The 111,636-nt window shown below is 37.8% G+C and overlaps 3 protein-coding genes, 1 long non-coding RNA gene and 1 pseudogene across 5 annotated transcripts; 3 read left to right on the top strand and 2 right to left on the bottom strand.

The window, feature by feature from the left end:
• Nucleotides 1-435: 435 nt before the first annotated feature.
• Nucleotides 436-11,305, bottom strand: LOC121976858 (RGS1-HXK1-interacting protein 1-like). 2 transcript variants are annotated; one of them, XM_042529244.1, is made up of 8 exons: nt 11,149-11,305; nt 10,006-10,072; nt 9,636-9,713; nt 9,156-9,208; nt 3,686-3,822; nt 3,521-3,585; nt 975-1,033; nt 436-887 (listed from the first exon to the last, which is right to left on the bottom strand). In XM_042529244.1, exons 1-8 carry the CDS (start codon nt 11,245-11,247, stop codon nt 798-800), a joined length of 648 nt encoding a protein of 215 aa, XP_042385178.1. In that variant the 5' UTR covers nt 11,248-11,305; the 3' UTR covers nt 436-797. The 2 variants fall into 2 exon arrangements, with proteins under 2 accessions (XP_042385178.1, XP_042385179.1); XM_042529245.1 differs by having other exon boundaries at nt 10,006-10,060; nt 11,149-11,299.
• A 4,104-nt stretch (nt 11,306-15,409) lies between these two features.
• On the bottom strand, nt 15,410-24,364 carry LOC121976857. Its single transcript, XR_006110702.1, has 2 exons — nt 24,218-24,364; nt 15,410-15,629 (listed from the first exon to the last, which is right to left on the bottom strand). It is a non-coding gene; the product is annotated as an uncharacterized LOC121976857 (long non-coding RNA).
• Nucleotides 18,034-21,469, top strand: LOC121976856 (beta-eudesmol synthase-like). The gene is made up of 7 exons (XM_042529242.1): nt 18,034-18,191; nt 18,351-18,609; nt 19,295-19,667; nt 19,996-20,214; nt 20,416-20,551; nt 20,633-20,881; nt 20,966-21,469. Exons 1-7 carry the CDS (start codon nt 18,069-18,071, stop codon nt 21,266-21,268), a joined length of 1,662 nt encoding a protein of 553 aa, XP_042385176.1. The 5' UTR covers nt 18,034-18,068; the 3' UTR covers nt 21,269-21,469.
• A 15,617-nt stretch (nt 24,365-39,981) lies between the features above and the next one.
• Nucleotides 39,982-41,029, top strand: LOC121977997 (protein GOS9-like). The gene is made up of 3 exons (XM_042530394.1): nt 39,982-40,141; nt 40,301-40,500; nt 40,594-41,029. Exons 1-3 carry the CDS (start codon nt 39,988-39,990, stop codon nt 40,831-40,833), a joined length of 594 nt encoding a protein of 197 aa, XP_042386328.1. The 5' UTR covers nt 39,982-39,987; the 3' UTR covers nt 40,834-41,029.
• A 36,304-nt stretch (nt 41,030-77,333) lies between these two features.
• LOC121978722 lies at nt 77,334-94,926 on the top strand (annotated as a pseudogene).
• Nucleotides 94,927-111,636: the final 16,710 nt, after the last annotated feature.

Here is a 111,636-nt window from a genome sequence, read left to right as displayed (position 1 = left end):
ATATTAAATCAAAGCTCGTTTAGAAATTTACTATAGATTACCAGATAAAACCAATAACAGCCAAGTTTCTAACTAAAAAACATTATTCAAATCCTTATTGAAGATTTCCAACAATTTTAGTCTAAAAAAATTATATTACAACATACTATCACATAGTTATGTCAGTTACAATTTCATACGTCTCATTTAGAGTGATGAGGAAATAATAGAGAATAGCACTTGAGAACAGCCGTATCATTTTACATGAGATAGAATGCCTTTTTTATTTTTTATTTTTTCATTAACAGAAACACCCTTTTAACTCCTCGGTTAAAAAGCAAAAGATGCACTTTTGACTTTTGCGACTTTTTGCCCAATATAATTTAGAACAAAAAACTAAGCAGACATCTGAAAAAGCACATGCTTCTGAAGGCAGCGATCAGAATGTTCAAACCATTTAAAAACTGAAAATTAGCGTAATTCACTCCTCATCAGCCATAGTACACTAGGACATGTTACAAAACGAGACATTATAACGCCTATACAACCTTCCAAGCTGCTATCGTGGCAACATGTACACCAAACAAAATGGTGCCTGTCTGCACAGTTTGTCCCAGAGTGGTGTCTAAATAATAGTACGAGTAGAGGGAAATTTCAAGATTGTATGTATCATATATAAGAGCTTCAAGCATTAATGAACTTAACACAGTCCATTTAGAGAGGATCAATTATTTTAGTAGCAATAAACACAATTATTGTGCACATGGTGAACCTCAAAAGTCATCCAATTGATGTAACAAAGTGGAGTCAGTCGATCATCAAACTCGAATCCCAAGTTCAGAAATCTGGGTGACCCTCTGGTTCAGCTCATGCCGCTGGCTTTTCAAACCAGATGTCATGGAAGCCAACTGCAAATTGGAGAGTAGAAAGTATTACATGCTTCATCTCTGCAGGAAACGAAAAGAATAATGAAGTGGTTTGTATTAGATGCTTGCCTCAGCACGAAGCTCTAGCGCTTTCCTTCCTGGCACTGCCCTTAAGTCCTCCATTAGATCTGAAAGTCACATTTTCATCAAGTTTCTGAGTACCGTTTCAACAAATGATGATTACGTCTGACAATTAGGACAGCTAAATTTGCATAAATCGAAATATTCATAATAAGGGTACTCTGCTTTTACTTTAAAAGATCGCAGAAAGGATGTAGCTTATTTAAAATTAGTGTGTCACTCTATAAATCCTCGAGAATACTCTAGGAAAGAGTCCCTTATTTAACAAGTTAGATTTTAAATTGCATGATACATTGATATAGATTGGGAAGATTCTCCTACAAATAAATAATCCATAAACTCTTTCAAGACGAAGAGTAGAGACAAAATTGGTCACCAACGCATGAGCTTATTTGAGTCAATCAACTTGACGATCAAGTTAGAAATCCTCCATAAAACTAATAAAGCTCTACTAGGAAAATCAAGTTATCATGCAATAGCCTCTAATCTCCTTTGCTAATAAAGTGCAATCCAATAAAATCCTATCTCATTTGCTAATTTCAATAATCAATAATGAGCTAACAAACCTATCAATCAAATCTTCAATAAACCCTATAATTGAGCAAATCTATACCAAACTATGTCTACATAATATATTTAAACAAGCTTGAGGGGAAGGATTATGAACCTAAATGAAAATGATATTACCATCAAATACTTCTATGTAATATTTATGTAGATTAATAATATACATAGGTAAAGGACAACCTAGGGATCAACTTAAACTTTCCTTATATCATTTGTGTTAATTTAATTGTAGATATATATTGTTTCAGTAGAGAAATTGTTGTAAATTAAGGGTCGTGTTCCCTTCTGTGAGTGAGAAAAAAGAACCCCATGGGTTGTGATACAAATTATGGTTTAAAATCTCGACCGTGTAGAGGTTTCAATCTCGGACCAAAATAATACGATTTCAATATTGTATCAGCTCGTGCCAATATAGTTTTGGTATATTTTAAATATTAAATATATTAACTAAAAATAAAAATTTTATTCTAAATATTTTAAAAATACAAAATACAAAAAAAACATTATATATATATATATATATATATATATATATATATATATATATATTAAATTAATGAGATAATTTTATTAGGATTTAATTAAATCTTTTTAAATTATTCCTATTATAGTTAGGAGTTGATTGGAATTATTAACATAAGTTATTTAATTAAACCCTAAGCTACCACCTTTGCCTATGGCCTCTTCTGCTCAGCCAACAACCACAGGGCTCATGCGAGGCTAGGCCTGTGCGAAATGTCCACAACAGCTGCGATGGCCACGAGGCTTGCTAGAAGCTTTTGCAATGACCGTGGGACCTCGGAGCATACCAGCACCGGAGGCGTGCCGGTTGACGAGCGGAGCAAAATGTTCCTCCATCCATATGGTACGCACAAGATTTTAAACCATCATACAAATAGAGTTTTGAGTTTCTTTTGGTTATAATTTTGACTATCACATGCAAAATCTTTAATTTTTCTTCTAGAAAGTCAGTTTCAAATATGATATTTTAATAATATGTAATTTTCTTCTCTGAAAGAATTATTTAAAACTCAAGCCAGCCCTAAACTTGAAATTTCAAAAATAAATTCCACAATTAACCCTGCCAGAAAAATATAGTGAAACTTTTGGTTAGAACTATTTGCTCAGCCAAATTTTCTGGACATTCCTCCTTGGAGCATCTAAGGATTGGAGTAGCTACAGCGAGAAGTGAGAGTAAAATATTGATATTATATTTTCTTAAACCTTGGAATCATGGACAAATAGATTTTGGCACTTGTTCTCAGACAGTCAATTTGAGAAATGGCACTTGTTCCAACCAAATTTGAATTGCAATTTTCCCACAACTCAAAAATTGGTAAACCAAGTCAACCAGTCTGTGTCACCCATTTTTAACTGGTTTTGGCTGTGGTTCGTTAATTTTGAATTTAAAAGTTTAAGGCTAGTCAGATCTGATGCGCATAACAGTCAAAATGCTTGAATTACCTGGCCACGATTGGTTTAGGAAACTCTTAAAAAAGAAGCTAAAATGAAATAGGAGTATTGTCCAATAGAAGATGATCATTAAGATAGCTACTCATTAAAATTATTTGCATGCACATTTTTGCATTAGCAATTGGACTTTATGATCTGAAGCTAAAAGAGCAATGAGAAATATAAGACATTGATCTCATGTAACAGGGACGGAGCCAAAGTGGGGGTGATGGCGGCAGCCGCCCCTCCTCAATTTTTAAGTATAAGAAGTGTATGAGATATAGGAATAGCGGGTGAAAGAGAGGCGAATGGGAGGCAACGACATGGTCGCCTCCCCTCAACATAAACATATACATTTCGTCCCCTCGATATGAAATTTTTGGCTCCATCCCTGTCATGTAATATTGGAAAATGATCCCTTTCATTACACATTTTTCAGCAGGCATGATGAATGTTGCTAGGTAGATGAGACTGAATATCTGCATTAATTAGGCATTTCAAGAGAGAACATTTACCTGTCGCTTGGGATTCTACCTTATAGATGTACTTTGAAAGCCTTTGGATTTCATGACCAGCAGCTCTACATAAAAGTTTAGGCCTCGTCAGCTAATTGCCACAAAATATTCCAGTAAAATAAAGATCCAAGCACAGGAATGTATGGTGCAGAGACTGAAGCAGACCTTATTTTTGTACTTCCACGTTGTAAATCCTCTTCACCAAAACTTATTTTTGTAAGTATATTTTTGCTCTGTTTCTTTAGTTTTGAGATAGATTCATTTATATCTCTTAGATGCAATTCAGCCTCAGTTAGACGTTTCTGTTTCAACAGACAGAAGTAACATTAAATGCTTCGTAAATGCAAAGAAAACAGATTAATAATAATAGAAATTATGACAACTTCAAATCTAAAAGTGCATGGAAGAGCAAATGAAATGAGAAATTAAAATATCTGACAGTCCAAAGAAAAATAATTGAACATTTAATTTAAAATCTGGAAATTTATCTCAGGGAAGACCAACATGAAAAGTCTAAAGGGAGAAACTCCTAATCAAATGTAGAATGAAGTTATTAAATTTTAAAACAGGCAGAAGGGCCAACAAACTCATGCCCGGACAACAGAAATTATTCCATAGGGAACTCAAAAAGCTGAGAATACAACAATAGAACTATCACTTGGCACAATAACCCATATGCATCACCATTATATATGTGAACTAATAATAGATGGAGCCATAAGGAATACAAGCTCATTTGAAGAAAATAATAATATAGACTGATTTACTGAGGTTTAATGGATCTAATACGATCAGACGGTTGCTACAAGCATTGTAGCTAGTCTTACAGTGTTGAATTTTTAATATATGTTGGCTTTTCACTAGTACTGCTTTAAAGCCATCTGGTTTAAATTAAATCTAAGTGTATATGATAAATTTAATTATGTCAATTTTAACTATTTACAACCTAATTTAAAACCAGGTTTGCTTTAATGATGTCACTCATTTTTGGTGCATAACAGCTTGAAGGTCCTCTTTTTTGTGTTATTTCACACGTGCATAAATATACTCCTGTCGATATTGGACAAATCACTTTGCTCGCTGCAATTGCTGTGCACATATTGCATCCAGATCAAAAACTACTTCGTTTGCTATCACCAACTGATAGTAGTTGTTAAAAAATCAAAAACCTTGTTATATTTTGGGAGTCCGGTGGACCAGTGGTTATGCTCCCTGTTTTCTCAAGTGACAATTTCATAAGCATTCATAATTGGTCCAAGGTCTCATATCCTTGGTGTCACATCTTTACATCATAGTAAGAGTTATGTTAATAACAAATCATGTCTGGATAAGGACTTCATCTGACTTTGTTCATAATTGTAAAGATCAGATATCGAGAACACTCAAGTTGGATGAAGTAATATCAAATCATGCAGTTGAAGCAATGATCAGAACTCATAAAAGTATTAAAAATGCTCAGGCTTGGATCCATTTATGTGTGAATGCCATATTTTAAGGCCATATTATTGGCGTATCAAGAAACTTTTTTGAGGTTTTAGTTAATTTGTGAATACATGTTTATCTTACTTTTTGGTGGTTCATTTGATCACAAATTGGATCCTATATCGAGCCTTAAAGCACAGAAAAATCCTTGAAAAAACATATGGAAAAATTCTTGACAACAAACAGGCTCCCAATGTAAACCTGAGTTTTTTACAGAGTGGATACTGGATAACTGACTGGTCAGTGAACCATTGTTGACTATCAACCCTGAATCAATCTGAACATCACAGACTAACACCAGTCAATTTCCTAGGTCAATTTTTTGAATTGCCTCTTCTTAGGGATCAAATTATAAATAGATCAGAGACTAATTGTTAATAAACAAAATACTGGATGTAAATGTAAGATGGTAATAAGATATATACATAGGTAGATGGGAGAGATAGCCCTAACAATTTTTCTCTTATTAGCAAAGCACTAAAGCAGTTTCCTATTTTACCTCAAGATTAATGGCATAACAGAAGGCATCACCACCGCAATTAGCAAATTGCAATTGCAAAGTAGGAACATGGTATCCCGACTGCATTGTCCTCATTCGCATATCACAAATAACTAATTGCAACACTGTTTTTTTGTGCCATGGTATCCTGCATATTGCCATTCTCTGCTTCACGTGTCATCACATTGTTTTTATTCATTGTCGTATCATGCATCTTAGGATTCATTCTTTGCTTTTCACAATGTCATTATTATCTCATGCATCGATGGCTACAGAGATACATGAGACAAATAGGGTCATGTGGGAGATTGAACCAGAATCACTTACCTTGTATTCATAGGTCATTAATCTCAGTCCCATGAGTATCTATCAATGCTTCTTTTCTTGCCACGAGATATTGACACAAGCAAGAGATATTCAAACTGGTGATATCTCTCACACAGACAAGAAGATTGAAAATCTCTTTCAACTTCATTAATCCAATAAATTTATGACCACCTATTTGATCAGTTCAAGGTAAAGCTAAACTGATGTTCTAGATATTTACTTCAGATGTCTACCCTGTTTTAGTCAAATGCTAGAGTTATGCAAGATTGCATTGATAAGCTCCTTGCTATTATGTTCTTGCATTATGAGTCTTGAACATGAACCAGCTAAGACTCAAACTCTTAGGCACGTGGATTTCCCTCATTGACATACAAATGATGCAAATTTTGCATGCTTCTACCACTTTTACTCCGCTTCTGAGCTCGAGTTGAACTGCTCTGCTTAAGTAGTCCATCCATAGTCAGGATCCAGGAGGATCTCCTGGAGGCGATGGATGCAGTCAACAAGGATAAAAGTCAGAAGAGGTAGCTAAGATTATAGATCTAAGTGTTGCGCCTATTGCGGAAAATCAAGACATGTGAAGGATACATGCTACCTACTGCATGGCTACCCACCTAGTGATCCCTCACATATTGCTCGCACAGTTTGAAGTTTGAACCACTTTTGTAGGTCAGATCTTCAACTAATGTTAGTAAGCATTCTACCATTATCCCAACTGAGGACTACTGCTTCATTGAGTTCCAGGCTAAATATGCATCTCAACCTACTACTTCTGTAACACAAGGAGAAACTTCTGTTTCTTGACACATAACTTCGGATAATTCATGTGGAATCAAAGATTCAAGAGCCTTTAAGCATATATTTGGTAACTTCTATTCTTCTTCTCACATTCACTGTCAACACCTTCTACCATTAGGTATCTCACTATTAGCTATCTCTCATTGGTATTAGGGAGTAGAGAGGTTTCTGTATCTCTATCCTTATCATTTTTCTTTATTTTATACTTGAGTTTCCTTTGAATCTATTATCAGCAAGAAAACTAAATCTTAATGGTTCAATAACTTTTATTGACAATTATGTTTCCACCACAATTAAAGGACTAGAAGGAAGACTGGCATTAGAAATGTCTCAGGGATAATACGAGTTGGTTGTCTTCAGGCACACTATTAGTTGAATCATCTCTTCGTCGAATCCTTAGCCTAGAGGGCACCTGAGTCCACAAGATTTAAAAGATGATTCTGAGTTTATACCTCCAAACATTTGAGTTTAAATTCAGGTATAAGAAACATTTGAGTCTTATTAGTTAGGGAAACATCTCATTTCTTCAATCCCTTAAAGTGTCCGCAAATGTGCTTTTGCATGATTTTATTTATTGCACACTTGTATTTAGGGTTCAAGTCACATGTGTTAGAAACTTAATATCGATTCTAATATTACTGTTATAGACCATATTAGGACATATTTGTAATTACCACATAAGAAATAAAGTTTATAACAATAATAATGAATATTAATTTAGGTATAAGAAACTACCCATGTAAGATACCCTAATAAATTCCCTATTAACTTCTTCATTGTATTAGAGCATCCAACAATCCCCTTACTCATCGTGATCCTGCATAGCACATGAATCATGCCCTGCATAAGCTCCACAAGCTGACCCAATGTCTCTTTTCATTCTGATCTCACAAACAAACCTAAGAGACGGACAAGGCAAAGAGATGAGGCCATTTCAAGTTCAAGTGACGCAATTGTCTGCCAACCACCTCTACCAAGTCCCACTCGCCTCAACTAAATCTTATTTATGTTAAATACCCTCATGGTATGGTAAATGTATGTGATACACCCATTTTGAAATGGTGCAAATGCCATGGATTAAAGTTATGTTAAGTCAGTGGGCATAGACGAAGCTTCTTGAGTAAGTTGATTGGTGCAAGCAACAAGCTTGAAATGATTAAATCCCACCTTGAGGCACCTTGTGATGACAACAGCAAATTCACAAGACTCCCAAGACACACACGATCACTCGAGTCCTTCCTCAACTTCGTCGCCACCTAGCAACACACCGCAATGATGGAGTAGACATTGCGAGACTCCTAGTGACACCTTGCAATAACAGAAAATTCACAAGACTCCTAAGACACGCAACTACTCTTGAGTCCTTCATCAACTGTGTCACCACCTAGCAACACATCATGATGCAGGGGGAAACTTTGCGAGACTCCAAAGACGCATGCAACCAGCCCACAAGCCCAAGATTCATGTGACCACTTCATAACCATTCCTAAAACCCTCCTCGATTTTGTTGCCACCCAACAACACCTTGTGAACACCTCATGATGATGATAGTGACTTTATGAGTTCATGAGATGTATGCAACCACTTCACAAGCTCCGAAGATCCACGCAACCACTCGCAAAACTTCATAGCCATCCAAGACAACTTCCAAGTCTTCCTTCATCTAGTGTTTGGAACAGGTGTTCCACATGCCTTCCTCCTCTCCTCCCCTTGTCTCCTCTTCAAGTGTTTGTCTTCAACATGCCTCCGACACCAAAACTCGACATGAGCAACATGTTTCAAGACTCAACTTAAGATTTCAATCCATGTTTAATGCACATGTACAGTGAACTAAATGTCTCAAATGCTACAATATTATTAGACATATCAAGGATGGTATCTTATTTGCATAACCAAGACAATCAAAGAACCTAGTAGTGTAAGACAACAAGAGTTTATATAAGGATACAATAAGGATGCAAACTCAGAGAATGTTTGAGCTCCAAACAAGCCAAAGAGCTTGTCAGTTTAGGGCATTTGGCTAGGTTAATTAAAAAGTTCACTAACAACATCCCTCGCCTCACAAGAGAATAGTTGCCCTAAGGGTAATTGTCTTAGAAATTAATATCATCATTAACATTCACGTATACTTACTAGAAGAGAAAAGGAAATAAGATGAAGAAACAATAAATTAGCTGAGACTAGGTGAGTAAATTGATGTTTAGAACATTTGGTTCACTTTTCTGCTATGAGGCTCATATAGTCTCGTATCCAAGTTGGTTGAAGCACATAATGGCAATATCAAACACTATGCAATGTGGTAATTGAAGTATGTGTGATGCAGATGGTTGACATGACGTGTTGCACTTTAGAATAATGGATAAAAGGATAGAGATTCTAACTCTTGGATTGAAACCCCATGGTCCCATCGTTAAATTCAATTTTGTAAATTTCATATAGATGACACCAAATTGTCATATGATAGTAACCACATGTTCACAGTGTGTCATGAAATTGCCATTAATATGTAAAACTCATGTCGAAACTTACCTCCTCAGTTTTGAAACGGCCTAAAGTGTTGCGGTACAAGATCCTCCTAGGCCCTGCTAGACCAAAATTCATATTTAAAAATAAAAATTTGTGAAATAATTGCTGACATGTAAAATTAAAAAATAAAGAACAAAAAACTTGAAGATTAAACACCAAATATTTAAATCTCTCTTTTATTGTGTTGTTTGTAGAAAATCATATATTACATCTTCCCCATTTAAGACACTAATTTTTGTTGTCACGTCTCAAGTTATAGTTTATTGTAGAAACATCATGTATTGGTTCTTAAGTTTTGTATCCACTTCTAACCACTTGATTACCATGTCTCCCAAGCAAATGTGTTTATGATAATGCATTACTAAGTGCAATCCAAATATTAAATTTTCTCGATTGGATATTTTATAAATGGATCATTTTCTACATTTTATGATGTCTATGCCTAAACACTTCATACACAAAAAGAACAATGTTAATTGATACCTCGCAAGAGAAGCAATCCAACACCCACAGCAACTGCACATGTCTCAACTGGATGTTCATATGCAACTAGCACCTGATCTGGAATAATCATATAGATATAGTAATGTTATGTATCATTACACAGTGCTAAAAGAAAACTGAAATGAGAAGACTTGACAACATTCTATGATCCTCAAGAATAAAACTATTATCCCTAACTTGTTTTTTTTTTCTCTTCAAGGGTAGATGAATACAAGACTGCATTTCATTGAAATGTAGTGAAGGTAACATTCAACTGACAACAACTTCAACTAGACATTTGGCAACTTAACACTATCCCAGACTAATTAGGAAAGGGCAACTTATGTAATTTTTTATATGATCCAATTACCTTTTACTTTGTGCACTAACGTATCTTCATAAACTTGCCACTGTGGCCTCACTGCCTGCATAAGATCCTAAAACATTCAAATTTAAATGTTTCAGTGGAGTAAAAAATGGTTTTGGTTTATGCATCACTAGTCTACAAAACAACTAAAAGAATTGAGTATACAACATACAGAAAACACACTAGTCCATGTATCATAATGGTTTTGATAACACAGTTAACCAACAAAGAAAAAATGTCTTTCAGCATCACATTCCAACTTTATTGCTCTAGGCAATCATACCACGAATCTCAGCGTTTAACAAGATGAATCAACGATGAAAAAAAAACTAAATTAAGTAAATCTATGATATCGACCAAATCCATCTCCTAAAAGTTAAGCAGGGAAAACTCAGCCTCTTGAAGGAAAGGAATCAGTCTCCCTGAGTTAAAATGAAAACCTTTTCTTAGGAAAAGAGATCCCCTCAAATAGATCAGCAATATGGACCCAGATAAATCAAATGAGGAAAGTCTCGGTGGAAGGATTTAAAGATTTGGCTACACCTAAAGACATTTTCTCAATTAAAACAATCATAATGAGGAGGAGGAGGAGGAGGAGAATTTGTAAATAGACAATCCTTATAATAAGGAAAACAAGCAATGAAGTATGAGTTGCAATTTTTTTTCTCTACAAAAAGTATCTCATTGAGCATGAAAATAAATAAGCAATAACAAGTTATTATTTTCCTCCTTTTATATCAAAATCCCTCTGTCTCTCCTCTCTTATCACTCACAATCGCTACTGTGCCTCTCACCGCCATCTCCATCCTTTTCCCAAGCCGTCAAGCCTCCAATTGTTGTCGTTGTCTCCCATAGTGCCCGATCCCTCACAATCGCAATGTGACTATCAAACCAACCCCCAATCCTTGTGGTAATACTGAGACTTCTTTTGGAAAAAATATTGAAAAAACTTTGACATATGCTTCCCTCGAATCGAGAAAACAAAAGAACACAAATTCATATATATCGTACTCGTGCGTAACTATTGCAATTAATCAAGCTTTGCAAACCTTTTACTAGTTTAGGAAATTGATTTAGAAGAATAGATTCTTCAACGATAAACAAAGGAAAACGATTTTGATAAAGTGGATGTAATCAAACCAGCACCTGAAACCTCTCCCAGGACCGAGGCGAGCCCTTTTGGGAAGATTCTTCCGCTGGCATGATCGGATCGGAGCTCGAAGCATTTGCTCGAACCTTCTCCATTCTGGGTCAGATCGGAAGAAGCCCTACCTTATAAGTAACGCATGTATATAAACACATCATATTGTGCTTAGGGTTTTTCTAACATGTTTTTAAACTAATAATTCAAAAAATAAATAAAAGGTATAAAAAATTAATAGTAGAAATTAAAAGTACATCGAATGCTTGTGTTTAGTTATTAAAATCTTGCATTTGTTTCATTGTTCTTGTTTGGTCGACTATCTACCAACATGTTGATCCTAGATCTAGATGGTCTTTAAGTTCCTAGTCAGAAAAAAAATGAATTTTTATCGCAATAATAAAATTGTTCAAAAATAATTTCTTATAATACATGATAAAATTATGTATTATAGATCTAATATGGTCCGGGCCTTCTTCAGATATGGTTGTAAACAAGTCAAGCCGAGCTAAATTTTGTGGTGTTAAGCTTGTTTGATAAAATAATCAAATCAAGTCAAGTTGAGCCTAAAATGAACCAAACAATTTGACACGGAGAGTATCAAAGACCTCCATATAGGCCAGAAAGGTCAATATTCTTGTTGAGATGGAAGTCAAAGTCCGGTAGGGTCAACCCGATTGCCCCTGATCGGATTGCCCGAGACAAGTGGCCTGGTCAAGTCCGATCGGGATACTCGAGACTACTCTCTGGTCATCCCCAATCGGGCTCATCACTGGGACAGGTAACTTTGCTTAGTTTCTCCAAATCTTACAGTCTTCGAGTCTCCGTTATATTAGAAGCTCCTGACTCGAAGGGCTTAGCTCCCCCGACTCTAAGGGCTCGGCTCCCCTCATCCCACACTCCACTCAGTCAACAACTCCCTTGACTCCAGGGGCTTAGCTCCCCTCGATCCCACACTCCACTCAGTCAGCATCTTCCACCGATTCCAAGGGTTCAACTCCCTTGATCTCAGACTTCGCTAAGTCAACAACTCCCACCAACTCTAGCGACTCAGTTGTCCAAATCCAGAGGCTCAGCTCCCCCGATTCCACACTCCGCTCAGTCAGTAGGTTTTGCCAACTTCAGGGCTCAGCTCCGCCAATTCCATACTCCGCTCAGTCAAGCTCCCTCAACTCATTAAAGATGAACAGAACGTCTCCTCCGACCAGAGGCTCTACTCCTCTGGCCTACTGCTCCGCCCTACTCAGTGTCGTTGATCCAACTTAATCACTCTTAAACAGGATAAGTCCCCCAAGACCCAACAGGCTCTATGCTTCGTGGGCTAACACCATAATAAATACAATACGTGGGATGTCAAAACACGTGAGACGGTATAATTATACTTAGGATATGGGCGATACGACTATCTGATACGATGAAGATGCAATGATGTGATATTTTTTACTGTGACATGATACTAATTAATGAAGAGAGAATATCACCTCAATAGTATTATAAAAGAAGTCCGCTCCCATGGGTATAGGTGTTGGAAATATAATCAAAATCATACATTGAAAATACATGAAAAAAATAATGGATTTAAAAGATGAAAGATATCTCGATATGAGGTCTTTTGGGTAAAAGCTAAAAATAAATCCATGATGACTTAGGCCCAAAGTGGACAATATCATATATTATGGAGATATGTGAATTCTTTTATTCCTAACAAGTAGTATCAGAGTCATAGTCCAGACTGGATGTCATGTGAGATGACCTTGAACGAAGTTGAGGGGAGGTCCGGAGCATGTCAAGAGTGACTAGATGCTTAAAAGGAGGTCCGAAGCAGGTCAAGAATAACCGAATGCTTGCAAGAATGTTCGAAATAGGTCAAGAGTGATCAAATACTTGAAGCAAGACCCGGAGCATGTCAAAAGTGACTATATGCTTAAGGGGAGGCTTAGATCATGAATGTAACGGTGGTCATTCGTTTGAGGGGAGAATTGTTAAGAATATAATTAAAGTCGCACATTGGAAATACATGAAAAAGATCATGAATTTAAAAGATGAAAAATATCTTATTGGTATGAAACTTGTTAGGTAGAGCCCAATATTAACTCCACGAAAACTTAGACCAAAATGGTGAAGGTTAATTTGAGCATCGGAGTGGCTGAATCGGTCTTTAGATTTTTAAAATTTTCTAGTGAGCATGAAAGATCTGGATACCAAAAGTTTTAAAAAAAATATTAAAAAGAAGATTGGGATTTTTTTTAAAAAAAATAAGTATGTGGGGAGAGGGCTCATTAACCTAAGTAAACTAGGATGATCAAGTGAGACGAGAAGGTGATTAGATTAGCAAGTCAAGTTTAATAGCCCATTGAGCTAAATTAATAAGACTAATTAAAAATAATTAAACGGATATATTGAATGGTCATAACACCAAACCAAATAGTTTTAAGGGGAGACCAATCTCCTAGTAGGGAATGGACTATATGGAAGTGCGGTTAACGACGATCCGATCATAATTGATTGTAATCTCTTTCTATGTTCATCGTCCCCTCATATTATAGTTTAGGTCAGGACGGATAGCCGGAGGTCGTCGGCGGTGGGCAAATAGTGACTAGGTTGCTCACCGAGCGGGAGGTGGCCTTCGGGCGACCTCCGATCACCTGCCTCAGCCCAAACTATAATCTGGGGTTGGTGAACCTAAGGAGGGATCACAATCAATTGTGGCCGGATCGTCATCAAGATCTTACCACAATTTCATATGATCGATCCCCTAATCCATAAAACTATAGACCAACACATCTCCCCCGTTCAAGGGAGAACTAATTGAATGGGTTAAGTGAGCTAAACTGGTCAGTTATGTAATATTTATGTTTTTTGAAATTAGTCTTATAGTATTGTTTTCTTAATCTAGATATTAAATTAACCGATTAATTTTAATAAAAAATTTTTATCGACTACTGGATAAATCAGAAAGCGCTTATGATTCGACGTCTATCAATTAGTATTCTTAGATTTGTATTCTCATGGAATTTTTTTTTTATAAATTATTCCACGAGTCAAATTAAAAAATTAATTATTTTATTTTATTTCTTATTTATTTATTTTACTAATATAACTAATTTTATTCTGTAAATTAAAGGACAATAAATTTAAATTTTATTTTCTTGGTCTAAAGATTCATAATCATTTTCAAATCAGGAGGCCTCCAAAACTTGTTTATATTAATCTAGATATCCAGATTCTTACCGATCCGGTTAATCTTGGAGGAGGACGGCCCTCCTCACTTGATTTGCTCATCAAATAAATTTGAAAACGTTCGTGATAATTCACCCAACAGCCGATTTTCACAGTTAAAATTTCATTGTAAAATTTGATTTGCCCCAACTAAATTTCGAACCATGATAATTTATGAATCCACTTTTATGCGGCATCGCAGAAGATTTTCACAACCTACGATCCATAAATTTACACTTGCTCATCATCTAATCCAACCTTGTCAGTGCAAGTGGTCCCTTTACTCGCTCCATTTGATCCAATTGATTCCCTCAACTTATTGGATATCTCAACTGATTCAATCTATTTGATTCAGAGATCTTAATTTGCTCAACTCCTTTTAACTCATTTAAGGGTATCAAAGAGTCGAGTCAATTTGATTTTAGTTGTATTTAAATTTATTTATTCCCTTTTAAAAGTTTTTTTTTTAAAAAAATATTATTGAATTTAATCGTCATCATCATCATCGTGATCATCATCATCATTATTATTATTATAAAATTTTATTACCCTACTTGCTCATTTATAATAACTCAGGGACATCAAATATTAAATTTTTTTTTAAAAAAATACGGTTTAAAAAAACTAAGGTCTAAGCATCCATACTCGGGAGCTCGGATGCCTAAGCAACGAAGCCCCGAGCGCCCAAGTGGGATACACTCCTAAGCACTTGAGTGCCCGACTATCGAGCACCTGATTGTCGCAGCCCAAGTGTCGACCACCAAGTGTCGAGCAATGATCACCTAAGAACCATAGCACCCAAACGCCTAAGAACTAGAGTATTGATCGCTTGAGCACCCCAACACCCTGAGTCAGAATGGGTTATGGTCTTTGTAGGATGGCTAATTCAACGCAGCGATTACTTACAATGGCACCAATTGTAAGGGGCGTGTATCATACCAAGCAAAGTAATATCATATCAATACTATCAAAATAATATTTACTATAGGACATACAAATATACACAATCACAACAAACCCTAATCAAAATTTAATTTACTATCAATATATGCAATTACAATATTAACATTAATTAAAATAATATTTAGTAACAATGTTGAAATCATCAATTTCAAATATAAATATTTATCCAAATAATAAATTACACCAAATATTTACCCAGTCACTAGAGACTAGAGTTTGAACAATTACTGGGACCGGTTATACAGGCATTCCCGTTGAATGTTTCTCCAAAATGACTTAAAAGTGTCCACCTCCTGCATTCCTCCTGCAAACATGATAAAAAATTTATTAACAAAGCTTTATAAGCATATTGTTGACGTTTCATTCCATCTGAATGACGACACATTCTTCAATTAACAGACGTATACATAGAATATAACAATGTGAAATCAAAATCTGGAAATACTAAAACTTTCAGATTTGTTTTCAGCATAATATGTGGAGTGCGTCAATGAAACTTTGTATATGGGATTGGGAAACCATCCATATCATCTCTACAAAACTATGAAAACAATTCAAGTACTTAAATTTTTAGTGCAGATGTTGTTTCTAGCCCAGAAATTTCCATTTACAGGAAGATAAAATGGAAAACAACTATGTTAAACATATCAATAGATATAAGACCTAAATGCTCGATTAGATCAGCAAACCGTTTATACTATCTATTATGAAGCCATATCCTGGGAAAAGCAACACAAGGTGAAAAGGTTAGAAATATCTTAAGTTCACAGTATGCTTGCATTTTTTTATTTTATTTTTTTGCTTGATTTTTATCTACATTGTACCTGAAAAGTTAGAGTTGCATATAGTATCAAAATTAACATAACCATTTTGTATGTTTTACGAGTGATAAGCAAAAAGACTACCTTGAAGGTCAACAAATCTAAGAAGAAATATTGTTATTATGAGCTACTTATGAGTAGCTCTAGGGTCTTCGGTCTCTTGAGAATCAAATTAAACCCATGCGATTATTATTCTCCCCATCTGATCCAGGCATTAATACAAACATGAATGAGAAATCTACATCAATAGTACCATATCTGGCTTGATCAAAGGAAATGGCTGACGGTATGAAAGCTAAAAATACAAAATAATCTCTAGTGTCAAAGGAAATATGATTTTTCCAGCACATTCAACATGAAATCAGCACTAAAACAATCCCTAGACCCAATCCAAGCTCGGATTCAACCCAACACAAATCAATTAAAGATTATTGCACTGGATTATTGGCACCAAATCAAACCATTAATTAGCCAAGGAAAAAAAAATGATAGGTTGCTAAAGTAGAGACGAAATTATATTTCGGTCGCTAAATAGCGATCGATAATTTAATCCGTCGCTAAATTAATGACCAATATTTAATTCCGTCTCTGATTAGAGATCGAATTAAATTTCTGTCCTAATTTAATGGAATAAATATTCCATCTGTCAATTAACGATCGATTTAGTGCAACAGAATATATGTTCCGTCACAAATTTGATTGTTAATGGACAGTTGGTAACTTGTAAAATAAATATTTAAGATTATTCAATTCAAATTGTAAATCTAAAGATTCTCTGTGCACATGTTCTTATAAAAAAGAGCACGTGTATTAGAAAATACAGTTTGCTGGTTACATGTTCTTAGAAAATACAGTTTTCTGGGAACATATTCTTAGAAAATACAGTTTGTTGAGCACGTGTATTAGAAAATACAGTTTTGGCACATGTTCTTATAAAAAAAAAGTACACATATTAGAAAATATTAAATCTAATAATTAATTTTGACATCTATAGTTAAATCAAGAGTAATTTTTTCTATCACAAACAACAAATCAACTTCTTTATACATATTAAATTAGTCTCCACTGGGGTGTCTAGTTAGAGGATGATAAATTTACTACAATAGGACAGGGATCAAATCCCGGTGGACGCACGCCCTCGAAAAGGAAAACTCCTTCCAACCTCTAACCACTTGGTAATCGACTATAAGTTAACCTCGTGATTTACCTCCTTAATCATCTTTTACTACAATTATACGTATCAAATTAAACATATCCAAATACATATTTAAATGGAAAAAATAAAAAAGAAGAATAAGCATTAACTATTCAATAGTAATTCATAGCAACAGTAATTAAAGTTCTTTTAGTACCCAATGTAAAAAATAAAAAAATAACTAAATATTTTCTTTTAAATTTAAATAAGCATTAACTATTCAATATTTTCTTTTATTTGATGAATGATGTAACTTCTTAGATCTAGAGATATTTTGCATCTGAAATATTTAGGAAGTAAATAAATTATACTTAATTTAGAAAAATCATAATTAAAACTATTTAGTTAATTAACTTCCATGAAAAAGATACCAACTTAAATAATTAATTAAATAGCTCTCCACTACTAAGCACGATTAACAAATGGCTATGATATTATATGCATAGAAAAAAATAATTCAGAAAAATGTTTCATTAATTAAAGTTAGGATTCTAAAGGACCTCATTCCTATAGAAGGAACAACCTATTTATTTATGAGAATATGGATCAACCAAATCTTAGTGTCAAGATTGAGAAGCATTCAATAAATATTTTAAATTATGTCCTTCTCAAGTACCCTAAAATTAAAAGAAAATGTATACATAGAAAAGAAGAATCTGGAACAGTGGAAATATGCTCTTATAAATATCGAGAGAAAGGTAGTTGAAGTCCACAACTCATAACAACAATGGAGAAGCAATCACTAACTTTTGATGGTGATGAAGAAGCAAAAGTTCGCAAGTCATCAAAATATCATCCAAGCATTTGGGGTGATTATTTTATCCAAAACTCCTCGCTCTCTCATGCAAAGGTATGATCTATAACCTTCTCACATTTATTCAATATTCCTCATGAAGTTCTTAAAACTTGAAATCTAGTTAGTAGAGACATATATTAATTAGCTGAGTACAAATAGATGGTGATCAAGTAGATATTGTTGGATGTATATCTAATAATTTTTATTATGTAGGAGTCCACTCAAAGGATGATAAAGAGAGTGGAAGAATTAAAGGTGCAAGTAAAGAGCATGTTCCAGGACACTAGTGACTTAATGCAACTTATGAATTTGATTAATTCAATTCAAATGCTTGGATTGGACTACCATTTCGAGAATGAAATAGATGAAGCACTAAGATTGATTTATGAAGTTGATGATAAAAGCTATGGGCTTTATGAAACTTCTCTAAGATTTCAATTGCTTAGGCAACATGGATATCATCTATCTGCAGGTAACACTAAAAATAGATTAAAATTATTATGTTATATATACATATGTTGTTATTTGTAAAATTGGAAAAATATAAAATAAAATTGGGCATGCCATGATAAACAATATCTTAGAAAGTTAATAGGCTTTTATATTGTAATATATATTGGTACAAAATTCTAATATGCTAGCTAGAAAATTTTACATATTTAATATTCTAACAGAAGAATGATGAATAATTAAAGAGGTGCCAATGTTTTCATATTGGTAAAAGGTAAATTGTCGCCAAGGCCTGGGTTTAAGATTTTCTTAATTAAGATCAAAACATGCTTTTGTACATATTATAACAAAGAGAAAGAGGCCCTCGGGGCTATGGTGCAGCAATAAGGGCACTCAGTCATCCACGGTTTGATTCCCAGCTACAGCGTATTTGCAGAGATTTTTCCTCCAAATGAGACTTGCAACTAAGGGATGTCGGGCTTCTGGGTTATCCGCCGCATGCGCTTTCCGATTTACCCTAGTGGCCGATAGGAAACTTCTTTGGGGCCGGACCGGTCAACCCAGGCTCGACGTTACCCAGCCTAGTTAATCATTTTTTTAATAACAAAGAGAATGAGAATAAAATTAGTTAAATAGTTTGCTATAGTATACTAATAACTAATAATTTTTATGAACACATATTATTGATTTCTTCCCCACTCTTGCAGATATTTTTAACAAGTTCAAAGATAACAATGGAAGCTTTATATCTTCCTTGAATGGAGATGCCAAGGGATTATTAAGCTTATATAATGTGTCTTATCTTGGAACACATGGAGAGATTATACTTGATGAAGCCAAGTCTTTTACAAAGCCACAACTTGTATCATTATTGAGTGAACTTGAACCATCTTTAGCCGCGCAGGTCTCTCTTTTCCTTGAGTTACCACTATGTCGAAGAAATAAAATTCTCTTGGCACGAAAATATATACTTATTTATCAAGAAGATGCAATGCGAAACAATGTCATATTAGAACTTGCAAAGTTGAATTTCAATTTGCTACAATCTCTTTATCAAGAGGAATTGAAGAAAATTTCAATGTAAGTAAATTTAAATACATCTTAGAAATATTTTTCCAACGTTTGTTAATACACGCCAACATTATAATCATCACATTTGCTCAAATATCTATTTGTAAATATAGTTAGCTATTTGGAAGGAATTAAAAACGACATTTTGTAGTTAATAGAAATTTTGAGTAATTATTATTTACATGAATTTTAATTTTCATACATTATGTTAATTGGTTACTTCTATTTTCCTAATTGTAAGTTTTTTGCATTTTATTTGTATTTGTGATTCAAACTAATTGTTTTACTTCTTTTTGTATACCTTTTTTTTTTTTTTCCTATTATGATATATTTCAAGATGGTGGAATGATTTAGCATTTGCTAAGTCTCTAAGTTTTACTCGTGACCGAGTTGTGGAAGGTTATTATTGGGTTCTTACTATATATTTTGAGCCTCAACATTCTCGTGCGCGAGTGATTTGCTCCAAAGTATTTTCTTTGCTATCAATTATGGATGATATCTATGATAACTATGGCACATTGGAAGAGTGTACGCTATTAACTGAGGCAATCAAAAGGTTAGTTTCTCATATATCAAAATTCTAATAGTTTCTTGTTTCCTTTTGTAAAGTTGTTGCATTGCCTGTAAACCTGAAGACTTAAATGCTGTAAAACGAATCTTACTTAAAATGTAAGAAATAGTGTAAAAGGATAAGTTCCATATTGATTCTTTTGTGAATACCATGATCACATGTTTGCTTGTATTTTCTTACATTTAGGTGGAATCCACAAGCTGTTGACAGTTTACCAGAATACTTGAAAGATTATTATCTCAAGCAATTAAAGACTTTTGAAGAATTTGAAGATGAGTTGGAACTCAATGAGAAGTATCGTATGCTATATCTTCAAGATGAAGTATGTTGATAGGAAAGCAATAATGGCTTATCTAATCTTTAAACTTATAGACTTACATTTGTTTCCTCTTGGTTTACATAGATAAAGGCTCTAGCGATATCTTATCTTGAAGAAGCTAAGTGGGGTATCGAGCGACATATGCCATCACTTGACGAACACTTGCATAATTCATTAATCTCCTGTGGGAGTTCTGCAGTCACTTGTGCCTCTTTTGTAGGTATGGGAGAAGTGGCAACAAAAGAGGTGTTTGACTGGCTTTCTAGTTTTCCCAAGGTTGTAGAAGCTTGTTGTGTAATTAGTAGACTCTTGAATGATATAAGATCACATGAGGTACACATTTTAGACACTTCGTTAATTTGGTAGGATAGTTTAATTAGCAACAATATTTGATAATTCCACTTTAACAAAATTTAGCTGGAGCAAGGAAGAGATCATGCTGCCTCTACAGTGGAAAGTTACATGAAAGAGCATGACACAAATGTAAATGTTGCATGCAAGAATCTGCGAGAGATAGTAGAGAAAGCGTGGAAGGATCTCAACAACGAGTCTCTTAATCGAACAAAAGTACCTCGACTTATGATTGAAAGAATAGTCAACCTTTCAAAAGCAAACGAAGAAATATACAAGCATAATGATACGTACACCAATTCTGACACTACGATGAAAGATAATATCTCTTTGGTGTTAGTTGAATCTTGTGACTACTTCAATAAGTAATAGTGAGAAGAGCATGTTGAGGACTATTAGAGGCAACCATTTCAGTGGGGAGGATGCTCAATAGTCAGTCAATGTTTGAATAAAGTAAACTCATATTTGGATGTTTTATGAAACGTTACTGATATGTATTGATAACTTATATATGTATGTGACTTGTTTAATAAAATTTGCACTTTTGGTTGAAAGATATAATTAACAAAATTTCCAATTGACCTTAGTCACTAGTTTTTTTCTTAATCAATAATATTGTAGAACATTTAAAAGAAATATTAGTATGGCCAAACTATGTTATGTAGTTCATATCCTATTGATTACAAAATTGACCTATGTTCTGTCTTTCTTATCCTATTGATTTCTTTACCATGAACATTTTAGCATAGAGTCATTTGGAATATAATGTTGTAAAGGATCAATCCATAAGATATTTGTAGTATTGATCACTATAGAAATATCGTTTAATCAATCATTGTAAAGCTTTTAGGTTAGAAATACCAAGTAAATGACTGCCCATGCCAACTAAGTGAGACTTTGGCACAAGTCATTCGTTCGACAACTCAAACGATTACATCTTTGACTCATTAGTATCATGAGTAGGCAAAGCTAAAGGCTCAATCTCATCTATCTATCATGTTTTGTCAACAAGGGCCCTTAATATGATTCTTGTAGTGAAAATACAACAAAGAAAACATCCTATGTAGAGAAACAATCATCATTAACATTCCCATATACTTACTAGAAGAGAAAAGGAAATAAGATGAAGAAACAATAAATTGGCTTAGACTAGGTGAGTAAATTGATGTTTAGAACATTTGGTTCACTTTTCTGCTATGAGGCTCATATAAAAAATGATAATCCCAGTTAGTCTCATTGACTATGAGGCTCATATAGTCTCGTATCCAAGTTGGTTGAAGCACATCATGGCAAAATCAAAGACTATGCAATGTCTTAAATGGCAATATCAAAGACTATGCAATATAGTCATGAAATTGCCATTGATATGAAAAACTCATGTCAGCCTAAAGTGTTGCGGTACAAGATCCTCCTATACCCTGCTAGACCAAAATTCATATTTAAAAATAAAAAATTGTGAAATAATTGCTGGCATGTAAAATTAAAAAATAAAGACCGAAAAACTTGAAGATTAAACACCAAATATTTAAATCTTTCTTTTATTGTGTTGTTTGTAGAAAATCATATCTTACATATTCCCCATTTAAGACACCAACTTTTGTTGTCACGTCTCAAGTTATAGTTTATTGTAGAACCATCATGCATTGATCCTTAAGTTTTGTGCTCACTTCTAACCACTTGATTACCATGTCTCTTAAGCAAATATACATGATCATGCATTACTAAGTACAATCCAAATATTAAATTTTCTCAATTGTATATTTTATAAAATGGACCATTTTCTACGTTTTTATGATGTCTATGCCTAAACACTTCATACACACACAAAACAAGGTTAATTGAAACCTTGCAAGAGAAGCAATCCAACTGACAACTAGCACCGGATCTGGAATAATCATATAGTAATGTGATGAATGAATATACAGTGCTAAGAGAAAACTGAAAGGAGTAGGCTTGACAATATTCTATGATCCTCATGAATAAAACTATTATCCTCTACTTTTTTTTAAATTCTTTTTGAAGGTAGAAGAACGCAAGACTGCATTTCAGTGAAATGCAGTGAAGGTAACATTCAACTGACAACAACTTCAACTAGACATTTGGCAACTTAATACTATCCCAGACTAATTAGGGCAACTAAAAGTAATTTTTTATATGATCCAGTTACCTTTTTCTTTGTGCGCTAATGCATCTTAATAAACTTGCCACTGCATCCTAAAACATTCAAATTTAAATGTTTCAGTGGAGTAAAAAATGTTTTTGGTTTATGCATCACTAGTCTACAAAACAACTAAAAGGATTGAGTATATAACATACAGAAAACACATTAGTGTATGTATCATAATGGTTTTAGTAACACAATTAACCAACACAGAAAAAAATGCCTTCAGAATCACATTCCAATTTTATTGCTCTAGGCAATCATACCATGAATCTCAGGGTTTAACAGGATGAATGAATGATGGGAAAAAAAACTAAATTAAGTAAATGTATGATATGGACCAAGTCCATCTCCTAAAAGTTAAGAAGCGGGGAAAACTCAGCCTCTTGAAGCAAAGGAATCAGTCTCCCTGAGTTAAAATGAAAACTTTTTCTTAGGAAAAAAGATCCCCTGAGATAGACTCAGCAATATGGACACAGATAAATCAAATGAGGAAAATCTCGGTGAAAGGATTTAAAGATTTGGCTACACCTAAAGACATGTTCTCAATTAAAACAATGATAAGGAGGAGGAGGAGGAGGAGAATTTGTGAATAAACAATCCTTATAATAAGTAAAAGGAAAACAAGAAATTAAGTATGAGTTGTAAAAAAAAAAAAAATCTCTACAAAAAAACATCTCATTGAGTATGAAAATAATTAAGCAATGACAAGTTATTATTTTCCTCCTTTCATCTCTCAGTCCTTCTGTCTCTCCTCTAACCTCTCTCCTCTCTTGTCACTCACAATCGCTATTGCGCCTCTCACTACCATCTCCATCCTCTTCCCAAGCCGTCAAGCCTCAAATTGTTGTCGTTGTCTCCCGTAGTGCCCAATCCCTCGACCATAACAATTGCAATGTGACTATCAAAGCAACCACCAAACCTTGTGGTAATACTAAGATTTCTGTTGGAAAAAATATTGAAAAAACTTTGACATATGCTTCCCTCGAATCGCCAAAAAAACAAATTCAAATATGTCGTACCCGTGCGTAACTATTGCAAGTAAGCAAGCTTTGCAGGCCTTTTAAGAGTTTAGCAAATCGAATTAGAATAATAGATTCTTCAACGACAAACAAAGGAAATCGATTTTGATAAAGCGGATGTAATCAAACCAGCACCTGAAGCCTCTCCAAAGACCGACGTGAGCCCTTTTGGGAAGATTCTTCTACGGGCGTGATCGGATCTGAGCTCCAAGCCTTTGCACCAACCTTCTCAATTCTGAATCAGATCGGAAGAAGCCCTTCCTTTTAGGCTACAGGGCCACAGGCTACGTTTGATGGGTTTAATTTGTCTTGTAATCTAATTACAATATGTAATGTAATATAGATTATAAAAAGTAATGAAGTTTTATAATCTGGATTACAAAGTAAATATTATGTCATCCGATTATATTATAAGGTCATCATTTAATCAAAATTTAAATATCGAATATACCCCTAGTCCACCGTCCAATGCCATCAGCCCCGCCCGCTCGCCGTCGTCGGTCGCCGCCGCCGGCTACCACCGCGGGTCTAAATGTACAATAAATTTAAATTTTATTTTCTCGATCTAAATATCCATGATCATTTTCAAATCACCAAGACTTCCAAATTTATTATTATTTTTTTAATAACAGCATACATCCACGTTGGTGCTAATACATGGATATTATGAATCTAAATGGTGTTAGGGTACCCATTTAAAGGCTAATATATAATACCTCTCTAAATAGCATGCTAAGTACTTATTATATTAACATATTAACATCTCTTTTTTATTAAGATACTCACATTCATTTTAATATTAACATTAATTATTTCTAGATCCACTATATATTTATTATTTTTATTCTTTATATCTAAAATTTATTTTCTTAATTTTTAATTTTTTATATAAATTAACCGCATTTAAAAAATTGAACATTATTAATGTATGAGTATTATAACACTCATCCATATTGATTTGTAATACTATTTAGGTGTTACAACATCCACGTATTAACACCAATATGGGTGCTCTTACAAACCAATATGGATGAGTATTAGGGCACCCATAATGGGGTGTTAAATGAACATTATAATTTGAAGGAAAAAGTCAAATAAGGCTCATGTTGAAGCCTTTATTGTTAATTCATATATTGTGGAGGAAGTAACAACTTTTACATCATATTATTTTGAACCTCATGTTCAGACCAAAATACAGAGATCGGAAATAAATGATGAAGGTCCTATTGATTTCAATTCGAACTCATTCTTAATTTTTAACTATCTTTATCGACCAAGTAGATCATGTAAGCAGAGATACTTAACTGATCAAGAATGGTGGGTAGCCAAGACATATGTTTTACTTAATTGTTCAGGAGTATCATCATATTTCAAGTTAGTATATATTTTCTATTTTTTCGTAAATTATTTGTGTTATAATTCAATTTTTTATGATAGAGTTTTTCAAAATTTATATTCTGAAATGCCGACACTAGAGTTTGATCACTTTTGCGATCAAGAATTTACGCCATAGTTTAAATCAAATGTAAGTAGTTTTACCTAAATTTGGTCTACATGTATTTTAACTTTTAAATGAATAATATATTCATTTGAGTTTAGGTTTATGTTAATCAAGCTCACCTTGAACAAAAAATGGTATTCCATCTGTCATGGGGTCAAAAAGCAATGGTACACACTTGGCTAGTATTTTTCATAAAAAGATATATTTTTCATACTCAAGAATATGGAAAAGGAAAGACTACAATGAATAGTGGTGTGCGTTCAGTCATCCAATGATAGAGGTGTTGGTTGCTACTCGGAAAACCTAGAGGTTCCACTGTACAAAAATTTTGTACAAAGGTCTGAACCTTTTCCTAGCTACCATGTGTTCTTTTAAATTAAATTTTGGATCGCCTGCGGAACTTAACACGTTTGATCCAAAACTTAATCTATTCGTTCTTTTAGGTTTTGGCTTGGGTCTCCTGCGGAACTTAACACGTTCGACCCAAATCACCTTAAGTTATTAATTCCATTAAATATTAATTTCCATAATTGGTTCCCAGTACTGACGTGGCGAGGCACATGGCCTTCTTGGATATGGGAGCAACCACCACCGACTAGACAAAACCTTTTATGGAAAGCTAATATTTAATTTCCTAAAATAACTTTAGGTTAACCGAAAAGAACAATCAAATCACAAGGAAAGAAAACAAAAGAACACTATATCGAAAACAAATTGAAACTCTAGAATCGTATGCCTCTTGTATTTAGTATTATTTCCAAAAATAACTAGTATGATGCGAAACAAAATTACTAGTTATACCTTTTAGAAAGACCTCTTGATCTTCTACCGTATTCCTCTTCTAACCTCGGACGTTGTGTGGGCAACGATCTTCCGAGATGAGAACCACCAAGCACCTTCTTCTTCCTTACAAGTTTCGCCATCAAAACTTCTCCTAGGATGAAGAGGTTCGGCCACCACCACCATGCTCCAAGGGATGCTAGAAAAGAGACTTCTTTTCTCTCCTTCTTCTCCTTCTTAGATCCGGCCACCAAAGCTATCTCCACCATGAGAAGGTTTCGGCCACACAAAGGAGAGGAGAGGAAAGAAAGGGCCGGCCACACCCAAGGAGAAAAGAGAGGAAAAATAGAATAGAGTCGTTAGCCTTGAAGCCTCCTCTACCCCCTCTTTTATAATCCTTGGTCTTGGCAAATAAGGAAAATTTAATAAAAACTTCCTTAATTCTTTTGCCATTGAAAAGGAAAATTTATTTAATTAAAATAATTTTATCTTTTCAAATTATAATGGCCGGTCACTCTTCTCCCCAAAACAAGGAGAGTTTTAATTAAAACAAAAAATAAAACTTCCTAATTTGTTTCTAGAAATTTATAAAAATTTCTCCAATAATTTTAATCCGGTTAATAAAAAGAAATTTTATAAATTAAAATCTTTCTTTTAAACATGTGGATAATTTCCAAAAAGGAAAATTATCTCTAAAAATTAAAATCTCCTTTTAATCTACAAATAAGGAAAGATATTAAATCTTTTCTTAATCTTTTGTAGAAACTAATAAAAGAGAATTTTTAATTTTCAAACTTTCTTTTAAATCATGAATATAATTAAAAGGAAAGTTTTTACCAAAATTAAAATCAACCTTTTAATCTACAAATAAGGAAAGAGATTTTAACTCTTCTCTTAATCTTTTGTAGAATCTTATAAAAGGAATGATTTAAAATTTTAAACTCTCTTTTAAATTATATTATCCACGTAAGAAAATTTTTAAAATTAAAATTCCTTTTTATTTTAATAGGGACGGCCACATGAATTCACCCATGAACATACCCATGGCCGGCCCTAGCTTGGTCTCCAAGCTAGCTTGGCCGGCCCCTATAGGATGGGTAAGAAGGTGGGTATAGGTGGGTATAGTACTCTATAATTAAGAGGCTACGATAGGGACCGAGAGGAGGAATTGGTTTTGGTCTTTCGATAAAATTAAGCATCCCGTGCTCGCCCCGAACACACAACTTAATTTTATCAATAATAATTCATTCCACTAGAGAACTATTATTGAACTACCGCACCAATCCCAAATTACATTTTGGGCTCCTTCTTATCATGAGTGTGTTAGTCTCCCTGTGTTTAAGATAACAAATGTCCACTAATTAAGTAAGTTACTGAGAACTCACTTAATTAATATCTAGTTCCAAGAGTAGTATCACTCAACTTCATCGTCATGTCAGACTAAGTCCACCTGCAGGGTTTAACATGACAATCCTTATGAGTTCCTCTTGGGGACATTCTCAACCTAGATCACTAGGACACAGTTTCCTTCTATAATCAACAACACACACTATAAGTGATATCATTTCCCAACTTATCGGGCTTATTAATTTATTGAACTAAATCTCACCCATTGATAAATTAAAGAAATAAATATCAAATATATGTGCTTGTTATTATATTAGGATTAAGAGCACACACTTCCATAATAACTGAGGTCTTTGTTCCTTTATAAAGTCAGTATAAAAGGAACGACCTCAAATGGTCCTACTTAATACACTCTAAGTGTACTAGTGTAATTATATAGTTAAGATAAACTAATACCTAATTACACTACGACCTTCCAATGGTTTGTTCCTTTCCATCTTGGTCGTGAGCTACTGTTTATAATTTATAAGGAACTGATAACATGATCTTCTGTGTGTGACACCACACACCATGTTATCTACAATATAAATTAATTGAGCAACTACATTTATCATAAATGTAGGCATTTGACCAATGTGATTCTTATTTCTAGATAAATGTTCATACCAAAAGCTAGGCTTTTAGTATACACTCTAACAAGAGGTGTAAGCAATGATTTTTATGATTTGATAGATGAAATTATAGAGATAGAATACTCTGACCCAAAAATGCGAGTTATCTTATTCATGTGTCATTAGTTTGACCCTGTCAGAGGGATAAAGGTACATCCAAGGTATAATTGGGTTGAAATAAATCATAAAAGATTGTATAAGAGATATGAACCATTTGTTTTGGTACAACAAGCTATTCAAGTTTTCTATGTTTCAGATCTTAGTTTGAAATGTGATAAAATTGATTAGTGGACTGTTTGTAAAACAAAAGATGGAAAAAAAATTTTGAGGGATGTTGGGAAGACATTGTATATCAACAAGAAGAAATTACAAATACATTTCAGACCGAGAAATATATTATTCCGATGTTACGAGATTCCAGTGGAGTAGTGATAAACCGGTGGAGAACAATGGGGAGGGGGAGCTTCTTAGGGCCGACGGAAAGCATAAGGAGATGAAGCTTTTGACGGTAGGGATTTGTAAAAAGATGAAGCTTAGGACTTAGTCTCTCTCTTTTTCTTCTTCTACTAGAAACATTGAACCTATTCCTATTAAAATTACCATATAACAAATTTAAGAAAATATCTAAATTTTATAAACTAAGTCATATAAATTTGATTATATTAAGTCATATAGAAATTTATATTCATGCATTATATAAAATATTTTTTTATGTACTAAGTCTTTATAAATTTTATACATAATAAAAATTTATATCCATGGTTATATAAATTTTTATTATGCTAAGTCATGTATAATTTTTTTTATATAAAAATTTATATTCATACATTATATAAATTTTTATACACATACTAAGTCTTTATAAAATTTATATCCATGATTATATGCATACTAAGCCCTATAAATTTTTATATATACTAATTTATATAAAGTTTTATTATGCTAAGTCATGTAATTTTTTATATAAAAATTTATATCCATATACTATATAAATTTTTATATAATACTAAGTCATGTATAATTTTTTATATACAAATTTATATCCATACATTATATAATATTTATATACCTACTAAGTCTTTAAAAAATTTATATCCATGATTATATAAATTTTATACAGCTACTATCATAAAAATTTATTCACATTAGTTATATATAAATTTTTATATATTTATTATGTCATATAAATTTACATATATGGGTTATATAATTTTTTATATACACATTTAGTTTTTAATTAAAATTTTATATATATTTATATTCATCGTCTTCTTAATTGATTAATTCAAATTCCATAAATATAAGCTAACTTAATAATTAAATCTAACTAATTCTTAATTAAATCTAAAATAATTAAATAAATTCTCTTAATTAAATAATTCCACATTCTAATTAAATTATAATTAATCCAATAAATCTTCTTAATTAAATAAATTTGAATTCTAATTAATTTGTAATTAATCTAATAAATCTCCTTAATCAAATAAATCTAAATTCTAATTATTTTACAATTTAGCCCAATAAATTTCCTTAATTAAAAAATTGGTTTCAAATATTACATAAGATATAACCGATTAATTTTGTATATGAAATAATTAAGTAAATATATAATCAATTAATTTTTTTTTCCTATTTCAACGGTCATTCACTTGAGATTAAATCCTTTGTCCCCAAATTTCTCTGTCTCCGTGCCCCCTTGTCGATCGGACGGACCAGATTACATCTCAAGGATGTTTTGCACATCACGAGGATACTGCACACATCTTAAAGATGTCATGATACCTTAAGATGTAATCTGGTCCGTCCGATCGGCAGAAGACACGGGGATAGAAAAATTTGAGGACAGAATATTTGATCTGCATTCACTTGGGGTCCTTATCAAGAGATGGAAATGAGAAGAATTTCTTAAAAATGATAATCTCATTTGGCATATATTGAATCATGTCAAGAATAGTGGAAAAAAGCCAACCGATCTCCAATTATTGTCAAAATAACAGTGCAAAAAAAAGAGTCTCTAAAAGAAAATAAATCAAGTAAATAATTTTGGAAACTTATCTGTAATATATGCGGAAGGATATATAAATATAAGGAACATTTAGTAATTTTTTAACTCTATAATTAGTTTTTAATTTATTTCAGATTATTACATTATTTCTTACCATATTATTTTTAGTCCAAAGAATGGGGAAAGGAGTCATAATTTATAAACACTTTCGTACTGATTTTCAAAAAAAAATAATGAGACAGAGACACAATAAAATTTGAGTTAATTTTTAATCTTAATTTATCACTTAAATTTTAATTTTAATTAACAAATAGAGCCCTATTGTTTGATCGTGTGATGTTAATAGTAAGTTCATCTAATAACCAATTTGATTAGAATTGTGGATACCTCATGTATATAGAGGAAAAGCTAATTAGATAAGAACAAAATCTACTTTGCATTGGACAATTTCACATGTGAACTTAGAAGCTTTTCCCATCTCTGTTCTTTATTTGCTTACGTTCTTTATATGATGTTCTTTATACTCTTGATGCTTGATGCAATTAAAATAGATTATGTTAAAATAAGTCCTGCGATGGTCTTATTTTTTATTTTTTATTTTTTTTTACTTGAGTACTGTAATCTATGATATCCTTCAACTTGTTGTAAGGCAATATCTTCTCGGTGAAGAAAGATAAGTAAAAATTAGACATTTAAATATATCGGATGTCTAATAAATTTTATCTTAAAACTTAAAATTAATTTTAGTTTTTCTCTTTTTATGTCTCTTTGAAACTTAGAATATTTTGCTAGTCTTAGGGGATCAGAGTATTGTAAAATCTAAAAAGATGACAATTATTTTTTTTATTTTTTGCTTTCATCATTAAACAACTTCTAATGTTTGAGCTTAGGGGTGGGCATCGGCCGGTTTGGTCCGGTTTTACCCTACTACGGTTTTATTTTTTCGATTTCGGTTTTAAAGATTTTTGATCCAAAACCAAACCATTTTATTACGGTTCGGTTCGATTTTTATGTAAAACGGTCCGGTTTATACGGTCGGTTATATACGGTTTATACAATGAATTAAATTGATTTTGTGCTACTACAAATATTAGTTTAGAGACAAAGAAAAAGTATCAATTTATTAAAATAATTATGAATTTAAAGTAATATTAAAATTTTGTTATCCGGTAACAATAAGTAAATATAAATATATAATTTGATTATGTTATTATATTATAAATAATTAGAAATTAATCCACTTGTATGATCAAATATCTATAAAAATAATGTTTTAAGTATAATACGGCCGGTTCGGTTTTTTCGGCTTTTTGGGAGTCAAAACCGGAAACCGAACCGAATAACCGAATTTTAAAAAACTTAAACCGAAACCGGCCGAAACACCGAAAAAACCGAACAAAAAAAACCGAAATTTTTCGGTTCGGTCGGTTTTTCCGGTTTGAACCGAATTATGCCCACCCCTATTTGAGCTAATTAAAATTTTAGTTTTTCATATGAGAGTCCGAGGCCGGCTCAAGGTATAGATCATTAAGATCTATACCTAGGACCCCTGGGGCCCATCAAATTATATATATATATATTTTAAAATATATGAGTTTGAATATTAAATATTTAAAATTATAACTAAAATAAAATTTACTCAAGATTTATTTTTATTATTAATTTTATTTTTTATAGTCAAATTATATTTGATCAATAATTTAAATTTTTTTAGATTTAACCACTAAATTTTAATTTTTTATAGATTAAAGTTAAATTTGTTTTTTTTTTATTTTTTTACTCATGATATATTTAATTGATAAGTTTAATTTTTTTACTGTTAAAGTTAGGTTTGGTTGTTAATTTATTTTTATTTTTTTATTAAAATTTAATTCATAATTTTAATTTTTTTACTAATAAAATTTAATTTACTAATCAAAATTATGTTTGGTTAATAAATTAAAAATATTTATTGGTTATACTTAATTGATATTATCTTATCAAAATACTTTTGGAAGTCAAAACATATTTAATATTGCACTATCATTTTCTCTAAATTTTATTTTCCTTTCTTTCTTCTCCTTAATTATCAATTATATTATTATTATTATTATGTCCTTACTCTTCCATGAGGTACGCTCTTTTATTTTTAATAATTCGTCATTGATGTTTAATAGCTAAATATTTTTAGCTAAATAAATTTGATTGATAATTTATCGATGTTAAAATTGATAAAAAGATAGTTTGGTTCACGAAACTCTCGCCAATGTGAGATCCAGGGGAAGGGTATCTTATACGTAGTGACTATATCTATTACTCAAACTTATTACCTTTAAGTCACATAATAATAATTTTATTGAGTTAAGACATTCCTTTATTGAAGTTAATATTGTTTGATAATTTTTTAAAAATAATAATTAAATTAAAATGTGTATTAATAATATTATAATAATTTATTACTCGTTGCCAATTAGTTAACATAAAGTGGCATGGGCACAAGATAAAGTTATTGCTACATAACTTAATTGGACACTATTTCTAATTGTAAAAATAATCATTAACAATCTATGAAATTGTCCTTTTAAATTTTACTAATAAAATTAAATGTCACCTCGGGCATGGATGAGTTTGGCTATTGTGGATGGGCAAGGGGTCGAATCTCAACAAAGTCAAGAAAAATGTTATCACCATAGTAACTAAAATTGAATATTTTTAGCTAAATAAATTTGATTGATAATTTATTGATGTTAAAATTGATAAAAAGATAGTTTGGTTCACGAGGGTATTACGTAGTGACTATATCTATTACTCAAACTTATTACCTTTAAGTCACATAACAATAATTTTATTGAGTTAAGAAATTCCTTTATTGAAGTTAATATTGTTTGATAATTTTTTAAAAATAATAATTAAATTAAAATGTGTATTAATAATATTATAATAATTTATTACTCGTTGCCAATTAGTTAACATAAAGTGACATTGGCACAAGATAAAGTTATTGCTATATGACTTAATTGGACACTATTTCTAATTATAAAAATAATCATTAACAATCTATGAAATTATCCTTTTAAATTTTACTAATAAAATTAAATGTCACCCCGGGCATGGTTGAGTTTGGCTAGTGTGGATGGGCAAGGGGTCGAATCTCAACAAAGTCAAGAAAAATATAATCACCACAGTAGTCAACTGCAGTTTCCCGATTTACCTTCTCATAGATGATCATGGGACCGGCTATGTGGATCGATAGGGTAGTGAATTTCACTTTTTGCTACAACTAATAAGATTTCTAATATTTATTTTTTTAAAAAAATCAAGGCTTACTTTTTTTCCCATCTAGGGCCTCAAGAATAGTTGAGACGACCCTATAGGAGGCATATGATCAATTATCTCTACCACAGAGAAGTTTAGGTGATGACGACAATAGTATCCTATCTGAGCCATTTGTTATTAATAATTTGGAGTTATGGCTCGAGGCGACTGGGGGAATCAAAGGGGAAGGATATTAGGTATGAGTTCTATAAGCATAACTCATAATATTCCTCATAGGTCTTTTTTCTTCTTCTATCCCACTAGTAGTGATAACACATATCCATGACTTAACTAAAGAAGTTAAAAATTCAAAGGGCATAATATATGAAAGAGATTTGTAAATTCAAGAAATAAAACAACAAAACTTACAAAAGGGGCCAAGAAATAATAGAAATGAGCCGAGAACAAGAATTTATTATGCAGCAGTTTAGCTCCAGTCAAAGTTATGTTCCTCCTAGTATTGGTGATGATGCTGACGACGATGACGATGATGCGTGAATGTTTGTAATTAGTATTTTTGAAAAAAAAATATTTTATTGAGTTTGTAAATACTTCATTTTTATATATTTTTATTAGTATTATTATTTTTATTTCAAACATGATTGGTGACACTAAGATTGGAAAAAATCCAGATAAAAATAAGTAAGTCTTGACATATTTATTTTTTATTACATTAAGGGATTTTATTTTGTTAAAAATTATACTTTTTATTTGTTTATTTTCTAATAAAGGTAGAAGAAGAATATTGGAATGACAATGATCCCTCGAGTACCCTATTATACTTACTTGTGTTAATTTGTTCTCCACCAAATTTTTAAAAACTATTAAAAAATATTATATTTTCCAAAGTTAGTGTTTTAATTGTTACTTTTTTTCCCTAGCTAGTTGCGTTCTGCCTCCTTCCCGTGCGTCTCTTCTCCTCTGCACAGCGGGCGAGCGACACGCGCCGACGCGTCAGCATCTCCTCTCCATAGCGATACGCATGACTCCTTCCCTCTCGCAAGTTAAAACTACACCTTCCTTCCTTCTCTCAATAGCGCACTTCCTTTTCCTCTCAGTAACGGCGCAACCCTCGCTCGTCTCTTTCCCTTTCTGTAAGGCAAAGCTAAGTCCTCATCTCCTTCCCTCTCAGCAACAACCAAGGAAGCTCAATCAAAGGTAGCCCAAGCCTATTTTTTTCCAGTTCCACAAAAAAATTCTATCAAAGCCTCTGAAACGATTGTTGTCTCGCCAAGCAATGTCGCCTCACTTGCGGGCAGCGATGTCGCTTCTCACGAAGGTATCGTTACCCACAAGGCAGGCGGCGTCTCCACTCACGAAGGCAATGCCGCCTGTTCATGGTAGCAAAACGCGAATACGCTCGCCCCCAGCGCCCCTGACAACTCGTCCCAAGGCCAACACAGAGGAGGTAAATCACGGACGGCTACTAGCCTTTAAAATAGTAACTAGCACATAAGGGAGACATATACCTCGCCTTTGCCGAGATTCAAACCCCAGACCTTATGGTGGCAACACCTAATGCGCTAGCTACTAAACCCATCCGAGGGGACCAACGCCGCATGTTCATGAAGCTAGCATTGGTCGCCTGCTTGCCACTCATGTTCTTTTGATTTATGTGCAGTGCTGGCTTTGACTCCTTTTCTAGTTTAATTGCTTCATTTGTATTACCTTTGAACTTCGAATGATATCTTCAATTTATGATGCTACACATTTTGTTACAGATATGTTATAGAACATGCTAGAAGCATTAACAATGTGAACACTTTCTAGTTTAATTGCTTCATTTGTATCACCTTTGAATTTCGAATGGTATCTTCAATTTCTGATGCTACACACTTTGTTACGGATATGCTACAGAACATGCCAGAAGCATTAGCAATGTGAACACTTTCTAGTTTAATTGCTTTATTTGTATCACCTATCGTGCGTGACAAGCATATCTGCCCTATACAAGTGATAACATGGAAGGAGTTGACTGAATTAGACAAGCAACACATATGGGATGCGATGAAGGTAGGTGAATTACATTACTGTATCAGTAAACATGAATTACATTACTACATTATTGCATGCCCATATATTTGTAAGCGTGAATTACATTAATCATTGATTGGTAAACGTGCATTCCTTTTTTAATTTCTTTTTTATTTATTGATTGATAATCGTACATTACTACATTATTGTATGCTCATAGATTAGTAAACGTTATAGTAATGAAGTTTGAGATTTTTCTCTTGAATGAAGTATGATGTATTATGAATATGTTGCAAGAATGCTTTTTCAATCGTAGCATAAAATTATATCGTGAGCATACTTTGGAGCATATGGGTGCTTTGTAGACAGCATGGAGGTCATCCTTGAACGTAAATTATATGATATCTTGTAAAACTAAAGCTGAAGTTTTAAAAAATATGCCACAAGGGTTTAATGCTAAAGAATGGGAATGACTTGTCATTAATAAGTTCTTAACTGATGAGTTTCAGGAATAATAATGTTGGTTCAAAGTGTTATAAGAAATATCTTCATTTTATAGTTAAATTGTACTAATGAAAGTGTTGATATTGGTTTGTGATTTATGTAGAAAACCAGTAATCAGAATTCAAATAATCGAGTAAACGAAGTAATGCCTCATCAAACTGAAAGCAAGCTGCACAGACAACTGATATATGACATAGTCATAAACATTTATATTAATTCTTATGTTTATTATTTATGATGTTTTGTTTAATTAAGGTGTATATATATATATATATTACTTTCCTTTTATATATATTTCAGGAAGGCAAGGATAATAACACACCTGACATTGTAAAAATTTTCTATGAGGCTCGACATAAAAATGTAAAGTTTGTTGAGCCAAAAGCACAAGAAAAATATGTAACTATCACTACTTAACTTTTAACCTAAATTTGTTGTTTACCATTTATTTAAATAGTGTTTGAGTGATGAACCTTTGTAGGAAGAAATTCTGAAGACTATTCAGTCTACTGCATCACTTTCACATATTGAGGTTGTTGAAAAGTGTTTTGGATCACAACGACATACCCATATCTTTGGTTTCAGAGGTGAAATGAAAAGAAAATATTTTAATTGTTCACAAGCTGCTTATATAAAAGATCTTGAGGCTAAGCTCCATGAAAAGGAAGAAGAAGATAATAACCTTAAGAGACGCATGGATGAAATTGAAAGTGGATTAGCCAAAATCGAGAATGAAAATCAACCAACTTCAGATGAACCTGCAATGTATGGTGAAGGTGAGTTTAATACTTGTAATGTATTTTTGGATAACAAGTGTTAATTAACAGATGACATCATTTTTAGATGACTAATGTGTTATCTAATACTTGTATTTTTGGACTGACATTTAATTGTTTGACTATAGGCTGTCATAATCGGATGTCGTGCTCCAAAGAAGAATTCAAGCATGGATTAATTATTAAATTATATAGTACATGATAATTTTAAGCAACTATCAAGTCATCACTATTTATGGTCCTCAAATATTGTTGTACTCCAACAAACTCATATTTTAAAACAAATTATAATTTTGTATATTTTGAAACTCATACTTATCTAAAATATTTTGTTAACAGTAATTTTATTTATTAGTAATGTCATCTATTGACAAATTGATATAATAATTATTTTAATTTTGATCACGATTAAAATATTTTTTAATGAGGGTAATTAATAATTTAATGAGAGGTAATTTTATTATTATATCGATTTTTAGTGAGGGGTAAATGATGATATATTTTTAGTGAGGGGTAAATGATAATATAATGAGAAGATATAATGTCATTAAAATATTATTTAATGAGAAGTAAATGGTAGTATAATGACGTCTTTTTTGTCATTAAAATTAATTTTAATGACAGTATAATTGCATCACTAAAAGTATTACAACAATAGTAACGGGACGGTTTTACTGTCATTAATTACTTTTACCTAGGAGGGTAGTAATGAAGGTCCATGACAGATAAATTCTCGTCATTATAATTATTTGATGACGGATTTTGAATATTTAATGATGACGTTTTTCGTCACTATAGATCTATTTTCGTGTAGTGTATCTCCGCCCGACCTGACAAGCGTTCCGGTCTGTCTCGTTCCTCGATCCGTACTGAGAGCCAGACGATCTTGCCGTAACGTTATGCTCGGACAAGCCATTTGCCGATTGGATATTGCTTGCTCGGCCTACTCAATAATTAGAATCGACCTTCGCTCGGCTACTATGTGTAAGCTCATTGAGTATCTGATTTTGATCATCTTAATTTTGACATTTACGTTAACAATTAAACCCGAACTGAGTGGCCCTTTTACTACCACATCAGTATATATATCTAAGAATTAAAACTTAAAACCTCATCAGATCCGACTCAAAATTGTTAAGTGGAGAAATTTTTAATAAATTCTCTGAAGAGATTTTTACGCATGCCATGTAATTGAATCAGATAAATTCGATCAAATTCGCATGTCCGCCACTATCATAAAATATAATAAATATGCCTCTCGAAGGCATGATGCGAATCATGCGATGGAAAAAATAGTAAAATAATTTTTGAGACTCTTGTAGCGCATATCATATTGCTTGAGCTGTCATGATTTAGTCATATGCACCGATGGCCAATAATTACATGTGATTTATTTTTTTTATATTAATTTAAAAATAAATTGATAAAAATATCGAGAATGAATAAATCATCTTTTATCATGATTTATTTGTAATTTTTAAACTTATTTTGATTGTCAATATAAAATTTTTATAGTGTATTTTTAAAATTAGTTAGATGGTAAGATTTGAATATCTTAATTATAAAAACTAAAAAAATAAAATATAATGAACATGATTTTGATATTTTGGGGGCATTTTTTAATACAATAAATATGTATTTTAATTTACTCTTGTAACTTTTAATTAATTATTTATTTAATTAAATTGATTGATTAATTAAATCAGGTGACGTTGGAAAGAAATTGGCATATGTAAAACGGACGACAATAATTGTCCTGTTCAGTGTGTTTTTTTTTTTTATTACGGATGATAAAAGATGAATAGATTTGTCGTAATGTCTCCTGTCAATTTATTCTAGGACCAATTAAAAAAAAAAAATCATAAATAATTATAAACTTTTAAAATATTGACTAATATATAAAAAAAATTATTTATCTTAATTGTACTGATATTTAAACTCCAAATTTTGCAATAATAATATCTTATATACTAAACACTAGACCAATCACATGTAGGGCTGTAAACGAGTCGAGCCGAGTCAAGATTTGGGGTGTTCAAGCTTGTTTGATAAGGTAACCGAGCCGAGCCGAGCCGAGCCGAGCCGAGCCGAGCTTAAAATGAACCAAGCTTTTGAAATGAGTGTTCAAGCTTGGCTTGATTTATTTTTTATGAGCTTGAGCTTGTTTGAAGCTTGGCTTGAGCTTGGTTCGTTTAGATGTTATCAAGCTCTCAATTCAAGCTTGGCTTGAGCTTGATTCGAGCTTGGTTCGAGCTTGGCTTGAACTTGGTTCGAGCTTGGCTTGAGCTTGGTTCGAGCTTGGTTCGTTTAGATGTTATCGAGCTTTCAATTCAAGCTTGTTTGATTGTTTGAAACTTTTAATTATTTGATTGGTTATTGAGCTTGGAAATTTAAATTTATTTATTTATTTTATTTTATTTTATTATTTATTTAACATATTGAAAAGAGTTTTATTAATGAATATGGTTCGTGAACATTGTTCACGAACGTTGTTCACGAACATTGTTCATGAACGTTGTTCACGAACGTTAACGAGCTGAACACATATATGTTCAAGCTTGTTTGTTTAGCTTAACGAGCTGTTCAAGTTTGTTTGTTTAATCAATCTTGTGTATATTGAACGAACATAAATAAACTCTTATCAAGTCGAATATCAAACTTATTCATAAACGCTTAATTCATTTACAACCCTAATCACATGCAGAAAAGTACGACTGCTGTGCAAGCAGATATCTTTATCAGTGCTCAGACAAGCCTGTGTCATATAAATTCAATCATTCTGATTTTTTTAGTTACTTTTGCTTTAAATTCTGTGAAGTTGCCAGGTCACGGCAATGCTTATCCTGTACTTTTGGTGCATGATTGATTGCAGTGGATTTCATTGACGTTGATTAATCGAACCAAGCACCCCTTTTTCTCACTTCCATAGCTTTAGTTTTTTTTTTCTCAGTACTTTCAGTAATTTAATTATAAAAGAAGGAAATGGGGTCTCAAAGTTTTTTATTCGAACGTAGGATAAGACTAAAGGTTGGTTGAAGTGGAATGTAGTATTGATGGGACTTTGGGGCACTTTCAACTTAGGCCGGCCGGGTGTCTATAAAAGAAGGAAATGCTTGTCACTTCTGAATGCAGTAATCGATCTCTCCGATTCTCTCCTTCAATCTTTTCTATCCTCCAACGTTAGCTACATGGCTGGCTCCAGCATCAGTGAGTATATATATTAATTATTTACGTCTTTCCACGCCAATTCAATAGCCTATGCATCTAAATTGTTTTTTTTTTGTTTATTTGAAGAAAAGGAATCGAAAGTTATTTAGGATGGGATATATAATAAACTCTAACCACAATTTACATTATGATGATCAGTTCCTCCTATTAAAATCAAAATTGGACCATGGGGAGGCCTCGGAGCCGGCGGCTTTGATGTTGGTCAATATGTCTCCCATATTACAAAGGTCAAACTCTACACAGGAGACGTCGTCGACAGTTTGGAGATTTCCTATGTCGATGACCGGAATCAATTCGAAACATACCGAACAGGCGGCGGCGGCGGTGGATTACACGAGGTAGGCGAAACGCATATATAAATATATATATATATATATAGTCTTAACTATTATGTATATATATATCGATTTTGAGATAGATGTTGCATGCAGTTCGAACTAGAGAGCGGTGAATATATCAACTGGGTGGTTGCTTCCTACAAAGATTATTATGGCGAAATTTGTGTTACTGAGCTCGGATTTAAGACCAACTTGGGGAAGGAGCATGGGCCTTTTGGGGATGGAGGCGGCGAGACGGTCAGTATTCCAGTCGTCGCAGGTCGACTTGTTGGATTTTTTGGCCAGTACGACCGCTATATTAATTCCATCGGACTCTATTTGGCTCCTTATTAATTGGCCATCTATCTATCAGTAGTATTTCGAAATCTGATCATTCATTCTGTCGTCTTGCCTTTGCTTCGTCTTCGTATTTCAAATAAATTTGGATGATCAGTGCAACTTTGATGTATTGTACGTGTGGGAGTGCTTTAAATAAATTTGCTAGTTGTGTTTTAAATAAATTTGGAAGATCAATCAACTTTGATATGTATATTTGGTGTTTCCAAGCTTGCTAGTTAGTTCTATTTGCTCTAATAAATTGTTTTTTTTTTTCACATGAGTTTTAATTCTATTTTTCTACGTCCACTTTCATTTGGTCTAACAGGACTGAATTTATTGAACTTACTGTAAGAAAATAAATTTGACACGGAATTGTAAATAAATTTTTATAAGTAAATATAAATACATATATATATTTGTCAAAAAATAAAATTAAATAGAAAACATTTCGTATTTAATTTATATAAATTAGAAAGGAATTTATTAAATAATTATAAATTTGTTTTATTTTAATAAAATAAAATTCCTAAAACAATTTATTAATAATTTATAATTAAGTGACGGATGCTGCTTATGGCTGCTGTGAAAGATATCACAATCCGTCAATGAAACGTGCATCCACGTATGATCAGCCCCGGTCCTAACATTCAGGAGGCCCCGGGCAAAACGATAAAATAAGCTCTAATGTTTTTTAATAAAGTAAAATTTATTTACAATGACTTCTTCTAATTTTCCTAGAAGCAAAATCATCTATAATATTATTAATTTCAAGATTTTCTAAAATCTCTTTTTCAATAGATAAAATTGTTAATCCATTCAATCTCTCTTGCGACATCGTTGATCTCATGTATGTTGTCAGTAATTTTAATTTTGAGAAACTTCTTTCAGCTGATCCTACGGTAACAGGCATAGTTAACAATATTCTATAAGCAATTGCAACATTTGAATAACAATCTATATTTTTTACAAAATTAAGAATATCAACTGCCGACATTATCTCATTTGGTAAAGTTAGTTGTAGTATTTTTAATTCTGTAAACAAATCATCTAACTCAACATCTAATGAATTATCATGCGTAAAAGTGGATGTCAGATTAACACAACATTTTCTCAACTCATCATTATCTAATGATTTTAATGTTTTCGAATCAAACAAAAAACCAAATATATTTTCAAATGTTTTCATTTCATCAAATCTACTTTACAAAGAAGAAATTGCCATGTCTACAATAATCACAAAATAATCAATTCTAAAAGATTCTTCAGGTGACAGTGAAATTTCATCATCTTCTTTCTCATCAAATTATTTTTTTCTAAAAATACGACGTTTCGTTGAAAATACTGGCTCTATATTCATATCAGATGCAAGACTTTTAGCAATAGTCAAACTTGTTGCAAAACCATCATTCCTATATAATCCGGTAGTAAGAGCGGCCCCCCCTCTCTTGCAAAGTCAACGCCAAGTGGAAGTCACCGGAGTAGCCGCCCATTCGGGGGAGAGTGTGGTCCGACCGGACGGACGACCATGGACGGCCGGTCCGACCGGATTGCCGGCCGGCCGATGGAATCGAATACCCGGATGGGTCCGGCCGGCTCGCACTTATGGTCGGAAGGCACCCTGTCAAATCGGGGTTCCGACGCTCAGTTAAAAAGGTCATGGACCGAGCTGACCTTTTGACCGACCACAGTCATAAAGCACCCCTGTTTATTAGTCTCCACAAAACACAAGTAAACCACTGCGGATGTCCGGTCGGATGTTGAGGGAGATGTCCGCTCGGACGACAAGTTTGGAGCAAGGGAAAAGACCCGAGGATTTCTTCTCTGACAACCGGTAGGTTTCACGTGTGTGCCATGCTCTAAATCTTGTGACAGGGGATTCTGCTGTCCCATCGAGGGCATGATTTGACTATAGCGATATTTCTGACAGCCGCATACCTAGGAAAGGACAGAGGACACGTATGCACCTAGGTACGCGTGCCCAAACCCTTCACAAGCTCTATATAAAGAACCTCAGGTTTCGCCGGGGAGGTACGTATTCTGAGACTTTGGAAGCCACTTTGTTCATCGTAGCTTACCTGACTTGAGCGTCGGAGGGTCGCCGCCAGGAACCCCTTCCCGGCTCGACTTCTGTGCAGGTTAGCCGGAGCATCGCGCCACCAGTGGAGGATCTACATCAGCGAGCCGAAGAGCGCCACGTGCCTAGTGTCCGTTGACTCCTGGTTCGGACAGGATCAATTTGGCGCCGTCTGTGGGAACGCTCCTGCATCCGACTGGAAACAATGGATGAGGCTGGACGACAACACAAGGTGGCGCTTTCGACGGAAGAACTCGAAGCTCTGGTCGAGATAAGGGCCGCCAACCTTGTGGAACAAAAACAGAAAGCAGCGGCCGAACGGCCGGAGCAACAAGCAACATCTGCGTCGGGTGGCCGAGCGGAAGCACCTCCAGCCACCGTCGCATTCCATCGGGCCTTATTTCGCACCCCTGAAGCTGTACCAGCCCGAAGAGATAGAGGATCTTCTTCAGACGAAATGCCCAGACGAGATGACAGAAAGGGGAAAGCTCCCCGAGCGGACTCATCTCCCGAGCGGATCAATCGCCAATTTTCGGAGGCTATTCTACTAGACCCTCTGCCCAAGCACTACGTGGCTCCGACGATCGGCGAGTACAATGGAACAACAGACCCGGATGATCATCTGGGTAAGTTCGATAACACAGCTACGCTCCATCAGTATACAGATGGAGTAAAGTGCCGAGTCTTTCTTACCACTCTCTCGGGATCGGCTCAACGGTGGTTTCGGAGGTTGCCGGACGGATCCATCACTAGCTTCAAGGACTTCCGAACGACCTTCCTCCACCACTTCGCCAGCAGTCGGCGTTATCAGAAGACAAGTGTCAGCTTGTTCGCCATCAAGCAAGAGCCGAGAGAATCGCTTCGAGCTTACATCCAGCGATTCAACCAAGTGGCGATGGATATCCCAACAGCCACATCGGAGACGATGATGAATGCCTTCACACAAGGCCTTGTGGATGGGGACTTCTTCCGGTCGCTCATCCGAAAGCCGCCCCGAGATTATGATCACATACTGCATCGGGCCAACGAATACATAAACGTGGAAGAAGCGCAAGCCGCTCGGAAAAAGGAAACCCAACCGAGCGCGCACCTGTTCATGCCGAGCGGAAACAGCACGCCGCTCAGCAGCCACCCAGAGGACCGAGGACCGAAGCAATTCGATCCTCCCACGCCAGATCGCACGTACAAGAAGTGGCTGCCGCTCGGCCCAAGCCAAAGAAGAGGTGGACCCCTATGTTCTGCTCCTTCCACCAGACGGATACGCACAACACGAGGGATTGTCGAAGTCTTCCCTTCGTGGCCAATCCCGTTCCCAGGAAGGGTCTCCTCCCATCGACAGGAGACAAAGGACCCATGAAGCCGACCGGGCCCGCACCGAGAGGCGACATCAACAGACACCCGATCGGCACAGATCTCCGAGACAGGAGAATCGCCGGGCGTCCAGAGAACGGTCACGACCGTCCACTCGGGAAGAGGAAAACAGGAGCAATACTTCCCGGGGCGAGATCAACGTTATTGCTGGCGGGCCGACCGGAGGAGACTCCAACCGAGCCAGAAAGGCGGGCGTCCGACAGCTGCAGATCCACGCAGTCGGCTGTAGCCAAGAGCGGGCAAGTGGACCGGAAATCACTTTCAGGCCTGGAGATTTAGAAGGAGTAGAAGTGCCCCACGACGACGCTCTGCTCATTAAAGCGGTAATAGCAAATTATACTATTCACCGCATATTTGTTGACAGGAGCTCATCAACATCATATTTAAGAAGACGTTCGATCACCAAATTGATCAAGCCGCTTCCCATGACGACCCGCCTACGGGTTTACGGCAACGGTTCAAATTGTTGGACAAATTCTACCGCTACCTCATTGGGAGAAGAGCCGCTCAGGAGCACAATAAACTTCGTGGTGGTAGACTCTCCTTCGTCCTACAACGTCATTTTGGGACGACCGGCGCTCGGCGAATTCCGAGCGGTTGTCTCAACCTTCCACCAGAAGATAAAGTTCCCCGTGGAGGACAAAGTAGGAGAAGTACGTGGAGATCAGCTAGCAGCTCGGCGGTGCTATATAGAGATGGTCCGAGCAGAATCTGGTTCCGCTCGGAAGGCGCCCCGAATCGAGGTACACGCCATAACCGAGAAACCTCCTGCTTTAATTTATGATGAAAAGGAGGAGGTTCAGATCCATCCGACCCGATCGGAGGCCACGACTTTTATCGCTTCTGATCTGGAGGAGGAGCAGAAGGAGGAGCTGATCCAATGCCTCCAACGAAATCACGATGTCTTCGTCTGGTCGACACATGAGTTGCCCGGAATTTCGCCGAGCCTAGCGCAGCATGAGTTGCATGTCCGACCGGACGCACGGCCAGTGAAGCAGAGAAAAAGAGATTTCAGTGCCGAGCAGAACTCCATCATCCGGGCGGAAGTAGAAAAACTTCTGGAGGCCGGCCACATATGCGAGGTGCAGTTCCCTAGCTGGCTGGCCAATGTAGTATTGGTCTCCAAGCCGGGCGGCAAGTGGAGAGTCTGCATCGACTTTCGGGACTTAAACAAAGCATGCCCCAAGGACTTCTATCCTCTGCCTCGGATAGATCAGCTGGTGGACTCTACGGTCGGCTGCGAATTAATTTGCATGCTTGACGCCTATCAAGGATATCATCAAGTGCCACTCGCCCGGGAAGATCAAGAAAAAGTAAGTTTCGTAACGGCCGACGGCACATATTGCTATAATGTGATGCCGTTCGGATTGAAGAATGCCGGGGCCACCTATCAATGCTTGATGAAAGAGCAGATTGGGCGTAATCTGGAAGTCTATGTGGACGACATTCTTATCAAATCCGTCCGAGCGGCCGATCTTTTCAAGGACATGGAAGAAACCTTCCGAACGCTGCGCAAACATGGAGTCAAGCTAAATCCCCAGAAGTGCCTGTTCGGAGCGAAAGGAGGGCGTTTCTTGGGGTACATAGTGACCGAGCGGGGAATCGAAGCAAATCCCAACAAGGTGAAAGCTCTGCAAGACATGCCGCCCCCAAGAAATACAAGAGAAGTGCAGAGGTTGACCGGTCGGATAACTGCTTTGTCCAGATTCATCTCCAAAACCGCCGACCGGAGCCTTCCATTCTTCAAGATCCTGCACAAGGCTACTAAGTTCCAGTGGGACGAAGAATGTGACCGAGCATTCGGAGAATTGAAGACATATCTTAATTCTCTGCCAGTGCTAGCCAAGCCTATCGGGGGTGAGTCACTTTATATTTATTTGTCGTCAACTGAGCATGCTGTAGGCTCAGCACTTGTGAGGGCAAGCGGTGAAGAGCAGCCGGTGTATTTTCTAAGCCACATTTTAAAAGATGCTGAATCTCGTTACACCGGGCTCGAGAAGTTGGCCTTTGCTTTGGTTCTAGCCGCTCGGCGCCTTCGACCGTATTTCTTGGCTCACACCATCATTGTCCCGACGAACAGCCCACTCGGAAGAGTACTGTTGAATCCAGAAGCGTCCGGACGGCTCATCAAGTGGACGATAGAATTAAGTGAATTTGACATCCAATATCAGCCCCGCTCGGCGATCAAAGCCCAATCCTTGGCTGATTTTGTGACCGAAGTGCAGAGGCCAGAGCCGGAAGCTCTGTGGAGAATATATGTGGATGGGTCTTCCACTCGGCTCGGAAGTGGGATAGGAATATTGCTACTCTCACCTCAAGAAGAAAAGATGCACCTATCCGTCCGACTAGATTACAAGGCCACCAACAATGAAGCAGAGTATGAGGCCCTCATAGCCGGATTACAGGCAGCACGGCATGTAGGAGCCGGTCGGGTGACACTCTATTCGGATTCACAGTTGGCCGCTCAGCAACTTTCTGGTACCTTTGAAATCAACAGCGTTCGGCTTAAGCTCTACGCTGAAGCCTTTGAAAAACTCAAAGCCACTTTCCAAGAGGTCCGTATTCAAAAAATTCCCCGAACGGAGAACCAGGCAGCAGATGACTTGGCCAAGCTGGCAAGTTCTATAGTGCCAGTCACCATTCAGCAACCTATTGAAAAAGTACTGCTGGTAGCGCACGTCGACCGGATGGAAAGCCTCACGTTTCCAAGCGACTGGAGGACACCCATCATAGAGTTCCTCCGCTCGGAAGCCACACCGGCCGATCGGGATGAAGCCCAGCTGCTCAGGAGGAGGGCCGGTCGGTTCACACTTGTCGGCGATCAGCTCTACAAGAAGGCTTTCTCTCGCCCGTTGTTGAAGTGTGTGAGCTCGGAAGATTCGGCTTACATCCTCCAGGAGGTACATCAAGGGTCGTGCGGAGGACATCCGGGCGGACGATCACTAGCCAAGAAGATTTTGCTAGCTGGATACTTTTGGCCGACCTTACAAATGGACGCCGCTCGGACAGTATCTACCTGCCTTTCATGCCAGAAGTATCATAATTTCTCCCACCGACCGGCCGAAGAAATGAAGGCGTCAAGCGTTTCATGCCCGTTCGACCAATGGGGAATGGATATTGTCGGTCCATTTCCGATGGCGGCCGGGCAGAGGAAATTCTTACTAGTGGCGGTAGACTATTTCTCCAAGTGGGTGGAGGCCGAACCGCTAGCAAAGATCACTGAACAGATGGTCAAAAAATTCATATGGCAACACATCATCTGTAGGTTCGGTATCCCTCGCCGATTGGTTTCCGACAATGGGCGGCAATTCACAGGGAAGGTGCTGGAAGATTGGTGCAAAAGCTACGGCATCGAGTAACACTTCACGTCCGTGGCTTACCCCCAAAGCAATGGTCAAGCCGAAGTACCCAACCGGGAAATTCTCCGTATTCTGCGCGCTCAGCTCGACCACGTGGGAGGAAGTTGGCCGGATGAAGTGCCGGGCGTTTTATGGACCATCCGGACGACTCCTAAGGAAGGAACGGGCATTACACCTTTTCATCTGGTGTACGGCGGTGAAGCGGTCATTCCGGTAGAAGTCGGCGTCGAGTCCGTCCGGGTCCAGTGTTATGATGAAGACAACGCCGAGCGGAGGAATATGGAGCTGGATTTGGTTGACGAAGAGCGTGCCAAAGCATCCGTTCGGCTTATGGCGTACCGTCAACGAATGAAGCAAAACTATAACCGGCGCGTCATTCCCCGATCATTCCAGATCGGCGACCTTGTCTGGAAGAAAGTCAAGCCGGTCGGCGACGTCGGCAAGCTTGAAGCTCCATGGGCAGGTCCCTTCAAAATCATCGAAAAGCTCCGCTCGGGCGCGTATTATCTGGAGGATGAGGACGGTCGGCAGCTAGATAGGCCGTGGAGCGCGAACCACCTCCAGCCTTACCGGGCAGGGTGAAAGATGTGCCTATGTAGATCATCCTGTGTACATTTTTCGACTGAATACTTAAAATGCAGAAATGAAAAGTCAAAAGAACGAATATAAGGCATCGTCATCAAGTAACGAAGGCCCCGCGCCGCTCGGCCGGAGGTGCATGGGCCGAGCCAATCGCTCGAGGAACGAAGGCCCCGCGCCGTTCGGCCGGAGGTAAAAAGGTCGAACCAAGCGTGCGAGTATCGAAGGCCCTGTACCGTCTGGACGGAGGGAAATTATCCGAGCCAAAGTGCTCGACGAAGCAGATCCTGAGCCGTTCGGCTAAGCGTACGTTCTCCAAGTCGGGTGAAAGGTGCGCTAAATATAAATTTATATACTTTTTGGTCGCCTATGTACTTGCGATGCAGGAAGTAGAAAGATGAAAGCACATTGAGTATTCTCTGCTGAAAGGAAAGCCAAGGTCGCTCGACCTGGTAAGGAGTTAGCCTTAAAGGTCATCTAGCCCAGACGTTAAACCGTAGAGCCGCGCCGTCCGGCTATAAATATCCGTGCCGACGAGCTCCGTCGTTAAAGATCGAGAGCCGCGCCGTCCGGCTATAAATATCCGTGCCGACGAGCTCCGTCGTTAAAGATCGAGAGCCGCGCCGTCCGGCTATAAATATCCGTGCCGACGAGCTCCGTCGTTAAAGATCGAGAGACGAGCCGGCGTCTATAAATAATCCGAGCGGACGAACCGACGAGCTCCGTCGTTAAAGATCGATAGCCGCGCCGTCCGGCTATAAATATCCGAACCGACGAGCTTCGTCGTTAAAGATCGAGAGCCGCGCCGTCCGGCTATAAATATCCGTGCCGACGAGCTCCGTCGTTAAAGATCGAGAGCCGCGCCGTCCGGCTATAAATATCCGTGCCGACGAGCTCCGTCGTTAAAGATCGAGAGCCGCGCCGTCCGGCTATAAATATCCGTGCCGACGAGCTCTGTCGTTAAAGATCGAAAGACGAGCCGGCGTCTATAAATAATCCGAGCGGACGAATCGACGAGCTCCGTCGTTAAAGATCGAGAGCCGCGCCGTCCGGCTATAAATATCTGTGCCGACGAGCTTCGTCGTTAAAGATCGAGAGCCGCACCGTCCGGCTATAAATATCCGTGCCGACGAGCTCCGTCGTTAAAGATCGAGAGCCGCGCCGTCCGGCTATAAATATCCGAACCGACGAGCTCCGTCGTTAAAATCGAGGCGCCGTCCGGCTATAAATATCCGTGCCGACGAGCTCCGTCGTTAAAGATCGAGAGCCGCCGTCCGGCTATAAATATCCGTGCTGTCGACGTTAAAGATCGAAAGACGAGCCGGCGTCTATAAATAATCCGAGCGGACGAATCGACGAGCTCCGTCGTTAAAGATCGAGAGCCGCGCCGTCCGGCTATAAATATCCGTGCTGACGAGCTCCGTCGTTAAAGATCGAGAGACGAGCCGGCGTCTATAAATAATCCGAGCGGACGAATCGACGAGCTCCGTCGTTAAAGATCGAGAGCCGCGCCGTCCGGCTATAAATATCCGTGCCGTCGAGCTCCGACGTTAAATATCGAGAGACCGACGCTAATTTCCACTCAGACTCGAGATATATAGGTTCTGATCGGCTTATAACGAGCGATTCTTACTAGCAACACAGAATGATATGAGGCCGAACGGAAGGGCTGGGGAAAACACTTGCAAAAATGCCAAAATGGCGCCGTCTGTGGGAACGCGCCTGATCTGGAACGTGAAGATGAACGACGCCGGATAGTTCTGCCATCCTCATGACCACGGTCAATTTTTCTATTATTTGTTCTGTTAGTTATATGATCTGTACTACTCCCGAAGGCCCCCGAGCCGATCGGCCGGGAGGTTTATATCCGAGCCAGGGGCTCGAAGCCGAAGGGCCCCGAGCCGATCGGCCGGGAGGTTTATATCCGAGCCAAGGGCTCGAAGCCGAAGGCCCCCGAGCCGATCAGCCGGGAGGTTTATATCCGAGCCGATCGGCCGGGGGCTCGAACCCGAAGGCCCCCGAGCCGATCGGCCGGGAGGTTTATATCCGAGCCACAGGCTCGAAGACGAAGGCCCCCGAGCCGATCGGCCGGGAGGTTTATATCCGAGCCAAGGGCTCGAAGCCGAAGGCCCCCGAGCCGATCAGCCGGGAGGTTTATATCCGAGCCGATCGGCCGGGGGCTCGAACCCGAAGGCCCCCGAGCCGATCGGCCGGGAGGTTTATATCCGAGCCACAGGCTCGAAGACGAAGGCCCCCGAGCCGTTCGGCCAGGAGGTTTATATCCGAGCCAAGGGCTCGAAGCCGAAGGCCCCCGAGCCGATCGGCCGGGAGGTTTATATCCGAGCCAGGGGCTCGAAGACGAAGGCCCCCGAGCCGTTCGGCCGGGAGGTTTATATCCGAGCCAGAGGCTCGAAGACGAAGGCCCCCGAGCCGTTCGGCCGGGAGGTTGATATACGAGCCAGAGGCTCGAAGACGAAGGCCCCCGAGCCGAGCAGCCGGGAGGATTATATACGAGCCCGTAGCTGCTACGGGCTCGATGGCGAAGACCTCCGAGCCGTTTGGCCGGGAGGATTATATACGAGCCCGTAGCTGCTACGGGCTCGATGGCGAAGACCCCCGAGCCGAGCAGCCGGGAGGATTATATACGAGCCAGGGGCTCTATGGCGAAGACCCCCGAGCCGTTCGCCCGGGAGGATTATATACGAGCCAGGGGCTCGATGGCGAAGACCCCCGAGCCGTTCGGTCGGGAGGATTATATACGAGCGATCATCACCGATTTCGGACCAGTTCAGCGGACCAGCACATCATATGTCTATATCCCCCGTTCGGGGTTGAGCGGCCTTCACTGGTCACGGACCAGATTCATGATCATCTATCTCCCCCGTTCGGGGTCGAGCAGTCGTCACGGCGAGATATCTATTCTTCTGATTGACGTCATTCCGGTCGCACGCGTGGTATCGTCCGCCTGGCATTTATCCGACCGATCGACATCATTTCGGTCGCACGCGCGGTATCGTCCGCCCAGCATTTATCCGACTGATCGACATCATTTCGGTCGCACGTGCGGCATCGTCCGCCCGACATTTATCCGACCGATCGACATTCCGGTCGCACGCGCGGCATCGTCCGCCCGGCATTTATCCGACCGATCGACATTCCGGTCGCACGCGCGGTATCGTCCTCCTGGCATTTATCCGACCGATCGACATCATTCCGGTCGCACGCGTGGTATCATCCACCCGACATTTATCCGACCGATCGACATTCCGGTCGCACGCGCGGTATCGTCCTCCTGGCATTTATCCAACCGATCGACATCATTCCGGTCGCACGTGCGGCATCGTCCGCCCGGCATTTATCCGACCGATCGACATTCCGGTCGCACGCGCGGCATCATCCGCCCGGCATTTATCCGACCGATCGACATTCCGGTCGCACGCACGGTATCGTCCTCCTGGCATTTATCCGACCGATCGACATCATTCCGGTCGCACGCGTGGTATCATCCACCCGACATTTATCCGACCGATCGACATTCCGGTCGCACGCGCGGTATCGTCCTCCTGGCATTTATCCGACCGATCGACATCATTCCGGTCGCACGCGCGACATCGCCCGCCCAGCATCTATCCATCCGATTGGCATCATTTCGATCGCTCGCACGACAGCGTGTCTAGCATCTATCCATCTGATCAGCATCATTTCGGTCACTCGCACGACAGCGTCTGTCTAGCATCTATCCATCTGATTGGCATCATTTCGATCGCTCGCGCGACAGCGTTCGTCTAGCATCTATCCATCCGATCGATAGCACTTCTATCGTCCGGTCGGTATCTTCGCGGCTGCGCACTCGACATTGGTTCGATTACAGACTTGGTCCACTCGGTATCGTTACCATCTCCTACGACACCATTATTATAGCGACCGCTCGAGCGACATTATATTATTGGTTCAGCGGTTTGGCTTTGACATCGAGAGTGGTTCAATTCTTTGCAATAGACTGTCCAGTTAGTCGGACTCACGCCTCCTTCGACTAGACTTGAAGGGGAGGCTTGTGATCCGGATATGTGAGGGGGTCAAAGGCAATTAAAAGAAAGAAGAAGGGCATTTTTGTAATTGGATATGTGAGGGGGTCAAAGGCTTGCCATATACTAAACTTCTATGGTGGAGTCCAGAAAAACACCTATGCTTATCACTCTTCCATAGTTATGACTTTACCTCCTAAAGTAAACACAAAACCCCGAGGTCGACTTATTATTGTCCCTATCCGATTGGAAGTCAAAATCCATGCAGCCCACAGGGACCAAATTAACTGCCTTGTAAGCTAGCATATAATCTCTAGTGCCTCTAAGGTACTTTAATATATGCTTTACTGCAGTACAATGTCCTTGTCTAGGGTTACTTTGATATCTGCTAACTATGCCCTTGGCAAAACAGATTTATGATCTCGTGCATAGCATACATTAGGCTTCCAACAGCCGAAGCATAAAGAACTGCCTTTATTTCCTTTATCTCCTTTGATGTCTACAGAGACATATCTTTAGATAAAGTTACTCCATCCTGAAGAGGTAAGAAACCTTTCTTGGAGTTTTGCATGCTTAAAACGAGCAAGAAATTTTCTGATATATGAAGCTTGGGATAAGTAAAATATTCTTTTCTTGCGATCACTTATTACTTTGATCTTAAGAATATATACATTCTCCCAAGTCCTTTATATCGAATTGTTTGAACAACCATACTATTTCCGACAACATTTTGATATTGTTTCCAACTACCAAAATGTTATCTACGATAGTACAAAAATACCACCACGCTTTCATCACACCTTTGTATACACAAGACTTATCCGGTTACTAAATCCATAGATCCGATTACTTTGATAAACCGGATGTTCCAAGACCTGAAGCTTTACCTCATCCATAGATCGATTGAGCTTGCACACAAGATGCTCTTAGCCCTTTGCAATGAACCCTTCTCGTTGCTTTATATGGATGCTTTCTTCAAGACTTCCATTAAGGAATGTTGTCTTGACATCCACTTGCCAAATAGATAAAAGAATCCGGATAGACTTAAGCATGGCTACCAAAAAGTTTCCTTTTCATCAAGCCTTGCTGTGAAAGTTACTACCTTCCTGTCTATCCCTCTTTTCCTATTATAGACCTTTTACACCCAACGACTTTTACACCATTTGGTGATTCTACAAGCTTCCAGATTTTATTAGAATATATATATTCTAATTCTGTTATTCATTACTCTTTGCCAAGATGCTGCATCTTTATCTTGGAGTACTTCATCATATGACCGGAGATCAGGTTCATGTCCTCCAGGGATCGAATCCAAAAACTCTCCCAAAACATGAACCTATTTAGGTTGCCTAACAACCCTCCCACTACGACAAGGCACTTTCTGCAATTGTGTATCATTTGTGATACGTGTTGCAGTTTTCTTGTGGTATCTCATCTTGTACAGTTGGTACTAGGTTAGACATGTCCTTTATTATTTCCTTAAGAACAAATTTACTTATGAGCACGTGGTTCATTATATAGTCATTTTCTAAAATCAGTCATTGATGCTAACAATGACCTTCTGATTTTAAGACTATAAACCTACTTTTGTTTATCTAGGATAACTTACAAACAAGCGAACTCCTATCCAACTTATCATTGTCTCTCTTTAACATATGTGCTGGATTACCCGAATCCGAATATGCTTCAAAATAGGTTTTCACCTATTCAGCAATTCTATATGAGTAGAAAGTTCTAACTTGGAAGGTACTATGTTCACTTTCGTTTTCAGAGTTTATCCTTAAAACAAATTTGGTAATTTTCTGAATAACTCATCATCTATCTAATTATTCCATAAGAGTCCTTTACCTTCTTTCTACTACACCATTTTGTTGGGGTGTACCAGATGCAGTTAGTTGGGATTGAAATCCAACTTCTGATAAGTGACTCCTAAAATCTCTCAAGAGGTACTTGCCACTACGATCTTCCATAGTGACTTTTTACTTTAACATTTCTCCGCATCAACCTTGTACTCTTTGAACTAATCAAAGTACTTAGTCTTGCGGTACATTAAGTAAATTTATTTGTATCTTGAATAGTTGTCTATAAAATAGACGAAACATTCAATACTACCTCTTGTCTGGATAGTCATAGGATCACACAAATCAGAATGAACCGATTTCAACATATCTTTGGCTTCATACCCCTTAGACTTAAAAGCTTCTTGGTTATTTTTCCTTCCAAGTAAGACTCGCAGGTTGGAAAGATTTCCACTACTAATGAACCAAAAAGTTCATCAGCTACCAATGAATCCTACTCAAGTTAATATAACCTAGCCTTAGATGCCAAAGATATATTGGTTCATTTCTGAAGGTTGCTTCCTCTTAAAGTTTAGAAGATGTGTTATAATTTCCATTTATTACATCGTAGGAGTTATTGGATTATAAATTGTCAACCAACATACCAGAATAGATAACTTCTCTATTTTTCTTGATAACAGCTTTGTTATCAAAATAGACACAATATCTATTCTATAATAGTTTAGAAACTGAAATTAGGTTCTTTCTAAACTTAGTACGTAAAGACAATTTCTAATAATCCATATTTTATTCTTATCAAAGGATAAACATCTCCCACTGCAACAGCTACCACTTTTACAGTAGTGCCCATGTGGACGGTGATTTACCTTTCATTTAGTTGTCGGGTTTCCTGGAACCCTGCAATGAATTGCATACATGATTAATGACATCTTGTATCTACACTCCAGGTTCTGGTAGATAACACCATTAGACATGTTTCAACTAATGAATTAAATACACCTAAATTGTTCTTAGTTCTAAGAAGACAGTCTACCTTAATGTCCAAGTCCTATTTCCAATCATTACAATTGGGACTACTAAGTCTTTTTCTATAGTATGACTACTAGGGATTGACAAACATCCTAAGAATCACAAAAATATTTGGTCAAGATCAACTCCTTAAAATCTCCATGAATTTTGTGTATACAAAATCGAAGATGAGATTTTATTCATTAATTTTATTATCTCGTCAACTTTACTTTTATGACGAATAAAATTAATAGTTGATCTGTCTTTGATCAAATATTTGGTCAAAGCTCTTTGAATTTAAAATAACATTGATTCCTCAAACAATATTATTTAAATTTACCAACACCTCAAACACCGTGAATTTTGCATGCCACGTTAGTGTGGACGTATACAAATTCATCATTTGTAAGAGGAGGGTTTTACCCATTGACTATCTTGTCAATATAACTTTTGACAAATAAAATTACCTCAAACACCATGAATCTTGTATGCCACGTTAGTATGGACGTATACAAATTCAAACATTTGTAAGAGGGGTTTATTAATTTTATTATATTGTCAATCTAGTTTTATGACAAATCAATAGTTGGTTTCCCTTTGGTCACACAAGTGATAGTAGTGACTCCGTTGGGGAGGATACTATTAAATGTGTCTAAGTGTATACCATTACTTGACACTAAGTCCATTAATAAGATTATGCCCCTTCCGTTGGGGAAGATCACACGCTCTTAATTAACTTCCTATAGTCATCCAAAAATGGAAGTCTGTTCTAGTGATCCACAAACAAGCTCATCCGTTATGGAGGAAGGCACTCAGAGCCAACGCGCAAGCTTGTTTGTATCACTTACAAACCAGTAATGGAGACCATGAGATTTACTTAAAAATCCCTCTCCCACTTAGTTATTTATAAATGAGGAATTTTAACTATGCTAGCCTACTAAATATGTAAACCAACATGCACACATAGCACAATATAAAAGCAATAAATAGAAAATCTAATTTTCAACTATTATGGCTTTTATCTCTAGTTGTCCTCCGTGTGTTGTCATCCCAAGCTGCTGCCATATTTGGCCACCGCCACCGGGTTTAGCTGTCGCATCCATCTTGCTCCTAGTTCCGCTGCGCCTCTGGTCCTTAGAAGGTTCCACGCTTTGCAAGATTCGATCCGCGACATAAATAGAATTTTACATTTTGATCCTATATTCCATAAAAGGAATGTACATGTATCTAGATCAAAAATAAAATCCTAATAAAACTAAATACAGCTCCTGCTGTATTTTTAATACAATCATGCACACACATATAAATGCCCTTGACATGTCCAAGGGTCCAATCACACACATAATAACTAAAAGCCATAATAGTTGGATCCTGCATCCACAAAGTTAGCACATCCTACTATTAACCTGCCTAAATTATGTATGACATGTGCATAATTAAACTAATACCAAATACACAGAGGCAAAACCCTAGCTCTGATACCAATTGTTGGTTGCTACACGGAAAGCCTAGAGGTTCCACTGTACAAAAATTTTGTACAAAGGTCTGAACCTTTTCCTAGCTACCATGTGTTCTTTTAAATTAAATTTTGGATCGCCTGCGGAACTTAACACGTTTGATCCAAAACTTAATCTATTCGTTCTTTTAGGTTTTGACTTGGGTCTCCTGCGGAACTTAACACGTTCGACCCAAATCACCTTAAGTTATTAATTCCATTAAATATTAATTTCCATAATTGGTTCCCAGTACTGACGTGGCGAGGCACATGACCTTCTTGGATATGGGAGCAACCACCACCGACTAGACAAAACCTTTTATGGAAAGCTAATATTTAATTTCCTAAAATAACTTTAGGTTAACCGAAAAGAACAATCAAATCACAAGGAAAAAAAAACAAAAGACCACACCATCGAAAAACATATTCGAAATACTAGAATCGCATGCCTCTTGTATTTAGTATTATTTCCAAAATAACTAGTATGATGCGGAAAGAAAAATTACTAGTTATACCTTTTAGAAAGACCTCTTGATCTTCTACCGTATTCCTCTTCTAACCTCGGACGTTGTGTGGGCAACGATCTTCCGAGATGAGAAACCACCAAAGCACCTTCTTCTCCTTTCTTCAAGTTTCGGCCAAGCACTATGCTTCCAAGAGATGAAGATCTTTTTCCACCAATCAAGCTCCAAGGGATGTAAGCTTTCTCTCCTTCTTCTCCAAGCTAAAATCCGCCACCACTTGATCTTCAAAGAGGAAGAGAGGTGCCACAAGATGGAGAGAAGAGAAGAAGAAGGAGGCCAGCCACACCAAGGAAGAAAAGAGGAGAAAATAATAGAGGTTGTTCACCATGAAGGCTCCTCTACCTCCTCTTTTATAATCCTTGGTCTTGGTAAATAAGGAAATTTTAATAAAATTTCCTTAATTCTTTTGCATGAAAAGGAAAAATTTATTTTAATTAAAATAATTTTTCTTCTCATTGAAACATGGCCGGCCACTTTATTTCCCCAAATCAAGGAGAGTTTTAATTAAACAAGAATTAAAACTTCCTAATTTGTTTCCGGAAATTTATAAAAATTTCTCCAATAATTTTATCCCTTCATGATTGGTTTATAAAAAGGAAATTTAATAAATTAAAATCTTTCTTTTAAAAGAAAGTTATCTCTATAAATTAAAATCTCTTTTAATCTACAAATAAGGAAAGATATCAAATCTTTTCTTAATCTTTTGTAGAAACTTATAAAGAGAATATTTAATTTTAAACTCTCTTTTAAATCATGAACATAATTAAAAAGGAAAGTTTTCTTAAAATTTAAAATCCTCCTTTAATCAACAAATAAGGAAAGATTTCAAATTTTAAACTCTCTTTTAAACATGTAGATGATTTACAAATAAGGAAAGTTTTTACCAAAAATTAAAACCATCCTTTTAAACTACAAATAAGGAAAGAGATTAATCTCTTCTCTTAATCTTTTGTAGAAAGCTATAAAAGGAAATTTTTAATTTTTTAAACTCTCTTTTGAAATCATGATATCCACATATGAAATAATTTTAATAAAAATCCTTTTTAATATTCTAGTGACCGGCCACCTAAGCTTGGGACCCAAGCTTTGGCCGGCCACCTACATGACTCATCCACTTGATCTTGGCCGGCCCTAGCTTGGGTTCCAAGCTAGCTTGGCCGGCCCCATTGGATGGGTAAGAAGGTGGGTATGCGGTGGGTATAAATCTCTATATACTAGAGGCTACGATAGGGACCGAGAGGAGGAATTGGTTTTGGTCTCCCGATGAAATTAAGCATCCCGTGTTCGCCCCGAACACACAACTTAATTTCATCAATAATAATTCATTCCACTAAAGAACTATTATTGAACTACCGCACCAATCCCAAATTACATTTTGGGCTCCTTCTTATTATGAGTGTGTTAGTCTCCCTGTGTTTAAGATAACAAATGTCCACTAATTAAGTAAGTTACTAACAACTCGCTTAATTAATATCTAGCTCCAAGAGTAGTACCACTCAACTTCATCGTCATGTAGGACTAAGTCCACCTGCAGGGTTTAACATGACAATCCTTATGAGCTCCTCTTGGGGACATTCTCAACCTAGATCACTAGGACACAGTTTCCTTCTATAGTCAACAACACACACTATAAGTGATATCATTTCCCAACTTATCGGGTTTATTGATTCATCGAACTAAATCTCACCCATTGATAAATTAAAGAAATAAATATCAAATATATGTGCTTGTTATTATATTAAGATTAAGAGCACACACTTCCATAATAACTGAGGTCTTTGTTTCTTTATAAAGTCAGTATAAAAGAAACGACCTCTAATGGTCCTACTCAATACACTCTAAGTGTACTAGTGTAATTATATAGTTAAGATAAACTAATACCTAATTACACTACGACCTTCCAATGGTTTGTTCCTTTCCATTATGGTCGTGAGCTACTGTTTATAATTTATAAGGTACTGATAACATGATCCTCTGTGTGTGACACCACACACCATGTTATCTACAATATAAATTAATTGAACAACTACATTTATCATAAATGTAGATATTTGACCAATGTGATTCTTATTTCTAGATAAATGTTTATACCAAAAGCTAGGCTTTTAGTATACACTCTAACACGACCGACTTGCATTCATCCACCTCGCTGGAACCAGCTCACCGCTCCATCCGAGGGCGCCCCCCTGGGCCAGGGTACGTTCTCGTACTCGGTATCTGTTTATTTTACTACTATTCTGTTATTATCTGGTTACTCATACATTTGTGGGATTCGCCTCGAGCACCGAGGTACCAGAGACCGGGGGAACCCGGTCGCTGGATACAGGTACAGTTGACCGGAGGAGGACTTCAGACGACTTGGTCAACGCAGCGGACAGATCATCAACCGGGTCATGGGGATGCGGTCAACCTTCCAGACACGTCACACCGGCAGGTTCGTTTTCTCAGCTTCCAGACAGGATCACTATATTTTTTCAAAATATGATATTATACCATCTAATTGTTTCATAGCAGAATCAATGCACATAGATTTTGATTGTAACTTCTTACTTATCATGTTTATAGCAAATAAAATATCATACCAAATAACCATACCAAGTAAAAATTCAAAACTTTCAATTGAGTTAACTATACTTTCAGCTTCACTCTTAGACTTTGCATCATCACAAATGTCATATAACTCTAATAAAACACTTCGCACTTCAAGAGCTTGAAACCTAATAGCTTGAATACATTTAATACAACTTTCCCAACGCGTGTTTGAAAAAGATTTGACAGTTAATCCTTTCACATTATCAAGTAAAATTTTCCATCTTTTAGGAGAACTTGAAAACAATGTATATATGCGTTGAACTACTCCAAAAAAAGAAACGGCTTTAACACAAGAATGTGTCATATCACTAAGAGTCAAATTAAGACTATGACAAGCACATGGCATGTATAACGCTCTTGGGTTTATTTCAAGCAATCTCTTTTGAACTCCTTGGTGTTTTCCTTTCATATTAGAACCATTATCGTAACCTTGACCTCTAATATTTTCAATACTAAGATCAAGTGATTTCAAAACATTTTTTAATTCATTAAAAAGTCCAAGACCAGACGTATCATTAACTTTTAGAAACTCTAAAAAATACTCTTCTATTTTCACATTGCTAGAAGATATATTAACACATCGTACTATGAAAGTCATTTGTTCTTGATGACTAATATCCGGAGTACAATCAAGAATTATTGAAAAATATTTTGCCTTCTTAATTTTCTTAATGATAATACTTCTAACATTATTGGCTAAAAGAGAAATCAACTCATTCTGAATTTTATGACCAAGATAATGATGATGAATTTCATTATTTTTAATGCGTCTAATATGATCTTGCATCACAACGTCAAATTCAGCAATCATTTCAATCAACCCTAAAAAGTTTCCATTACTTTCTTGATATAGTTTCTCATTAGATCCCCGAAAAGTCAAACAACGTTTAGAAAGACATTTTACAATTGCTAATATTCTTGTAAGAACTTGTCTCCAATGCTCTCTTTCTTTAGAAATTTCTCGTTGTAGATCTTTATCAATTGTTTCATTTTTATCTAATCTCATTTTTAATTCCTTCCAATAGTTCATATTAGTTATATGTTCAATAGAATTTTCATGTTCTTTAAGTCGTTCACTGATATGTTTCCAATCTCTAAACTCATTATTCGCTAAAGAACTTCTACTGTTTTCAAATTTAAATAACTTGCAACAAAAACAATAAACTTTATCTACATGTTTACTATATACCAACTGATCCGGCGGTAAGAATGGGGGGCCCACCTTCTGAAGGGTCCCAACCTAAGGATGGATGGAGGGCTGGCCAAGCGGGTAATGGTCCGAGCGGAGCTAGAGATAACTCATCCATGGGCTTGGGTTTCCGACGCCAAGGCAGGAAGATCGAAGGGCCGAGCGGAAGTCCGCTCGGCTGGGATCGAAAGGCCGATCGGGTGGTCCGTTCGGCCAGGATAGGGGCGAGGGTACAAAGGTGGCCGAGCGGCCTATGCGCTCGGCTCAGGTTATGGGATATCAGCAGAAACATGTCTGATGATTAGGCCGTACACAAGATCACACGATGGAGGATCTTGCCGTCACATCATGGGAAGGTTGATACAGTAGCAGTATGGCCTCATGGACGTCTTCCTGACAGATCCATATCTGGGCATGGCCCTTCTGACAGACCCATACCTGGGTATGGTCAAAGGCAGGTGGTTGCTTTGACTGGCGCGCCCAGGCTTCTTCGAGAGGTCTATATAAGGCCTCCATTTCTTCACCGGAGGTATGAAAAAAAGTCTTCATCTTGAGGCCACCTATTCTTGATTCCTCGCCTAACTTGAGCGTCGGAGGGCCGTCGCCGGGACACCCCTCCCGGCTCGGTTCGCCGGAGCGCTCGAGGATTCAGCAGGGAGTGCCACGTGCCCAGTGTCCGTTGGCTCCTGGTTTGGACAGGATCAAATTGGCGCCGTCTGTGAGAACGCTCCTGCATCCGACTGGAAACAATGGATGAGGCTGGACGACAACACACGGTGGCGCTTTCGACGGAAGAACTCGAAGCTCTGGTCGAGATAAGGGCCGCCAAACTTGTGGAACAAAAACAGAAAGCAGCAGCCGAACGGCCTGAGCAACAAGCAACATCTGCGTCAGGTGGCCGAGCGGAAGCACCTCCAGCCACCGTCGCATTCCATCGAGCCTTGTTTCGCACCCCTGAAGCCGTACCAGCTCGAAGAGATAGGGGATCTTCTTCAGACGAGATGCCAAGGCGGGATGACACAAAAGGGAAAGCTCCGTGGGCAGGTCCCTTCAAAATCATCGAGAAGCTCCGCTCGGGCGCGTATTATTTGGAAGATGAGGAAGGTCGCCAGCTAGATAGGCCGTGGAGCGCGAACCACCTCCAGCCTTACCGGGCAGGGTGAAAGGTGTGCCTATGTAAATCATCTTGTGTACTTTTTTCGACTGAATACTTGAAATGCAGAAACGAAAAATCAAAAGAACAAATAAGGCACCGCCAACAAAATAACGAAGGCCCCGAGCCGCTCGGCCGGAGGTAAATGGGTCAAGCCTCGAAAATTGAAAGGCACCATTCGGACGGAGGTATATTATCCTAGCCAAAATGCTCGACGAAGCAGATTCGACCAGGAGTACGTTCTCCAAGCTAGGAGCAAAAGATGAAAACACATGGAGCATTCTCCACTGAACGGCGTACATATAGATTCTTACAAATGACTTACCGGATGGGCTAAAATTTGTTCGAGCACGGAAAAGTTATGAAGGCCAAGGTCGCTTGACCCAGTAAGGAGTTAGCCTTGGAGGCCATCTAGCCCAGACGTTAAACCGTAGAGCCACGCCGACCGGCTACCGAGCGGAAAACCGACGAGCACCGTCAAAGATCGAGAGCCGCGCCGATCGGCTATAAACATCCGCGCCGACACCGCCGTTAAAGATCGAGAGCCGCCGATCGGCTATAAACATCCGCTACCGACGAGCACCGCCGTTAAAGATCGAGAGCCGCGCCGATCGGCTATAAATATCCTCGCCCAAGCGCACCGCCGTTAAAGATCGAGAGCCGCGCCGATCGGCTATAAACATCCGCGCCGACGAGCACCGTCGTTAAAAATCGAGAGCCGCGCCGATCGGCTATAAACATCCGCGCCGACGAGGCCCGTCGTTAAAGATCGAGAGTCGCGCCGATCGGCTATAAACATCCGCGCCGATCGGCTATAAACATCCGCGCTGACGAGCCCCGTCGTTAAAGATCGAGAGCCGCGCCGATCGGCTATAAACATCCGCGCCGACGAGCACCGTCGTTAAAGATCGAGAGCCGCGCCGATCGGCTATAAACATCCGCGCCGACGAGCACCGTCGTTAAAGATCGAGAGCCGCGCCGATCGGCTATAAACATCCGCGCCGATCGGCTATAAACATCCGCGCCGACGAGCACCGTCGTTAAAGATCGAGAGCCGCGCCGATCGGCTATAAACATCCGCGCCGACGAGCACCGTCGTTAAAGATCGAGAGCCGCGCCGATCGGCTATAAACATCCGCGCCGACGAGCACCGTCGTTAAAGATCGAGAGCCGCGCCGACGAGCACCGTCGTTAAAAATCGAGAGTCGCGCCGATCGGCTATAAACATCCGCGCCGACGAGCACCGTCGTTAAAAATCAAGTCGATCCGGCGACTATAAATACCCCGAGCGGACGAACGAATATCAGAGTAAGAAACCGCGGAAACTACAAATATTAAAACATTCAGGCCCGATTGGGGGTTGGTCCTTCGATACTCGGCGTTTGTTAACTTCACGCAGGCAAGATACGTGCAGAGCGAGTAGGCCTCCCCGCTCAGACTTTATGCAATGGGCCAAGCCGATCGGACGCGTGACGGTGAACGCTTAAGAGCATGACTGACTCTAAGCCTACACGTTAAGCAAACAGAAGAATATTATGGATAATGAGTAAGAAGACAAAAGCAGATGGGCATCGTTTCATTAGAAGAAAAATTAGGCCGAACGGCACGTACAAAAATTTTGCATCCGCCGAGTGGATGAAATACAGAAAACACTTAACTCGCCTCACTCAGGGTCTTCAAAATTAAAGAAGGCGTCCGGGATATCATCGATCATGGCCGCCAGGTCAGAGGCGGGAATATGCATTCCCTCAGGAAGGTGGCCACCCCTCTTCAAGTACGCCATGGCGACCTTGACCGCTTCGGCGAAAGTAGAGGAGACGCTGCCACCAAATTTTACGCCGAACCTCTCCGAATGGAGGTATTCCTGGCGCGCTGCTGCTAAGCGACTTGCCTCTCCCTCTTTATATTTTTTGAGCACCGCCCGGGAGGCAATTAAGGAATCTTGGAGGGCCTTCAAGTCCATCGCAGCCTTTGTGCGTTCTGCCGAACGGTCCTCTCGCTCGGCGTTCAGCTGGGCCTCCAGATCCTTGGATCGCTGATCTAGCACACGGACATCTACTTTCATCTTGTCCAGATCGGCTACTGCTCGCTTCTTCCGGGCAGTAGCGCGTTTGGCATCCGCTTCGCGCTTCTTGACTTGGCCCTCTAGCCGAGCCACCTCCATAGCCAGGTCGGCAGCCTTCTTTTGTTCGACCTCGAAGGCTTGTTTCTCTCGCTCAGCAGACGGACCCCCCGACACTTGAAGTTTTTCCAGGAGCTCCTCCAGCTCGGCTAGCCGATGGCTAGTGGCAATTTGCTCAGCCCAACGCTGTGAGGGGAATAATAACATCATAAGTCAAACGGTAGCATGGTACAGGAAGAAAAATGAACGCACCTGAGTGGCCTGCTGCATGTTGTTATCGCCGAGCTGCTTGGGCGTCATGAGGGCCACTTGAATCTGCGCGTCCTCAAAAAGCTTGGCGAGCGGACCCGTCAAGGTTATTTCGTGAACGGGGTTCGATGGCCGATCGGCGGACAGTAAATATTCCTCCGATGGGAATCGGAGGGTGGTCTTGATGGTCGAATGGCCGGACGGCGCTTCTTCAGTCGCGGCCGCCTGATGCGAGGACTCCCCTATGGTGGAAGTTTCGTCCAACCGACGTAAGCGGCGACGAGTCCGGGGAGGAGAGCCGGAGGGCTGTGCGGTGGGCGAAACCGCAGGGGTCCCGATCTGTGATGGCGTGCGATCCGGCGAAGTTACGTCGATTGGCGCCTGTGGTTCCGCCTCTTGGGTCGGCGGACGGCTGGAGTCTCTTCGACGTTTCCGCCGAACCTCCAATGGGGGATCCCCGACCTGGAGGACGCCCAGCTCGGCGGGAGCAGAGGAAACAGGATCCGCCTCAACCTCCGTTGAAGCGGATTGGGGAGCTTCTGTTTCCGGGGCGGACTGTGTCCCCCCCTCTCCTACGTCCGCCGGGCGGCTAGGGATAAGACCCCGCTCGACGAGTTCCTTTTTTGTGGCGGCCTCAATCTCCACGGCCTTCAACTTCAGATGATCAGTAGCCTTGAAGCGCCACATGACTTCAGCTGCAGTAAACGAAATTAAAATCAATTAGGCAAAAAAGACTGAGAGAGTAAAGAATCCTTACTCATGCGGAAGGGGAGATTTGCCCGAACGGGAGACAATCCGAAAATATACAACACCCCCTTGAGCAGCAACTGGTCGATCTTGTATCGCTGACCGGACAACCAGTTCGCCGCATTGAGATAGGCTGGATTGCTTCTAAACTTGCCAAGCTCCGGCTGAGTCGGCACAGCGGTCTGCCATTTGGTTCGGAATGCTGGCCGCTCGGGAAGTCGGATATAGAAGAAAAACTCCTTCCAGTGTTTGTTGGAGGTCGGCATATTATCAAAAAAATTTAAAGCCTATTCTACTTTGGAAAATAAAAGTGCCCGGCTCGGATTGTTTGGGGTAGAAGAAGAAGTGAAATATTTTGGGGTCAAGAGGGATACTGTGCAGCTTGAAGAGGACGACCACCCCGCTCAGCAGCCTAAAGGAATTCGGCACAAGTTGGCCTAGCGGGATGCGAAAATAGTTACAAACCTCTAAAATAAAGGGATGGGTAGGAAATCTAAGGTCGCCCTGGAATTGGTCTAGAAAGAAACAAATGGTGCCGATCGGCGGGTCATGTGGCCGGTCAGTCGGGTCGGCTATAACTATTTCATGGTTATCGGGAATCCCATACGTCCTAACCAGGCGCCGAGCACCCTCCTCATCAAATCGGCTCTCCATGGTCAGGTACCAAGGGCCCTGAACGCCAACAGCGGGTTCGGAGGAGCTTGCCATCTCGGAGAGGCGAAAGAATAGCAAGAAATCGAAGGGAAACGAAAGGGGCGAAATGAGCAGAGAAGACCTAGTAAGTGAAGGAAGAAGACTCACGGGGAAGGAAACGGGTGGAAAGAATCACCGAAGAGATGATCGCCGCCTAAAAACAGACACTAGATCGTCGGAGGTCGCAGTAGAGGAAGAAGCAGAAGGCAAAGCGCGAGCAAGTGACCGGCCAAAAAAGGGGACGGAGGCTTTATACGGCCGAGGCTGGTCAGCCTCCGCCGTCCGATCTAGGTCACGAGAAACGAGGACGCCATCGGGCCGTCCATTTCAAACGGGGGCGTCCCATCGTAAGTGACGCCGCCGCCACACAATGGTCGACACGTGGCGCCCTGTCATCGAGCGCAATTAATGCGCCCATACCGCGCACGCTTCGCCTTAATGAAAAAGATTGCACGATTTCCGAGAAGATTTAGACAAGCAAACACCCATGTTGAGCGACAAGACAACCAAAACGAAGAGCCGAGCGGCTGAATTTGGCAGAAGGGCCGAACGGCCCCATGGATATTATAAGCTACGGAAAGACAGCGACCGCCCGCTCGGACACATATGGTCCAGTCAGTCGGACTCACTTCCTCCTTCGACTAGACTTGAAGGGAAGGCAAGTGATCCGGCGGTAAGAATGGGGGGCCCACCTTCTGAAGGGTCCCAACCTAAGGATGGATGGAGGGCTGGCCAAGCGGGTAATGGTCCGAGCGGAGCTAGAGATAACCCATCCATGGGCTTGGGTTTTCGACGCCAAGGCAGGAAGATCGAAGGGCCGAGCGGAAGTCCGCTCGGCTGGGACCGAAAGGCCGATCGGGTGGTCCGTTCGGCCAGGATAGGGGCGAGGGAAGCATGTCTGATGATTAGGCCGTACACAAGATCACACGATGGAGGATCTTGCCGTCACATCATGGGAATGTTGATACAGTAGCAGTATGGCCTCATGGACGTCTTCCTGACAGATCCATATCTGGGCATGGCCCTTCTGACAGACCCATACCTGGGTATGGTCAAAGGCAGGTGGTTGCTTTGACTGGCGCGCCCAGGCTTCTTCGAGAGGTCTATATAAGGCCTCCATTTCTTCACCGGAGGTATGAAAAAAAGTCTTCATCTTGAGGCCACCTATTCTTGATTCCTCGCCTGACTTGAGCGTCGGAGGGCCGTCGCCGGGACACCCCTCCCGGCTCGGTTTTGCTGCAGGTTCGCCGGAGCGCTCGAGGATTCAGCAGGGAGCGCCACGTGCCCAGTGTCCGTTGGCTCCTGGTTTGGACAGGATCACCAACCACTTTCGATCTCTTTCCTCTCCATTACTTAACTTTTTAAAATAATAAGTACTTGAAAAATGTCTAGAGTAGTGATCAAAAGGAAATGTGAGATTTATAAAATATCACGTGCATTGTTATCAAAATTATCCCAATTTCTTGGGTCATATATATCAAGTGGTGGAATAAATTGTTTATCAATATTATTATTCTCATTATCTATTACATTAGTAACATTTTCATGCTCTCTTAAATTATCTTTATCTTCATTAACATCATGAATTTTATTAGATTCATCATTAACATCATGAATTTCATTAGACTCCTCACTAACATCATGTATTTCTTTAGACTCATTTATATTATTCCTATTTAAAATTTCTATATTTTCATTAGAACTTGTACTTTTAACAAAGAATTTATTAAGAGCACCTCTTTGTGATTCAGTTAATTGTTCTAATTTTTTTCTTTCTTTTTTCTTTTTCCACATCCAGAAATATGTTTTTTAGGTAACATATTATAATTCACAAAATCACAATTAAAAAGTTATAATTTAAATCAACTTAATCTGAGTATAAAAGGAATAATAGCACCTGGATTGAAATTATTTGTAGGCTTAGCAGCTTAAGCACCTCGCCTCGGACACGGTAGACTGTAGTAAAACACCTGTTATTAATTTAATAATTAAGTCAACATTAAATTTCAAATTTAAAATTAATTAATTAACAAAAAATTCCTATTCTATGAACAATTAGCTAATTAACAAAAAAAAATCCTAGTACAGCACCGTGTAGAGTTTGTAGACTTGCAATCCTCGGCTCGCAAGTCCCAATAGAGCGGAGTAGCCGTGTAGAGTAGAGGCGGAGCAATTCGCTAGAGGAGAGGACTCAAAGCCAGAGGAGCAGGAGAGCAGCTGAACAGAACAGCCGAACAGGCCCTGGCAGCGATAGGGAAGCGGCGTTTTCTTCTTCAGCAGTTCAGCTCCTTCGTCCTCCGATGCCGCTCGATGCGCCGAGTAGTACGCCTCGTGCAGTCGTGCAGGGGCAGTGTGTTTCCGGCAGCGGCGCGGTCGCGCGGGGGAGAGCGGAGTACCGGCGGAGAGGGTCCCTGATGTCCCTCTCTGTCGCGTGGCCCTCCGATGCGCTCGGAGCAGTAGCTCCGGCCGACGGAGGTGAAGGAGAGTACGCAATCTCGCAGCCGAACGGGGCGATTTCGCCAAAGGAGCAACGCCGACGATGGATTTCGTGGAGCAGCAGCCGGCGGATGCAAAAAGCAAAAGGAAAGTAAGCACTAAGAAGCAGCCGACGGATGCAAAAGCCAAAAAGCAAAAGGAACGTTGGCAGCAGCCGGCGAATTCAAAAGTCAAAAAGCAAAAGGAAAGCTGGCGGATGCAAAAGCCAAAAAGCAAAAGGAACGTTGGCAGCAGCCGGCGAATGCAAAAGTCAAAAAGCAAAAGGAAAGTAACAGTAGCCGGCGGATGCAAAAAGCAAAAGGAAAATAACACTTAACCTAATTACTAAACATATATTTATCTACAAATTTGGACCCCCCAAAATATTGGGCCCTGGGCAGACGCCCAGGACCGCCCGGCCTCTGGGTCGGGCCTGCGTATGATTTGATAAAATGAAAAACAAACCAAACGATCCGCACAGGATCTTGTCATCTAATCTAACAACTGATCTACTACGGATAGTTTATCTCCGATCCCTTAAGATCCAGAGCATTCCCTCTACGGGGAGAATAACCTATGCATCCATTCAATCAAATGACACAATTAAGTAATAAAACTTTACATACATATTTAATCAAACAAGAACAAGACATAAGAATATCATTCAAATAGGAAATTGGCAAATCCATAAAATTTATATCAATCACATGTTAGACATAAACAATATGTTGCCAGAGATTTTAGGAAACTTAGTTTAATTTAAAACTTACACAGAATTTAAATTCAACTTACAGTCGAAATGAGCTGAGCAGATAATCTCAGGCTGCCAGCAGAGGTGGGTTTCCGTAACGCAGCAGAGCTACAGGGCAGGTCTGCAGAGCGGTAGAGCTGATCTGCAGAGCGGCAGACCAGAGCGGAAGAGCGGGTCTGCAGAGCGGCAGACCAAGGCAGGTCTACAGAGCAGCAGGGTAGAGCAGCAGACCAGCGCTACCGTGCGGAAGACCAAAGTGGCAGAGCAAGTCGGAAGACCAGGTCAGGTCTGCAGAGCGGCAGACCAGAGCAGATCTGCAGAGCGGCAGACTAGAGCAGATCTACAGAGCAGTATGGCCAGGTCTGCAGAAAGGAAGACCAGGTCTGCAGAGAGGCACAACAGGGCTGATCTGCAGAGTGGCACTTGATCTGGTAAAAGACAGATCGAGCGAGGAGACTAGTTGCATGACAGAGGAGGGGAATGAGGAGGAGAGGTTCTGCCTTCTTCGCTGTGTTATCTGCGTAACCTTTTGCCTATGGTCGCAACCTCCTTATATAGGAGCTCAAGACCAAAGGACAACATTAATGATCATTACATTACTTAACGCCAGTTTTCCACTTGGTCGTTTTGATTCTATATATGTGGCAAAATGTTGGTTGTTCCGCTTGGGCAAATTTTGCCCCGACCGGTCCGGCATTCGTGTGCGCAGGTCGCGCTCGCGCACCAGTTAACTTGGTTCAATGTAATCTGGGCCCTGAATTTGCACCCCCTCCTGCACACCCACGCGTGAGAGAGAGCATCTCCCCATGCATTTGTTCACATTCTCAATGTATGTAAATCAATATAAACCAACAAAGATGCTAAGAAACTCCCAATGTGGGACTAAAGTCCCATGCACAATAGAGCTTCTTCTCTTCCTCCTCTTCTCCATTCACACTTATTCAACATCACACATCATAATTATGTTGGTGTAATTGTCCTTGAATCAAAGTTGACAAAGCTGACTAAGTTTGGATTAGTTCAAGCTTGGTGCAACACATCGTGATGAAGGAGGAAACTTCGCAAGACTCCTAAGGTGAATGCAACCAGCCCACGAGCTCCCAAGACACAAATGACCACTTCATAACCACTCCTAAAACCCTCCTTGAATTTGTTGCCACCCAACAACACCTTGTGAACACCTCATGATGATGATAGTGACTTCATGAAACTCATGAGATGTATGCAACTCCACTTCACAAGCTCCCAAGATGCACACAATCACTCCTAAAACTTCGTTGCCATCCAAGACAACCTCCAAGTCTTCCTTAATCTAGTGTTTGGAACAAGTGTTCCACATGCCTTCCTCCTCTCCTCCCCTTGTCTCCTCTTCAAGTGTCTATCTTCAGCATGCCTCCGACACCAAAACTTGACATGAGCAAGACTCAACTTAAGATTTCAATCCATGTTTAATGCACACAGTGGATTATTAGATATATCAAGGATGATATCTTATTTCCATAACCAAGACAATCAAAGAACCTAAGCATGCAAACTCAAAGAATATTTGAACTCCAAACAAGTCAAAGAGCTTGTTAGTTTAGGGCATTCGGCTAGGTTAATTAAAAAGTCAACTAACAACATCCCTTGACTCACAAGAGAATAGTTGTCCTAGGGGCAATTGTCTTAGAAAATAACATCATCATTAACATTTCCATATACAAGAGAAAGGGAAATAAGATGAAGAAACAATAAATTGGATTAGACTAGGTGAGTAAATTGATGTTTAGAACATTTGGTTCACTTTTCTGCTATGAGGCTCATATAGTCTCGTATCCAAGTTGGTTGAAGCACATCATGGCAAAATCAAAGACTATGCAATGTCTTAAATGGCAATATCAAAGACTATGCAATATAGTCATGAAATTGCCATGGATATGTAAAACTCATGTCGAAACTTACCTCCTCAGGTTTGAAACGGCCTAAAGTGTTGCCGTACAAGATCCTTCTATACCCTGCTAGACCAAAATTCATATTTAAAAATAAAAAATTGTGAAATAATTGTTGAACGCAACTAAAAATTGTGAAATAATTGCAGGCGATCCTACGGATCGTAAGTCGACCACTGACTTCTATATTTTTCTTGAAGATTCTCTTACCTCTTAGAAGAATAAGATGCAAAATGTTATTTTTCAGATCTTTCGTAAAAACTGAGTATCGTGTCATGACTAACATCACTTGTGAAATTGTTTGGCTATGTTACTTGCAAATATGAAAATTTTCTTCGACAACCTATAACCTATTGCTTTTCATTGTGATAATCAAAGTATCATTTAGATTGTGTACAATATAGTTTTTCATTAAATAATGAAGCATATATTGAGATTGATTGTTATCTCACTCACCATCATCTATAGCTTAACACTATTATGCTGTCTTTTGTTCTTTCTTCGCTGTAGATAGTTGATATATTTACTAAGACTTATTCCGCTTCATGTTTTCATTTTTTTATCTCACAGACTCTCAATACTTCTGACTACAGTATCATGAGTTTGAGAGGGATATTAGATTATATATTTATTAGAATTATTTGTTTATAACTTTTATAATAATTTAATTTTTTACCTTTTCAGTTAGGTTTAGAATTTCTTAATCTAGCTAAATATGATTTTGTATTCTTTATTTCTTATACACTTTTTATATTTATCAAGATGATTACTTTTTTCTCGTCTCAATTTCTACGTAGTTTTCTTTAAAAGCCCGTTGACCTAAGAATGCTAGAATGATAAGTCGCTCACTTTGAGTACTTACTAATTTATCTTATTTGTCGATGTAAAATTTTCATAAGGCCCAGTAGATCATTCCAAAATTAATCGAATTAAATTAGTTACTTGATATCAACTAAGAATGTAAAAAATAAAAAAATAAAAACTCACCACATGTTTCCTCGAGCGATTGTTATAGCCTGTATTGTTTCTTGGTAATTGACCTGGAACCACTCATAAAAATTTACCAAATATGAAGATGAAATGTGACAATTAGTGATAGGATCCCACAATCCTTGTGAGTTTGCTAGAAAAATGTATAAGCAAGGATCCTAAATCAGATGACACTCGTGGCGCACTGAAAGCGAAAAGATTATGAAACCCACATTGCCGGAGTCAAACTAACCGACGAAAGCCCATGCCCCCATAGCGGTGATCAAGAGCAGCAACGCCCATGAGTCAGCAAGACAAGGCAGTCGATCTCTTGAATCTTGTCAATTGGCTCGGTCCAAATGAAATTGTCATTTTCGAAGTCAATGAAGAAGAATCCTAGAGAGTGATTAATTGTTGAAAATAACAATATAAAGAATTTTAACAATGTAAATCAGTTAAAACTCATCAACTTTTCTTTTTTAAAAAATAAATAGACTTAGGAGGTCACTATGAGTGCAACGATGTTGATTTAATATGAATCTAAGATTGTTATGAGATCAATAATTTTCATACGGAAACGATCGATGAAAACTATTTTTTTTATCTTGTTCAATTTGTTGGTGTAATCATGTCCCGAAAATTTCAATAATTGATACTTATTTAAGTTTAGATTAATATGCTAGATCTAATTTGAGTTACAAGTTTACAGGGCAAGAGAAGTCCAGGAAAATCGAGGATCGAATTCTTGGCAATAAGTCCTTGCAGGTCAGAAGATCGGATGTAAGGTAAGAGAAGTTTAAAAAGGTCCAGAATCGAATTCTTGGCAAGAAGAAGTCCTTACAGATCGGAACACTGGATGGATAAGGAAAGAGAAGTCTAAGAAGATCAGGAACCAGATTCTTGGCATGAAGATCTGGAGATAAGGAAAATTCAGTCAAAAAGTCCAGGAAACAGAAGGTTCATCTAGATTAAGGTATTTGGGATCAAAGAGAGTGTGTGCCAAAGGGATTTGTAAACTTACCAATCTATTGGTGAACTAAAACCCAAAACCCAGAAGTTAAAGAGTGTATCAATTGATTGGTTAAAATTGTTAACCGATTGGTAATTAAATTCAAGCACACAGAGAGCTTCGTAATTGATTAGTTAATCGATTGGTAAATTACCAATAGATTAGCTGATCGATTGAGAAGAATGTATCTCGAGGGCAAAAAAGCTTCGTGATCGATTGACTAATCGATTGGAAGATTACTAATCGATTGAGATACTTTCTTCATGAAAATAGAAAGGTCTCATATCAATTGGCTGATTGATTGGGAGATTATCAATCGATTGGTTGATCGATTCAGACGTATTCTTCGCGAGAACAAAAGGTCTCAGATCGATTGGTTGATCGAATGAGAGATTACCAATCGATTGACTGATCAATTGGATGCTTTCTTCCATAGAACAGAAAGGTCTTAGATCGATTGACTGATCGATTGGGAGATTACCAATCAATTGGCTAATTGATTAAAAAGATTTCATTACAAAAATAAAATATTTTCGAATTGATTGGATGATCAATTAAGGTGGCTAATCAATCAGAGCTTAATGCAAATCAATTGGGATCCAAAATGGAATAATCTCATCCGTCGATTTGGAGTTGGTAGCATTCAACGGATCTATAAAAAAACCCATAATTGATTGAGATTTTTGCTAATCAATTAGTGAAAATAAAAAGTTGACAAACAACTAGATTTCGAAGCATTTAAAAGGGAGATTTTGGGCATGAAGTGAAACACTGTTCTATTACGATTCTACAGCTATTTTCCAGGCCAAGCTCTCATCTTCAATCTTCAAGCAATCGAGAGAAGGATATCCAAGTCAAAAACTTGTAATCTTTTCTTTCTTCTTATCCTTTGTTGCTATATTCTTTTGAGAGATTTGAAAGTTTGTTGTAAAAGGTTTTTCCATCCTCGGTTTGTTCCGAGAAAGAGCTTTTATGGTGGAATTTGTGTGGCTAATGTAGACCCTTGGATTAATCACTTCAAGAAGGTGGAGACCAAGTAAATTAAGTTGTTAGCATTATGGTGTTCTAAATTTCAAATATCTGCTGCAAAGAGGATATTGAAGCAAGCTACCCCCCCCCCCCCCTCTAACTCTATCGGTCCTAATAAGTGGTATCAGTGCAAAGTTGTTTCGGAGGACTTACATTCAAAGGAGCAAAAGTTTTAAGCTGCAAAGATGTCTTTGAAAGAGATTTATAGTACTACTCGACGACCATAGTACAAAAGAAATAACTTTGCATATTGGAAGAGTCGCATGGAAAACTACCTAATGATTGAAATTGATAATTGGTTCTCTGTGACCGAGGGTTTCATTATACCAAAACAAGATGGAAAAATTCTAGAATCTTCAAAATGGTCAGCTGAACAAAAGTGAAAGGCACAAGCAAAGGCAAAGGCAACCGTAACCCTTCAATTCAGACTGAGTTCAGAGCAACTAAACAAGGTTGGTCTATTTAAGAGTGTCAAGGAATTATGGGGCAAGATCATTGAGCTAAATGAAGGCACAAAAGACTCAATAATTGCAAAGATAAACCTTCTTAGAAATCATATGCAGAATTTCATCGTGAAGGAAGGAGAAATTATAAGCCAACTATATCAGAGATTCAACTTCTAAATGGTCTCATTTGGTTGAAAAAAGTGTGGAGAATTGGGATCTTATAAGGTGTACGTTAAAATCCTTCCCAAGGAACTCACTATGGTCATCAATAGTTGATGCCTATAAAGTTTCTAGGATTTGTCAATTGTTAAGCTAGATGAATTATTTTGTGAACTAGAATTACATGAATAAACTAATGCAAGTCATAAGGAGAAAGGTATAACTTTGGTTGCAAGTGAAAAGAGCAAGAAGAAAAATAAAGAAAAGCAAGAGAAGAAGAAGCAATTCTCTTCTGAATCTGACAATTAGAGTGATAGCGATGATAAGCTATTATGAAGTGAAATAACAAACTTTGTTCAAAAATGATGAGACGCTCTAAGAGGTTCAATAAGAAGAATGTTAAGAAGATCTTTAATGACAACAAAAGAAGAGATAAATCATCGATGAATTCAAAGTCTAAAACTAATGTGATTTGTTATGAGTACAATAGGAAAGGACACATTATATCCGAATGTCCAAAATTGAAGAAGAAAGAGGAGAAACTTATGAAGAAGAAGGCCTTGAAAGTCACATGGGATGACTTTTCTTCAAGCTCATCAAATGAAGATGAGGGGAAGAACAGAAGGCACTTGACACTTATGACGCTAAGCAACAAGGAGAGTAGTGAAGGCGAAGATAACCAAAGTAAGGATGGTGAATCCTCAAATGAGTCAGCATCTAGTGATGATGAGGTAACCTCTCCCAAACTTGATAGGATGTGTGCTACTATTGCATGTTTAACAAATTCTTTGTCAAAATAAAAAATTAAAGTTCAGAAATTACAAAATGAATTGAAATTATTTAGAGATGAAAAGGTATCATGTGAGACTTATATGCATCATGAAAATGCTACTAATCACTTTGATGAGCTCAAGAATGAAAATACATCTTTGAAATTGCAAATAGATCATCTCAAAAGTACATTGGAAATGTTTACCTCAAGTTCTAAAAACGTGGATGATACGGGTTATGATAGGTCGGCCTAGCAAATGTAGAAGGGGTCAAGGTTGAGAAAGATAGACAAGGTATATAGCCGGTCGAGAAAAGGTCGAGCGAGCATCCATATGCTCATACACGTTCGGCCGGGTAGAGCCCGACCGAGTGTAGAGGCACTTAGTCTTACATATAGTTTTAATATATTACCGGCCGAGTGAAGGCTGAGCGAGTATACATGTGCTCGTACACGCTCGACCGAGCAAAGCTCGATCGAGCGTAAGAACACTTAGCTTCATATATGGTTCTTAGCATATTATCGGTCGATCGAAGGCCAAGCGAGCATCCACATGCTCATATACGCTCGGCAGAGCAAAGCCTGATCGAGCGTAAAGACATTTAGCCTTATATATGATTCTCAGCATGTTACCGGCCGAGTAAAGGCCGAGCAAGTACACATGTGCTCATACACGCTCGACCGAGCAAAGCCCGATCGAGCGTAAGAACACTTACCTTCATATATGATTCTCAGCATGTTACCGGCCGATCGAAGGCCGAGCGAGCACCCACGTGCTAATATACGCTCGGCCGAGCAAAGCTCGACCGAGTGTAAAGGCATTTAGCCTTATATATGATTCTCAGCATGTTATCGACCGACCGGAGGCCGAGCGAGCATCCATATGATCATACACACTCGGTCAGGTAGAGCCCGACCGAGCATAAAGGTATTTAACCTTATGTATGACTTCTAGTACATTACCGGTCGATCGAAGATCGAGTGAGCATCCATGTGCTCATATACGCTCAGCCGAGTAAAGCCCACTTGAGCATAAAAGTACTTAACCTTATATATGGTTCTTAACATGTTACCAGCCGAGCGAGCACCCATGTGCTCATATACGCTCGACCGAGCAAAGCCCACCCGAGCATAAAGGCAGTAGCCTTATGAACGACTTCTAGTACATTACCAGTCGATCGAAGGTCGAGCGAGTACCCACGTGCTCATATTTGCTCGGTCGGGAAAAGTCTGCCCGAGTATAAAGACACTTAGCCTTATATATGGTTCTTAGCATGTTACCGACCGAGCAAAGCCCGACCGCGCGTAAAGACATGCTCAACAAAAGGTATTCTTAATATATGCAGCTGGCTTGAACGACCGGCTAAGACATGTTCAACAAAAACATTCTTAATATATGCAGTCGGCTTAAACGACCGGCTGAGACATGCCCAACAAAATATTTGAGGGAAATATCTTCTAGAAGCTTCTTCAGTTATAATGATGTGTCCCCATCATAAATATAAGTCATACATGACAAAAGAGGTACATCTGGGATACAAAAAATATTTCTTAAGGATTATTGCACGAAGTATAGAAGATGACTTCTCTCCTAACAAACCCTAATGAACCGGGGACTACTTCACAACTACGGAAGTCATATGAGGTAGTATAAAAAGGGAGATCCTCTCCCGTTGACAAGGTACGCAAGTTCTAGTATCTAAACTATGTTTCTAAATACTTCAGTTACTGTTCTTCTTCCTTCCACCCATGAGAGAGAGACTGACTTGAGCGTCAGAGGGCCTAGCCAAGGATCCCCACCCCGATCTTAGGTCACTAACGCTTTGTTGGTTTGTCTCACTGTGCGTAGGATTGTGGAGAGGTTCTTTTAGGCCTCCTAGAGGCTATCTTCATCAAGGATAGTCGTTCACCAGAGCTAGTGCACGTCTTCACAGATTTTAGACAGGATCAAATTTGACGTCATTTGTGGGAAAGTATTCACCTGGATCTGAAGCTACGAGGATGGAGGAAGCTGGAAAATCCAAAACTATTACTATATTGCAGAAGGATCTGGAGTTGCTCATCAATGCTAGAGTGCAAAAGATATTGCAACAACAACAACAACAAGTCAACACGGGTGGCATGTTACCTGTAGCACCACCTCCGATGATGTCTATAACTTCTCATCATAGAGAGAGAGAGAGAGATTAAGGGAGGAGATCCGGTTCATTTGATCTCTTCCACTCGACGCCCTTAAGAGTATTTTTGAACAGCTCTTTAACAAGGAGGACGAAAAATAATTTTTCAGAAGTATTCAGGAGAAATCCCCGTAAGAGAAAAACGAAAAGAAAAGATTGTAACCAGTGATAGTTCTCCTAAAAGGATTATCACTCCATTTTCTCAATGAGTGTTAGATGATCCTTTGCCGAAGCATTATCAAAATTTAAATGTCGGAGAATACTCGAGAACAACTGATCCCGAGGATCATCTTCTTAAATTTGGATATGTGATGTTCCTCCGACAATTTACCGATGGAGTTAAATGTCGGATGTTCCTTATTACATTTGGAGGAGGAGCTCAGAGATGGTTCAAATGACTACAGGAAAATTCTATTCGTTGTTTTAAGGATTTCTACAAGGTATTCTTACATAATTTCTCTAGCAAACAGAGATATCACAAGCCCTCTTGGAGTCTTTTTTCAATCAAACAAGGGCCTAAAGAATCTATCAGAGCTTATATTAAGAGGTTCAACCAAGTGGTCATCGATGTCCCTTCGGCCACCACAGAGATCTTAGTAAGTGTCTTTTCCCAGGGGCTTAATAATAATGATTTCTTTAAAGACTTAGTTAGGAACCCTCCCACTAATTTCGGCATATTGATTGAGCGAGGTTCAGGGTTCATCAATGTGGAAGAGGCTCAAGTCGCTCGGAGGAAGGATATTACTACTTCTACGCTGATTCCTGCTATAACACGTCCGGTGGGATCTGTCCAACCTCCTAAAGGACCTCGGGCAGATCCACATCATTATCATCTAAAGCTTCGGCCTCAAACAGTGCAGCATGTAGATGCTCCCCCATATTTTCCTCAAAAGTGGTGCACGTATCATCTGACCAGCACCCACAACATAGAAAATTATTTTACTTTAAAGAATCAGCGGGCGGGTAACACACCCGCTATCATTGGTGTTCTCCAATCCCAAATTATCGGCGATATCCGCGATAGAATAGTCCTCTCAAAATTAAATATTAACTAAGTGGATCATAAGAGGGAATATTACCTCTCCCCGCTATACAAGCACAAATAGAGCCGTCAATTTGGGTTAGGCCCGTTGGGTTAGCCCGCCCTGCCAAATAATTTAAACAAGATACATTAATATTTTATTAATCCATTATCTGGCGGGCTTAAACGGGCTAACCCGCGCGGGCTGCGGGTTCAGGCGGGCCAACCCGTGGTGGGCTCGGGTTGGCCTGTGGGTTGGCCTGTGGGTCTGTACAATTATATAATTTTAAAAAAATACAAATTCTAATTAAGTTTCAAGTTACAAGTTACAACTTACAACCTTCTCAAAAGTCAAATCCTCTATCCGTGTGACCGTGTCCCATCGTCTCCCGTGTGCGAGTTGTGACTTGTGAGTTGTGACGGTGTCATGACTTCTTCCTTTGCGAGAATCGTGGCTGAGAGGGGCAGAGGGCGATTCACATTCCTCATCTTGTAAACCTTAGCCCTATTCCCATTTTGCTACCCCATCCCAACCATTTGCGCTCACCGCCTCAAACTCCACTGGCACCGCCTCCAAAGTCTGTACGCTGCCTCCGAAGTTTGAATCGCCTGCAAAGAAACTCTCCAAAAGAGATCGACACTCTACCAACCAGTAGGCGACAGTTCGACGATAATATTTACACGACTTTCTCCATTCTCCAAACTCTTTTTTGAGGTGAAATGTTTGCTTTCTATTTCCCTTCGTTTTTCAAATTTTCTACATAATTGTGCCTTGTGGTTTGCATAGTTGTTGGACTTTTTGCCTTGTTTTCTATTTTGCTAGGAAAGTTTCATAAATCAACTTTTTTTTCTTTTCTTGTGATGTTCTCAGTTTGATATATCTTATAGGCTTTAAATAGTTAAGAATTTGTTTGTGAAGTAGCAAGGATTTCGACTTTGTTAATCAACATTCAGCAATCCCCATTTCGTTGATACCAATAAGAATATTACTCGTCAAACCCACGCTCCATCGTGGTCTGGACTCTGAACTGCCAAACATTAATCTTCTTCGTTAATTACTAATTGCCTTATTTTCTATTATTGTTGTATTTGATTCAAATTTTTGCTACTAACATAAAAAAATAAGCATATGTTATTGTACTGATTGTTTGTATTTGATTGATTTTGCATGAAACTGTAATTTATTATTTCTTTTGCTTTTTTTTATTACAGAATTTGAAATGGAATCTACTTCTCAAAATCAAACAACTACTTTAGAGGTTGATGAATTGAAAAGTACTAAGCAAGATGATGAGTCGATTAAAAAGTATAGAGAAACTTCTGATATTTGGATGTATTTTAAGAAAATGATTGGGATTGACAAAGCTGAATGTAATGGGTGTAAAAATAGTATAAATGTGGGGGTAAACATTATGAAACTTCTACATTATGGCGTCATCTTAAAATTTGTGATAAGTTAAAGTTTCATGATGTAGGACAAATGATTCTTGATCAAGATGGGAAAATGAGATCCAAGAAAATATATCAAAAAATTTCACATGAGTTACTGGCTTGTGCAATCATTAGTCATGATTTACCATTTTTATTTGTTGAGTACGATGGTATTAGAGATTGGATGAAGTATATCAATTCTGATATTGCTTGTATTTCTAGAAATACTCTTGTTTCTGATATTAATCGGATCTATTTGAGGGAGAAAGAGAAACTTAAGTATGTTTTGACTACTATTCAAAATAGAGTTTGTTTGACTTCAGATTTATGGATGACATGCACTAGTGAGGGTTATATTTGCTTGACGGCTCATTTTGTTGATAATGATTGGAAATTGAATAGTAAAATACAAAAATTTTCTCATATGCCTCCTACACACTCAGGAGTTGAATTAGCTGCAAAATTGTTTGAATTTTTTAAGGAATGGGGGATTGAGAAAAAGGTTTTCTCTTTGACATTAGATAATGCATCCAATAATGACAACATGCAAGTTCATTTAAAAGAGCAATTGTCTTTGCATGATAGCTTATTGTGTGATGGTGGATTTTTTCATGTTCGTTGTTCTGCTCATATATTGAATTTGATTGTGTAAGAAGGTTTGAAAGTTGCTACTGTAGCTTTGAATAAAATTAGAGAATCAGTCAAGTATGTTAAAGGTTTAGAGACTAGAATGAAAAAGTTTGAAGAATGTATACGAGCAGTTGGTAACATTGATATTAGTATTGGCTTACAATTGGATGTGTCTACTCGTTGGAATTCAATGTACTTAATGTTGGATAGTGCCATCAAATATAAAAAAGCTTTTGCTTCTCTTCAATTCAATGACAAGAATTATAAATATTGTCCTTCAAGTGAAGAATGGAAAAGAGGAGAGAAGATATGTGAGTTCCTTGAACCATTTTATGACACTACCAATTTGATCTCTGGTTCTTCTTATCCTACATCAAATTTGTATTTTATGCAAGTATGGAAGATTGAAGTTTTGTTAAAGAAAAACTTATCTAATGAAGATGAGGTGATAAGTTCTGTGTAAGAGAATGATGGAGAAGTTTGACAAGTATTGGACTCAATATAGCATGGTTCTTGCATTTGGAGCTATTCTTGACCCACGAATAAAGCTTTCAATGTTGGAGTTTTTTTATACTAAGGTTGAGAGTGATTATGTTAAATTCCAAAAGAAGATGGAACTTGTGAAGACAAAATTATATAAGCTTTTTGATCAATATTCTAATACTAGCAAGACAAGGTATTCACAATGTCAACCACAATGTTCTTCTACCACAAATACACATCAACAAAGTGTAGGAGGAGTTAAAGGAAATAACAAAAGAATCGTTGATGTAAGTACTTTAATTTTTTTATTGTATTCTCTTATCTCTAATTGGTTTTTATTTTCTTGTCACTACTATTCCAATTAATGTAGGAAATAATGGCATATGAGATCCAAACAATTACAAGTACTGGAAAATCTCAATTAGATCTTTATTTGGAAGAGCCAAAACTTGAATTTGCATATTATCAAGATTTGATTGTTTTGGAGCATTGGAAGAATCAAAATCATCGATACCCAACCCTTGCACTAATGGCATGTGATGTTTTAGCTATTCCTATAATTACTGTTGCATCAGAATAAGCTTTTTCCATTAGTTCTCGTGTGCTTACCAAGTATATAAGTTGCACCCTTCATGAAAAAGTACAAGCTCTTATTTGCACTCGTAATTGGTTACATGGTTATGCTATTAATAATGTTTACAAATTTTTAGTTATATTCTTGACTTAGTTGGTATATTAGTTTATTGTGATTTTATTTTCAGTTACCTTCATCTTTATATATTTTAAATGCAGATAAAGATAATGAAGACAATGCAAGTATTAAAACAACCTTGTCTAAGGAAGGATCAAATGATTTAGAAGATATTCATGCGGAGAAAGGAGATGATGGAGAATCAGAAGAATTTGATAATTGATGTGGTTTGTTTTTTAGATCTCTTTCAAATCACTACATATATAAAATTTGGAGAAAAGACTAAAAGAGATTGTTTACATTACTAGACTAAAAGAAATTTCTTTTGCATAATAATGTTTGAATTACAACATGAATAGCTTCAGCAAGCAATTTTCCCCCTTTTGCTACTTCGACTGTATGCGCCTACTTTGGAGTTCATCCTGATTATTTACATTCCATTATGATTTATGCACAGGCAACTATGCAAGTAGTGAACTTGTCAGCAAGTGCTTATTGGGTCCCTGAGGATAAATTAGACTATCTGAACTATGGAGCTGCTATAAGTGAGGTAGCTTCATATAATCATTGGTGTTTTCACCTTTAATTTCATTGCTCGTAACATTGTGTTGTCGCAAGACCTTCCTTTAATGAAGTTTAATTTGCATTCTTCTTAACTTGTGATTTGGTCCACAATGTAGGTGGAGGTTGATATTCTTACAGGAGCTACTACCATCTTAAGGACAGATCTTACTTACGACTATGGGCAGAGCTTGAATCCTGCTGTGGATCTGGGACAGGTCTGGTGGATGTTTCCATTGAATCTCCTCTTTCATCTGTCGTTTTTTTTTATTTTGATTGTGATAACGGCAAAATGTCTCTCTAGATAAGGGGTCATTTGGATCTCATTATGCAAATTTTTATGACTGCAATATGTCATTGGGAACCCATAGTTCTTTTACTACAAATTAATCTTGCTATCTCTTTTTTCTGCAGATTGAAGGTGCCTTTGTTCAAGGAATTGGGTTCTTTTTGTACGAGGAACATGTGGGAAACTCAAATGGCTTGGTAATTTCAAACGGTACTTGGCTGCATGCGATCTGTTTTGTGTACAGAGATTAAGTAATTTTGGGTGGATTATATGCTGGGCGAACAGATTGTTTTTAAAATTTTGATAGATTTAGAAATTGATTTCTAAATCTTAGCAGATAGCAGTATTGTTTGTTGACAGACTTTATCGATTAAGTAATTCAATATTTGATTAAGTCGTGTATTGATTCAAGCACATAATTACATAATATTTTACAAAATATTTTTTATTTTTTAAATGAGTATGTGGCCCGTCGGTTGGCCCGCCTAACCCGCAACCCGCCTTAGTTTGAGTTGGGTTGAGAATTTTTCAATCCGTTGGAATAGAGGCCCGACCCGCCCCGCTTCGCCATATGACCGACCCGCCATGGGCTGGCCCGCCCCGTCATGGGTTGGCCCGTCTGACACCTCTAAGCACAAACACCTGACCAAGTACAATAAGAGCCACCATCGACTCGGCATGAAGAAAATCGCAATAATACTGCTCGAGGTAATATCAATATGAAACCCAGGAGAACTCACTAATGGTTATTCTAATCGGGCGAGAAAATCGCATGCTCGACGATTAATGATTCATGTCGTTGGATGTAGTGTTGAGAAGGCGGCAGGACTGAAAATCAGTTTTGGGTCCAGAGATTTAGTAGGGGTGGAAGTACCCCATGATGATGCATTAATAATTAAGGCTATTATAGCCAATTATAACATTTCACGTACTTTTATTGATACTGGCAGCTCTGTTAATATTATCTTTAAACAAGCTTTTGATCAGCTGCAGATCGACCCAAGTGAACTTCAACCTATGGTTACTCCATTATGCGGGTTCACGGGCAATGAAGTACAACCACTGGGTCAAATAAAATTGGTCATATCTTTAGGGGAGGAACCCCTTATGCGGACACGCCGATTAGTTTTCATGGTGGTGAGAGTCCCATTAGTGTATAATGTTATCCTGGGTCGGCCGACCTGAATGAATTCAGGGCGATCGTTTCTACTTTCTGTCAGAAGATTAAATTCTCTGTTGATGTCCAAGTGGGCAAAGTCAAGGGAGATTAAATAGTAGCACGTAAGTGCTATGTGGAGGTTATGAGGGCAGAAGCTAATGTCGCCCGAAAGGCTCAGAGGGTGGATATCAATGTCATCTATGAAAAATCGTCCACCCTTGTATATGAGGAGAAGGAAGAGGCACAGATACAAGTCGGTCATCCGGAAGCTACTACCCACATCGCATCCGATCTTGCTCCTGATCTCAAGGAATACTTGGTCAAATGCCTAATGAAAAATAGTGATGTGTTTGTCTGGACACCTAAGGAGGTGAAAGGTGAGCACCAACGATTATGGAGCACGCTCTTCATGTATATCCAGATGCCCGGACGATCAAACAAAAGAAAAGGGATTTCAGAGCCGATCAGAATAAAATTATCAAGGAAGAGGTGGAAAATTGTTGGATGCTGGATATATTCGGGAAGTACAATTTTCAAGCTGGCTGGCTAACGTCGTCTTAGTTTCTAATCATTATTATGTTGTTGTCTCCCTTTCGTGCTAAGTTCATGTTTGGTTGATATGACATTATTGTTGGTCCAAGTAGGCCAGCTGGAGAAGGTTGAGTTGCCTAAAAAATAAATAAAGACCTTTCTCGTTCTTTCAACTCGGATTAAAAGTAATAGAGTAAAAAGAATAAATAATACAAAAAAATTGAAAGAAAAGAGACTCAAAATTTTACTTGATTACAACCGGGGTGGTTGTTAATCCAAGATAATAACAATACTAAAGAAAATCTCCTTCATGTAGGCAGGGAATCCTCTTACACTCTTTGAACGCTCAGACTATTGCTAGGAAATAAATGCTTGAGTTGATTCTCTATTTCCTAGCTCCAGGGTCTTTTATAGCTCCTGGAAATTCTATCCATAGCTTGAGGGCACCTCCCAAGGGTTTGGAGGGCGCCTCCAGCGAGGCGGCAACGGATAATGTTGGATCGAGATGCGCTGGAGGGGGGTGAAGAGCGCTCGTGGCTTTCACTTTTCGTTCATTTTGGAAATCTCAAAATACGCAGCGGAATGAAAATAAAGACAAACGCAAAGAACAAAGGCACCAAGATTTTTTACTTGGTTCGGAGCCTGTGGCGACTCCTACTCCAAGGCTCGCATGTAAAAGTACTTTCGATGGGTAAATACTAATCAATTCGGAATAGTACAAAGGAATACAATTGTAGTACAATAGCTTTTCGAAATAAACAGAATACCGACAGCTCTTGTGAGAAATTCCTCTCGAAGGATCGTCGTCAGAGCTTTTGGGCAGCGTGGAGGTGTTTTCTGAGCAGCTTGAAGAAGCGAAAGTTGTTTGTTGAGCTATTCTGCAGCTTCTGGTCAAGGCTCCTTAAATAGGCCATTCCGTGCGCTCGGAACCCCTCTGAGCGCCTAAACCGCGTGGCTCGGCCACTCCGCGTGTGCCACATCATCTTCCTGATAAATTTTGGGGTTGGGGCACCCGGACCAGCTGGGGGCGCCCGGACCAGCTGGGGGCACCTGGATTCCTTCTAAGCGCCCGGACCTGCTTTCTTCAACAACTTTATTTTCTACAAAACAAAGTTAGTTCAGGCATAAAATAATATAAAATATAAGAATTGTGACAGCCTCCGACTATCCAGTTCTGACTTTGAGTTTCGTAGAAACTCTAGGTCGACCCGACGCTTAATGTTCCCTCATCGGGGAACGCGTCCTCACCTACTCCACTCAGGAGAGTATACCTGTTGCCAGTTGATCCTCCAGACTAACTGGACTTTTGCTCGACGCTCGAGTCTTCCAGTCTTCATGTTGGACATCTGCTCCACGACCCGTCCAGTCTTCCACCTGGTTCGGGACACCAGGATTTCAACCTAGGGTTACTGTCTCCTATGATTTTTGCCCGAAGCCTCCGACCCGCCAAGTCTTTTCGCCTAAGGTTACCACCTCCTAGGACCTAGGGTTACCACCCCCTAGGGTTTTCCCATTGCCTAACCGCAGTTAGGACTTTTCTTTACCTAGGGTTACCACCCCCTAGGACCTAGGGCTACCACCCCCTAGGATTTTCCACCTGCCTAACCGCAATTAGGGCTTTTGCCAAAGTATACTTAGGACTTTCTTGCAAAGCTCATTCAGCATATCAGATAATAAAATAATTTAACTTTGAACCCTTTGACATAATCAAAATATAGATTCGATCGTCGATGCTTCTCGCACCAACAGATAAAATTTTATCCACTGCAAACGGCTATTTTGGCCAGGTCGAGGGCGCCCTCCATAGGCATGGAGAGCCCCCTCCATGCTTATGGAGGGAGCCCTCTGCCTAAAAGTGGTGGAAACGCTGGCTCGCTTCGAAGGCGCCTTCAACGTCTTGTTGAGGGCGCCTCAAGCAGTGTTCTCTAGCTCCTTTCGCTCTCCAGCTACTTCGATCGCCTGGTGATTGCACCCAACCGAAACAGGGCTCACCCGAATCTAATTTTCGGCCTTCTCCTCGAGCAGGTATCCACTTTGGCTTCTCATCCCTTGAATGTCACGTACGTTCTTCTCGTCCATTGGTGTACTCTTCCGCAGCCCTCTAGTCCCTTGGATGCGCCGAACCCGTCAACTCCCTTCCCGTGCCGTCCTTCTCGCTAGCTACGTCTTCTGCTCGACTTCTTATGCTCCTAAGCTCCTGCACACTTAGACACAGGGATTAAACCAAAATAAGACCTAACCTAACTTAGTTGATCACACCAAAAATAATCTTAGGGTTCCAACAATTATGACTTGCTAATATATTGATATCATCTTGTTGTTATTATAACATATTAAAAATTAGCTTAAACTTGAATAGATTATCAAACATTAAAAATGGGGAGATTATTGATGCAATCATATCCCGGAAGTTTCAATATTCACAATTATTTAAGTTTAGGTTAATATGTTGGATCTAATTTGAGTTACAAGTTTGCATGGCAAGAGAAGTCCAGGAAGGTCGAGAACCAGATTCTTAGTAAGAAGAAGTCCTTGTAGGTCAGAATATCGGATGCAAAACAAGAGAAGTCTAAGAAGGTCTAGGATCGAATTCTTAGCAAGAAGTCCTTATAGGTCGGAAGACTGGATAGGTGAGGCAAGAAAAGTCTAAGAAGGACAGGGACCAGATTCTTGGCATGAAGACTCGGAGATGAGGAAACTCTAAGCATAAAGTCCAGGGAACGAAGGTTCATCTGACATGAGATATTTGGAATCTAAGGTAGCGTGTGCCAAAGGGTTTAAGGAGAAAATCCTCTTTTCAAGTTCACTAATGAATTGGTAAGTTTACAAATCGATTGGTGAGCTAAAACCCAAAATCTAGAAGCCAAGAGTGTATCAATTGATTGGCTAAAATTGTCAATTGATTGGTAAATAAATTCAAGCACACAGAGAGCTTCGTAATCGATTGGCTGAATTATCAATTGATTAGCTGATCGGTTGAGAAGATTGTATCGCAAGAATAGAAAGCTCCTTGATCTATTGGCTAATCGATTGGGAGATTACCAATCAATTGGTTGATCGATTGAAATGTTTTCTTCGCGAAAACATAAAGGCCATAGATCGATTTGTTGATCGATTGGGGGATCATCAATTGATTAAGATGCTTTCTTCGCAAGAACAGAAATGTCTCAGATCGATTGGTTGAACAATTGGGAGATTACCAATCGATTGGTTGATCGATTGGTAGATTACCAATTGATTGGCTAATCGATTGGATACTTTCTTCATGAGAACAGAAAGATCTTAGATTGATTGGATAATCGATTGAGAAGCTTTCATTGCGAAAATAGAAAGTTTTCTAATTGATTGGTTGATCGATTCATGCTTGATACCAATCGATTGGAATTGAAAATGGAATAATCTCATATGTCGATTTGGAGTTGCTAATGTTCAACAGATCTGCCAAAAAATCTATAATCGATTGGGATTTTTGCTAATTGATTAGTGACAACAAAAAGCTGAGAAATAGATAGATTTCAAAGCATTCAAAAGGAAGGTTTTGGACATGAACACTATTCTATTGTGATTCTATATAAGTATTCTCCGAGCCAAGTTAATCTTTAAGCAATCAAGAGAAGCAGAACAAGTTAAAAAATTGTAATCTTTTCTTTCTTCTTCTCCTTTGTTCTTATACTCTTTTGAGAGATTTGAAAGCTTGTTGCAAAAGATTTCTCCACCCTCGATTTATTCCGAGAAGGAGCATTTATAGTGGAATCCGTGACGATTAGTGTGGATCCTTAGATTAGTTACTTCAAGAAAATAGAGATCAAGTAAATCAATTTATTAGCATTATGGTGTTCTAAACTTCAAATATCCATTATAAAGAAAAAAATTGAAACAAATTATTCATCCTCTTCTAACTCTACAAGTCCTAACATAATTCAGTTTAGCTGAGAGAACATAGATTATTTTTTAATTAATCCAGTTGTCCAGCTTTGCCCGACTAATCTAGAGGTGAGCGGTCCTCCTTCACTTTGCTCGTCAGATACATTCAGAAATGTTCATAGTAATTCATCGACAATTGATCTTTGTAGTCTTCGTCATCTCTATAAGATCGTTCCAACAGTGAAGCGAATACTCAATTTATGATGACAAACTCTTGATTTTTTTTACAAATCGGTATTTCGGCCCAGGCCGTGCAGCATGATTTTCCATCAAATTCAACGTTGATGTGTGCCCAATAACAAAAAAATTATTAATCAAATCAAGTAAAGTCAAATCCAATAAAGAATTGAACCGTGTCCTCTCATCAGTATCATGCGCCTTCAGAACATTATTTTTATTTAAGAAATAAGTCTGTCCTTGAGTATATATTTATTAAAATTGAGTGTACGTACTAGTAATTTTCAAAGGTAATAAGATAATATTAACATTAAGAAATGTATGAGATCTGATAGTCCCGTTCTTCTCTTTATTGCCAATGAGTTGTTAGGGTACTTGTAATGATGTTTATAGTATGAGATTTATGTTATAAATCCTCTATTATAAATTTTATATTCATGATGTGTAGTTATAGGTTTATGCTTTTTCATATTATTATCACATAAAAAGTTGAAAATTTCATTTTTATATCATAAATCTCCCAAACAACTTTTATATTTATTTATAATTTTATTTACAATATATAATATTAATTAATATTTTAATTTAATATTTATAATAATATTAGTATTTTAAATTTTATATATTTATCTATGTAAAAATAATATTTTGATAAAAATAAATAAATATTTAACAAAAATATAAATAAACATAAAATTAAAAAAAAAACATTAAATAGGACAGGTACCCTTGCTACATGCACGCACGCGTTAAGAGGGAGAGCACAAACCCTCTTTGTATTTTTTTTAAAAATTATAAACCGATCTCAAAATTTTGGGATCTATTTATAGAAAAATTTATAAATCCCACCCATGTAAGGGAGGTGGGATTTATAATGGGATGTTTATATCATAAACCCCATACTTAACCCCCATTGCAAGTGTCCTTATATGTGTGGACTTTGTAATTTTTTCTATAAATTGATCCCAAGATTTTAGGATCGGTTTATATTAAAAAAAAAAAAATACAGAGAGGGTTTATGCTCTCTCTCTTGATGCAAGTGTGAGGGTAGCACATAAAATGTTGTCATCATGAGGTCTGAGATTCGAATATCGATAAAGTCGAGGTAAATATCTCCTCTATGTGCTAGTCACTATTCCAAAGGCTAGTAGTAGCCCATGATTTAACTCATTCGTGTTGGTCCTGGGACGAGTTGACGGGGATCCTGGGGACGAACGTATTCGTCTTTTGCCACTAACTGTGAGTATAACACACAATAAAGGTCCACTATCCTATTTAATTTTTTTTAATCTATTTATAGTTTTGTTAAAATTTTGTTTATTTTTATCAAATTATTATTTCTACATAAATCAATGTATAAAATTTAAAATATTAATATAATTATAAATATTAAATTAAAATATTAATTAATATTTTACATAGTAAATAAAATTATAAATATAGATAAGTGAAAATAAAAAAAAATAAATTGGGAAATCATAAAAAAATTATTGGAGAGAGTGATAATAAGCATAGAGAGAGGTTTTAAAATCAGTGAGATTTTTAAGCAAAGATACGGTGAGGTATAAATATCTTATCCTTGGGGGTGAGGCACTCCTCAAATTGAATAATTAAAAACACTTTTCATTTTTAGAGATGGAGAAATTTAGTAAAAAGTTTTTTTTACAAATAAATAATGAAGTGCAGGAGAAATTTAAATAAATAAAGTAACATAATTGAAGACTTCTATAAGTTTGGAGCGTAGCCAGATAGAATATCAATAGATGTGTAGAAAAACTAAAATAGTAAATATGATAAATAGATATGAATTAAATACTATTCAAGATGATTTTATAGTGTAAATATAATCACCATCGATTGATTATATAATCCTAACCTTCAATTGATCCACCAATCTTGAAACACTAGTCGCAATGATCATTATTCATCTAGTTACCTCAAGCTATTAATTGTCTATTTGATCCACTAGTCGACCATTTTGATCGACTTTTTATGATTAATTGATCGATTCTAAAATCCTGACTGGTTCTATTAGTCACTACATTATCAATTTATCATTGGACCATGTGTGCCTTTAGTCAACTCATCTAGATCTAGATAGAATGAGAATGGGATTGTGAACCACATTTTATATATATATATTATTTTGACTATTATTAATTTGATTAACTAACTTTATCACTATGTTTAATTACTTAATTTTTTTATTCCATTATTCACCTTCTTCGGCGTGACATCTAATGCTACAAATAAAATCACATCAATCTTTTAAAAAATATATATATATTAAACCAGGTATTTAGGTCTATTCGATTAATCCTGATGATGGACGACATTTTTCCCTATTTGCCCACTACGTAAATCCTAAATCACAAATGGTTCGTGGCCTGACGGCCCACAAGGCCACAATTCAAGCACCGCACGAGTGTGTGGGAAAATTGAACCTTCATTGTATGAGTTATTCGCCTGGTTACATGCGACTTTTCTACGTGTGGTGTAGGATTAAGTCTATGTGGATGGAGTAATCCGATTGAGACATATAAATGGACTTAATCTCTATAAGACACTCAATTAAATGATTTATTATTATTATTAAAGTAATTAAATCTAATTAAATGATTTAATGTTTAGATCCTATAACTCGTTTGATTAATATTGATGGATTATTAATGAGTCATGAGCTTTTATGGTAGATAGTCCCTATAAATTTAGCTAAGTATAAAAGGGAAGAGATAAGGTTCATTAGGACGTGCTGAACCTAGCTCTCCTCTCCTAGCTTCTTCTCCCCCATTGAGATGAAACGTGGTGCTTGTCGGCTCAATCATGTGAAAGACATCCGTTGCATTCACAGGATATTCCGGTGACAAGTAAGAGGCTATAGCATTGTGATGGAACTAAGTCAATAATTCATGAACTATTGTCTCATTTTCTATTGAGCTCTAGAGATTAAGGTGACGTTTGATTTAAGGGTTTGAGAATGAAGGAATGAATTCATTCCTAAACCTTGTGTTTGGTTGATGAGAATACAATTTAAATTTTATAATGAAACCTAAAAACTTAGATATTAATGAAACTCACCTCCTCTCTTGGGTTTTGATAAAAAGGGAATGAGAATTAAGTTTTAGATGAAAATATCCTTAATATATTCATTCAATTTTTCTTCTATATCACTTCCTCTCTCCTTGTTCTCTCTCATCATATTTTCTTTCTCATCACACTTTCTCTCTCTTCAGTTTCTCTCATTACACTTTCTCTCTCGTCATGCTTTCTCTCCTATCACACTCTCTTTCCTTATTTTTTTTCTCATCACACTTTCTCTCTCCTCAATATTTTCCATCACACTCTCTCTTCTTATTTTTTTCTCATCACACTCTCTCCTATCACACTTTCTCATTCCTCATTATCTTCCATCACATTTTCTTTCCTAATTTTTCCTCATCACACTTTCTCTTTCATCACACTTCCTCTCTCATCATACTTTCTCTCTCCTCAATCTCTCTCATCACACACACTCTCTCCTTATTTTCTCTCATCACAATTTTTTTTTTCATTATCTCCTATCACACTTTCTCTCTCATCATATTTTTCTCTCCTCTTCCTTTCATTATGCTCTCTCATCACACTTTCTTTCATCACACTTTTTCTCTTTTTATTTTTTCCCATAATATTTTCTCTCTCTATCATTCTCTCTCATCATATTTTTCTCCCACATTTATCTTTCTCTGAAATCTTTTTTTTTCTTATATTCCTCGCTCTGCTCTTATTTTTCTCTTACATTTTCCTCTTATTTTCTACTAAATTCTGATATAAAATATTCAACTAACCAAATATTATTTTTAAGAGTAATATCCATGTTTATACTCATTCTTATTCCATAATACTATGATTCTCATTCTCATTATGATTCCTAAGAAAGAATCAAACGCCACCTAATAGAAGCTAGATCCTGTTATAAATACATCCTTTAGTTCATATATGATGTATTTCAAATCTTATAATTGGTATCAGAGCATAGGATTGGCTTATTATCAGTTTTTAAGACGTAAGAATTATTTTTCAATGTTTTGACACAAACAGATTATTTTTCAACGTTTTGACACAAATACATTAATTTTTACATTTGATTACATATGGATAAGCAAAATTGATGTATATTCATTGAATGTAGCTTAGTTAGATTAGGATTTAACCTATGAATTGAGTTTTTTGCATTATCTGTGAAGAACGAGATTGACGGCGCGATTTTAGGGTAGAAATCGCATTCAGAAATGAGCATTTTCTGATATCAATCGATTGGGAAGGTTCCCAATGGATTGAGAGTTGCGTATTTGGGAACAGAAGCTTCCCATATCAATCGGTTGATTGATTGGTGCATACCAATCAATTAGCATAAGGTTTAATCGATTGGGATGCTCAAGTTAACAAACAGAAGGGTTTGAAATTAATCAGCTGATCGATTGGTGTTTACGAATCGATCAGCATGAGGAATCAATCAATTCGAGTTGCCTGATCGTGACCAGAATCTAACAGAAAGCTTGTGGATCGATCAGCTAATTGATTGGGGTCTCTAATCGATTAGTTAATTGATTGAAGAATGTAAGAAGCCAACAGAGAGCTTCTGAATAGATCGGCCAATCAATTGGAGTTCACTAATCGATCGGCTAATTTATTGGGGTTCGCTGGGTTGTCTACAGAATTAGGTTTTCAATCGATTGGTAGATCGATTGACATTTGTCAATCGATAAACTGGGGTGGATGAACAAGCGAACAAAAGCCTTTTGGATCGATCGATGGATCAATTCATGTGTGTTCAATCGATTGGCACGCGTGTGAATCAATTCACATATATTCTCAATCGATTGATAAAGGTGTCAATCGATTGATATCCAATACCAATCGATTGATAACTGAATTTAGCTCAGTTATCAGCAATTTCTTCTTGGATTCTTCTTCGCTCTTGCTATCTAGTCGAACCTATATTTTCGCTAAAGCGAAAACTACTAGGGAGGCTAGAAGTATTAGTGTAGAGAGATGTATATTCATGAGCTAAAAGGAAAGTCATTCTTACGCTAGATATATATTTAAAGAAGATCACAAAATAAGTTAAACTTTTTGATCATGTACAGAGTGTGTCGCCCCAAAGAAAGGGGTACTACATGGTCGATTAAAAGCATTGTGAGTAATGCTAGAAAACATAAGCTAATGAATAAAGTATCATGCGCATAATATGTGCCCCAAAGGAAAACAAGTTATATGACAGATGAAAGTAATCATGAGTCATTTAGAGAGAACCAATAGCAAGTTATAATTTAGTCTAAAGACTTAGGGCGCGTTTAGTTTGGGGTTATCCTTGATAACCTTGGTTATCCATCCAAGGTTATCAAGGATAACCTTGTTTGGTATAAGTAATTGATAATTCCTAAGTTATGATGCATGACTGACACATTAACAATTTGGGCATATAATCCGGAATCACAAAACCTCAGAAAAGTGGGGTTTTTCTTGATTCCAGGGTTAACAAAAATTTTGAGACAAAATTACCCGATGCTGAGGCGTACGAGTTCGTGTTTGCCTTGCCGTCGTCGTCGTTGGAGGCCATCGGGAGCGCTTCGGTCGAGAGCATCGGGCCGGTGGTTAGCGCGTGCGTGGAGGCGCTTAGGGCGTCGTCCCCGGAGTTGAAACGGGCGGTGACGGCTGGGATACGACTCTTGGCGAAGCACCAGTCAGACTTTCGTGCGTTGATCTAGGCATCGGGGTCCATTCCGGCGCTAGTGCCTCTGCTGAAGAGCATCGACCCTGCGACGCAGAGAGCGCAGTGACGACGCTTCTGAATCTCTCGTTGGAGGAGGAGAACAAGAAACCCATCATTACCGCGGGGGGCTAAGCAGAATGATGTCTGCGCACTGCTTAGCCTATCGATGATCGAGGAGAATCGGGGGGCAATCGGTGCTTGTGGGGCGATTCCGTCGCTGGTGTCTCTGCTCGTAAGCGGTTCGAGCCGGGGAAAAAAGGATTCCCTAACCACGCTGTACAAGCTGTGCTCAGTCCGGCAGAACAAGGAAAGGGTTATCAGCGCCAGGGCGGTGCCTCCACTGGTGGGGCTGGTGGGGGAACGCGGCGGCGGCATAGCCGAGAAGGCGCTGGTGGTGCTAGGAAGCCTGGCTGCGGTGCCGGAGGGTAAGGATGCGGTGGCGGAAGCGGGAGGGATACCGGTGCTGGTCGAGGCAATGGAAACCGGACCAACAGCTGGGAGAGAGTTCGCCGTGCACGCGCTGCTGCAGCTCACCGCCAAAAGTCCCCATATCCAAAGGCTTGTCTTAGGCGAAGGCGCAATCCCACCATTGGTTGAGCTTTCGCAGGCTGGCTCATCGCGAGCTAAGCACAAGGTCTGTCCATGGCTTACTTTTTGTTCTTCTTTTCTCAATTTTCTACTAACCACACAACCACCGACTTGTTTCTTCATGCAATTCCTTCGCAGGCAGCGATGCTGCTGGGCTATTTGCGGGAGCTACGACACTAGAACAACTCCTCTGCGCCTACCATGGTAGGCTAAAGATCAATCGGTAACGGTAATCCCTGTAAAAGCATTAATACCTTTTACATAAAAATTATATATTTAATTAAAACTATCTAAAAATAAAAAAAAATAAAAAATAATAAGCAAAAAAAATCTAATTTTATTTATATATATATATATCACTATTAATAATATAATATTATCATTTTAAATCAAGGGTAATATGGTAAAATATCACGTTAGGTTATATACTAAAACCTCCAAACAAATAAGATTTTATTGGATTACCTAAATTGAACCAAACAACCAATAGTTATGTTTCATTCCCTATAACCTTGGTTATGATTACTTGGTAATCACATAACTAAGGTTATGTGTCATAACTTGAACCAAATGCACCCTTAATGTAATGTTGCACTAGGAATCTCTATTAATGCTTATATAGTTGCATGTTTTTCTTGTTGTATTTTGTTATTGCACAACTATAAAGATACATGCCTTGTTTATTAAATTGAGCTATGCTCCTTGCTTTTATTTATATAGTACTACTCTCAATGTCTGCTAATTTGAACAACATCCCCGTATTTACTGGCATAAACTTTGGATAATGGAAAGAGCATATTATATTTTTATTAGGCTGCGTGAATCTGGACTATACATTTAGGCATGATCGCCCTACATCTTTGATTGATGATTTGACTGAGGATCAAAATGTGAACTTTGATAAGTGGGAGCAATCTAATCACATGAGTCTGATGTTTATAACAATATCAATTCCGGAATCACTTAGAGGTTCGATAACTAAGAAAGAGGATACTAAGACCTTCCTTAAAAAACTAGTGGGTTGATTCACCTCAAACAAAAATATCAAGACTACTACACTTCTCACAAAGTTAAACTACTAGAAAAAAAATACTTTTTGAGACACAACAAAATATATCTTAAATTATAAATTTGGTGTCTCAAAATATTTTTGAGACGGTAATGTAGTCGTCCCCAATATAAGCGTCTCAAAAAAATATTGAGACAGTTGTACTGTCTCAAATGTTTTTTAAGACGGTGATAAGATAGTTCTTCAATTGTCTCAAAAGTATTTAAGATAGTTATTTTTTTTGTCTCAAATGTAATGTCTTATCCTGTGAAAAAACTAGAGACACTAAATTGAGATGGTAATGTACTGTCTCAAATAGAAGTGAAGACAGTAAATTACCGTCCCTAATGTTTTGACTTGTTAGATGCGCCATTTGTAATAAAAACTAATAGTCTTAAAAGAACTTTACTATACAAATTAATCTAGATCAAATTTATTGAATTGTCATTTTAAAACAAAAGGAAAACATTTCTCTTATAGTTTAAATGAGATATACATAATATAAAATCTAATATTTTTTTAACTTACAAGTCAAAAAATATCCATCATTAATTTGATTAAAAAACTACCATTCCTATGAAAGATACAAGAAAGCCTAAAGAACAACTTCTCATGATTTGGAGATAACTTCGATAATCCTTCTTCATCAGAATCCTGAACATTAAAAAAACTCTTATTAGATGTAAAGATGATTTATAATATATACTGCTCAGAAAAATCAATACACAAAACTTTTCAATAAGAAATTTCATCATCTAACACATAATCCTCTTTCATGCAATGAGGCTAATTGGGATTATCATTTTTTTTCTTGCAACTAACATCCCAAATACAACACAAACAATCCCAAATTAAACAAACATCTTCATCTCGTAATAATAAATAATGGTTCATATGTTTGTCATTATCTTTGTGTCTTTCAAGTTGTTGCACTTGTAAAATAAATTTATCTACAACATAAAAATATGTACAGTACATAGCCAAAATTGTTAATAAAACTAAAAAAAATTCTTGTGAAAACAACTACCAATATACCTGTTAGTTACCCAATCCTTATACTTGTAAAAACAACTACCAATAATTTCATATATCGCCTGGTTTTTTCATCCATCCCAACTAAATCATCTTCTCATCCAAATCATGGCTATTTTTGGCACCAAAAACATCTTGAATCATCCTAAACATATTATTATCTATATATATATCACTTGTACCTCCAGAAGATGAGGTTGTTTGTTGAGAACGCTATAACAAAAATGACTATCCGCAGTACGCAATTATGTTATCCGCACTGCATGCCACACGCTGCATAACTACAAGCTGTTGAAAGTCATAAGACATCAACAGCATGCGTCGCGCGCTGCGATTAAGAGCATTCACAGCTCGCACCACGCGTTGCGGTTAAAGAGCATTCGCAGTGCGGAGTGTGTGCTGCGATTAAGAGAAATCGACAACATTCGAAGCACTCGTCGCACACTGTAGTTAAGAGTATTTGTAGCGCACAACACACTGCGGTTAAGAGCATTTGTAACGCATCGTACGCTGTTGTTAAGAACATTCACAGCGCACAACATTCACAGTGTGAAACATACGCTGCGGTCAAGAGCAATCAATAGCATTCGTAGAGCACACTGCGGTTACTATCAATCAACTACTTGTGCATTAACTACTTTGATAGGACTTAAATTATAATTGGAAACTTTGACTTTTTTTCTTACTTTAAACAAACACAAGGGCATAACCTGACAAGTCTTGGCACGGATAAAGGTTTGGATGTTTGATCATTGACCCATTGCATACTTTACACAAAGAATCATGAAATAAATTGAAGCTACAAGATAATACCTTCTGTAGCCATTTTCTAATCCATGTATGACGCGCAAGGACCTCTTTTGATTTCATCCTATTATTCTTTATATTACATATCTTCTTGAGCATGAATTCCATCTGTAAATGAAGAAAAAAAAAAGTAAGATAGTGAATAGATTGGTATGTAGATGATAAAAGGAGCACATTCACAAAAATTCACTCTACTAATACTTCACTTCCCTTCTTGGCTGTCATCAGAAAGAGATCTAAATTCAGTTACTTTCTTCTAAATATTAAAAATGAATTCCTTCATAGCAACAGAATCATCACCCCTAAGCTTCATTCCATAATATGCTCAATCATCATATTCATATCAGCATACACCATTATATAATTATACAGAACCAATATAGAGTCTTGTTACGAAATTAATGAAAAGTGTTGAACATGGGTTAGGAAAGATTAATATACTATTAAGAATTGTATCAAAGGCAGACAGATCCAACTCTATCAACCGCTTGCTCAACACCGAAAGCAGGTCGCTACGAAGAGGGAATGAAGAGCGCCGAGTTAGACCGTCACGAAGAGGGAACAAAGAGTGCTGAGTTAGACTGCTACGGAAAGGGGTTATATATATATTTACCATCTTATTTGAATGTCTTATATAATTATATTTTAACTATCTTTATTAGGTATCTTATTTAGTTGAATTTGAGACAAAATCTTAAATACTGTCTTAAATTTAATGTATCAATGTAAAATCTTGAGACATCTATTATTACTGTCTTAATTACTTAGTATTTGAGATAAATTTTATCACTGTCTTAAAATTTTTGTCTCAAAAACCTAGTTTTCTAGTAGAATTTGTGTCTATGTGGTACACCAAAAAGGGTAATATTAGGGAGTACATCATGGAGATGTCTAACTTCATTACAAGGCTTAAGAGACTAAAATTAGACATGCTTTAAAGTGTCATTGTGAATCTTATCTTAATCTCTCTGCCTACATAGTTAACTCCTTTTAAGATTAGATATAATACTCAATAGGAGAGATTGAGAGGTGACACCAAATGAGCTTATAGCTCAGTGTGTACAAAAAGAAGAGAGATTGAGAGGTGACACATCTCAAAGTACTCACTATGCATCTTCATCTTAGTATTCAAACAAGAAAAAAAAGAAAGATAATGGTAAGAGTAAGGGTAAATAACTTGCAGTAACTGGGGCTTCAGAGCATAAGGTGTAAAAGATACTGGTGCAACTACTCACATAGATGTAACTATGCAGGATTGCCTTACAAGCCGAATGCTAATTGATGTCAAAAGTTTTATCTATACCAAAATTGGCAAGAAGACAAAAGTAGAGGTAATAGGTGCCTTTAGAGTTTGTTTGAGGAATAATGTATTTTTGAATTTGAAAAATACATTCTTAATGTCGTCTTTTAAACGGAACTTAATTTCTATTCCATGTTTGGACAAATCTGGATGCACTTGTTTATTTGGAAATAAAAGTTTAGTATTTTTTAAAATTCTATCTCGTGTGATACTAGTTCCTTGATTGATAAACTATATAGATTAGATACTGAAACTCATACAAATAATTTTATGATGCATAGTATAAGCGTGAAGCGTGGTGTGACAAATGAGAATTCATCCATGTTATGACATTAGCGTTTAGGGCATATCTCTAAACAACATCTAAAAAGGTTAATATCACCAAGAATTCTCAATTCCCTTGATATGCCAAATTTTGGAATCTACATTGAGTGCATCAAGGGGAAAACAACTAACAAAAGTAATAAGTGTTCAAGGAGGAGTAATGGAGTCTTAGAGTTTATATATATGGATATATGTGGATCATTCCCTAAGGCTTCTTGGAATGATCAATCATACTTTATAAGTTTTATAGATGATTATTCTCGATACGGATACTTGTACCTTATTCATGAGAAGTCGCAATCCCTAGACATGTTCATAACCTTCAAAGTCGAAGTTGAAAATTAACTTGGTAAGAAGATTTAGGCAGTAAGATCAGACCGTGGTGGTGAATACTATGGTAGATTTGACGGATCAGGTGAACAATGTCCTGGGTCATTTGTGGATTACCTTGCTAAGTCCGGTATCGTGGCACAATACACCATGCCTGGGACACCTCAGTAAAATGGTGTAATAGAGTGACGAAACCAAACCCTTAAGGATATGATGAGAAGTATGATTACATTTTCTTCTCTATTGGAGTTCCTAGTAAGACAGTAACGAAAATCTTATATGAGTTGTGGATAGGTAGAGCACCTAGTCTTAGATGTCTATATGTCTAGGGTTATCCAGCTGAAACTAAGCCCTATATACCTAATGAAAATAAATTGGACTCGAGAAACGTTAGTTGCTATTTTATAGGATACTCTGAAAACTCAAGAGGTTTTAAGTTCTATAACTCCTTGAGTAGATCCTTTTTTTAAGACAGGTAATGCTAAATTCATTAGGATGGTTGGAGTGATAAAACTAGAGAAATATCATTTGAGGAGAACATTAATGATCCTGATATGGTGACTACTGATGTAGCTGATAGTGAAATGGTTACCGTTGATATTCCCATGTCACCTCTAATTCGTTTGGAAGATACGTTATCTCAAATAGAGGTATTTCCTCCTATGGTTGAGAATGACTACCAACCACCTCAAAATCAAATGCCACTAAGAATATCTATTAGAGATAGAAGATCCACGTTGTCTCGTGATTTTGTATATCTCCAATAGCATGAATTTGACATTGAGTTAGAAGATGATCCCACACCATTCCAATAAGTCAAATAATATCCTCATCCAGAAAAATTGATTAATGTCATGAAGGAAGATATGAAGTGTATGGAGGATAATGACGTTTGAGAACTTGTAAAATTGTATGAATGTGTGAAACCTATTAGTTGTAAATGAATATTTAAAATCAAATAGGATTCATATGACAATGTCAAAAAGTATAAGACATGCCTAATCGCCAAGGGATTCACTCAAAAGGAGGACATCAATTACAAGGAGACTTTTTTGTCTATTTTGGTGAAAGACTCCCTTAGAGTAATCATGACACTTGTAGCTCATTATGAATTAGAGCTACACTAAATGGAAGTCAAGACTGTGTTTTTAATGGAAACATTGAAGAAACTATATACATAGTACAACTGGAGAACTTTGAGTCAAATGATCAAAGCATCTAGTATGTAAACTGATCCTGTCTGGAAGCTGAGAAGACGAACCTGCCGGAATGACGTGTCTGGAAGGTTGACCGCATCCTCTTGACCCGGTCGATGAGCTGTCCTCTACGTTGACCAGATCGTCAGAAGTCCTCCTCCGGTCGATGAGCTGTCCTCTACGTTGACCAGATCGTCAGAAGTCCTCCTCCGGTCAACTGTACCTGTATCCAGCGACCGGGTCGCCCCGGCCTCTGGTACCTCGGTGCTCGAGGCGAATCCCACAGATATATGAGCAATCGAATACTAACGATAAAATAATTAACTAAATGCAGAAAAGGTACGAGAACGTACCCTGGCCCAGGGGGGCGCCCTCGGATGGGTGGATGAGCTGACTGCGTCGTCGCGACCCCGAATAATAGGTAAATGTCCACTAGGCGAATAGCTGGCCATGATGACTTGAAGCCGGGCGCGATATAGGTCCACAAGGCAACACGCGGTTCGATTATAACCTAGGCTCGCAAGCCGACATACAACAGCGGCACGAAGACCGAATACACTCTCGGCTCGTAGGCCGACATATAGACATAGTACGATACCTGAGCCCTCGGCAGGCGACTGCTCGGAGGGTGACGGTGCTGCCCGGAGTTGTCGGTGGCTGCGACAGGGGCTGCCGGAGGTGACGGCGCTGGACGCCGGAGGCGCTGTCTGCTGGAGGCACTGTGGCGCTGCTGGAAGAAATGTCGCTGTCCGCTGGGGGCCTCGGCAGTGGCATCCGTAGCCGCCGGAAGCGGCGTGAGGCAGCGATGATTGTCGCCGGGGGCGGCAGCACCCGCCGGAGGTAGTAGCGTCTGCCGGAGGCAGCGGCAGTGGCTGCGGGAGAAAGTGGCAGCGGGCGGGAAAGGAGGCGGCGACGACCGCAGGAGGAGGCGAACTGCCGGAGGCGGTGTCCACTAAGGGCGGCGCTGGTTGTGCTCCGAGGCGCTGTCGGCGTGGAGAAGAGAGACGGGGACGAGGAGAACCTGAGGTTCGGTTGCTGGACGTCGCAAGGGCGGCGGTCTGTTCGTGGAGGCTTACCGACGAGGAAGGAGAGGAGGGAAGAAGAGGTGGCTCGTCGGCAGCCATCCTCGAAGGAGGCGGCCCTGGATGATGAAGAACCGGCTGCTCCTTTCCATGGCGGTGGAGGCCATCCTGCTACCGCAGGTGGTGGCGGCGGAAAAGCACGAAGAAAACCCTCCTCCTTACTCTCACACGAACCGGCTACCAAATACCCCCAAAACCCTCCACCTCCTAAATGATGCATCTGCCCCCTCTCTTCTCCCTAATCCCTTCTATGCCATCACCTGTGATCCGGATCATAAACTAAGGAAGTTCATTTATAGTTTAAAGCAGACATCCCGTCAATGGTACCAGAAGTTTGATCAAGTGATTTTTTCATATAGTTTCACAGAGAATCCAGTTAATCAATGTTTATATATCAAGTTCAATGAAAGCAAGTTTATTATACTTATTCTTTACGTTGATGATATATTCCTTACAAGCAATAATATGAATTTTCTATTAGAAACCAAGTCATTTATATTTTAATGAATTTGAAATGAAGGATTTTGGTGAAGCATCTTTTATCTTACGTATATAGATTATTCAGGATCATTCAAGGTACACACTTGGACTATCACAACAGATATATATAAAAAAGATGCTCATTCGGTATGACATTCAAAATTATGCTCCTGGTGACACTCTGGTGGTAAATGGTGATAGACTTAGCTTGCAACAATATCCACGTCATTAACTTGAGATCAAGGAAATGTAACAATTCCCCTATGCATCAATAATAGGGAGTTTGATGTATGCTTAGGTATGTACACATCTGGATCTTGCATACATTATGGGGATGTTGGGCAGATATCTAAGTAACCCTGGATCAACGCATTAGAAAGCCGTAAAGAGGGTTATGTGGTATCTGCAAAAAATGAAGGATTACATACTCACATATCGGAGATCATGTCATCTTAAGATCATTGGATACTCAAACTCTGATTTTACTAGAGGCTTAGATAGCATGAGGTCCACTTCAAGTTATGTCTTCATGTTGGTAGAAGAGGTTATATCATGGAAAAACGTTAAACAGATACTAATAGTCACTTATACCATAGAAGCAGAGTTCATAACATGCTATGAAGCTTGCAACCATGGGATATGGATGTGGAACCTTATCACAGAGTTACAAATTATTAGAGGTATTAATAGGCTATTGAGGATCAACTATGATAACAAAGCTACAGAATTATATTCTAAGAACAACCGTAGTTCATCAAAGTCTAAACACATCGACATAAAATTTTTGGCGATTAAAGAAAGAGTTTAAAATGATCAAATAATGATAAAGCATATAAGGACAGATTCCATATTAATGGATTTATTCACTAAGGGTTTACTATCCAAGGTGTTTCATCAGCATGTGCTAAATATGGGGATTCTTCCTTTTGATGAAGTACCCATTGTGTATGAATCTATATTTTGTGTGATACTCTATGTTTATTGATATGGGTTATAACAAGTGGATCTGGAAGATGATGTGGTGGTCAAAGCTAAGGTGACGTGAGGGTCAAAGTCAAAATAGGGGAACAATCCCCATCTGATTCTGTTAATTGCCTAAATCTCAGGTCCTACCCAAGTGGCTTCGATGCATGACACTCACCGGCCATAAAGCTAGTCGGACATAGGACTCTAGTATTGTACTCTGGAGGTCAAGAAATAATGTACCTGGTTAGTCAAATAACCAGTCAGGTTTAAAGGGGCTTGGCCGGAGGAAGAGACAATTGAGCTCTAAACACACAAACCTTCTAAAAATCCCTCTTAAGATATGATCAGTCAAATATAGGCAGATCGAACACAAGACTCTCAGTGTACGCCTGGCTAGGCAAAGGCTGGGTGGGCTTAAGGACACTTAGCATCGTAAAACTCTTTATATATGATTAGTCGAATAAAGGTAGATTAAACATAAGGTTCTCAGTGTACACCTGACAGGGCAAAGGCTGAGCGGGCATAAGGACACTTAGCCTCTTAAAGCTCATTATATTCGATAGACCAAATAAAGGTAGATCCAACATAAGACTCTAAGTGTATACCCGACCAGGCAAATGCTGGGCGGACTTAAGGACACTTAGCATCTTAAATCTCTTTATATATGATCGGTAGGATAAAGACAGATCAAATATAACGTTCTCAGTGTACTTTCTGTTGGTGTAGTCAGCCTAAGTTTGATCGGTATGATCATGATTTTGATGTGTGTGTCAAAAAGTTTAAGTTACGCTTTCATATTAGTTTTATATGTATGTTTGAGTCATGCAGGACTTGCTGAAACACACATGAGGAGTTTGGGCGACCAAGTTTGGAAAGATCCAAAGACTCGGATCCTTGAGTCGGTGAAGGATGATGTGGAAGACATCCGAGTGACTGTCGGATGAGGAGAAATGGAGTTGAGCCGAGGGAAGCGGATTTCAAGGCAACGTGAAGAATGTTATGGAGAGGAGTCAAATTCAAATGATTCATGTATAGAAGAAGAAAATAGGAAATTAAGGTAAAAGATAGAATACCTTAGCAAAGCCCTTAGAAAATTTGAAATTAGCTCAAATACCCTAAGCATGATTATTGGGAGCCAAAGGGGAAGCTTTAACAAAAATGGGCTAGGGTATAAGGAATCCAACAATGAAAAATCCTATCATTGGCTAATTGCTAGGGGCAATCAAAGACAAAAACCATATATAAGAAATGGATCCTAAGGAATACTTGGTTAACCCAATTAAGAATAACTTCTATTAGATACCAAAATCAATCCCCAAGGGTTAGAGGATTTTAGGGATAAGTCAACCATGGAAGTCATAACCTAATTTTTTTTCCTATATGGTTGACTTGAGACCTTAAGGTGAAGCACTTAGCCTTGAATATAACCTCATGTAGGCTAAGTAGATGTTACCTTTATTACATCTCACAATGAATTGTATTATATTTCTAAACATAAATGTGAGATGATAGGATGATATTCATAATTTATATGTGCTTATGATATTTTGATGAATTATGAAATATATTAATTTTTAGTGTTCATAGGCCAACTATAGGAAAAACAAATGTTTAATTAATGAACATCTTGCTCATAAATCATAGTTGGATATTTTAAATATTTTGAAAATAATCATATATTTTATTTGCTATGGTATAACTATTTTAAAATATATAATTGCAAAACTAGGTTCCAAAGTGATATAAATTTGAGTTAAATTTGAGTTATTTTTAAGGTTTTTGAGTTTTTATCAAAACTTTAAAAATATAATGAATTTTCATGAATACATATTTTTTCTAGTTAAAGGACATTATAAGAAATATGTGTTCAAATTTTTATGATTTTTCAAAATTTCTGAAATTTTTTATATATTTTTGAAGTTGGCTTCAAAAGGCTGAAATTCGGATTAATTTTGTGCCAGTCGACTACAACAGTTATCAGTCGACTGGTAGCTATTTTTCAGCACTTTCAGAAGCTGACTTTGGGTATTTTTAAGTCAACATTGATACCATAGTGTACTTAGAAGATAGGTGCAATCTTTTTGATGGTGTCAAAGGGCGAGAAATGGAAAGGTTTAAGTTAGAAACTTTTATTTCTCTATTTTGTGCAAAACTTGAAAATTGAGTGATAGAGCATATGTTAAGGGGAAGCTTGGGTTTTGTGTTTCATGTTTATACTATGCTTATAATTTTCAAGTTGTTATTATTTATGCCTAACTTAAACATATTACCACATATCAAAAAGTAGGAAACTGTTGGTGCAATCAACCTAAGTTTAATCGGTACGATCATGATTTTGATGTGTATATCAAAGAGTTTAAGTTAGACTTTCATATTGGATATGTGTTTGAGTCATGCAGGCCTTGGTGAAACACACATGAGGAGCTTGGTGCAACCAAGTTTGGGAAGCTCATCCAAAGATTCGGATCCTTGAGTCGGTGAAGGATGATATGGAAGGCATCCGAGGGACCACCGGATGAGGAGCAATGGAGTTGAGCCGAGGGAAACGAACTTTAAGGCAACATGAATTATGGCACGGAGAGGAGTCGTGGGCTCGGGTGCATCTGAGGGACGAAGGCTAAGGAAGAGGGCTTCAAGGGCGACTCCGAAGAGGATGAGTGTAAGTATGTAACCGGGACCAATCGACTGATGGAAATTGCAGTCGACTGCTCAGTCGATTAGGAGTGAACAGAAGCATTCTGTTCGCTTAGCCAACAGCGACCAGTCGACTGGTAAGTGGTCATTTGTGACCGTTGGCATCCTGCGATGTAGCCATTGGCCACACCCAAGGTAGCACTAGTTGATTGGTGAAAATACCAGTCGGCTGATGCCGAGATGAGTTGATATTGTGATCAATTCTCTCATCTTATTTAAGAGGAGCTTTGGGACATGAAGGAAGTTACTCATGCTCATTGAATAACTCCTAAGTCTCTGTCCAACGCTTAAAATTCTTTCTCTTTCTCCTAAACCTAAGTTCCATCCTATAAGAGGAAGAGAGCCTTATGAGAGGTTATACTCCACCGAGAAGGAGTAAGATCTAGCCGGAGATTGTCAGGGACCATAGTTTGCAAAATTGTGATTCGGATCGTAGGATCGTACGATCCTACAATCCAAAAACCCAAAATCGATCCAAGATTGTGCAGAATCACTTTTTGCAGTAGGATCACAACAAGATCGATAGGATTAGAATATGATCGAAGCAGAATTGGAGTAGGATCGATGGAAGTTTTGAAAGGTCATAACTTTTGACTCGGATTGAACCACGAGGCCTATAATATATCAAATCAAAACTCGATCAGAGATCTTTAATAAATTTTAAAGTTTATCCTTAACCACCCTATTTTAAACAAAAAAAATATCATTTAAATCCTTTTCGGATGTCTAGAAGATATATTTTTTTATTATCTTTTTTCATCTTATTAGGGTTTTAAATTATCTAAGCATATATTCAATTATTTTTGAGTTAGTTTTTTATCAATAATATTTATTTATTTATATGTAAATAAGTTTTTTAGGTATTTTTTCTAATTATTAATCATGTATGATAAGACTTTGAGGATTTTTTTAAGGATCGTACGATTCTACGATCTGATCCTGACTGATCCAATTCTGACTCTAAATCGATCATGCCTAAGATCGCGATTCTATAAATTATGTCGAAGACTAATCCACCGAAGGATTAAGGGTTCGTCTACCTCAAGGACAAGCTGTGAAGTAAGAGCAAACAATCTCTGAACCACGTAAAGGAATCGTGTTAACATTTGTGTTCTTTCTTGTTTGCTCTCATTATTTTTGTTTAGTATATTTCACTACGCACTAACCTTCTTGTAGAGAAGTAATCGACTTAAGGGTGCCCAAGCTATTCAACCCCCTCCTAGTCGGTCACCGATCCCTTACACTTTCAACCGGGCAAAGATCGAGCGGGCTTAATGACACTTAGCCTCATAGAACTGTTTATATATGATTGACTAGATAAAAGCAGATCGAACATAATGCTCTCAGTGTACACCCGGTCGAGCAAAGGTCGAACAGTCTTAAGACAATTAGCCTCTTAAAGCTCTTTATATATGATCGGCCGGATAAAAGCAGATCGAACATAAGACTCTAAGTGTATGCCAGACCGGGCAAAGGCCGAGCTGGCTTAATGACACTTAGCCGCATAGAACTCTTTATATACGATTGGCTGGATAAAGGTAGACCGAACATATGACTTTCCGTGTATGCCCGGATAGGCAAAGGTCGACCGAGTTTAAATTACTTATGATATATTACTTCTAAAAGGAAGTTCTAACATACATAATTTGTCATATGACTTCATAAAGGGATCTTTGGCACACTGTATCAGTCTCTGAACAGATTTTTACAATATTTAACATATGACAGAGTAGATTGATACAATGACACAACAATGCGGTTGGCCTTATAGATCGACCGAAATATACTTAGCCGACAACATTTGACAATATCTTAACGGCTTATCAAAACTTGTCAGGGATTATTCTTTCAGAGCTTTCTTTGAAGGTTATTATGTCCCTCATATGTCAGCTCATTATAACAACCTATGCTTTCAACCACCTTAGTAATGACGTGAGATATAAATGACAAAAGAGGTGTATCAATTGATAGATAAAAGATTCTTCGGATAGTTATTACACAATGCCTAGGCTATACTTTTTCCATACCTAATAAACTCTGACATACCGGGAACCACCTCGTGATCACGGAGGTTATGTGAGGTGGTATAAAAAGGAGGATCATCTTCGTTGGTAAGGTATGCAAACATCTACATCTGAACCCTATTCTCGCGCGAGCCTTTTTTCTACTATTCTTCATTCATCTTCTGAAAAGGATATTAACTTGAGTGTTAGAGGGCCTTGCCAGGGATCCTCACCCCGATCTTTGATAATTAACGCTTTGTTGAATCATCGGATTGTGCGCAGGATCGTTGAAGTGTTTCCCCGAATCTCGAAGAGTCTTCCACCGGTCAATGAATCATCCATCAGAGCCAGCGCACCATCTCCCTAGCCTTTAGACAGGATCATTCATGAACACATATTTTTGGCTCATTCTATATACTGCAATTTTTCTTATATGTATGTATGATTTTGATTTTCTTTGGTATATGGATGTCATATTTATTATTGTGGTTTTGCATTTGGTTGTTATAAATATGATATGGACTCCATTTGAAATCATAAAGTTGAATCATGATTTACCACTGTAGTTTAGCATAAGATTTTGGTAAATATAATTTGGATTCTTTTGAGTTATAAAGAGGACTTATTAAGAATAGACACTTGTAGATTACATTTTGTGTCATTCTTGTACTACGCATCCACATTTGATCTATGTTGTTAATGATATTAGTACTGTAATTATTGTTGGGTCTTATTATAGATATAGTAGTTTTGACTTTTTTAGTCCTGTACTAATCGATTTAATGGACAAGATTGTTTAAAGGAGTGTTTAACTCATAAAGTTTGGCATGTTGAGCTCAACTTATGAGTGTGTGGTTAAGGAATCAAGTATAGTCCAAGTGGGAGATTGTAGGATTAAGTCCACATGGGTGGACTTAATCTTTATAAGGCTGGGCTCACACTTGATTGACACTCACACACAACTAATTGCCATTAAAATAACTAAACTCAATTAAGTGATATAATGGTTCAATGCATATAAAGAGGGTTTGGATTAAATGGATATGGATTTAATGTGTAAATCCTATAACCCGGTTCATTAACATTGATGAGATGTTAATGAGACATGGACTTTTATAGTGGATAGTCCCCATAGGTTGGGCTAAGTATAAAAGGGAAGAGATAAGATTTATTAGGGCATGCTGAACCTAGCTCTCCTCTCCTAACTTCCTCTCCCCCATTGAGACGAAACATGGTGCTTGCAGGCTCAATCCTGTGGAAGACATCCGTTGTGTTCGCGGGATATTCCTGTGACAAGTAAGAGGCTATAGCATTGCGATTGAATCAGGTCAGCAATTCATGAGCTATTGTCTTGTTTTCTATTGAGCTTTAGAGATTGATAGAAGCTAGATCCCTTTGTAGATACATTCTTTAGTTCATATATGATGTATTTTAAATCTTACATGTGGGGATCACATTAACTTTTTTTATACTAGATATTCAGATCTTATAATGTCATTACTTTTGAGATAGACGATATATCCCATATTTTGTCCATTGAGTAAATTCAGGAAGTACGATGACTCTTGACATGACACATCAACTTTACTAATAGTTCAATCATTATAAGTGCATGTGATAATTGATCCATAGTTTATTGTGAAATACACATGTTTCTTACCATTATACCAAGCCCTATAGGTAGGAATCACATTAATCTTAGGATGCGTTTGGTTCAAGTCATCGTGCATAATCTTGATTATATAATTATTAGTTATGAGGAATAAGACATAACCTAATATTATTTGGTTCAACCTATATAATACAATAAAAATTTATTTATTTGAATATTTTAATATATAACCTAATTTAATATTTTATTATATTATCTCTCATTATAAACTAAATATTATTATTATTATTTTTAATATATATATTTTTTTTCTCTTTTGCAAGTTTATGTATTTTTGTTCTCTATATTTTTTTCTTGTTGAACATTATTTTTTTTACTTTACATTTTTTTTTTGTTGTCTTTTGTATTTTTTTTATTTTATCTTTTCTCTCTCTCTTTTGTTTTTGAATTTAACTTTGTTTTTTTTCTTTTGTTTACTTTACGTTTTTTTTTCTTTACCCATTACGTTTTTTTAATTTTTTTTTACTTTACGGATTTTAATATACTTTCACTTTTATGTTTTATAATTTAAAATGATTTCTTATAAAAAATTTAAAAATATTTTTGTCCTATAAATACAGATGATATTTTTAATTAAAAATTTTTGTTAATCCTGAAATTAAGAAAAATCATACTTTTCAAGATTTTATTATTTAGAATTACATATAATTTATATCATTTTTATTGTCTTATCGGGTGTGAATCATTATTTAGGAATCATCTAAATCAATAAATTTTTTATTAATACTTTTAAATAGATAACCCCCAATCAAACACATATTTAGTGTCTGAGTGTCTATATATTTCTACTCTATTCATCTAGAGATAGGGGCGGATCCAGTGGGTGGTGGTATCGACGGTCGTTCCCCTGTCGACGATGGAACTCTTAATATTATGGAATTCTACCGATAAAAATAGAGGATATCGTCCTTTATTTATTGTGATCGTCCTTCCATACTTAAATTTCTAAATCCGTCATTATCTAAAGGTGTCTTAATTGAGCGTATGAAAATTTATCATAGAACATCGGATAAATTTGAAAAACACATATAAATAATAGAGACGATCTAAATTGATTCAAGCGCCACAAGTATTTATTTACACTAAGTGAATCAAATGCTTATTGTTTGGAGAATTTGTCCGCCCAGTTACTATGTGGACATGAATAATTGATTTAATTAATTTGATTTACTTTAATTTTATCCTTTATATCTCGAGAGAATTTTGTTTTACATGGTATTTTAATTGCTTTATCAAAATATCCCTATTGTTTTGTTATTGTCATTTCACCCCTCCACTTTATACAGTAGAAATATGGGTGGATTAAAAATATTTATAAAAAAAATCATGGGAAGGAATAGGAGTAAAATGACAATAACAAAACATCATGAAGCATTTTAATAACACATATGAAAGTAGGACTATATGGTAATAGGAGAACTATAAGATATATTTCTAATAAAAAAGACGACAATAAATAAACTTTTATATGTCTTTATAACAATTTTCTATAAATGAGTTTTTGTTTTTTACTCTATCTAAGTTTTTTTTCTTTCCAAACAAAGTGATAATAATATATAAAAATATTAAAAAATTTAAATGCTTTCAAAAAGAGAAAAAAAAAGATTTTAATTAAGATTTAGTGTCCAAATATGGTTGGACGTCTACTAGACTTTAAGAGATAATTCAAGAGAACTATTAGTCAACTTTGTGTACCTTTACTTTATTTGACACTAACTAAAATTTCGAAGAAAAATTAATTAAATATAAAAATTATTTATATTTTAACCATAAATTTATTTATTTATCTTTAGACATTTAATTTAAATTAAGGATGCAACTGAAAATATAATAATATAAAAATATTAGTATTTGTGTCCGAACTTTAAAAAATATATATAATATTTAAATTGATATTCTATTAAATTTTAATTTAAACCTATTTAAATTAAAATTTATAAAAAAATTAAAGTTTGA

This window comes from Zingiber officinale, chromosome 4B (genome assembly GCF_018446385.1).
Source record: "Zingiber officinale cultivar Zhangliang chromosome 4B, Zo_v1.1, whole genome shotgun sequence".
Taxonomy (NCBI): domain Eukaryota; kingdom Viridiplantae; phylum Streptophyta; class Magnoliopsida; order Zingiberales; family Zingiberaceae; genus Zingiber; species Zingiber officinale.
The sequence above is the reverse complement of the archived record's forward strand: the minus strand, read 5'-3'. Positions and strand labels throughout refer to the sequence as shown.

Coding starts and splice junctions, on each gene's coding strand:
- LOC121976858 (XM_042529244.1), bottom strand. CDS start 11,247: ATGGAGAAGGTTCGAGCAAATGCTTCGAGCTCCGATCCGATCATGCCA. Junction 9,714..10,005: donor GTTAGTGCACAAAGTAAAAG/GTAATTGGATCA, acceptor TGATTATTCCAG/ATCAGGTGCTAGTTGCATAT. Junction 3,823..9,155: donor GCCGTTTCAAAACTGAGGAG/GTAAGTTTCGAC, acceptor CTGTTGAAACAG/AAACGTCTAACTGAGGCTGA.
- LOC121976856 (XM_042529242.1), top strand. CDS start 18,069: ATGGAGAAGCAATCACTAACTTTTGATGGTGATGAAGAAGCAAAAGTT. Junction 20,215..20,415: donor TTAACTGAGGCAATCAAAAG/GTTAGTTTCTCA, acceptor TCTTACATTTAG/GTGGAATCCACAAGCTGTTG. Junction 20,552..20,632: donor TGCTATATCTTCAAGATGAA/GTATGTTGATAG, acceptor TGGTTTACATAG/ATAAAGGCTCTAGCGATATC.
- LOC121977997 (XM_042530394.1), top strand. CDS start 39,988: ATGGGACTTTGGGGCACTTTCAACTTAGGCCGGCCGGGTGTCTATAAA. Junction 40,142..40,300: donor CATGGCTGGCTCCAGCATCA/GTGAGTATATAT, acceptor TATGATGATCAG/TTCCTCCTATTAAAATCAAA. Junction 40,501..40,593: donor GCGGCGGTGGATTACACGAG/GTAGGCGAAACG, acceptor TGTTGCATGCAG/TTCGAACTAGAGAGCGGTGA.